The 139902-nt window shown below is 54.5% G+C and overlaps 8 protein-coding genes across 24 annotated transcripts in view; 3 read left to right on the top strand and 5 right to left on the bottom strand.

Annotated features, from left to right (window-relative positions):
• The window catches only part of LOC144952479 (TNF receptor-associated factor 2-like), a 20609-nt gene extending 8663 nt beyond the window's left edge, over nt 1-11946 (bottom strand). Inside the window, exons 1-8 of one of the 3 annotated variants that reach the window (XM_078882919.1) lie at nt 11855-11927; nt 11730-11818; nt 6774-7035; nt 5971-6049; nt 3400-3498; nt 2942-3013; nt 1992-2570; nt 1631-1808 (exon numbers count right to left, since the gene is read on the bottom strand). In XM_078882919.1, coding sequence (XP_078739045.1) covers nt 1631-1808; nt 1992-2570; nt 2942-3013; nt 3400-3498; nt 5971-6049; nt 6774-7035; nt 11730-11772 — 1312 coding nt within the window. In that variant the 5' untranslated portion in view covers nt 11773-11818; nt 11855-11927. Of the gene's footprint in view, nt 1-1630; nt 1809-1991; nt 2571-2941; nt 3014-3399; nt 3499-5970; nt 6050-6773; nt 7036-8638; nt 8743-11729 lie in introns of those variants that run through there. The other 2 variants (XM_078882916.1, XM_078882917.1) reach the window with 2 other exon arrangements.
• Nucleotides 11947-20510: 8564 nt separating this feature from the next.
• On the bottom strand, nt 20511-36262 carry WDR5 (WD repeat domain 5). 2 transcript variants are annotated; one of them, XM_078883043.1, is made up of 14 exons: nt 36070-36262; nt 34456-34632; nt 33832-33940; nt 31111-31184; nt 30191-30280; nt 28926-29015; nt 27287-27370; nt 27080-27135; nt 25067-25113; nt 24291-24366; nt 23417-23450; nt 22075-22149; nt 21330-21417; nt 20511-20623 (listed from the first exon to the last, which is right to left on the bottom strand). In XM_078883043.1, exons 2-14 carry the CDS (start codon nt 34540-34542, stop codon nt 20523-20525), a joined length of 1011 nt encoding a protein of 336 aa, XP_078739169.1. In that variant the 5' UTR covers nt 34543-34632; nt 36070-36262; the 3' UTR covers nt 20511-20522. The 2 variants fall into 2 exon arrangements, with proteins under 2 accessions (XP_078739169.1, XP_078739168.1); XM_078883042.1 differs by having other exon boundaries at nt 28926-29025; nt 30192-30280.
• Nucleotides 36263-36663: 401 nt separating this feature from the next.
• On the top strand, nt 36664-62499 carry LOC144952489 (bromodomain-containing protein 2-like). Its single transcript, XM_078882928.1, has 14 exons — nt 36664-37492; nt 48115-48499; nt 48731-48868; nt 49121-49259; nt 49801-49940; nt 50800-51132; nt 53578-53748; nt 54545-54673; nt 55824-56210; nt 58709-59046; nt 59742-59904; nt 60023-60143; nt 60704-60841; nt 61877-62499. The coding sequence occupies exons 1-14, from the start codon at nt 37428-37430 to the stop codon at nt 62014-62016; spliced, it is 2787 nt and encodes a 928-aa protein (XP_078739054.1). The 5' UTR covers nt 36664-37427; the 3' UTR covers nt 62017-62499.
• Nucleotides 62500-70947: 8448 nt separating this feature from the next.
• On the top strand, nt 70948-92586 carry LOC144952554 (divergent protein kinase domain 1B-like). Of its 2 annotated transcripts, XM_078883009.1 has the most exons (8): nt 70948-71404; nt 72712-72860; nt 73946-74005; nt 74732-74777; nt 86794-86928; nt 87699-87806; nt 88390-88566; nt 89288-92586. In XM_078883009.1, exons 1-8 carry the CDS (start codon nt 71213-71215, stop codon nt 90101-90103), a joined length of 1683 nt encoding a protein of 560 aa, XP_078739135.1. In that variant the 5' UTR covers nt 70948-71212; the 3' UTR covers nt 90104-92586. The 2 variants fall into 2 exon arrangements, with proteins under 2 accessions (XP_078739135.1, XP_078739134.1); XM_078883008.1 differs by lacking the exons at nt 70948-71404; nt 72712-72860; nt 73946-74005; nt 74732-74777 and adding an exon at nt 82665-83054.
• Nucleotides 92587-92688: 102 nt separating this feature from the next.
• Nucleotides 92689-103142, bottom strand: RPL5 (ribosomal protein L5). The gene is made up of 8 exons (XM_078883069.1): nt 102995-103142; nt 101516-101588; nt 100718-100833; nt 99595-99729; nt 97835-98037; nt 95485-95662; nt 94840-94934; nt 92689-92943 (listed from the first exon to the last, which is right to left on the bottom strand). The coding sequence occupies exons 1-8, from the start codon at nt 102995-102997 to the stop codon at nt 92844-92846; spliced, it is 903 nt and encodes a 300-aa protein (XP_078739195.1). The 5' UTR covers nt 102998-103142; the 3' UTR covers nt 92689-92843.
• Nucleotides 103143-105901: 2759 nt separating this feature from the next.
• On the top strand, nt 105902-126737 carry LOC144952558 (uncharacterized). Of its 4 annotated transcripts, none has more exons than XM_078883021.1 (12): nt 105902-106212; nt 109974-110199; nt 111616-112043; nt 112809-113045; nt 113795-113886; nt 114674-114866; nt 116650-117124; nt 120201-121348; nt 122616-123197; nt 124916-125262; nt 125502-125622; nt 125856-126737. In XM_078883021.1, exons 1-12 carry the CDS (start codon nt 105979-105981, stop codon nt 125913-125915), a joined length of 4143 nt encoding a protein of 1380 aa, XP_078739147.1. In that variant the 5' UTR covers nt 105902-105978; the 3' UTR covers nt 125916-126737. The 4 variants fall into 4 exon arrangements, with proteins under 4 accessions (XP_078739147.1, XP_078739146.1, XP_078739148.1 ...); XM_078883020.1 differs by lacking the exon at nt 125856-126737 and having other exon boundaries at nt 122616-123035; nt 123072-123197; nt 125502-125826; XM_078883022.1 differs by lacking the exon at nt 125856-126737 and having other exon boundaries at nt 125036-125262; nt 125502-125826.
• A 1394-nt stretch (nt 126738-128131) lies between these two features.
• On the bottom strand, nt 128132-132398 carry MRPS2 (mitochondrial ribosomal protein S2). Its single transcript, XM_078883023.1, has 5 exons — nt 132291-132398; nt 130941-131078; nt 130102-130243; nt 129258-129508; nt 128132-129088 (listed from the first exon to the last, which is right to left on the bottom strand). The coding sequence occupies exons 1-5, from the start codon at nt 132328-132330 to the stop codon at nt 128778-128780; spliced, it is 882 nt and encodes a 293-aa protein (XP_078739149.1). The 5' UTR covers nt 132331-132398; the 3' UTR covers nt 128132-128777.
• Nucleotides 132399-134555: 2157 nt separating this feature from the next.
• Nucleotides 134556-138795, bottom strand: LOC144952478 (FK506-binding protein-like). 10 transcript variants are annotated; one of them, XM_078882912.1, is made up of 4 exons: nt 138589-138734; nt 138142-138176; nt 136331-136567; nt 134556-136107 (listed from the first exon to the last, which is right to left on the bottom strand). In XM_078882912.1, exons 3-4 carry the CDS (start codon nt 136335-136337, stop codon nt 134987-134989), a joined length of 1128 nt encoding a protein of 375 aa, XP_078739038.1. In that variant the 5' UTR covers nt 136338-136567; nt 138142-138176; nt 138589-138734; the 3' UTR covers nt 134556-134986. The 10 variants fall into 10 exon arrangements, with proteins under 10 accessions (XP_078739038.1, XP_078739031.1, XP_078739030.1 ...); XM_078882905.1 differs by lacking the exon at nt 138142-138176 and having other exon boundaries at nt 138554-138734; XM_078882904.1 differs by lacking the exon at nt 138142-138176.
• Between the last annotated feature and the right edge of the window lie 1107 nt (nt 138796-139902).

Below are 139902 nucleotides of genomic sequence, written 5' to 3'. Positions count from 1 at the left end.
CAGCAGCGGCAGCAGCAGCAGCGGCAATGACCACGTCCCCACTGGCAGCAGCAGCAGCGGCAATGACCACGTCCCCACTGGCAGCAGCAGCAGCAGCGGCAATGACCACGTCCCCACTGGCAGCAGCAGCAGCGGCAATGACCACGTCCCCACTGGCAGCAGCAGCAGCGGCAATGACCACGTCCCCACTGGCAGCAGCAGCAGCGGCAATGACCACGTCCCCACTGGCAGCAGCAGCAGCGGCAATGACCACGTCCCCACTGGCAGCAGCAGCAGCGGCAGCAGCAGCAGCAGCAGCGGCAATGACCACGTCCCCACTGGCAGCAGCAGCAGCGGCAGCAGCAGCAGCAGCAGCAGCGGCAATGACCACGTCCCCACTGGCAGCAGACCGATGCCCCAACGTCGCTCGTGAAGAGCTCTCACCTGAGTTTTGGCCTGGGTGGTGCTGGTGGTGGAGGGGGGGGGGGCTCAGGGTTCCAATTAAAATTAGTTCCGAACATCAAAGACAAAGATGCCCCCGTGGAGCCTCGACGGAACTTGTTGGGCGAGTGCCGACAGCGAGTAGCAGCGCCTATGAAGGCCGGAACGGCACGCGAAGGGGCAGGTCGGTGGCCGGCACCATGCCGGCTGCATTTGTCTCCCTAGCGGCGATCTTTATATTCAGGTTCTCGTTTGAGGCCGATTCGAGCTTTGGGAGGGCTCAGGACCGATTCAGATAATCATCACCGATGTTGGTGGCTGTGAGTGGAAATGGAACTCGGTTTGTAGCCGGGCTCATAGAGCAGCGCGCTAACCACTACACCACCGCTCCCAACATCCCAACATCACCACCACCTTCACTAGTGCCCTCGCCATCATCACGATCGGTAATATCCTCACCACCACCACCAGTAATGTCTATCATCAACTTCATCACCATCAGCTAATGCCACTCATCATCATTATCACCATCATCACCATCACGGACATCCCAAACAATGACAACGATTTCCCGTGTAGTCTGTAACAGACTGTTGGGGCGAGTAGCAGCACCTATGAAGGCCGGCACGGCACACGGTGGGTGGCCAACACGATTGTGCCTGGCCCACCTTTGTCTCCCCAGTGTTCATTTCCACACACCGCACCAGGTCTTCTCATTTGAGGCCTGGGGAGAGGCCCAGAACCGCTTCAGATAACGACCACTCCCCACAACTTCAACGCCACCACTACCAGCACCATCAGGCAGCCAACATCCATCATCATCATCATGGACACCATCATACAATGTCTATCCAGCAGCCAGTGCCTGCCGTCATCATCATCAATATCCTAACCACCAAAACCACCACATCCAACATCATCACCATCACTAAACATCCTCACCACCGCGCCTCCATCATCGTCACCATCGCGACGGCAAGACGTTAACTACCTCGCTTGGTCAAGATCGAACCCACGGCCTCCTGGATACCGGACAAGGTAGTTACCATCTCATAGCCACCGTGCTGCTGCTGCTGCCATCGTAGCGGTGACAGAGCACAGAAGAAGTCTGTGCAGCCCGTGGCTGGCGCCGGGGTGGACGGGGCGGAGGAGGAGGAGGGGACGACGGTGGCGGCGGTGGGGGTGGGTGGGTGGGGGGGTGGTGGGCAACCTGGCGAGTAGAAGGCAAGGTTGCGCCCTTCGCTGGCGTCGCGACTGCGCTGGCGGAAGCTGGAGATCTTCCACAGGAAGACTCCGTCGAAGGTGGCCGCCTCGAGCGAGAGCAGGCGGCCCCGCAGCTCGGCCAGCGCCGCCTCCTTCGCCGCCAGCTGGCGCTCCACCTCCCGCATCTGAGCACGGGGGGAGCAAGCAGGGAGAAGAACTGCGGTGACGGTGGTGGTGACGATTGCGGTGCTGACGGAGATGATGCTGATGGTACTGATGGAGATGGTGCTGATGGTGCTGATGGAGATGGTGGAGATGGTGGTGATAATGGAGATGGTGGTGGCGACGATCACCGCCACCGCCGCTACCTTGGCCTGCGCCGCGTGCAGCTGCTGCTGCTCCTCCCGCCGCTGGCGCTCCGTCTCGCGCTGCGCCACCGCCACCCTCTCCGTCTCGCGGTCCAGCACCTTGACGATGTTCTCGAACGCGGTGAGCATGCGCTCCACGCGCGCCAGCCGCCCCAGCACCACCGCCGCACCACCCTCCTCCTCCGCCCCTCCCTCGGCCACCGGCGCCGCCGCCGCCGCTCCCTTCTTGCGACCGCCCTTCGCGGCGCCGGCTTGCCCCCGTCGTGGCGATACTGACGTCAAGCTGGCGCTGTTTATCCCGGAGTCCACCTTGTTCCAGCTGCCGCCGCCTCCGCCGCCGCCGCCGTCGCCGCCGTTGACGTCGAGCCGTTCCAGGAGCTCCTCCAGCTTGCGCACGCGCGACTCGACGGCGCCGACTCGCCGGGGGACGGCGCCGGCGACCCCGTTCTCGAGGGCGGAGCGCTCCGGCGCGGGGGGGACGAGGAGCGCCGAGCGCAGGGACGCGAGCGGCGCCAGCAGCAGCCGCAGGTGAAGCGGCACCGCCGCCTCCTCGTGCCGGGAGAGCTCGCCACGCGAGACCTGGTGCCATAGGGGGGGGGGGGGAGACGTGGGGGGGGCGTGTGGGGGGGGGAGTGCGGACGGGATCGTTGCCATGGCGACGGAGCGAGAGAGCGCAGTCGTCGCGTCGGCGGCGATCGTTGCCGTGGTGACGACGATGTGAGGCTCATGGCGGTGATGAGAGCAGCGATGATGACGATGATGGTAATGGTCAAGCTGATGAGCATAACGCTACTGCTCCGACCGATGCCAATCACGACGACGATGTTGGTGATGGCACCCAAGCAATTGCTCGGCAGAAATCGCTCATCGGTAACCGACGCGCGACAGGTGTGACGTGACCACCACCGCCGCCACAAATTCGTGCTGGAATCCATCCGTGCGGCGCTCACCTTGACCGTGCAGCCGACGTCCTGGAAGGGGCAGGGCAGGGTGGAGAACTCGCAGTGCTCCTCGTGCGCTGACTGAGACGCACACACAGGGGAGAGAGTCAGGGGAGAGAAAGCCGAGATGGGAGGGGAGAGAGGGCAGCGATGGGAGAAAGGAGGGAGGGTGGAGAGGGGATGTGAGGGGGAAGAGAGGGAAGTGAGGAGAAGAGAGGAGAGATTAGAGGGGAGAAAGAAGAGAGAGACAGAGAGGGAGGGAGTGCAGAGGGAGGGGAGAGGGTGTTCGTTGCGTGGCGCGCTAACGACTGCACCACCGCTCCCCCCTATCTATAATGCTACACCCCCCACCACCACCACCACATGCATAGCAGCCCTGGGACCCTATCCCCCCCACCCCCCCTATGCCAATCCCTGAACGAGGTCCCAGGCGTGGCGCCCGCCCCTCCCTCCGCCCCCCCCCTCACCCAGTACTCCTTGACGGTTCCGGTCCAGGGGCAGCCTTCGTTAACGCAGCGAGCGGAGAGGCAGTCGATCTCCCGTTGAGCCGCCCTGTCGTGAAAGGCCTGCCAAAGCATCACCATCATCATCGTCGTCGTCGTTGTCAGCAAAATCATCATCCGCAGCAGAATTACCATCATCCGCATGAGCAGCAGTGGCATCATCATCAGCAATATCATCATCAGCAGCATTAACATCACCATCGGCTTAAAGCTTTCACGACTGCAGGGATTCATCTTCTTGGTTCTTTCGTGACTTTACCGAAAGAACCAAGAAGATCACCATCGGCGTCATCGTGATCAGCATCCAAAGCATTATGTACCCGTAGCATTATGTATGTTGAACTTTTTTCGCACCGTACGTAGTCAACCGTGCTAATTGGATGTGCGGGGGGGGGACAACAAACTAAACCCAAGGCAGTTCTCACGAAATTAGTTCGTCAATCTACATCATTTAAAAGTGCACAGCTCCAGTAGCTTCCTAATATTTGGAAGGAAACAGCGTTCCAGACGGCCGCCGAAGGGCATCTGAAAGTGCGCGCGACACGGTGGACCGTGTTTGTTCGATGGCGAGCGAGCAGCAGCGGCGTCAATACTTGAACGGCGCCAACCGGAATCATCAGCTGGCACCGCTCAGAGCCTGGCTTCCAACTCGAGTTTAGCCGCTGCCTGTGGTCAAACAGTGTCACCCTCAAGTGGTCTCAGGCCCCATCACCGGCGACTCGCAGAATGTTAAGAGCTACACGGATATCTACGCAGACTTGCCTAGAGACTCACCGGCTTACACGCCGATGCACAAGACTCTCAAACGAGAGACACACGGACTCGCACAGAGACACGCAGTCTCGCAGAGGGAACCACAAACTCGAATAGACTGAGTTGCGATTAAACTGGGTTCTCAAGCGCCGAGGGTTGGTGGCTTCAGCCCGGTATCCGACGACTCGCGTAGAGACCCACAGACTTACGTGGAGGCTAATAGTATCACAGACTCATAGACTCGCACGGGGACGCACAGACCAACACAGAGATCCAAAGACTCACAGAAAGACTAGACCCACAGACTCAGTGGATGGTCTCAGCCCGGCCACCTAAGACTGCACAGACAAAAACACAAACCGTCACAGGTGTGCTCCTCATGCGGATAAAGGTAAAAAAAATATGTCTATTCTTCTTGGACACAAGGTGCTGCAATGCTCGCTGCAGAGATTACAATGGAACATCTCACATTGCTGCCTTGCGTTGAACCGATGGTTCAAGGCAATCCTGACCCTGCTGATGAGGACCCTGAATGTCGAAACCGGTCCAGAGTTTTGCTTGTGTGAGACACGGGCTGTGTGTGTGAGACACGGGCTGTGTGAGACACGGGCTGTGTGTGTGTGACATGGGCTGTGAGACACGGTCTGTGTGTGTGAGACACGGGCTGTGTGTGTGAGACACGGGCTGTGTGTGTGAGACACGGGCTGTGTGAGACACGGGCTGTGTGAGACACGGGCTGTGTGTGTGTGACACGGGCTGTGAGACACGGGCTGTGTGTGTGAGACACGGGCTGTGTGTGTGAGACACGGGCTGTGTGTGTGAGACACGGGCTGTGTGTGTGAGACACGGGCTGTGTGTGTGAGACACGGGCTGTGTGTGTGAGACACGGGCTGTGTGTGTGAGACACGGGCTGTGAGACACGGGCTGTGTGTGTGAGACACGGGCTGTGTGTGTGAGACACGGGCTGTGTGTGTGTGACATGGGCTGTGAGACACGGGCTGTGTGTGTGAGACACAGGCTGTGTGTGTGAGACACGGGCTGTGTGTGTGAGACACGGGCTGTGTGTGTGAGACACGGGCTGTGTGTGCGAGACACGGGCTGTGTGAGACACAGGCTGTGTGTGCGAGACACGGCTGTGTGTGTGAGACACGGGCTGTGTGTGTGAGACACGGCTGTGTGGGTGAGACACGGGCTGTGTGTGCGAGACACGGGCTGTGTGTGCGAGACACGGGCTGTGTGTGTGAGACACGGGCTGTGTGTGTGAATCACGGGCTGTGTGTGCGAGACACGGGCTGTGTGAGACACGGGCTGTGTGTGTGAGACACGGGCTGTGTGAGACACAGGCTGTGCGAGACACGGGCTGTGTGAGACACAGGCTGTGTGTGTGAGACACGGGCTGTGTGTGTGAGACACGGGCTGTGTGGGCGAGACACGGGCTGTGTGTGCGAGACACGGGCTGTGTGTGCGAGACACGGGCTGTGTGGGTGAGACACGGGCTGTGTGTGCGAGACACGGGCTGTGTGTGCGAGACACGGGCTGTGTGTGTGAGACACGGGCTGTGTGTGTGAGAAACGGGCTGTGTGTGTGAGACACGGGCTGTGTGTGCGAGACACGGGCTGTGTGAGACACGGGCTGTGTGTGAGACACGGGCTGTGTGAGACACAGGCTGTGTGTGAGACACGGGCTGTGTGAGACACAGGCTGTGTGAGACACAGGCTGTGTGAGACACAGGCTGTGTGTTTTAGACAGGGGCTGTGTGTGGCTGTCTGTGTCTGGCTGTACCTTCGTGTTGTCGAGAATGGACAGGTGGGGGTCGAACACGTTTTCATCTGTGCATTTGGCGCAGGTCATGTGCCTCTGCCTGCCGAGGAGACACAAAGGGGGGCGCCACGGCAGCGAGATGTTGACTACCTCGCCTGGCACACAGGAGGTCGTGGGTTCCATCCCGACCCTGACGCCTGCTGCTGCTGCTGTGTGTTTGGAGTCTGCGTGTCTCTCTCATCATCATCACGGTGGCTATGAGATGTTGACTACCTCGCCTGGCACACAGGAGGTCGTGGGTTCCATCCCGACCCTGACGCATGCTGCTGCTGCTGTGTATTTGGAGTCTGCGTGTCTCTCTCCCCCTGGTTTTTCTCCGGGTCTCCTGGTTTTCCCCTCAACGTCACGCGCTCACAGTATTTGGCTGCTCTAAATTGCCACGTGATGAGCCACTTCGTTGAATTGTCATCTGTGATAGCCACGTCACTTCTGAAAAAGAGCTAAATACTTTCCTGGGGGCCTTACCTGGTAAAATAATAGACGCTGCCAAGCTTGGTGGTGTTCATTCAGACGCTGTCTTTCCGACAGACCTGTTCTTCACCTGAGGACGGCTGCTTGCGTTGTGGCCGAAACGTCGTGAGAATTGAATTTTATTATGTTTAATTATTATTATTTAATTATCTCCCTTCTACGTGATGACTTTACCGAAAGAACCAAGAAGAGGAAAATAAAAACAGTTTTAGTGATTAGTTTAGTTCAGAGTCACAGGCCTGGCAGCATCGACAACGATTCTCACGGGAGAGTGAGAGCATCTCTTGGCTCACCGGACCAGCTGAGCCAGGCAGGCCTGGCAGTAGCGGTGGCCGCACTGCGTCTGCACCGGCGTGCGCAGCAGCAGGCGGCAGTGGCAGCACAGGTGCTTGGGGTCGGGCGCTGAGGAGCCCAGGATGGCCGGGTTCAATCCAGCCGCAGCCTCCGCCGCCTCGTCCCCCTCGCCGTCCTGGCCGGCGGCGTCCCTCCCGGCGATCGACTCCGGCCCATGTGCGCTCGCTGGCACCGCGTGGGCCATGCACGGCTCAGAGGGGCCTACAGGGAGGGAGGGAGGGGAGGGGAGGGAGGTCAGGCAGGTGCCTTCGCCGCTATGGTGCTGGTAGCGCAGCAGCAGGGGATCTGGTGATGGGTTTTTGAGGGTGATTTGTTTTCATGTTGGTGTCTATGAACACAGTAACACACAATGGGACTAATGTTACACGGGAAACCCGCGTTATAGCCTTGATTAAAAAAGGGAGCACATAAGCAAAAAAAAACTAACAAAAATTATAATAAAAAAAGAAGGGAGGGTAATTGAGCACATGTGGTGTACTGGCCACCCACCCGCACACTAACAGCACTTGCCTCAGCAGCCCATGTGGGATACACAGCGGGGGAGGATCTTTGCCTGTGTCTGTGTGTGCCATTGTTCTTCACAGTCAACCCACTGTGTTAGTCTATGGGTCAGTGTTAGTCTATGGGTCAGTGTTAGTCTATGGGCCAGTGTTAGTCTATGGGTCAGTGTTAGTCTATGAGTCAGTGTTAGTCTATGGGTCAGTGTTAGTCTATGGGCCAGTGTTAGTCTATGGGTCAGTGTTAGTCTATGAGTCAGTGTTAGTCTATGGGTCAGTGTTAGTCTATGGGTCAGTGTTAGTCTATGGGTCAGTGTTAGTCTCTGGGTCAGTGTTAGTCTATGGGTCAGTGTTAGTCTATGAGTCAGTGTTAGTCTATGGGTCAGTGTTAGTCTCTGGGTCAGTGTTAGTCTATGGGTCAGTGTTACTCTATGGGTCAGTGTTAGTCTATGGGTCAGTGTTAGTCTCTGGGTCAGTGTTACTCTATGGGTCAGTGTTAGTTTATGGGTCAGTGTTAGTCTATGGGTCAGTGTTAGTCTCTGGGTCAGTGTTAGTCTATGGGTCAGTGTTAGTCTATGGGTCAGTGTTAGTCTATGGGTCAGTTAGTCTATGGGTCAGTGTTAGTCTCTGGGTCAGTGTTAGTCTCTGGGTCAGTGTTACTCTATGGGTCAGTGTTAGTCTATGGGTCAGTGTTAGTCTATGGGTCAGTGTTAGTCTCTGGGTCAGTGTTAGTCGCTGGGTCAGTGTTAGTCTCTGGGTCAGTGTTAGTCGCTGGGTCAGTGTTAGTCTCTGGGTCAGTGTCTACAGTAAACCCACTCAATGGAGGAACAGCGACACGACACGGACTCTCTGCTGAAGCCCTCTTGTCGTGGGGAGCAGCAGCAGCAGCAGCGAGACCTCCACTTTCGCTTCTCGTTCCTGAACCGTATTGTTGCTGCTATAAATAAAATATTATTTATTTATTATTATTCAGGTGGAGCACACAGACTTTTCTGTGAATTTTTATTATTCTTTAAATTCCCCTGCCCGCCCCCATATCCGTGGGATTCGTCCGCCCATATCAGATGATAGTGAAGGCGGTGGCGGCGGCAGCAACTACGCAGTGAGGAGCCGTCGCTACCAACAATTGCCTGAGCTTTGCGGTCCTCTTAACGTCAAGGTGTTCTCGGCACCGATCAACGACAAGTGTTCGCAGTGCGGGAGGAAACCGGAGCACCCAGAGAAAACCCACGCGTGTGTGCAAGGGGGAAACACTCGATCCTGTACAGACGGAACAGGTAAGAGAGAGTCCACGGGTTTGCTCTTACCGCCTTCTCCTGGCAGAACCAGTGTTCAATGCCCACGGCAAGGGAGTTCCACGACCGTGTGTGATCCACCAACCGTCGCAGGCTGCACAGTGTTGCATTACAAGCCAGGTGGCACCACCACCACCCAGCTAAAATAAATAATGTATTTTTTCACGAACATTTTTCTAAATATCACTATTACGCTCATTTTCCCAGCGTCTTGGCGAGTCGCGCTTCAAAAAAGGGATGCTGCTTAGCTCAATGGGCTTTTCTTGGGAAATAAACTTCTGATTCAAATGTTTTTTTCAGAGGTGGGGGTTGGGACTTTTTTGGTAATGTATGATCTCAACGGAGTGATTTGCATGGTAATTGTTCAGCCTTGGGGATGTTTTGGCCTATACTGGGTTACACTGTCAGTGGTTACTCTTTAGCACCCATGCAGAACTACCATAAAGTGGCGGTGACGTGACCACAGCACTTGTGCCAGGTTCGATGCACTTTAAGTGCACACTTTGAGGCCACGTGAAGTATCGAAGGCTCTCTGCTAGCCGGTCACGGGACAGACTGACCGAGATAACTGGCTGTTGCACCACCACCTGTGCTCCCCATTGTGCCAACTCGCTGTATTTTATCCGCCCAGTGCAACGCTCGTTGTTGTGAGCGTCGCTTCTCCAACCACTGCTGTTGTTGGGAGGGCGACTGCCTCTACTGCCCAGTAGCGTTTTACAGAGACCTCCTCCACAGAGGCCAATCTTGACACCGCTGGTCGGCAAGTCCACTCAGCTCCACATACTCCTGTACCGCATCAGTCCATCTCTTCTCTAGCTTATGCTGCGCCCGTTTAGCCTCCTGTATCCGTTCAAAAGGAAGCTGCTTGGGTATGTGGTGGCTGGGCATGCATGCGACATGACCCAGTCAACGCAGCCTTGCCTGCTGGAAGAGCTCACTGATGGGAATGTGTCCAGACCTTTCAAGGATTGTGAGATCCTCACACTATCCAGCCTGGTGGAACAAACCCAGGATGGATCGCAGGCAGGCCTAAAAGTTTTAAACTGACATAGATATTCCATGAGAAGATATAAACTACCCGCCTGGTACACAGGAGGTCGTGGGTTCGATCCCGACCCCGACACCTGTATATTTGGAGTTTGCGTGTCTCTCTTGCTCTCTCATCACCATCACTGCGGGCAATATACCGTTCCGTGGTAGTCAAGCGGTAGCGGAGGTCTCGGTTTACAGGTTGATCTACATTCCCACCCTCACCTATCGTCATGCGCTTTGAGTAATGACCTAAAGGATGAGATCGCGGGTACAAGGGGCCAAATTGGGGTTTCTCCGTGATCGGGTCAGGAGTTCCGTAATCCGGGAGAGCCTCAGAGTCGAGCCGCTGCTCCTCCGGATCGAGAGGAGCCAGTTGAGGTGGTTCGGGCACCTTGAAAGGATGCCCCCCCCCCCCCCCCCCCGGTAGACTCCACCTGGAGTTCTACCAGGCAGCAGCAGAAGCGTCCCACTGGGCGAAGAATTCGAGACCGGCCCAGGACCACGCTGGCGGTGGGACGGTGTCACTCAGCTGGCCTGGGAACGACTGGGAATTCCTCAGGAAGAGCTACAGTCTTTGTATAGTTTATAGTAGTGTATAGTGTATAGTAGTGTATAGTTTATAGTAGTGTATAGTGTAGTGTATATTAGTGTATAGTTTATAGTAGTGTATAGTGTAGTGTATAGTAGTGTATAGTTTATAGTAGTGTATAGTGTAGTGTATAGTAGTGTATAGTTTATAGTAGTGTATAGTTTATAGTAGTGTATCGTAGTGTAGTGTATAGTAGTGTAATGTATCGTAGTGTAGTTTATAGTAGTGTATAGTAGTGTAGTGTGTAGTAGTGTAGTGTATAGTAGTGTAATGTATCGTAGTGTAGTGTATAGTAGTGTATAGTGTAGTGTATAGTAGTGTATAGTTTATAGTAGTGTAATGTATCGTAGTGTAGTTTATAGTAGTGTATAGTAGTGTAATGTATCGTAGTGTAGTGTATAGTAGTGTATAGTGTAGTGTATAGTAGTGTATAGTGTAGTTTATAGTAGTGTATAGTGTAGTGTAATGTCGTGCTGGAGTCTGTCCCCAGCAAGAGAGAGGTGTGGACCGCCCGACTCACCACGCTGCCCTCACCGGGACAGGCGGACTGACTGAGAGTCGAACGAGAAGCGACTTCGTTACCATTTCTGAGAGCAGCCAGATCGCTTTCGAACACGAGCTACATCGCTTGGCGATGGGCCTCAGCAAGTCAAATAAAAGTGTCAGCGTTGTATAATTCCAGGGCTCCACGTTTGTCAAGCGCAGAGAGACCATCACCACATCACTCTCTCTCACGAACTCAGCCTCATTAAAGTTTGTTCTTGGGTGAGATCGCGTTGATAGAAATGTGCCACCCTGGCCTCTCCCGAGTTCTTAGCTAAATCAACTAAACCAACTTGAGCTCACGTCTTGCTGATGCTGGACCGTCTTCAACAATTGACAAAGCAGCAGACAAACCTCCATCAGTCTTATTATTTATATATATACCGTATATCACACTCGTCCTGGCACATATTTTTAATTTATATTGTCTTATTTACGCCTCGATATATGTATAATTGTGTTAAAATGTATTTTCTACGTAAGCCCGAGGAGGCATTTTCCTAAATCTCCTACCGCGATGCAGGCACCTTATGTGGACTGCGTGTCCAGGCAAGACTGGAGGAAGGGACCAGGCCTCAGGCCTTCTCGCAGGGTTTAAACTTATTGTTTAACTATTTAGACGTTGTCTAAACAGTACAATACTTTACTGCTTTGAAATTCACCAGCCATTTACCTCAAGGGAACTTCCTTCTCTAAGCTTAAGTTAGTAATATAATTATATTACTATTACTGCACTGTACGCCGTTGAAAGCGTTCATTTCCATCAATACTTCACCACCCCGGTCCATTAAACTGGTTGGTGAAAAGTAATTAAACTTGATTCGAGTCGCCACTGATGAAAGCCGCGGGGAGAATACGAGGTGAGTGTGTTTCTCTCTCCCTATACAGTAATTAAAATATTAATATACTATAGCAGTGAAATAACCATAGTGTACTCACCCGAAGATGAGGGTGTAAGTAAAAGCGTTTTACTCATCAACATGTCCTCCCCTACATTGGGAAAGTACTGTAAAGTACACAAGCTCTGCACAGTACACAAGCTCTGCACAGTACACAAGCTCTGCTCAGTTCCGATAATTGCCCGTGGGACGACACGAAGTCTTCCCGATGTCGGGAAATCCCCGCCCACTGCTACAACGACGCGAGGTGCTGAAAGGGGAATCCCCTTCAACGCCCACCCACCCACCCACCATAGCCCCCGCCCACCCACCCACCCACCATAGCCCCCGCCCACCCACCCACCCACCATAGGCCCCGCCCACCCACCCACCATAGCCCCCGCCCACCATAGCCCCCACCCACCACACACCCCACACCCCCAAACCACCCCCCCACAACCCCCCCCACAACCCCCCAACAACCCCCCCCATCACCCCCCCACAACCCCCCCCCACCACACCCCCCCCCACAACCCCCGCCCACCCCACACCCCCCACCACACCCCTCCCACGCACACCCCACCCCCACACACCCCCCACCACACCCCCCCCCAACCCCCGCCAACCCCACACCCCCCACCACACCCCCCCAACCACACACCCCACACCCCCCAACCACCCCACCCTACCCCACCCCACCCCCCCATACCACCCCCCCCCCACAACCCCCCCACACCATCCCCCCCAACCCCCCCTCACCACAACAACCGCCATTCGCCACTAAGTGGCGGTGACGTCACCACGACGCTTGTGCAAGGCCAAGTGCACCTTGAGGCCGCGTGAAGTGTCGAACGCCCGTTGGCAGGAGGTCATGGGGCAGACCCAGTTGCTACGGGTCGACTGACCGAGATGACCGAGATGACTGGCTGATGCACCACCTGTACCCCCTACTGTACCAACTTGCTGTGCTTTAGCCACCCGGCGCTCCGCTCGTTGTTGTGAGCGTCGCTTCTCCGCCCTCCGTTGTTGTTGGAGGGCGACTGCCTCCAACTGCCCAGTAGCGTCCTTCACGAGCCTCCTCCACAGAGGCCGATCTTGACACCGCTGGTACCAGTCATCGGCAAGTCCACTCAGCTCCACGTCCTCCTGTACCACATCACTCCATCTCTTCTCTAGCCCGTGCCGCGCCCGTTTAGCCCCCTCGATCCGGCCGAACAAAAGCTGTTTAGGCATGCGGTGGCTGGGCATGCGGGCTACATGACCCAGCCAACGCAGCCTTGCCTGCCGGAGGAGCTCACCGATGGGAGTTTGCCCAGATCTTTCCAGGATTTGTGAGCTCCTCACACAATCCAGCCTGGTTAAACCCAGGGTGGATCGTAGGCAGGCCAGCCTAAATGTTTCCAACCGGCGAAGATGCTCCATTAGGGGGGTCCACGTTTCGCAAGCGTGGGGAAGGGAGGGAATGACCATGGCCGAGAAGACCTGAAGCTTCGTGCGGAGCGACAGACCAGGTAGCTTTCACACAGCGTTACGCAATCGATGAAAAGATATTGCCGCTCGACTGATTCGGAGTGAGACCTCTGTTGTTAAAACGGAGCCAGTCATGAGCACACTGCCCAGGTATGGGAAACTCTCCACTCTCCACTACTGCCCCATCACCGATTAGGAGTTGTGGGGGTGGAGTGTCCGATAGTACAAAATACCCAGGCAGGTGCTTCGTTTTGGTGGGGCTGATGGTAAGGCCCCACCTCTTAGTGGCACGCTCCAGTCTCAGCAGCAGCGTCTCCAACTCCTCCTCTGAATGAGCAGCAATTACCAAATCATCGGCATACATAACGTGGTTGACCAATAGGCCCAGGGGGGTTCGTCAGCAAATAAACACACGTCTGAGGCCACCACCATCACCATCACCACCACCATCTGAGGACACCACCATCATCACCACCACCACCACCATCATCACCACCACCATCACCACCACCATCTGAGGACACCACCATCATCACCACCACCACCACCATCACCACCACCACCATCACCAGCACCATCTGAGGACACCATCACCACCACCATCACCACCACCGTGATCATCTGAGGATACCACCACCATCACCACCATCACCACCACCATCACCACCACCATCACCACCACCACTATCACCATCTGAGGATACCACCACCATCACCACCACCATCTGAGGCCACCACCATCACCACCACCATCACCACCACCATCACCACCACCACCATGACCATCTGAGTACACCACCATCACCACCACCATCTGATGATTCCATCACCATCACCATGATCATCTGAAGACACCACCACCATCACCGTGATCATCTGAGGACACCACCACCATCACCACCACCATCACCGCCACCATCTGAGGATTCCATCACCCTGATCATCTGAAGACACCACCACCATCACCACCACCATCACCACCACCATCACCGCCACCATCACCATGATCATCTGAGAACACCACCACCACCACTTTCACCGTGACCATCTGAGGACACCACCACCATCACCACCATCACCACCACCATCACCACCGCCTCACGAAGGAAACGCGACCATACCTGGTGTTGGAGAAGGGCGAGACGTCCATACAATCCGAGGCACAGCAGCCCCAAGGATGCTGATCGGTGAAACTGTGTTCCGGTTTCAGGATGTGAATGCTCAAGCCACAGCACACGGGCTTAAATAAATAAATAAATTTTCCCTCGGTAACCCCCCACACACGTAGCCGTGGGGGACGGGGAGCTGTAAATCCCCAAATACACAGCAGCAGCAGAAGGCATCGTCAGGGTCGGTACCGAACCCACGGCCTCCTGTACACCAGGCGAGGTAGTCAACATCTCATAGCCACCGTGATGATGATGACAGAGAGACGCAAACTCCAATATACAGCAGGAGCAGCAGCAGGCGTCAGGGTCGGGATCGAACCCACGGCCTCCTGTGTACCAGGCGAGGTAGTCAACATCTCATAGCCACCGTGATGATGATGAGTGACAGAGACGCAAACTCCAAATACACAACAGCAGGCGTCAGGGTCTGTACCGAACCCACGGCCTCCTGTACACCAGGCGAGGTAGTCAACATCTCATAGCCACCGTGATGATGATGAGAGAGACGCAGCAGCAGCAGGCATCGTCAGGGTCTGTACCGAGCCCACGGCCTCCTGTACACCAGGCGAGGTAGTCAACATCTCATAGCCACCGTGGTGATGATGAGAGAGAGAGACGCAGCAGCAACAGGCATCGTCAGGGTCTGTACCGAGCCCACGGCCTCCTGTGTACCAGGCGAGGTAGTCAACATCTCATAGCCACCGTGATGATGATGAGAGAGACGCAGCAGCAGCAGGCATCGTCAGGGTCTGTACCGAACCCACGGCCTCCTGTGTACCAGGCGAGGTAGTCAACATCTGAGTACCGAGCCCACGGCCTCCTGTACACGAGGCGAGGTAGTCAACATCTCAGTACCGAGCCCACGGCCTCCTGTACACGAGGCGAGGTAGTCAACATCTGAGTACCGAGCCCACGGCCTCCTGTGTACCAGGCTAGGTAGTCAACATCTCAGTACCGAGCCCACGGCCTCCTGTACACCAGGCGAGGTAGTCAACATCTGAGTACCGAGCCCACGGCCTCCTGTACACCAGGCGAGGTAGTCAGCATCTCCTGGCCACCGTGGGTCTCATGACTGGGCCGCACTGGCGATCAGGGCGGTGTTTGTGCGTGAACACCGGTGACCATTATTACAACCGGTGTTTGGCCTCCCCTAAGTCGACTCAGCCTTAAATACGTACCTGGGACGATGTGGAAAGGGGCCGTCCATAAATGACGTCACGCACCCAGTGGGGGGGGGGGGGGTCAGACACTTGTGACGACGGAAGGGGGGTTGAGAAATGTGACGTCACATCAAAATGCGCAACTTTAATAAATAAATAAAGACAACACGTTCTACTTAATTAATTAGACTTTTTTAAACATGTTTTCTCCTACAACATCAGAGTGTAGCGCCACATTAAATACGTACTACAATGACAATAGTTTAAAGCGATTTGAAGCGTGTTTTATTTTTTGGGGGGGGGGGGGAGGGGGCAGAGCTTTGTGACGTCATATTTGAGGGGGGGTCTGACTTTTTGTGACGCCGTGTGACGAGGGGGGGGTAAGAAATCGTCCAAAATCGCGTGACGTCATTTATGGACGGCCCCTAAGTCGACTCAGCCTTAAATAAGTACCAGGTACGATGTGTAAACAACGCCTTTTAATAGGACGTTGAGGCTTTGCGAACAATCTTTGCGTGTGATTGTATGTGCCTGTGTGTGAAAGTGCACCTAGCCTGGCACAATCGCCGCCACCGCCACTGGCTGTGTGAATGGAGGTGTCGTGTCCACGTGTGACTGTGATGCTGTGTGCGCATCGTTGTGATGCAGCAGCAGCAGCATCGCCGTCATCATCGTCAGACACCATCCATCGATGTGATAACTTTCATTTCAAAGATTTTAAAAACGCCGCCCACGGAGTAGATACTGAATCATTATGACGCGCGTGACTGAAATAGCGGCGTTAATAAAGGCGACGTGGAAAACGGCCTCGTGGTAAGACGATATAATTCTGTTTTCGCGAATGTTTTACTGGTAGGAACCTCCTGGTTACACCAGCCCACAGGGGATTATTGTGTCCGTGGTGCAGGGAGGGGCTGGGTGGGGAGAGGCTGGGTGGGGAGGGTGGGGCTGGGTGGGGAGGGGAGGGTGGGGAGGGGCTGGGTGGGGAGGGGCTGGGTGGGGAGGGGCTGGTTGGGGAGGGGCTGGCTGGGGAGGGGCTGGGTGGGGAGGGGCTGGGTGGGGAGGGGCTGGCTGGGGAGGGGCTGGGTGGGGAGGGGCTGGGTGGGGAGGGTGGGGCTGGGTGGGCTGGGAGGGGTGGGGCTGTATAGGGAGGGGCTGGTCACCCCGTGGTGCCCTTATAAAACTCAACGTTTCACCTACTCACGCCGGCTTGTGCCCGCCCTCACAGTCGGGCATATTTGCGGAATACACCACGCCCTGGCCGTTGACCCTGCAGGCCATTGACCGAGCAACCCACCAACGTTCCTACCAGCAGCTCCCACCGCAGCAGGAGGAGGAATGTGTTCACCGTCACGGGTTGAACTCGGAAGATATTTGCAGTTTCCAGCCGCGGATTGTGTCGACCTCGGGGGGAGGCCCAGCGGGGAGGGGCGGCCAACAGTGGCGGCTCCGCGTTCCGCTCAAGTTGTCGGTGACGTCCAGGGCATGGCTCGTCGTTTCTGTGCCGGTGTCGGGGTTTGTGATTCGCCATCAGCCACGGTCTACCCACAGCTGGACGATGGCCTCCCCTCCTCGTCATTCTCGCGATAATTGCACGGCCGGAGAGTTGTTGGGTGTCTCGGTCGACGCCGGTGGTGAGGTCCGTCTGGGCTGGGAGGTCCGTCTGGGCTGGGAGGGTCGTCTGGGCAGGGAGGTCCGTCTGGGCTGGGAGGTTCGTCTGGGCTGGGAGCCCCGCGGTGGGGGTTGTGTCGTCACGTGGTGTCTGGCGACGTCCCCATTGTTCAGCACGAAGGCCGCGTTTAAACTCAGAGTCGGCCTGTGGCCACATCTGGGACACTGAAGCTTACTGCTGCCCGGTCCGATTCTGTTCTTTAATTACTCTAACGCAACAGGTAAGTTGCAACCTGTGTCGAACCCAGCCATTCCTGTGCCCCCACAATCTTCCTGATGGCGCCTCTCCTTTTAGGCCCCGCCCACAAATGGCGTGGCCCCACCCCTTGCTATGCTTTGTGTTGTGTACATTATTGATTTTCCACAATGTGATCAACTTACTTAGCACATCCTCAATTATCGGCAAGTATTTAATATTGCCGATAGGCTAAGTAAAATATTGTAGAAAAATCAAACATTTGTAATCGCACATCAACAAATATCTCACGTCCTAAATGATACACAAGTCCAGTAAAGATCCCAAACTATCCCTCAATATCAGATTTCTTCCAAGAATCCAAAACTCGCCCCCAAATGTGGCTTCTCACCGAATCCGGCTTCAAGACGATTCAGACCACACCCTTCATCAGCAGAGCCACTCCGACCGGGGGAAGGGCCGCCGTAGTGCAAGGAAAATTCACCACCCGAGGCGCACTCGTGGTTCGGGTTATCACTCCATTTTACTTCAAAACAAACTGATGACAATTTAAAAAAATGAACACCGGCCGAAATGTCTCGACGCGCGCGACCCCCAGTCCCCCCCCCAGATCCTCAACGCCAGGGGCTCAATGTCTCCATCGGATCTTCGTCCGGGATGCCGATTTAAAAAATAAAAATAGACGATAATCACTGGCGCCCGACTCGTGAAGAGCCACGGTCATCATAGCGACAGGAATACTGGATGTGGTGTGCCGAAATAGTGCCGCTGGTAGACTGTAGGAGCATGCGGGACTTGACGCGGAGAAGCCACGGCCACAGGCGGCGAGAGGCATTCTTAGATGCGTTGTGGCCGATCGCTGGTCGACTGAAATCGGTGGCGGGCACCTCGCAGTGACAGAAGTACAATGGGCGTGCCGGGTGCCACCCGGAGATAGGCGATGGCGCCGCTGTAACATCGCTCGTGGCATCAGACCGTGCCCGTTATCCCCCCCCACCACCCTCGCAGTCTCCGGGACGGTCCGGTTTTGCAGCGAGGAAAATGAAAACAAATCGGTAAAGAGGCTGAAGTTCGTTTGGTCCCGCGTTGACGCCAAGGCCAAGATGACCCGCACACAACACAAACCCCTCTAACATAAATCCCCATTCAGCCTTTCTATCTCGAAGTTTCCAGTTTCCCGACACCGAGGGGCCAGGAAACGAATAACAAAATGTGCAGCGGACACCTACGGGGCGGTCTGCCCGTGAATCGTGACGAGGGTCGGGCTTCTACCGGGTCCACCTTGTCTGCGTTCCAACTCGGAGGCCAGCAGCCGCACCTGGCGATTGGTGGCAGCGGTGCTGGTGATGCTGTTGTTGTGGCCGAGCCGGTTCACAGAGGTTTTAAGTTCTTGGGCCACCCCCGGTTTAGCCTCGAGACGACAGAGGCCCAGCCTTGTTGGCACAGGAAGGGTTGCCGGGGAAACTTCCCCCACCAACTAACCGAGGTTCCCAAACAGATCAAATCACTTCTCTGGCGACGGGCAATCGCACCCGCCCCGCCGTCTGCACGCACCCTGGCGTTCGCGTCACGAAGGTGAAGATGCTTGTGCGCCCGTTGGCCAGGTTAACGGGGTGGGGGGAGGGAGGGCCCTTCGTGGCTGACAGAAGTGACCGTGTGGCGCTTAACCTGTTGCTGTGGGCCGTGTGTGCGTGAAATCCAAACCTGCTGGCCAATAAAACAAAATGAATGGGAAGTTTAAAATATAAATAAGAGCTAAGAGCGGGCCGTATGAAATTAAGTATCTGGGGGGGGGGGGGGGGTCAAGTTTAGATCCCGTGGGACCGAATGTTGCCCATCTCCTGCTCTGGGAGGGAAGGAGAGGGGGCAGACTGAAGAGAAACCTCGCAATCCGTGACCGCAACCCGAGTCGATCAGTCGGATCTTTCTCGCAACCAGGCGACGCTCGGAGCAACGGGGCGACACACACCAGGGCCACCTCACCCTCTTCCCCTCTCTCGTCACAACCTCCCGCCCCCACCGCCACTTCTGTCCACCCCCGTCCAAGCGTGTCTAAGGTCATGACTCAGTGGGGAGATTGTAGGGCGACTGTCAGCAGGGATAGTTGCCGCTGCGTTTCCCGCCGTCAAGGTCACGAGTCGCCCCAAAATCTGCAGACATCCGATCGCGGCTCCCCCTGGTGGGCGACTGGGACGGCAATGAACAAACGGATGGCAGAGGTCATGCGCGTCACACTTGTCAAACCCTGAAAAATGTATGGCGGCTTCCAAGCCGGTGCATGCGTGGGATGCTTTAAAATGAAACGTATTTAATGAGCAATTGACTCGTGACTTAGTGACAGCGATTGGTTCGAACGATAACTAAGTGACTGCTTGAATGAATGACCTAGTGACCAAGTGATGGGCTGATTGTGTAACTGAGCGAGTGACTGAGTGACCTGATTGAAATACTGGACTGACACATTTATTGAATGACCCAAGTGACTATGATTAACTGAATGCCTGACTGGCTGACCGATTAGACCCAGTGATTATTAGAAGCTCAGAGTTCAAATTCTCCTCCTGTTTCACACGCTGCCTTCAGCGACGCAGAGGTCACGAGGGGGGGGCCTGGAGTCTCCCATCTTCACGTTTAAACCTCCGCTCCCGGCCACGATGTATGTACAGTAAACTTTGTACGTATGGAACTTCTTTTGCACCGTACGTAGCCAACCGTGCTAATCGGAGTTGCGGGGGGGGGGGGACAAGCTGGGATGTCTCCATTTGACTCGGGGCGTCACGAGAGATGGACAAATTCGCCTTCCCCCAAGGAGATTTCACCTTCCTCCTCTCTCCTCCTGGTGCAGTTCGTCCCGTGGCCGTACATCGCGACCTCTCCCGACGCCTTCCTCCTCACGCATGGCACGCGCGCCCCCCCCCCCCCGCCGTCTCGGAGAGGAAGCGCCTCCCGCAACAACGCCACCCCCTACCGCCCCCCACCGCCCCCCGGCTTGCCCTTACGCGGTTTCACGCGCCCGCGGCATTTGTTTCCGCTGGCCCGGCCATCGCCATAAAAATTCCGCTTGCGGACCGTGACCCTTTTAAGCCTCCCGACAAACGCACAGGATTGTGGGTACGACTGTGAAGCGGCCGCCCCGCCCCCCACCCCTCCCTCCCACCCCCCCAACCCAACCCAACCCCCGCCCGCCCCTAACAGTCGCTCTTCCACAGCTTGATGGTTTTGTCGTTTTCAAGCGCGGCCGACGCGATGATATTCTCTGTGGGGTGGCACGCAGTACACAGCACCACGTCTGTACGGGGGGTCGGGAGGGGAGAAAAAGGCAGAAGGGAGAGTGGCGATGAGTACGGGCGGCAGGGTGGTGGTGGTGGCGACACTCGCGCCTCTCTGCCGAGGCCCTCCTGGCGTGGCCGACAGCAGCGGCAGCAGCAGCAGCAGCAACAGCAGCAGCAGCAACAGCAGCAGCAGGACCTCCACATTGGGCAGAATCAGAATGAGAATATTGATTTGCGCTGGAGGAATCCGATGAGCTATAAACCTCCTTTGTCCACAGCTGTCCAGTCGGGGCAGGTCAGAATATTACAACAAAAAATAATACAGAAACACGACAGGAGTGAAACTTATAGGCCAGGTAAACAAATCACTTTAAACATTATACACAAATAAAACTAGACTCTTATTTATCTTACTAGGTAAGGCAAGGTCAGGACCGTCCATAGGGGGCGGTGCGGGGTCCGGGGCAAGTCACACTGCGTGGGCCTCTCCACGCTTTCTAACTGAACCGCAAGTAAATACGTCCAACGCCGTGACGTCGGAGCGCGGAGGCCAAATCCCCCAAAGCGCGGGGCCCGGGGAGGTCGCCTCGATTCTCCGCACACTCGGGACGGCTCCGGGCAACGTCAGAGGTCAGGGGGGGTGGGGATAGGATTGCGAGTCGGAGGGGCGAGGAGTGTGGGGGGTGTGGGGGGTGTCGGGGATGTGGGGGGTGGTGCATGCACCCGTGTGTCCCTGCAGTTTCTGCACAATCTCCTTGGTCTGCAGGTTCCAGATGTAGACCAGGTTGTCCTCGGAGCCGGACACGATCCACTGCGGGCCAGCGGCGAGTCCCCACGCACACACACACACAGACACAGACAGACACGCACACAGACACACGCACACAGACACACACGCACACAGACACACACACGCACAGACACACACACATACAGACACACACACACAGACAGACGCACAACGCACGGCGGTCAACAGCAGCCATGGTTAATTCACTGCTGGATGAAGGACTCCCTTCACGCCCCCCTCCCCGATAATAAAGACACCACCACACACAACAACCTGATGCATAACAACGGTTCTTTTTGCGTTAGATTGCATAAATGTGTCGTTAAACCCCACCACAGCCAATTAGTAAGGTTTTTTCACGTAAACAAAATGTCAATTAGTTACTAGTTCAGCACGCCGCTTGTGTGTTGGAAGAGTGAACCCACAACATTTACAATGCGAGTACTGTGACGTTTAGCTGGTCATTACAACCAGCTCCATCAAGCGATTTAGCAGAATTGTGAAGAAGTCTTCCTGCTTGGTCTTAAAAAGAGTAAAGGTGATGTCATCAATGTGAACTTATGAGGTGCGAGACCAGACAGGGGGGTTAATGTCAACATGAGCCGACGTGACAACAACCCGACACCACAAACACCACCACACCACGATGATAGCAGCAGCAGCAGCAAGGGCTCGCACCTTCCCTCCCGTGACGGAGAAGTTGGCGAAGATGCAGTACTTCTCATTCTTGTGTCCCGTGTACCTTTTCAGGCACTGCACGGGGGCAAAGACAAAGATCACCCGCAGGGCCTTCAAAGACGGGTTGGGGCAAGTGCAGTTAGCGAGCACCTATTAAGGCCGGCACAGCACACATTAGTGGGGCGAGTAGCCAGCACAATGCCCGACCGTGTTTGTCTACCCAGTGGCGATGTTGAGTCGACCTAGGGGAGGCCCAGAACCAGTTCAGATAATTATCACTCGTGTTGGCCGCAGAGGTTGCAACCGGGTACCCGATACCCGTACCCTACCCAATACCTGTACCCTACCCGATACCCGGCTACCCGTACCCGGCCGGGTACGGGTAGCCGTCTACGACCCTGGTGCGGCCGGGTACGGGTAAGGAATCAAAACCCGTTTGCGACCTCTGGTTGGCCGTGAGCGCGAATTGAATTCGGGCCGCTGGGTTTGTAGCGCAGCACGCTAACTGCTACACTGTCACTCGCCACACATGTAAAGACCCGTGTCGCCTTCACGAGCCTGTCACGGGGCAAGTGGAGTTAGAGTGGCAGCGCCTGTGAAAACTAAACTCAAAAACGATGACATTCTTTACCAGATAAGGCCCACTGAGCTGTGTAGCTCTTTCTCAGACGAGAATTTCTGCAGCCAGAAATCCACGTGGCCATGGGGAGAGAGAGTCAACTCCAAATATATAGCGGGCGTCGTCGAGCTCGGGATGAAACCCACAGTTTGCTGCATGACAGGCGAGGTGGCTAACATCTCGCCACGTGGCGGCCCGTGAAGGAGGCCAGCACTGCTGACGAGGAGGAGGTGAGTGGCCAGCACCAACGCGCCCGCCCGGCCGCCCGAGTCGATTCTTCGTGTTCCCTCGTTTGTTTAGGCATTGCGACAAGTCACCTGATGTCGTCCGTGTAATGTTTCTGTAACTCAAGTGTGGTAATAATAGTGCTGCGATTGGTCCGATAACATGCTGCCCAAGGCCAACTCGCGCGACAGGAGGAATCGAATTTTTAACAGCGATTCACGCCGCGTGCAACGCATTCGTTATGTCGCTTGACGCGGTTGCTTTTGCCCCGATTTCTATTCATTTCATTGCGGTCTGTTATTTTTAATTTGCTTTAGCGTTCGTCACTTCCGTGACCCCCAGGTGACACACGCTGTTGCAAAATGAGGACTCTCTCTCTATCCCGGTCTCCCCCTCTCTCTCTCGAGTTCTCACCTTCGCCGTACAGAACTGGAGTTGCGCATTGTGTAGCGAGGTGTTGGCTGTGTGGGTGGACTGGGGTCAGTGAGGGCATCTCACCTTTCCCTTGCTGTAGTCCCACAACTTCAAGGTACTGGGGTGGGGTAGGGGTACAGCTGTGTTACACAAAGACAAAGGTCACCCGTAGAGCTTGTACAGACTCTTGGGGCAAGTGCTGTTTGCGAGCAGCACCTACGCAGGCCGCCTCCGTCTCTCCAGTGCCGATGTTTACACACCGCACCACCTACTCATTTGTTTAAAGCCGGGTCAGAATCAGATTATTGATTTATTTATACCGGAGGAACCCGATGAGCGATAAAGCCCCTTTTTCACAGATGTCCAGTCGGGGTGGGTTAGAACGTTACAGCAACAATACAAACACACAATCGGAGTGCAAATTATAGAAAATGTAAGCAAATAAAAATAACGAAATGTAAATAAAACTAATCTCTTTTTATTTTACCAGGTAAAGTCCACCCAAGGGAAGGCGCTTGCTTCAGATGATCACCTCTGATGTCTTGGCAGTGGTCGGGAATCGAATTCGTTCATAGCGCAGTGTGTTAATCACTGCACCACTGCTACACAACGCATACCCCCCCCAACATATACGAACGAGAATGTACAAAGATCCCCTGCATAGCCTTAACAGACTGTAGGGGCAAGTGCTGTTAGCGAGCACCTATGAAGGATGTTTACACACCACACCAGGTACTCATTTGAGGCCGAGTCGACCTAGGGGAGGCCCAAGACCGGTTCAGATAATCGTCACTGGTGTTGGTCGTGAGCGGGAATTGAACTCAGGTCGCCAGGTTCGTAGTGTAGCGTGCAAACCACTGCACGACCGCCCCCCACACACGATGTACACTCGCACATCCAACATTGTGACCGTGTGAGTGTTCATGTAAGGCGCTGGAGGTGCGTGCGAGTGCCCCACCTGTCCAGCGTGGCGGCAAGGATATACTTCCCGTTGGGAGAGAACTTGACAAATGACACAGGGGGGTTGTCGTCGTCTGCAGGAAGAGGGGGGTGAGGGGGGAGACAAAGAGAGTGAGGGGGGTGTGGGCCAGGCTAACCCGGGGCAGCTCACACAGGGACAGCCTGCACAGAGGTAGCCACGCACAAGGGAAAATCATTTATAGATTTGAAGCTTTCGTGACTGCAAGGATTCATATTCTTAGGTTTTTCGGTAAAGTCACGTAGGTAAAAATTTTTAATTAATAAAAGTAAAATAAAAATCACGACGTTTCGGAGGCAACACAAGCTTCCGTCTTCAGGTGGAACCGTCACAGCACGATAGCTATCACTTGATACAGCAATCGTGCTGTGACGGTTCCACCTGAAGACGGAAGCTTGTGTTGCCTCCGAAACGTCGTGATTTTTATTTTATTTTTATTAATTTTAATTTTTTACCTACATGGTGACTTTACCGAAAAAACCTAAGAATAGGGAAAATCATGCCGTGCAATGATTACGCATCGATCCATCTCTCTGAGGATGCATTCGTGCGGTCGCGAAGCAAGCGCCAGAGTGCGTGGACGACTGCCGGCCTGGGAGAGGGATTGCGAGGCCGCACGAGGCCCTGCTTGACCCCAGCTTGACCCGACCCCCTCGTAAAACACCTGATCACTCTGTCCGAGTCCACACGGACTCCACTGCTTGGTGAGATAGTGAGTAGTTGGGGGGGGGGGGGGGCTGGAGGTGGGGACCCACCTATGAGTGTCTTGAGACACTGTCCTGATGCTGTATCCCAGATCCGGCTGTGCGGCACGCGGGGAGGGAGGGGGGGGAATGGGAGACAATGACGAGACGGTGAGATTCACAGACGTGTGGGACAAGCGGGTAGAGAGCGAAGAGAAAGGGGAGGGCAAAGTTGGCAATGAACGGGGAAAAAAACAAGTGCGGCAGTCACAGTGCACGAGTGGAAAATTAAAAACTCTCCAATAGTGTGCCATGACTGTGGTCATCCAGAACAGACCGCACAACGCGTAGCGACGCAATGCCTGATCCACGAATATGAAGGAGATATCACGGCAATAAACCCCACTACTGGCGGCTTGACCACCTGGATGTGAAATTGGAGTTGATGCTCTGCATCAACATCAGCTATTCGAAAGAACAATAAGTGATGACGTAGATGCTGCGTTAAGGCAGCGAGTACCGGCCGATTCATCATCAACATCAACATCATCAACTAATCCCATATCTGCATTTCCCATAAATATGCTAAATTCCTCTTGATATGCAAATTATGTTGTCAAGGCGCTCTTCCCCCTCCAACCCAGCTTAAATATACGCTCCAAGCCTGGGGTGTTTCATTCAGACGCTGTCTTCCCGACAGACCTGTTCTTCACCTGAGGACGGCTGCTTGCGTTGTGGCCGAAACGTCGTGAGAATTATTTTATGTTTTATTTTTATTATTTTATTATTTCCCTTCTACGTGACTTTACCGAAAGAACCAAGAAGAACATCAACAACATCAGCAACATCATCATCAACATCAGCAACATCATCATCAACATCATCAACATCATCAACATCATCAACACCAACAACATCAACAACATCATCAACATCATCAACATCAGCAACATCATCAACATCATCAACATCATCAACACCAACAACATCAACAACACCAGCAGTGCCCTGGCCACTGCTGCAGTGAGAGCCTGGTCAAGCAGCCGTCGTCACCTGCGTAGACCCCTCCAATGCCACCGACGCACCCGGCTCCTGCCGCACCACAACGTGGCGATGTCATCGCCGCTCCCGATCTGCGCCGCACGCGTTTGGACTCTAACTAAATTTCCGAATCTGTTTGGCTGCTCTCAATGTCCACGTGATAAGCCACTTCATTGAGCTGTCATTTGTGAAAAAGAAGCTAAAAACTCAGTGTGCTTTACCTGTTAAAACAAAAAGTGTTTAATTTCGATGTAAAGCTTTCGTGACTGCAGGGATTCATATTCTTGGTTCTTTCGGTAAAGTCGCGTAGAAAGATATTCTTAGGTTTTTTCGGTAATAAAACCTAAGAATATGAATCCTTACAGTCACGAAAGCTTCAAATCTAGAATCACGTAGAAAGAACCAGGAATATAAACAGTGTTTTGTTTTATTTGTATATTTTTGTCAGCGATTTGTTTACCTTTCCTAGACTTTGCACTTCTGTTGTGTTTTTGTATTGTTTGTTGTTGTAACTTTCTGACCCACCCCAACTGGATATCTATGAAAAAGAGCTTCATAGCTCATCTGATTTCTTCAGGATAAATAAATATTCTGATTCCGATTATCTTGGCGTTAAGCGCGCACAAGCGCCCCCTCCCACACTTCGGCCTTCGTTTCCATGTCGATAAGTTGCGTGGGATGTAGTCTAGGTGTAGTGTGTGTGGGTGTTGTGGTGTGTGTGGATAGTGTGGTGTGGGTAGTGTGGTGTGGGTAGTGTGGTGTGGGTAGTGTGTGAGTAGTGTGGTGTGGGTAGTGTGGTGTGGGTAGTGTGGTGTGGGTAGTGTGTGGGTAGTGTGGTGTGGGTAGTGTGTGGGTAGTGTGGTGTGGGTAGTGTGGTGTGGGTAGTGTGGTGTGGGTAGTGTGGTGTGGTGTGGGTAGTGTGGTGTTGGTAGTGTGGTGTGGTGTTGGTAGTGTGGTGTGGGTCGTGAGGTGTGGGTAGTGTGGTGTGGGTAGTGTGTGGGTAGTGTGGTGTGGGTAGTGTGTGGTGTGGGTCGTGTCTCTCACCACAGCCCGTCATAGCTGCTGGACACGATGAGGGAGCCGTCCCGGTTGAAGTGAACCTGACACAAGAGCGACACGGATATCAGCTCACACGGCAGTGGTGCGGCGGTGTGCGGCGGTGTGTTGTGGTTGGGTGTGATGGTGCAGTGCGGTGGGGTGCGATGGTGCGGTTTGAGTGTGCTGGTGTTCCGCAGGTGGGGCGCATCTCACCGCTGACACGGGGTCGGAGTGTGCGGGCAGCGTTTTGAGACATTTCCCCGTCTTCACATCCCAGATGCGCACGCTCTCATCAAACTGGGGTCACAGCGACGACAGGGTCGATTAACGACAGCGACAATTAGCAGGGCGCTGGTGCTGTGGTGAAGGCCGTGCTTCACCACAGCACCAATACCCGCCACTCACCACCAAGCGATGGTGACGTCACCACGGTGCCGGTGCCAGGCTAGGTGTACACTTTGAGGCCACGTCAAGTATCAAAGGCTCACTGACAGGAGGTCACGGGACAGACCCAGGTGCCATGGGTTGACGGACTGAGTAGACTGGTAGATGCACCACTGTGCCCCCTACTGTGCCAACAACGCCATACATCACACCACATCACATCACACCATACTACACGTTACACACGTCTCCTCACACCCAAGACAAAGATCCCCTGCGTAGTCGTTAACAGACTGTTGGGACAAGTGCCGTTTGCGAGCAGCACCGATGAAGGGCGGCACGGCACACGGGTGGGTGGGGAGGGGCCGGCACCACGCCCAGACACCTTTGCCTCCCGAGTGACGATCTTTACATACTCCATCAGGTACTCGTTTTTGGGGCCGAGTCGACCTACGGGAGGCTCATGATCGGTTCAGATAATCGTCGCTGATGTTGGTGACCATGAACGGGAATCGAACTCGGCCTCCCGGGCTCATAGCCACTGCTCCCCCCACACGCTCACGCATAGCCGCTCACGCATAGCCGCTCACGCATAGCCGCTCACGCATAGCCGCTCACGCATAGCCGCTCACGCATAGCCGCTCACGCATAGCCGCTCACGCATAGCCGCTCACGCAGAGACGCTCACGCAGAGACGCTCACGCATAGCCGCTCACGCATAGCCGCTCACGCATAGCCGCTCACGCATAGCCGCTCACGCATAGCCGCTCACGCATAGCCGCTCACGCAGAGACGCTCACGCATAGCCGCTCACGCATAGCCGCTCACGCAGAGACGCTCACGCAGAGACGCTCACGCAGAGACGCTCACGCAGAGACGCTCACGCAGAGACGCTCACGCAGAGACGCTCACGCATAGCCGCTCACGCATAGCCGCTCACGCATAGCCGCTCACGCATAGCCGCTCACGCATAGCCGCTCACGCATAGCCGCTCACGCAGAGACGCTCACGCAGAGACGCTCACGCATAGCCGCTCACGCAGAGACGCTCACGCAGAGACGCTCACGCAGAGACGCTCACGCATAGCCGCTCACGCATAGCCGCTCACGCATAGCCGCTCACGCAGAGACGCTCACGCAGAGACGCTCACGCAGAGACGCTCACGCAGAGACGCTCACGCATAGCCGCTCACGCATAGCCGCTCACGCATAGCCGCTCACGCATAGCCGCTCACGCAGAGACGCTCACGCAGAGACGCTCACGCAGAGACGCTCACGCAGAGACGCTCACGCAGAGACGCTCACGCAGAGACGCTCACGCATAGACGCTCACGCAGAGACGCTCACGCAGAGACGCTCACGCAGAGACGCTCACGCAGAGACGCTCACGCAGAGACGCTCACGCAGAGACGCTCACGCAGAGACGCTCACGCAGAGACGCTCACGCTTCATGTGTGCACGATCCTCACCGAGCCCGAGACGATGAGATTCGACTGGGGATTGAAGTTACAGCAAAACACGTAGTTGCTGTGTCCCTTCAGGGTCTTCAGGCATTTACCCTGCAGGGCCATCAGGGGCAAGGGAGGGCGGAGAAGGCAAGGCACGGTAAAGGCACGGTAAAGGCACGGTAGTGCTGCATGCACCACGAATATTCTGGGCATGTCATCCAATCGATGACTGTCTCCGATTTGTGGCTCCGTCATCCAACCAATAAAATGAGCTCAACTACTAAACTATTTTTTATTTGACCAGGTAAGGCCCAATGAGCTATAATGCTCTTTTTCAGAAACGACCTGGCTAACACAAATAACGCTCAACAAAGTGGCTTAATGTGCACATTTGTAGTGACTTGGAGCGTCACTACCGTGTGGGCCTACACACGCGTGATGCCACTACGCGGGGGAGCGTCACTACTACGGGGGTCCACACACACACACATGACGTCATCACGTCTGGTTGCGGGAATGACGTCACGGCCGCTTCGGGGGGTTTGGAGGCCGTGGGTCAGTACCGCGGGGATTGTGTGAGGCTGTGGCACTCTGGGTGAACCCGGCTGGACACGTGACCGGATCAAGGTGGGGGCCGGGGGCCCCTTGGGGGCCACGTGGACAGAAGAACTTCTTGAGAGTTCTTGAAGGTGGGCGTAGGCCGGGGTGTGGCCCGGACACGCCGAGGCGCATATAAGCGGCCTCCGCAGCGGGTGCGGGGCTGCTCGTGTCCAGGGTGAAGATGCCTCGTGAAGACGCCTCGTGAAGAAGAGTCAAGCCTCAAGTCGTCAGCGTGGCCAACCAGTAGCCCCCTCCTGGCTTGGCCACGCTAGTCGTATCAGAGAGTGTTAGTGAGTGATGGTGTGTGTTGGTGCGTGTTAGCGAGGATAGGTCGGTGGTCACCACTCTATGTTAAGAGTTACCTTTGTGTGGATAATAAATAGCGTTGCCTCCCAAGTTCCAGTGTGCGCCTGAGTGAACCCATTACACATTTATAGCAGCCAAATACTCTATAAACGCATGTTTCTAAATGTGGAGGGAAAACCCAGAGGACCCGGAGAAAATTTTGCATGACCACGGGGAGAAAGACGTGTAACCAAATATACAGCAGGCGTCACGGTCCGGATCGAACCCACGACCTCCTGCATACCAGGCGAGGTAGTTAACATCTCCTAGCCACCATGGTGCGATTGGGCATTTGGGTCACGGGGTCCACGATCAGGGTCAGAGATCGAGTTGATACCTACCGAGTTCATGTCCCAGATCTTCAGGGTTTTGTCATCGGAGGCTGAGACAAGGAGATTCGAATCCGAGGACCATGCCACGTCGGAGATACCCTGTGAAGATCATCAATCATCATCAGCATCATCATCAGTAGCAGCAGCATCCACAGAATCGTCATCAGCATCACCTGCTGTAGCAGCAACATCATGAGTATTAATTGCTAAGAGTAGCAGCACCGTGAGCATCATCATTTCCAGCAAGAACAGCATCAGTAGTATTATAAGCAGCTTTATGAACATCTGCCGCAGCATCATCATCAGCATTATCAATAGCAGCAGCATCAGCATCTTCATCAGCAGCATTACAATTATCAGCAGCATTCACCACCATCATCATCAGGAGCAGCAAATCGTATATCCCACTCAATAGGGACTGAGCTATGAGCAGATATGTGAAAAGGTCAGATATGTGAATGTCTACAGAAAATTAGAGTTGTTATGCCAAGCGCAAATAGTGCACTGGGCCTGAGCAGTAAATTGGTCACGGTGGAAATGTGACTGTCGGATAGATGATGTCCTGTACTATCACAATAGCGTACTCACAGACTGGGGTTTCAAATTGGGAGCGGGAGTGTCACGGTTAGACCTCTGCGCTATAAACCCAAAGACCCGAGTTCGATTCCCGCTCACGACCAACAACAGCGTAGATTATCTGAATCAGTCCTGACCTAGGTCGACTCAACCCCAAAAATGAGTATCTGGTGCAGTGTGTAAACATCGGCAGTAGAGAGACAAGAGTGGCTGGCCAGGCGTGATGGTGGACATCCCCCCCTTCGTGTGCAGTGCCGGCCTTCACAGTTGCTGCTAGCTAACAGCACTTGCTCTCAGAGTATGGCAAGGTTATACGGGGAATCTTTGTCTTTATTTGAGCGGATCCCCCTCACCAGCTTGTGCCCCGAGATGGTCTTCTCAAACTTCCCATCGTATGCACCCCAAATCTTTATTAGCTTGTCAGCGGCTGTGAATGAACAGGCACACATACACACATCACACACACATACCGTACACTATAACATGCAGTACATACTTCTGTTCACTGGATCACGTTATATCCAATTCGCATCCGCGTTATAAAAAATGTGTTCCCCGATACATTCATATGCGTGCGATTTTTGTGTACGTCGCGTGATTTATAATCAACGGTCGTACGGCTGACTCGGCATAGCTTCGCACAAGGCGGGATGCAGTTGAATGATGCTACCCTACACGCGCCTTAGTGTTTGTTCAACCTGTGCACGCATCTCACCTGTTATCCCGGACTGTGCTTTACCCTATATTATTGATTATAGTGCGATTTTTCTACAATGCGTTGTTCTTCAGGAACGCAACAAGCGCGTTATAGGAGAATAGACTGAATTTATATACCCGTTAACAAAACTCAGCACATTGGTCAACAACACTGTGTGGCTTTAAGAGGAACCACTTAAATATGTTTTAAATCGCACCTTTTTACGTGCTATGTAGAAGAGTAATTGCCTGAAACGTCGCCCATTTATATATTTTGAAAAGTGTGCAACAGGACACGCACGTTAGGTGCACACACGGCTCAGAGTGGCGAGTGTTATAGGATATTGTCCACCCAGCCTGACATACGAGCATCTGGTGCGGTGTGTACAGGAACACCCTGCACTTTCGCCTGGTTGCGAACGTCAAAGCAGAGCCTTTATTTAGCCTTGCTCATGAAGTTTGACTATGTCAAGCTTCTCTTGCAAATTGAGAACCTTATGGGTTATTTTAGCTTTACTATCACCACACTTAGGACCCATTATGAATATATTAAAGCACAAAACTAAGTATTTTACAGTAATCACAAAAATAAGCACCGTATGAATACTGTACACGTGTTTAATAATCACGAAAATAACTATGAACACTGTAGTATTATACTGTTATCACAAAAATAACTATGAATTGTTTACAGGAAAATCACAGAAATAAGTACAGTACATTGTGTGTTGACCGACTCTCTGTGTTGCATTACATCACATTTCGATATTTTGCGAGGTTATTTAATTTTAGTGTCTTTCTCCTAATTTTCAAGCTTGCGTGCCGTGCCACGTCGTCATCTTACTTGCGCAGCAGCAACACGTTGCCGTCCACTCATTGATATGCTAATTTTCTCTGCCCCCTCCCTCTCTCTGTCCCCGCCCCCCCTCCCTATATTTAAGGGACCGTTTACAGAAACGACCCCTCTCTCTGTGCCGATATGTGTCCTCTCTCTGTGTGTCCTTGTGATGTCTGTCTGCTTGTATGTCTGTCTATAGTTTTCTAGTTAGATTTTTGTTGCCATTTCTCTTACGCCTGATGATGATTGCTTGTGTTGCAATCGAAACGTCGCTATTATTTTAATTTATTATTTTATCTTTAGACGTGACTTAACCGAAATAACCAAATAATAAGTACAGTATTAATAACGTATGAATAAACACAAATATAAGAGATGCTCACTGAACGACTTTTATTCAAAGACTGAACGAAAAAGATGGCGCGTGGCACGAACGCCGTGGAAGGTTTGGGATGACATCGGACGAAAGAGAAAAGCAAGCGGACGGAATTTGAAATGTGGTTACAATTGAAAACGGCCAAAAGAGCGAAGCGACGAAAGTCAAGGTATTGCTGTATGTGGATAGTAGCACCTACTAAATATTATTTCCTTTGAAAGGCCAAGGCAGTCTTATTGACGAGTACTCCAGAATACACACTTAATTCGAGACCCAAACATCGCAAACCTCCTGGCTTGACATTCCTTCCTGAAGACACTGCTATAACTATCAACCGCATCAGAACATCAACATGCTGATGCAGCACCCCATCGCCTTCATGAATGTAAATTTAAGACAGCCACAGCAGTAGTGTGATTGTGGCCACGCAACCCAAACTATGGACCATATAATAAACCCAGTGACACACAGACATAAAGACTCAGAGATAGAGAGACCCACAGAGATACAGTAAAGACAAGACAAAGTTGTGCGAGTTTGACCATCCAACCCACACTATGGACCGCACAGTAAAGCCACCGATGTCTGCGCTCCTTCAACGGAGGAGGAACAGAAACACGACTTGAACGCTCTCTCTGCTGAAGCCATCTCGTCATGGTCAGCAGCAGACCTCCACATTGGTATACAGCTCCTGAACATACGGCCATCGGGCGCAAGAATAGCATTGACTCACGAGTTGAGTTGTTTGTTATCTGTGCTTGGGCGCCACAGTGGCGAGATGTTAACTACCTCGCCTGATATACAGGAGGTCGTGAGTTCGATCCCCGACCCTGACGCCTGCTGTATATTTGGAGTTTGCACGTTCTCCCTGTGGTTGCGTGAATTTTTCTCCGGGTACTCCGGTTTTTCCCTCCACATATAGAATCAATGTGCGTTTAGAGTATTTGGCTGCTATACATTGCCAAGTGATAAGCCACTTAGTTGCGCTATCATTTGTGGCCGGGTCACTTCTGAAAAAGAGCTATTTAGCTCAGTGGGCCTTACCAGGTAAAATTAAAACTAGTTTAGTTAAATAGTTGAGTTTGTGCACCACTGCTGACACAGCAGCGTCACCACATCAGCTGCTTTAACGTCGCCGCTGTCTGGATTATGGAGAGAACTCACAGGAACTGGCGAGCCACTCTCCGTTGGGGCTGAACTTGACGGAGGACACGGCCTTGGTGTGGCCGGCCAGCGTGAACTTGAGCGTGTAGTTGGGCTTCATGGGGGTCGGCTGGGGGCGGAGAGGGGGGTGGGGGAATGGGGGGACAGACGGGGGAAGAGACAAAATCATCATCGTCGTCATTATCTACATCAATTGGCAACTGCATCATCACTATCATCATTGCCATCATCATCATTGTTAAATTACTTAAAAACTAAGCATTTTTTTTCATTATGTAAAGCCCACTGCGCTATACAGCTCTTTTTCAGAAGTGACCTGGCCACAAATGATAGCTCAACCAAGTGGTTCATCGTGTGTAAATTTATAGCAGTCCAATACTCTAAACGCGTGACTTTGATGACGTGGAGAAAAATCCAGACAAACATGGGGAGAACATGCAAACTCCAATATACAGCAGGAGTCAGGGTCGGGATCGAACTCGCAACATTCTGTATACCAGGCGAGGTAGTTAACACCTCGCCACCGTGGTGCCCAGAATCACCATCATCACGGTCATCCCAATCGTTTTCTTCAGTATGGGAAGGGAGCAGTCATCCGGAGGGCACCCCCTGCGTGCGCCGCACCTTGCCCTGGCTGTTGGAACTCGCTGGTGGCGCCGTCGCTTGCGACTTCTCTCCGTCCGCCTCTGCCTTCTTCTCCTCCGACGCCATCACGGGATCCGATCCTCACGCAGTTACACTCCTCTCCCCTCCCTCTCCCTGGCCGTGGGAACCCGCGAGCGAACGAGCGCACGCTGACTTCTGCGGACGGGCAACGGGGTGTGACGTAGGCACAATAAGACCGGCACGGATGGTAGCAGCTATACACACATCAAGTCACAGTTAATCAACGTATGGTGGACCTGCAAAGGCACCCAATTAAACAGCGTATTACTTGATAATACGCTTCCAAGCAGCACTAAGCCTGTAGCTCTTTAAGACAGAACTAGGACTTTCTTCACAATTCTGGCTATCGCCTGATGAAGCTCGTTCTAATCACCAGCGAAACGTCGAACTCGAATTACTCTCCAACACACAGCGGTGTGCTGAATTAGTGGCTAATTGGCACGTTTTGTCTACGTGACAAACCTTACGAATTGGCTGTTTCGGGTGGTGGCGGGTGTAGCGACACATTTATATTTACGCGATCTAACCCAAAAATAATAACGCCTTTATTATGGATTTGTACAGAATTTAGACGTAACAGAAAATGGCTTGAGAATATATTTTCCCCTTTATTATGGCAAGAAAACAGGTGTTAAGATGTTAAAACACCAAACTGAAACCTTTTAGCAATCAATTTAAAAGACAATGCAGATATTATCAGAGTACGTATTTTGTTTGCATTCTGACCACAAGTACTGTGGTTAATGCAGACATGATTCCTTGTAAAAGGTTTCACTTTGGCGTTTTAACATCTTAACACAGCTGTTTTGTTGCCAGAAAATAGGGGAAAACCTATTCTCATATTTTGGTACTGGCAAAGGAGGTCCCATGATGTGGCTTAACGATATAAGAGATCGGTGTGATGAAGATGTGGCACTACTGGAGCACATTGGCACAAGGCAGAGAGGAAAGCGGAAATATGACGAATCGTGCAAGACACCTATGGGCCCATCTGCCCATGGATCGTGATGATGACAGCATTTAATCTGCCAGTTGGGAAGACAGTCGATATCAGCCACCCATTAGCGACGTGGCATCAACGACACTAATTAAACTAATGAACACTCACATTAACTATAACATTTATTACGAAACAACAGTATTGTACTGTATCATATTTAGCCAGTCATTTGTTAAAAGTGCAGTCGACAGCAGCCGGTCAAGAGCGAGAGCAGAACCTCATCGACACTAATTAAACAAATGATCACTTTACTTAACAATGATAACATTCATCACTTAGCGTATGAATACTATGACAACATTGCACAAGCATTTTACTGAGTAATGGTCAAGTGCAGAGTCAGCTACAGCAGACACTCACGGCCTAAAACGACACCCGACTAAACCAAATTAAACACTTACAACATTCACAAATACGACATTAATTTCATTAAGGATAATAAAAAAAAACCGAATCATTACGATGATGATGAAATTAACACAAAGACCCACGATTCGCTGCCACACGCCACAAGGCCACGCGTCAAATCTGTTAACACACCAAGCAGAGATTCCGTCAAACCTCAAACTTACCGCGTCGCCTATCGGCTCGCAGACGACAAAAGAAGCGCAACTGTGAGGAAACGACCTCTCAATTGGGGAAGCTTAAACGTTGAAATCGTAATTTATTATTATTACTGTATACAGCTTAGGCCTTCATCTAGTCGAGCTGGGGCAGTGGCGCGCGCATCGCGGGAGGCGGGGCCGTGAGGAGGGGGGTCAGAGGTCACGTGAGGCGAGGGGCGGGTGGTGATATCGTTACAAACACCAACTGCGCATGCGCAGCTACACCCCCCCGCCGCTGAAGTCTCATTTTTTCCCGCGCAATCGAGCCGCGCAGTGCGCATGCGCGCGACGCGGCGAATTACGTGACCAGCGATTGTCCAAGGGCAGTGGGCGAGTGAGGCGGGGAGGGTAGAACGAGGGGGGAGGAGCTGACACCAACTACGCATGCGCGTGCACACAGCCTTTTCATTTCCCGCGCGTTCCACCGCGCAGTGCGCATGCGCGTGAGCCGGTGGTAGTGACGTCGCCTCCGCGTGGACCTCAGGGAAGTGGTTGGGGGGGGGTTTGGCGAGGGGCGGGGTTGGAGGGGGAGGGGCGGGGCTGGAGGGGGAGGGGCGGGGCCGCGCTGGAGGGTCAGCCATCGTTTTATTGCGATCGCAAGGCGAAAACTACGACGGCGCGAGTGCCACGGCTCATCGGGCGCAACGAGCATCGTCCGTTCATGGGTCGCTTCTCGCGGGGGTTTATCCGCCGGGAGGGGCCTGCCTCTCTCCACTCACTCCGTGCGTGCTGGGGGGCGGCAGCGGCGCCTGTTCTGCTTTGAGAAGTCGCTTCGCGTCGTCAGCCATAGCGGTGACGTCATCGCTTCTTCTCGAAGTTTCTGCCACGTGACCCGGCGGGGGCCCCCTCCGGCTGCGCCACGTGACTGCGCGCGACCAATGGGAGGCGAGGACGGGACGGGGGGAGGGGCGAGTGTCACGCCCAGTGGAGGCGGCGGTGAGCGCCGCCATGACCGTCGCGGAGGCTCGGGGACGTTCCGAGCCGAGACTCGGAGGCGAACGCGGGTGGACGGCGGCGGACGCCATCGAGCGAAGAGAAACTGCCAAAGGAATCTATCGCCGAGAGGAAAGCCGGGCAAGGATTTTGGCGCGGCACTGGCACGACGAAGGGCGGGGCCATGAGGACGAGAGGGGGGGCGGGGCCACGTCGACTGGTCGCGGCTTGGGCCCCCCCCCTCCGCTGCACGCCACGTGACCCGGTGCGAGCCAATGGAAGCGCGCCATGACGGGACGACCCCCGTATATAAGCGGCGCTCGCGGGCAGCGCCATTGTAGGGGCGGCCTGGGCTGAGGCAGCGCAGCCCCTCGCGTCATCCAAGTCGTCTCATGAACGTGCACAGCCATCCGGCGCCACGGAGTTGTCCTTCCGCGAGCCGCGGCGGCGACGCACGGTACGCGCGCGGTATTTGTGTGCGCAGAGGCCCCGATTGGGAGTGGCGGGGTCGGGAGACGAGCGTCACCTCCGGGGTGCGAGGACGCCGCTGGAGGCGCCATTTTCTATGTTGTGGTTTTTTTTTAACCCCCCCCACCCGCCTTCTCGCCCCCCCCACCCCAACTTCGTTTACATTATTACACCAACACAAAGCCATAGCCGAATCGAATAGAGGAGGCCGAGTAGCCGTTGCCGTTTGTGGAGCGGCCTCCGAGGTAGGGAGACTGGTTGAACCGAAGCGGCACGAGCCGAGCTCCGACTCGCGCAGCCATGTTGGCTGAGGGGGCGGGTACAGGGGGCGGGGCTCGTGGAGAGGGGGGGTAGCTCTGCGCGTGCGCGAAACCAGCGCGCGTCCTATTGGCCCGGATCTCAGTCACGTGAGCCGCGTCGAGGGGCGGGGTGAGGGTGGCTGAGGGGGGTTGGCGCGCTCTGCCCATCCGAGTTCGATTCCCGCTCCAGACCAGCAGCGATGGTGGTGATGGTGGTGGTGACGATCGTCTGAGCTGGTCGTGGGCTTCCTCCTCCCCGAGGTCGACTCGGTCTCGAAAGTGAATAGCTGGTGCAGTAAACATCGCCACTGGGGAGACAAAGGCGGTCGTGCGTGGTGCTTGCCATCCACCTCATGTGCCCTGCGGTTTTTCATCGACGCTGCCACTCGCAGTATGGTGTTTGTTGTGGCTTTGGGGTCATCAATTGAGATGATTGGTGATGAGAATCAAGAGCCAGCCGAGATTATTGGTGAGTTTTGGGGTTTGTTTATAATGAGTTACGGTTGAAAGCGCCGTGATTATTTGCAAGCGATGTTTACACAACACGGGTGTATCGTGGCAATGTCGTTAGGTGCGATGGCGATGTTTTCCAGAGCTAAATGTCGAGCTTTGCCTCGCCGCGAGGAAGAGGGCATCAGGGTCGATGTATTGTCGTTTTGTTTGTAATCCTCCGCTGAAGCCACAGCGGCGGCGAGATGTTAACTCCCTCGCCCGCGATACGGGAGGTCGTGGCTTCGATCCTGACGCCTGCTGCATGTTTCGCGTTCTCCACGTGGTGGCGTGGATTTTTCTCCGGGTCCTCGGGGTTTTGCCTCAACAATTAGAATCAACATCACGTGTTTAGGGTATTTGGCTACTAATATAAATGGCCACGTGATGGAAATCCACTTCCTTGAGGTCATTTCTGAGGAAGAGCTATATCGCTCAGTGGGCCTTAGCTGGTGAAATAAAAATAGTTTTTATAAGTACATACTACAGTGTGTGTTTCTATACCTTAATGTTTTGTGTTGCATGGCCATACTCGTACTAACTGTGGCTTGGCTTTAATGCCAAGCGTCTTAATCCCTTGTCCCTACCTTAATGGATCTCTACGAGTCTCTGTGTATCTCGATATCGTGTGGCATGATGTTCCAATGTCCACGATGTCTGCTAGAGCATCGGGAGTGAGTTGGTGTAGTTGTGCAATGCAGTGCATCCGTTCAATGGGCGCAGACTACACCGGTTTATTGAGCGGTCCGTCGTACAACACGGTTAATGTACAGTACTCGTATGTAGATATTGAGCTTCTTTCGCGCCGTAGCCAATCTGCGGTACTGTATTTGCATGTTTATACAGTGTCGTTGGGGAGCGGTGGCGCAGCGGTTAGCGGCACTGCGCTACAAAGGCGGTCGCTGTATGCTGAGGGGTAGAAAGGGCTTCGTCTAGACAGAGCTGCGGTGGTTGTGGTGACTATGGTCCATGTTTAATGGGTTTGTTTGTGGAGTCATTTTAATGGTAAAATAATAGTTTGTTCACTTTAGTTACCGAGGAAAAACTGCATCAAGGCAGAATTGTTTTTAAGGAGGGTCTTGCGTTGGATGTTTTAACACCATTGGCATTGTTACCACTGTACGTGAGGAATCCCATGCAGAATGAGGGGGAATATTTGCACAAAGGTGGCCGAACTCAGGGGTTTTCTGTATTCAGGCCACGAGCGTTACCCACTGCAATCGACCATGTACCTCCGTTCTATATACTGTATATACATACGTGTCGTTCTGTATGTGCTGTGAAGTAGGTGTGTGGGCTTTGGTGTGGGTGTAGAGTCGGTGTGGGTTTTGTGGTTGGTATGGGTGTGCTGTAGAGTAGTAGATGTGTGGGTTTTGAGTGGTTGTTGTGGGTGCTGTAGAGTCGTTTTGGGTTTTGTGTGGGTGTAGAGTCAGGGGTGTGGGTTTTGAGTGGTTTGTGTGGGTGCTCCAGAGTCGGTGTGGGAGCTGTGGGGTGGATTTGGCGCGTTACGTTTATTCTTACGTGCATGCATATACATGCCTGTTGTCCCCCCCTCACCTCCGATTAGCATATGCACACATATCTATAGGACCTTTACTGTTCGCCCTTCTCTGGTCTAACACCGTCTATTTGGTGTTTGAACATAGTACACCTGTGTTATTGCCAGAAAGGGTAAAACCTATTCTTATTTTTCATATCCATGCATGTTTAACTTCTTGCTCGCCGTGTGTAGCCACTCCTGACAATCCAAGGTTCGGGGTGGGGGGGTATAACACACAATAGATGCTATCTAGAGTTGCTTAAAAATAAAGCCAAGTTGCTGCGAGTTGTAGTACACAGCCCACCTCGATAAGACTTGCGCTAGGGACTCGCAATAACCCCCACAGGTATCACGTCAACTCAAACAGGACTTGCATTGACCCTATGGAAATCGCAGCACCGATGACTCACATCCTCAACATTATATGGCGGGCAGGTTGGCTCTGGGTGCTGTGGAGTAAGCGTTGGTGCCGTGGAGTAGCTGTGGGTGCCGTGGAGGAGTAGGTGCGAGTTTTGCGTGGTTGTGTGGGAGCTGTGGAGGAGGGGTGAGGTGTGGGTATGTTTGTACTTGGTATTGATCCTATTTGGATGCTTACAGTTCTTTTTGGTTTCACGCGATTTGAAGTTGCCTTTTTCCTTGCCTGTGGAATTGGTGTAGGGGGATTTGGGTGTGGGTGCTGTGAAATGAGTGGTTTATTTTCGTGTCTGTGGGGGTACTTTTAATAATACAAGTGTGTAGTGTATTTGTTTCCATAGGAAAGTCAGACTAAGTCAGAAGACTCTTCCACAAAGTCTTGCATTGGTTGTTTGGCGAACACCAATGGCATTGTAATTGTTTTTACCTCTGGGAGGAATGTAGAAAACCCGGAGGAAACCCACGCAGAAGAGGGAGAGAACATCCACACACTGGTCATCAATCTGACCCAGGCCCATATTGTCGTGTTGTGATTCTTGTGGGTCTAATGTGAGACATCTCGGTGGGGGTTAAATGTGATTGAGTGCTAATGTGGGTTGATGCGAGTCCTGTAGGGGTTGATGTGATTTTTGTAGGGGTTTCGTGTTTTGCTGGGAGCCTGTCATCTTAAATGAAGGGCCTCCCCTAGACACATTGGTACTGTTTCAACACAGCCCCTTCCTCTGCAAGTCCAGACTAATTCCTTGCCCCGTCACCCGCCAATACCCACGGCAGGCTGGCCTTAGAATGGTCCAGTCTCGGTAGCTATTTACCTTCACCCACCCCCCTATATTGTCGTGAGCCACAGCTAATGAGAAAATCATCGCAAATGGTAGTCACGTGATTATTCATTGTTATTTTCACGCATGAAAGAAATTGGAAGTACGGAAGCGGTGCCACCTCCCAGCTATGGGGTACCAGCTATGGGGTTACCAGCAAGTGCAATATCTGGTCTGGGCCCACAGACTGTCATCCTCACAGCAGCGGCTCTTGGCTAACCATCGAACAAAGACCGTCACCGCATCTCGTGGCACTTTCAGATGCGCTTCTGCGGCCATCCGGAGTGCTCTTCCCTTCTATATTAGGAAGCCACTTGGAGCTATGCACTTTTAAATCTCGATTTAAAATAAGTTAAACAGACACAACACTACTATACACTACACCACTACTATACTAAATTTAAAACCTATTTCTTTCAAACTGCTTTGTTTAGTTTTTTGTCCTTCCCCCGCACCTGATTAGCACGGTTTGCTACACACAGTGCAAAGGTATTCCAACATACGCACATGAGCTCTGTGCAGTTGACTCTTCAGTGTCTTTGAGCGAATTGTCCGCATCGTAAATGAATCATGCTTGCGTAAGTCAATAGATTTAACAACACACGAAGGTATGTTAAAATAAGCTTAGAGGCCTTAGAAATTCACTGCTGTATGAAGGTCTACCTTTGAGCCGCCGCCATCTCTCGTCATCTTGCGGCTGCTATCGCAGTAGTTGATTTCAGTGCTCCCATCTCCACGCTGAACCTACCTCCCGGGACCTCCTGTACCTCTGTACTGGAGAGACCACAGCCTTAAACCACGATACTCATTGAAATCAACCGACACTTGCAGCACGCTGGTTAATAAGACCATCCTAACTGGTGAGGATGGACGACGGTCACGTAAAATAAGCGTGGCAACCAAGGAACGGGGACGTGTCTTACTAACCGAGGAGATGGAGCGGATGAGCTCAGCTCGTGTGATGATGCTCATGATGAAAGATGTGTGTGTAAACAAGCAAGAGAAAGCATGACTCATTCCTGCATGCGTGTCATGTGACCACCACCACATTGCATTGCACATTGCTCTCAGCCTTGTGAGCTGCCTCCCTGGGAGACGAGTGTATAGCTGTATTGTTTATGAGGAGGGGTAGTGCAGTGGAGAATCACACTGCTCTACAAAACCGAAAATGGCAGTTACGAATTTCTGAACTTTCCCTGCGTTGACTTGGCCTTAACCAAGTATCTGGTGCGGTGTAATCATGAGCGCTAGAGAGAAAAAGGCGGGCCTGGCGTGGTGCTGGCCACCCACCCCCTCGTGTGTCGTGTCAGCCCTCATAGGTGCGACTCGCTAACGGCAATTGCCCCAACAGTCTTGTCAGGGCTATGAGGGGAGGAGGGGGGGGCTATCTTGGTATTATTGTTGAGGCCACAAGTTCAAAAAGTTGGTAATGTACGCATCCCAAAATGCATGACCTCTGGATTGCTAATCAGTACCATCACTGGCATCCCTTCAATTTTTGCGATTTTAGGTAGATGATCAATTTGCTAAATTTGAAAAATTACATTGCAAATCACCCCACTGAGAAAGCACCTAGAATGCCCCCCCTCCCTTACAGCTGTGAAACTATTATAGCCTTTGTCAAACACCGCTTTTGTGCGATAGCCTTGCGCTTATAAGAACGGCACGAAGCAGAAAATGTACAAAATTACAACTGAGTGATATTCAAAGCGCCGTCGCTCTGCCAAGTATCCTCCGCCATGTCCTGCCCGCCGCTGCCGCTGTCTCCGTGGCCCCGGCTGACGTGTTCGTCTGTTTGGTTTGCGCTCTTGGAGAGGAGGAGGGGGGGGGCTTAGCTGTTTCTGAGACGTGGCGGTGGCACCGCCGCCATGTGTTTGTGGCTGTAGTCTAGGCTACTGGGGCGGGTCGGTGGGGAGTGGTGTGGCATGATGCTGTTTGAGTAGTGTGGGGGGGGGGGCCTTTGCTGCATTTGTTTGAGTCGGTGGGGTGAGGATTTCTATTCTGTTGTGTGGTGGCTGGTGTGTTACGCTAAATGAGCCCTCAAAAGCACCTTTCAGTTTCTCCGAAGTTTCAATTTGTACGGTTTAAAATAATTATTTTTATTTGGTGCCACAGTGGCGAGATGTTTACTACGTTGCCTGAAATGCCAGAGGTCGTGGGTTCGTTCCCGACCCTGAATGCCTGCTATATATTTGGAGTTTGCGTGTCTCCCCGTGGTTGCGTGGATTTTCCCCCGGGCCCTCTAGTTTCTCTTGTTGAGAGAAAAATGAGAGTGCCTGGGGAAACGTTGAGAGTTTGGCTGCTGTCAATTTCCACGTGATCAGCCACTTAATTGGGCTACCATTGGTGGCCAGTTCTCTTCTGAAAAGAGCTATTTAGCTTAGTGGGCCTTACCTTGTAAAATATAAAATAGTTTAAATAAAAATTTCAATTTCCCCCCCCCACCAGCCAATTTGCATTCCAGGATAATTATTTTGTTTAATGTTGATTTATATTTGTGCAATTGCTCAATTTCATTGTTATCTAGGTAACACGGGTCACTCTTGCAAATGCGCTACGTTCCTGGTCTCGTGAGTTCAGATTTTAAAGAGATTTGACCTCGCCTGAGTGAGATTCCCAGCCACGAGAGATGGTGGCAACTTGGAGAGTACTTAATCCAGCAGTGGATCTGTCATAGCTGATTACGTTGTGGTTCACAAGTAGAGATGGCAGCAGACTTGCACATTTGTCCAACTCTGTCTGGAGAAAGGCTATTTATTACCTGGAACGTTACGCTTTTAAGTTATCTTGCAAGATCGTGTAAAGTTGCTTTTTGCGATCTAACTTTGACACAATGTAACAGGTTATTCAAAATAATAAATTGAATAAGAAATGACTGCCCCTTTTGTTAGTCCACTGGATGAAGGCCTCCACACGCTGTGATGGCCATGAGGGTTGTATGACCGTACTTCACGCTGGTTCGGGCAGGCCAAGGATGGATGAGGAGGCGGGACCGGTTCGAATATGAATGACCATCCACTGATGTTAACCATGGCAGGGAATCTAACTCGGGTAGCTGGTTTTATAACAACGGTGCCGCTGCTCCACCCCATTTTTATAAAACAAATTCATAACGGATTTTGTTTACGGTGACTCATTAGGAATAACACCCGTGACACGTAAAGGAATTGACAGAAGATCTGGATATTTTGTCAAACTGACCTTCTTGAGGGGGAAACGTGTGGAGGTTTAAACCGCTCCACACCTGAGCGACCGGTTAATGTTGCGCAACCAAAGTCGGTATCGAAGCCGCACATCTCAATTGTCTCCCACGACTGCGAGTGAAATAGTTGCGCAGCATGGAAATGATATTCCATTCACGTGCATGGTCATGTGTTGGGTACCGAAATGGCAGTGGCGGTCAGCTGGCCACTACGAAAGAACGACTACTGGTTACTCCGTGCCGACCTAATTTAATGGGTGGGGTGCCCTGATCTAATCCGATCTACTCAATAATAACAACAAGTATTTATTTATATCCCAGAGAGCCACGCTGAGTCACGCGACTCTTTTTTCATTGGGTTTTTATTTGAAGATTTTTTGAGCCAATTACCCAGTCTATGTAAGTGGGAGGGGATGCCTGTATGCATGTTGACCTTCTTTCGCACCGTACTTACGTGCATACATACGTTGACCTTTTGTAATGTACGAAGCCAACAGTGCTAATAGGTGCGGGGAAGGACAAACTAAATACATGCATGGCGAAAAATCCCGTTTATGTAAAGACCAAAATCCATCCCATTTTCTGCATGTAATATTGTTTGTATTGCTTTTAATGGGTGCCACGGTGACAAGATGTTAACTAACTTGCCTGGTCTACAAGAGGTCGTGGGTTTGATCCCGACTCTGACGCCTGCTGTATATTTGGAGTTTGCATGTTCTGCCCGTGGTCGTGAATTTTTCTCCGTTTCCTCCGGGTTTTCCCTCCACATTTAGAATCAACATTAATGTGTTTCGAGTACTTTGGTTGCTATAGTTTTCAACACCGTGTGATCAGCCGCTTCGTTGAGCTGTCTCTTGCGGCCAGGTCGCTTCTAAAGAAGAGCTTACACAGCTCGGTGGACCTTTACCTGGTCAAATTAAAATAGTTTTGTTTAAATAATCTACTTGACCAATCCATGTTAAGCATAAACTTAAATTAAACCCCACCGATGTCGCCGAAAAATCACACAAGACATGTCCCGCAACATAAAATCCAGCGCTGCTACTGTAGTTGGAGTCAATCATTTCCTTATAACTGCTTTTTGTGTTTAGTTTGTTATCCTTCCGCCGCACCTCTGATTAGCATGGTTGACCACCTACGGTGTGAAAGTTCAACTTGCATACATGCTCCACTAGACTATACAAAATTAGAAAAATAATTTCTTTAGAACTCAGTTTTGTGTTTAGTTTGTTGACCCCCCCCGCACCTCCAATTAGCACGGTTGGCTACGTGCAGTGTGAAAGAAGTTCAACATACAGCCCGCAACACGCTCGGCACTGCTTCACTTTATTCTGTTAAAGGAGCTATCATTTGTGGTGGCCAGATCACTTGTGGTAAGATAAAAATAGTTGAGTTTTATATACTTTTTACAAGTGATTTGTTTACATTTTTCTATACTTTTCACTCCTATTGTGTGTGTGCATTGTTGACGGTTGTAACGTAATGACCCGCTTCTACTGGACATCTATGAAAAAGAGCGTTATAGCTTAGATCCGATTCCTCCATGAATAAATATTTTGCTTGTGATTCTGAACTGTGCTCATCGGAGGTGCGAAATATATAAAATCAAATTCCCACTTTATTATGCAGGACACGGTTACAGCTGCCCACATTGTTTCAAGGACACTGTCTGCTCACTGCCCCCCCCCCTGCTGCCATCGCCCCCTATGTGCCCTAAGGGCATCGGTGGTGTTTGGTTTCTGTGGAGAGCTGTGCAAGTTCACTGACTCGTGTGCCCTGGGGGCACCTGTGGTGAGCTGGGTGCGTTCACGGACTCGTGTGCCCTGGGGGCACCTGTGGTGTTGGGTTCTTTGGCGATCTGCGGAGGTGAGGTGTGGTGAGCTGCGTTAAGTTCACTTAATCCTTGTGGCCTCTTCGACCACCTGCGGTGTGTGTGCGCGTGACCTCACCGTGGGGAGCGCTAGTGGAGTGGTTAATGCGCTGCACTACAAAACCAGCAACCCGATTTTCGATTCCCGCTCACGGCCAACACAAACGAGAGACAAAGACGGGTCGGGTGTGGTGTTGTCCCCCCACCTTCCCTCGTGTGCCGTGCCGGCCTGCTTGCTAACAGTACTTGCTCCTACAGTGTGCTGCAGGCTATACGGGGTGGGCATCTTTGTCTTTGCTCACTGGGAATGTGTGAGTTCCGTGGCCTGCTTGCCCTGAGGGTAGCTGTTGCTACTGCCTTGTGCAGGCTGTGGGGTTGATCGCTGTGACCTCGGTGCGTAGCGTCTCCAGTTACGTCGGGATGTGTGTGCGTGTGGCCAAGCTGGCGTGACGCGTGCCTCTCCCCCGCTCCTCAACATCCATGTGCTCGTGATTTTGCGGCGGGCGCGGTGACTTGGAAGCTCGGGTGCTGCTCGTTTTGGACGAGGGTTACTTCTGAGCGTTTGCTCATGTGTTTCAATGCGTTTTAGAGTATTTGGCTGCTATACATTTACACGTGATAAGCCACTTCGTTGAGCTATTATTTGTGGCCAGGTCATTTCTGAAAAAGAGCTACATAGCTCAGTGGGCCTTAGCTGGTAAAATAAAAAAAATAGTTTGTAGTTTACATCGGCGGTGGTGGTGGTGAAGATATCAATAATGATGATGAGGACAATAGGGATGATGATGCTAGTACGTGGGCAGCGGTAATTATGCAGTTCGCGCATTGCGCTACCAGTCTGGTAATCTGAGTTTGATTCCCGGTTCGTGGCCAAACATCAGTGACAAATATCTAACCTGGTCCTGGGCCTCCCCTAGTTTGACTCGACCTTAAATGAGTGCCTGCTGTGGGTGTGTTAACATCAGGACTCGGGAGACAGGTGGGATGGAACTTTTATAGCTCATTGGATTCCTCCAGTATAAATAAAGATTGTGAGTAGAGGAGTGCTATGTGCGAAAGCATTTAGTAGTGTGTGTGTGAGAGTGAGCAGTACTTGCTTAGGTTGTGGTGGTGTTATTAGGGTGTCGAATGTGGTATATGAGAGTCTTGCCTGCCATGTGTGAGTGTGGGATGGTGGGCTACTGTAGTGCTCTTGGAGGGTGGGTGCGTTGGAAGTGTGTGGTGTGTTCTAATATGATACAATGGCGCTATGTGCGCTATTACTGTCACTGTGGAGGCAATGGCCACTCGCTTAAAGTAAGGTTTTGTACTTCCTGTAAAAACGAGTTTTTTCTGTTCCACGCCACGGTCCAATGGTCACGAAGTTAATCTTAACAATTGTAAATTCCCTTTTGGGGTCACAAGGTGATGCAGAACATTTTTGGTGCCCACCCCTGCCACCTTCTGCCACCCACTTCCCATAAGCCTCACCGTTTTCTCTGCATCTTGGAGTAGTGAGCTGCGGTATTTACAGCAACCGATCCATCTTGATACACCAACGAGAGTTGCCCGTGATCTTCAGATTGCCTTCAAAGTACTCCAGAGGTCAAGGCTCATTTCTTGGGGTGACGGGGCTTTTCAGAATATTTATTCACACTGGAGGAATCCGATGAGCTATAGAGCTCTTTCACATATGTCCAGAAGGAATGTCTTAGAAAGTTACAACAACACGCAATAAATAAACAAAATACGTTAGGAGGACAAAGTATAGGAAAGATAAACAAATGGCTTGACATAAAAAAAATGGTTGTATATCTTACCAGATAAAGCCCACTGAGCTATTAGCTTCTTTTTCAGAAGCGACCTGGCCACAAATGGCATGCATTGGTGCTGGCCACACAAGCGGGGAAATCCTTTGCGGTAGCCTTTGCTGCGTCCGTCCAGCACCGCCTTCTGCGCTCAATCTCGCCCCCCCCCCCCCTCTCTTGGCCGCCCCGTAGGTCACAGGGCGAGCTTGGCAACGGCATGAACGGGATGGTGATGGGCGACGCACCGAGCGGCGGGGGCAAGCGGATCCGCAAGCCCTCGCTGCTCTACGAGGGCTTCGAGGGAGCGCCGGTGACGGCGGCGCCACGCGGCGCTGCCACGGCGGCGGCCGTCGGCGGCGGCGGTGGTGGCGGCGCCCGAAAGCCACCGGCGGCTGCCTCGCAGGGCGGCGCCGGCGCACCAAGCCCCCAGCAGCCGGAGACGGCGAACCCCAACAAGCCAGGGCGGCTGACGAACCAGCTGCAGTATCTGCAGCGCACGGTCATGAAGGCGCTGTGGAAGCACCAGTTTGCGTGGCCGTTCAACGTGCCTGTCGACGCCAACGCGCTCCACCTGCCGGTCAGAGGCCACCGCGCACGCAGCTTGCACACGCGCACATCCCACGCACGTGCCTCACCCGCTCCCACATCCCATTTACCCCCCACGCACGTCCCCACTCGCCCCACGCACGCACCTCGCCCACCAACTCGCAAGTCTCGCCCGCATGGCTCGCCCGTTCACAGTGGACTGACAAAGAGATGTACATCGTCATTATTACGATTATTTTAAAATTGGAGCGATCTGCCGCAGGACTACCACAAGATAATCAAGCAGCCAATGGACATGGGAACCATCCGCCGGCGCCTGGAGAACAACTACTACTGGAGCGGCGGCGAGTGCATCCAGGACTTCAACACCATGTTCACAAACTGCTACCTGTACAACAAGGTGCGAGCGGCCTGCACACTTTGGGCTGTGATGTTTGGGGCCTCTTTGGTGCCTCGTCATTTGATGATGATCTGTTGTTGATGGAGGAGCGCCAGTTGCTCTGCATAGAGACTGATTGACAGAGCCTCGTAGACTCAAGGCTTATAGACACACATGGATACTCATTGACTCGCATAGAGGCTCATAGACTCGCATAGAAACTCTGTCCCAGCCACTGTTGAAGGTTCAAGTTGATGTTGTCTTTGTTTGCAGCCCACGGACGACATTGTGCTAATGGCACAGACGCTGGAAAGGCTCTTCCTGCAGAAGGTGGCGCTCATGCCACAGGAAGAGGTGGTGCTGGCCTCGCCGGGACCCAAGGCCGTCAAGGGCAAGATCGGACGCAAGCCCGGTGAGACGATGGGCGGCGGTGGTGGTGGTCGCTAGTGCTGTGCGGGAAATCCTGGCCAGCGTTCTTACAATTCTGCTTTTGGTATGCCCAGGAGTCTCAAGACTCTCCTTCCAAAGAGGGTCCTGCCAGGTTTGCTCAGTCACTGGGCAATGTTGCTGCTGCTGCTGCTACTACTGTGTGCTCTTTAACTGCCCCTTTGCGGGCAACCATACGTTTTTTTAAATGTAATTTAATGTAAAAATAATTTATTTAATATGGCAGGGAATGGGTCCCTATGGAATGTCTTGGTGACAACAGTTTACAACAGTCAAACGGTTAAAGAAGAACTAAAGGGGAAAAAAACTAAATAGACAGTTTATTCCATTACCTATTTTGTTTATTTAAGTCAGAATGTGAGTCTGCCGTATACCCGCTGCTGTGTTTGTGTACAAGTATTTCTTTGAAAGGTTGCCGACCCCCGGCTTAAGCGATCGCGAATCAGCGGCAATCGTGCGCTTGTTACCCCCCACGCTCCCCCCCCCCTTCCCCTCGCCCCCCTCAGTCATGGCGCCGGTGATCCCGGCAACGCCGGCGGTGGTGCGAACTCCTCTCCCGCCGCCGCCGCCGCCGCAGCAGCCGCCCCCTCGCGCCACCCCCACCGCAGCGGCCCTTCCCGTGATGCAGCCTCATCCTGTCGGCAAGGTGAGTTGGTGGGCCGGCGGCCGTCTCGCTCATCGTGGCTCACATTCAGAATCTTGATTTGTACTAGGGAAGGAAACCGATGAGCTATAAACCTCTTTTTCGCAGATGTCCAGTTGGGGCCACTGGGTCGGAACTTTACAACAAACAATACAAAAACACGATAGGCGTGCAAAGTATAGGAAAAGTAAACAAATCACTTAAAAAACACTTTTACCAGTTAAGGGCCACTGAGCTATGAGCTTTTTCAGAAGCGACCTGCTCGCAAATGATAGCTCAACAAAGTGGACTGTCATGTGGAGATTTATAGCAACCAAATAACTATAAACACGTGATGTTGATTCAAAATGTGGAGGGAAAAACCGGAGGTCCCGGAGGAAAAAAATCCATGTGGTGGATAAATATATGACCAGCACTGCTCTCCTGATTGTGGGAGCCATCGGATTGTAAATCGGTCGGTGCTTCGGTTGGCCGTTGGAAGCATAGAAGTACGGTACAGCAATGGACTTGGCTGCACTGCTCACTGCTGGAGGTGGGGGGGGTAACGATAGGCACGACGACAGCGACCTGTGTTTGGTGAATGCAGGGTTTTCTCTTCGGAGCACAATGCATGCCTTCAAGCCTGCTTAGCTTAACGAGCTCATTGCGGGCGTCATGCGAATGAGCATTGGTGAATGACTGTGGTTGATCAAAGACTTGAGCGAGCGATTTGATTGGTGCTGGTTGATAAGTACTAGTGGGTCGTTAAATAGTTTGGCGATTTAATTGACTTGGTTTTCTGACCGGTTGCTTAATTAGGTGGCCAACCAATTAGTCTGCCGTCCGATTTTCTTTAATGTACGTTGGCCGTTGACCGTCGCAGACAAAGAAAGGCGTGAAGCGGAAGGCCGACACGACCACGCCGGGCCCGGCAACGCCATCAACCGCACCGCCGCTGCCCCCTCCGTCGCCGTACCTGGCGCCGGTGCCCTCGCTGACCTCCACGCCGATCGCGGTGGCCCCGGCGCTACCGCCCATCACCGCCACCATCATGACCTCGGCCGCCAAGCCCATGGCCGCCGACTCAAAGGCCGCCAAAATCCCGGCACGGCGGGAGAGTGGCAGGCCCATCAAGCCGCCGCGCAAGGACCTGCCGGATTCGCAGCAGCAGCACCAGACCAGCAAGAAGGTGGGGAGAGGGGGGCGACAGTGCCAGGTAAAGCCAGTTAAGTGTCATAGAAAGGCCTCGGATTTATGACCGTTGATTTGATTTTTGCTACGTGGATGATGATGATACTGTTTCCCGCACCTACGAGTTTTATCACGGTTGGCTACGTTACGGTGCGAAACAAGTTGACGTACATTAGGAAATTTGTGCCTGGCTGTTGTGCGAGGGAGACCCGTGGTGTCCGTGAGCGCAGCAGCAGTAGCAACAACAACAAAATGAAGACGTAAGCGTCAACATTGCAGAGGAGGAGTGCCCAACTAGCAAATGAGGTGTTTGTTGTAAACTAAAGATGCAAGGGGTGCCAAAAGAGGTTAGGTACAGGTGCAAAGTGGTGTACACTCTTGTGTGTTCAACAGGGTCGAGTGAAGGGGGGAGGGGTAATGATCGGGTGCTCTGGTTGTAATCTCCGCATGGCTCACAGGGGGCTATACCTCGTAAATGCAACTTGAAGCTTTAGAACGGTGATTAGGATCGTGGAAATGATCCGTAATTTCTCTTTTGAGTTTTATTGTGCGGATATGTCAAGTTGTGATGACTATAACCCTCCACCACCTGAAAGAGCGAATAAAATCGATTTGTGACGTTATGGGCAAATGCGCCAATTGATTTGGTTTATCATCTAAACCAGAAGCAGCGGAGAAGGAACGTTGACAATCCCAAGCTAAGATGTTGCCAACTTTGTGCGCTGACAACCGGCGTCATCCTGTGTTTAAGGAAAGCTCTGCCCCCATCACGTGGGAGAAGGCCCCATAAGTAGGTGCCATGACAGGCACACAACCAAAAGTCGTGGTAATGTTTAAAGTATTGTAGGTGTGGCTTGTGTTTGGTTGTGGTTAAGAGGCGCGGTAATGGTGGCAACAGTCGGGTTTGTTTACTGCTCAAGTAAAATATAGCATTGTTGCCCTGAGTGTATGTGTGGTGAAGCGGTGTGCATTATCTCCTGTCCGATAACCCGTTACGTACACGGTGCCTGACGACCTGCCCCAACCAACGCTCGCTCAGGAATAGGTTTATCTATGAAAAGTGTGGTGGTATACAAAGACAAAGATCCCTCGTATATCCTTAACAGACTAGGGGAAAGTTGCACATGAGGGGGTGGGTGGCCAGCACCACGCCCCTCGTCTCCCTAGTGGCGATGATTACACATCGTACCAGGTACTCATTTGAGGCCGAGTCGACCTAGGGGAAGGCCCAGGTAATCGTCACTGGTCTTTGCCATGAGCGGGACTCGAACTCGGGTCGCCGGGTTCGTTGCGCAGTGCACTAATCGCTACATTCCCGGTATTCACTTCCTCCTTCAAAGACGTTTGGCCAGTGTGGAAGAGTAGGCCAAAGTGTTGCAGGCCCTTCTACCAGCATTGCGGTGAGCAAGATATTCGAGGGCTGCACCTTTACCTTTCACAACAATGATAATAATGAAACTATAAACTTTTATTTCGATTTAAAGCTTTCGTGACTGCAGGGATTCATCTTCTTGGTTCTTTCGGTAAAGTCACGTAGAAGGGAAGTAATAAAATAATAAAAATAAAACATAATAAAATAATTCTCACGACGTTTCGGCCACAATGCAAGCAGCCGTCCTCAGGTGAAGAACAGGTCAGACGCTGTCTTTCCGACAGACGCTGTTCTTCACCTGAGGACGGCTGCTTGTGTTGTGGCCGAAACGTCGTGAGAATTATTTTATTATGTTTTATTTTTATTATTTTATTACTTCCCTTCTACGTGACTTTACCAAAAGAACCAAGAAGATATAAACTTTTATTTTACCAGGTAAGGCCCACTGAGCTATGTACCTCTGTCTCAGAAACGACCTGGCGATCACAAATGATAGCTCAACGAAGTGGCTTGTCATCATCATCGTGCACATTTATAGCAGCCAAATACTCTAAAACGCATGTTGTTTCTAAATGTGGAGATGACAACCAGAGCACCCGGAGAAAAATCCACGCAACCACAGGCGTCAAGGTCGGGAACGAACCCACGACCTCTTGTATACCAAGCGATGTAGTTAAAATCTCGCCGCCTTGGCACCCTGACAACGATAATGATGATGTGACCCTGTAACAATCGCCCAAGCTCCATGGTCCTCTACATATTCAGGTGTTTTCAGCCAATTAATGTTTATACATGTGGGAGGAAACTGGCGTAAAGGGTGCGACTCCTACCTCGACACACGCCCACTGGAAAGGAGTTGAACGGATGGCGATTTGCGGCACGCTTTGTGTGTGCGCGCCGCCTTCTGGCATAGCCGACGTTACGCCTCCTCGTCAGCGCCCATGGATAAGGGAGTTTTGCGGCGATCCATTGACAGACCGTCGCCGCCTCCCAGTTTCTGATTACAGACCGCACGCGTCACCAGCACCGACCCACCCACACAGGCGTCGCGGGCGTCGCAGGCTCTAATGTGAGACCCCGCTTTTGGGCTCGCCTCAGGTGAAGCTGTCGGAGCAACTCAAGCACTGCAATGGCATCCTGAAGGAGCTGTTTGCCAAGAAGCACGCGGCGTACGCGTGGCCCTTCTACAAACCCGTCGACGCTTCCATGCTGGGCCTGCACGACTACCACGACATCATCAAGCACCCCATGGACCTCAGCACCATGAAGGTGAGACTCCGCGCCACTCGCCCGCCCCCCTCGCTCGTTGAGCCCTGCGCCCCCTCGTCCCTCCCTCCCTCCCCTCGTCCCTCCCTCCCCTCGCGATGTACCGCGCACGGTGAGCTTGTCACAAAGGGGGTTGCGTTCGCAGCCCGTCGCGGAGGTTCGAGCTTCGAATCCGGTGGCCGCCCTGGGTAATGCTGCGGGGTCGGCGGTGGTGGTATTAACCACGATCACGCGTGCCGTCATTTGCAAGCGTAGACCTTTGTGTACCGGCGTGAGGGTTCCAAATGAACTAAATTCGAAAATTGCCGGCACGACACTCAATTGGGATAACCCGTGCACACACAGTAACATCACCCCCTACTTCTCTCTGCTATGAATCAGGATTTGACTTCAGTTGTGTGGGTGGATGGATCGATGGATGGGTGGGTGTTTGAATGAGTGGGTGGGTGTGTGAGTATAGGGAGTGGTAGTGTCACGGTTAGCTTACTGCGCTCTGAACCCGACGACCCGAGTTCGATTCCCGCTCGCTTCCAACGCCAGGTGACGATTATCTGAACCTTTTCTGGGCCTCCTCCCCTAAGTTGACTCTGCCTCAAATGAGTACCTGGTGCGATGTGTGAACTTCCCCACTGGGGAGAGAAAGGCGGGCGGGCGTGTGTGGGTGGTGCTGTACCACCCACCCTCTCGTGTGCCGTGCCGGCCTGCATCGGCGCTACTCGCAAACGGGGCACTTACCAACAGTCGTATTAAGGCTCCATGGGGTGGGGGGGATCTTTGTCTTTTGTTGTTGCGCACACAGATTAAGATGGACAACCGGGATTACCGGGATGCGCAGGAGTTTGCTGCGGACGTGCGGGTCATGTTCTCCAACTGCTACAAGTACAACCCGCCGGATCACGACGTCGTCTCGATGGCGCGCAAGCTGCAGGTGAGACCAAACAAAACAGCGTCTTCACGTCTGCTCCCATCTCAATATATCCCACTCGCTGTCAGCGTCGCGAGACTAAGAATCGATTGTATGTATGTTGAATTTGTTTCGCACCGTACGTAGCTGACCGTGGCAAAACACAAAGCAGTTCTAAAGAAATAAGTTTTCAATTTAGACGATTTGAAAGTGCATAGCTCCATCGGCTTATATCAGAAGCAAAGAGCGTTTCCAGACGGCCCCAGGAGTGCATCTGAAATTGCGCGACGCTGTGGCCGTCTTTGTTCGATGGCCGAGCCAAAAGCTGCTGCTGCTGTGAGGATGGTGACCGGAGTTTCCGTGATGAGAACCATTGCAAAGCGACGTCCGCACCGGACGAGGATATCTCAGAGCTCCCTCCCGAGAGATCCGTGCATTTCGATGTCTGTGTTGCTGCTGCCCTCTGTGTTTTGCTGACCTTTGGCAAACGTGGCGGTCCAACCGCCGATGTTTTTTATTAATTTTCTCCAGAGGTGTGGACGTTAGCCAAGTTTAAGTGCAGAAGATAATTTTGTTTGATGGGTGTTGTATTGTGGCAGCCTCTGGGAGACAGTCAACTCGGTACATTTAAAAATCCTATTTCATCACAACTGTGCGAGTGTGTGGGTGTCTCTTTAACTCGCTTAAACTCAAGTCAATATGAGTGTGTGGATCTCTCTGCGAGTCTACGGCTCTCTTGAGACACTGGTGATGCTTGAGATCCTTGTTTAATCGTGAGCAGCTACCTGGATTTGTTTAGTCCAGATTCTCAGCGGTACCTTAATTCACTCATTAATTTGCGTTATGTACGTATCCAGGTGTTAGTTTGTCCCCCCCCCCCCCCCAGCATCTCCGATTAGCACGGTTGGGCTACGCATGGTGCAAATTAATTTCTAAATACTAAACTATACATTCCACTATACACTAAATATTCCACTCTACACCGCGATACTAGATTAAAAACTAATTTGTGTAGAACTGTTCTTTGTATTTAGTTCGTCCTTGCCCCTCGCCTCCTGATTTTAGTACGTTTGGCTACGTACGGTGCGAAAGAAGTCCCAACACACACACACACACGTGCAGTCCATGCAGGTGAGAGTCACTGACCAACTTTCTCTGTCTGGCCCCTGCCCAGGACGTGTTTGAGATGCGCTTCGCCAAAATGCCGGACGAGCCCCCGGAAGCGAATCTCTCACTCACCGTACCCTCGCCACACTCGGGCGGTGGCAGCAGCGGCCGCCGCCACCACCACCACCATCACCACCACCACCAGCAGCAGCAGCTCCAGCTTCAACTGCAGCAGTTCCAGCAGTTGCAGCAGCTGCAACAACTACAGCAGCAGCAGCAATTGCGGCCCGACAACAGCATGGGGGACCACCGGGGCGACGAGGACGACTCGATGTCGTCCTCTTCCTCGTCCTCTTCCTCCTCGTCGTCGAGCAGCGGCAGCGAGAGCTCGGGCAGCGAGAGCTCCGACTCGGAGGAGGAGCGAGCCAACCGATTGGCGGAGCTGCAGGAGCAGGTGGGGGGCCTATAGGCACCGCCGCCGCGTGCCCTATCGCTCATTCACCCACTCTCTTGCCCTATCGCTCATTCACCCACTCTCTTGCCCTATCGCTTATTCATCCACTCTCTTGCCCTATCACTCATTCATCCACTCTCTTGCCCTATCGCTCATTCATCCACTCTCTTGCCCTATCGCTCATTCATCCACTCTCTTGCCCTATCGCTCGCTCGCCCTTTCACTCGCCGCTCACCCTATCAATGGCCATATCACTCCCCATTTCCCTCACCCTATCGCTTACCCATCCCGAGGTTGGGTTCCTCCTCGTGCCTCTGAATCGTCCTGTCTCTCTCTGCGAGAGCAGCAAGCACAAATCCCGTGCGTCGGTAGCGGCGGCGGCACAGGGTTACGAGTGGACGTCATTACTCTTGCGATGGGGATTACGTGTTGGGGTGGGGTGGCAAATCAACTGAAAAAAAAAAACTTTCGATTTTTAAGAATTGAGCCGTTGTCGATGCATACCCAGCCGAGAGTTCCCTCGGCTTGTCGACTCGGAGGTGTTGTTCTGACGCTTCGTTAACTATAAATCAAAATACAAAGACCCTATAAAGTTTTTGGTCAGACATGCGCTTGCCTCGGTGCTTTGCGGAGACATCGATTTAGTGTCTCGGTCAACGCGTTTTTAAATCTCCGGGGGTGCGATGTCCCGGTGACGTTTCCCCCGCTGCCGTGCTCCTAGCGCCGACGCGCGTTGACCCGTAACTTCAAAGTGTTATTTTCTTCCTAGTCGTTACGAAGCTTCAGGCTCATGTGGTGGGGGACAGCCTGGGACACTCGGCCTAGGTACGTACCGATAGACAAGAGATAACAAACGCCTCCGGTCCCATATTTATCTCTCTCCACGTAAAAAAAAAGTTTACCACGCAACTCATCGGCCGCCCATGACCTTCTGGGAAAGCATCTTGGTTCAGCAGAAGCAACATTCTGGACCGGTTCTAACATTCCGTGTCTCGTTAGCAGTCGGGCTTTGGTTGAACCATTGCGGGCGAACTGCCAGATGTGTATAGGCAAGGGCTGGCTTCGACATTCAGTAGCAGTCGGGGATCTGCTTGAAACAATGCTGGTGAACTTTCAGATATTTAGAGGCGAGGACCCATTCTGTAAGATACGCTGCTTATAGGTTGCAATCCCAGAAGGCCTTGCAGCTGTGATGGGTGGTGTAAACAATTCTACTATTTGTGGATTGATAGATGTGGGAGGAAAGCGTTATTTATCCTGTTATTTATTTACTTTTTATCCCCCCAAGGACGCCTAGCGATTACGCAATCGTTACGTCTTGTCTTTGTCAAGACTCTTGTCACGTGATTCTCTTCAGTTGGGCTGGGTCTGAAATGTATGGGTGGGGGGGGGGGCTGTGTGGTGTTCACGCACTCGACCAGGGCGGCCCGCCCGATTCGGCACTTGCCCCGACAGTCTGTTCAGGCTATGCGGGGGGTGTGTGGGTGAGAAGATGTGTAGCTGTAGCCATAGCGGTTACGGTGTGACTTCTACGATCTGAGTTCAGTTCCCACGCATGGCCACCAACACCAGTGACGATTATCTGAACTGGTCCTGGGCCTCACCCGAGGTCAACCCTGCCTCAAATGAGTATCTGGTGCGGTGTGTAAACATCACCACTGGGGAGACAAAGGCGGCCGTGCTTGGTGCTGGCCACCCACCCCCTCGTGCCCCTGTGCCGGCCTTCATAGGTGCTTGCGAACAGCTCTTGCCCCAACAGTCTGTTAAGGCTATCGGGGATCTTTGTCTTAGTGGGGAGTGGTAGTGCAGTGGTTTGCACCTCGCGCTACAAACCTGGCGACCCGCGTTCGATTCCCGCTCGCGCCCAATCGCAGCGACGACTAATATTTGAACCAGTCCAGGGCCCTCCCCTAGGGCGACTCTGCATCACGTGTGTACATTGTGTGGGGTGGGTTTAAAAGATGAGCGCTGGGGAGACGCAGGTGGCCGGGCCGGCGTGGTAGAGTGGTGTTGGCCACCTACCCACTCTCCCACCTCTTAATGCGCCTTGCCGGTTTGCACAGGCGGTGGCGAGATGTTAACTCCCTCGCCTGGTGTGTAGGGAGGTTTTGGGTTCGATCCCGACCCCGACGCCGACTGTGTATAGTTGGAGTTTGCATGTCTCTCTCCCCGTGGTTGCAGGGATTTTTCTCTGGGTCCTCCGGTCTTTCCCTCCACTTTTAGAATCGATGTGGGTTTAGAGAGTTTGGCTGCTATAAATTTAGAGTGTTTGGCTGCTGCTATACATTTAGAGTGTTTGGCTGATAAAAAATTCCTCGTGACAATAAGTCACTTGGTTGAGCTGTCAATTGCGGTGGTCCAGGTCGCTTCTGAAAATGAGCTAAACACTCGGTGAGCCTTGACCTGGTTTAAGAATGTTTTTTTACTGTAACAGCACTTGCCCCAGCAATCTGTTAAAGGCTACCCGGGTAATCTTTGTATTGTTTGCGTCCCTGCAGTTGCGAGCCGTGCACGAGCAGCTGGCGGCGCTGTCGCAGGGCCCCATCTGCAAGCCCAAGAAGAAGGAGCGCAAGGAGAAGCGGCGCAAGAAGGAGAAGATGCGGGAGCGGGAGCGCGAGCGGGCACGCAAGGACGAGGACTTCAGGCCCAACACCGCCAAGGGAGGTATCAAGGGAGGTGGGAGTGGAGGCGGCGGAGGAGGAGGAGGAGGTGGAGGTGGTGGTGGCGGTGGTGGTGGTGGAGGTGGAGGAGGCGGCGGTCAGAAGAAGGGTGGTGGTGGGCGGCGCGGCACCACGGGAGGCGGAAACGGCAAGGTCACCTTCCGACCCTTGGCCAGGTGAGTTTTGCTGCACGTGTGGGGTCCTGCCATAGGAATGTGGAATTGTCACCACCGAGCAAGGGGGTGGAAGCAATTTCCCCACGAGTTTATTTCGTTTAACCTCGGTGAGAACTTGAGAGAGATCCGGTGTAGGGAGTGTAGTTTGCAAGAGTAACTTTGACTGGGGGTCACCAACGCGGCAAAAGTAACAACGCAAATACAAGCGGAGCAACGAAGCGAATTAGGAATCTGAGCGATGGGGACTGTCTCTCTCAAGAGTGAGGGGATGAACGCTGACGCAGTGCCGAGGCCAGGATGGGGAGTGTAGATCGGTTCGCGATTGCACGGGAACCGCAGAGCGGCGAGAGAGGGAGAGAATGTTTGGTATTGGCCGGTATTAATTCACAGCCATCATGCAGCCCTTCGTCAATTCACTGCTGGATGGGAAAAAAAGGCCTCCCAACACGCCGTGTTTGTTCTTGAGGCTTGCTTGGCCATACTGCACACCTGATTGGTGAACTGCTGTGGGGGGGGGTGGTGTACAGGTACCCGTACTGATGTCACCCACCGTTGCCGCTGATGTTAGCCACGCTCGTCGTCGGTCTAGTTGCGCAAGCTGGTCAGGCTCTCCACCCATCACCTCGTCCCTCTCCTTGCTGCTCTATAATTGCCTCATCACCCCTCCCCACATCCCTCTTTGTCTCTCTCGCCAGACCGTCGAAGAAGGCGAAGGCGGCGGCTGCGGTGGTGCCCCCGTTTGACTCTGATGAGGAGGACGAGGCAAAGCCGATGTCATACGATGAGAAGCGGCAGCTGAGCCTTGACATCAACAAGCTGCCCGGGGACAAGCTGGGCCGTGTGGTGCACATCATCCAGGTACTGGACACGTGTGTGCTGTGTGTGAACAAAGAGCTTTACAGCTCATCGGATTCCTCCCGGTCTTGAGGTCAAGGTTGCCTGATTCTGTACACGTGGCGGTTCTCCACGGATGCAGGCACGCGAGCCGTCCCTGCGGAACTCAAATCCCGAGATCGAGATCGACTTTGAGACTCTGAAGCCGTCGACGCTGCGCGAGCTCGAGCGCTACGTCATGTCCTGCCTCCGCAAGAAGCCACGTAAGCCCGGTGGTGAGGGGGGGGGGGGCGCATGCAGGCGCCCGTGTGTGTGGCCCAACGAGCCGTGTGAACGTCGCCACGTGGGAGACCAAGGCGGCCGGGCGTGCATGGTGCTTGCCACCACCCAACCCATCCACAACCCCCCCCCCCCCCTCTTGTGTCGTGTGTATCGGCCATTCGTCGATGCTGGCTCGTGAACAGCTCTTGTACCACGAGTCTGTTCAGGCTATACGGCGGGGGGGGGGGGTGTGTGAGATGTGTCGCGGGTAGCGCTGCTACGAACCCGATTACGACCTAAATTCGATTCCCGCTCGCGGTCACCAACACCGTTGACGATTATCCAAACATTTCCTGGCCCTCCCCTAGGTCGACACGGCCTCAAGTGAGCACCTTGTGCGGTGCGTCGTATACGTCGCAACTCGGAGAGACAAAGGCGGCCGGGCGTGGTGCTGGCCACCCACCCTGGTGCCATGCTTTCCTTTGCAGGCGTCGCTCACTATAACAGCATTTGCCTCGGTCTGTTCAAGGATAAACGAGGGATCTTTGTCTTTGTGCCGCAGCGGTGAAGAAGACCGCCGGCAAGAGCCGGGAGGAGCTGGCGCTGGAGAAGAAGCGGGAGCTGGAGAGGAGGCTGCAGGATGTGAGCGGCCAGCTCAACCCCACCAAGAAGCCGCCCAACAACAACAACAAGAAGAAGGGTGAGGGAGCCCTCACGCACCTCGTCTCTCACCCCTCCACCTCACTCGCTCCTCTCATGCCCACTCCCCTCTCTAGCCCTCGGCTTCTCTCGGCAAGGGGCTGGGGGCATCCTGCATCCCCATCGAGCCCCCCCCTCCACTCGTGGCCTGGTCTAAAGGTGCTCCGCGTGGTTTTCAGGAGGTCGTCGTGGGTTCGATCTCGACCGTGACACCTGCTGGAGTTTGCGTGTCTCCCCGTGGTCGCTTCGATTTTTCTCCGGGTCCTCCAGTTTTTCCCTCCACATTTTGAAAAACATGCGTTTAGAGTATTTTATTGCTATATATTTCCACATGATAAGCCACTTCGTTGGGCTACCATTTGTGGGCAGGTCACTGCTGAACAAGAGCTACATAGCTCGGTGGTCCTGACCTGCTAAAATTAACAGTTTCGTTTTATTTATTTGTATTTTTGTCAGCGATTTGTTTACCTTTCCTATACTTGTGACTTTCTGACCCACCCCTACTGGACATCTGTGAAAAAGAGCATCATAGCTCATCAGATTTCTTCAGGATAAAATAAATATTCCCCGCTCGGGTGATGAGTGCACAACGTCAAGTTGAGGTGCAGGCGCCGCTCATGTGCCCATTACCTCCTCTGGGTTGCCCATCGCTGCCTTCCACAGCCTCACCTACCACCATCACCCACCACCTCACCTCACATCTCCACACTCTCAACTCCAACTTCTCGCCTCAGCCACCTCGCCCCTGTCACCGTCGCCACCCTCTCGTCTCAATCGGTCCTAGGCCTTGGCTTCAAATGGGTACCTGGTGCGGTGCGTTGCAAACATTCGCCACTGGGGAGGACCTCCAGTGGCCTGGCGTGGTGCTGGCCAAATAGCCCCGTGGGTGCTGTGCCTCCCTTATCGGTGCGACTCGCTAACAGCGCTCGGTCCAGCAGTCTTTCATGGGGGTGGGGAGTCTGTGTGTGTGTGTGCCCCGCGCGTGCTCTTGTAACACGCGTGTGCTTGTGGAACACGCGTGTGCGTGTGTGTGCAGCGGACAAGCCGGCGGAAGCGCAGGGCCCCGGGGTGGCGTCGCGTCTCTCCTCCTCGTCGTCCTCCTCCAGTTCGGGCAGCTCCAGCACCTCCAGCGGCTCCAGCACCTCCAGCGACACCAGCGACTCGGACTCCGGCTGACTCCTTCCCCGTGTCCGGGCATCACAAATTCCACCGCCCGCCCCCCAACCCCGTTCTGGTCGTCGGCGGACGACGTCGGCGCCAGCGTCGCCGGTCCTGTCGGCGACGACCAAAGGAGCGCAAGGAGACCGCCGTGCCGAGCCGGCGCCCGTCGGCGGCGGCGGCGGCTTGGGCCGACCGGTGGAGACAGCAGCTCGCCCGTGACCGCCCCGGCTCGATACGGTGGCAGGGAGGGCGCACGTCGGGATTGGGGCCGACCGACGCGCCGGTGCGGAGTGGACGACTGCTCGCTGCCGCCACGCCCATCGGCGGAGGTGTTATTGCCGTCGTCGTCGGAGTTTTATTTAATACTTTATGAAAGAACTGCCATGCGTTTTTGCTGCGATCGACGGGACTGGGAACTCTCTCACGGGTTGTTTGGGGGGTGGGGGTGGGGGGGGTAAAAAAAGAGAAATCTTCGTAATGGCGAGAGGAGGAGGAGGAGAAACGATGAGACTTGTACAACTCTGAGCGAGCGCAGATGGACGACAAACGATGAGCGAAGATTTGAGATCCCTGGCATCTTAAGCCCAGTGTGGGAACCGCGGGGTCACACCCCCTACCCCCCCCCCCTCGTGTTTTTCTCCTCCAACTGCATCCGCCGTCACCGCCGAGCAGGAGACGCACTGGGAAGTGGACCACGTGGCGGCGGCGGTTTAGAAATCGACAGCCCCCCCCCCCCCTCCACGATTTGAGAGAGAGGGCGGATGACGAACCCAGGCCGCTGGGCCATTGAGACAAAATGTGGTCGTGGTGGGAGTTGCTGCGGAGGAGACTCAAGAAGCGGCGGCACTGGGAGAGGAGGAGGACCTTTGGACGCGGATCGGCACACGAGAGACGTCATCCCGGGAGCGTGTCCAGGAGCCGGTGGCGGCAGCTGCTGCTGCTGCGAGGGCTGTGGAAGCGTGCGTTTTAGCTGCGCGAGGAGCCGGTGCCAGCGTCGCTGCTCACCCCCCCCCCACCGCCGTGTACAGACGGTGCTCGCTCGCCCCTCGGACTCTCCACCGGCGCTTAGGGGGAGGGGCTGCACGCCAGCGGAGAGAGCGGCGGGGAGGGACCGGTTGGTCTGATTTCTCTTAACTCGCGTTGACCTTCAGGTGTTTTCCCCGTTGCTGTTGTTGTTGTTGCTGCTCGGAACGTGAACATTTGTCAAATAAAGGCATCGTTAACGGCGGTCGATGCGAGCCGACGAGGTGGCGACCTTCACTGGGGGGGTTGTTCCCGTGACGCCACACCACCTCAGCAGACCACTCCGCCACATTCATGGGGAGGGGGGGCGCAGGGAGTTGTTCCCGCTGGCTGGCTGCGTGTGGGGCGGCTGTTGGGATTCTGCGTGCGGTCATGTGCACGGCGTTGCCTGCGCTTGCTTCCTGTGCCAGCCACTTCGCTTGGATTCGGTTCATGATTCCCCGCTCGGAGGTTCCAAGTTGTGTGGAGGAGCATGACGACCGATGTCTTCGTTGCGTTCTCGGTGCTAAGTGTCAAAACGTCGCCGCGCGGTTGACGTTAAAGTGACCGCGAGAAAGAATCCCCTTGAGAGTTTAGAACGCTTCTATGTAAACGCATAGAATTACTTAACAGTTTACACTTCTGCTTTGTGTTCACCGGAGGGAGATCTTCCCGGGGCCTGTGTTCTTGTCCACTTCCCTGCCACGCCGGCGGCCAGCAAGGCGTAGCGACGCGTGTTTGTGTTGACGTTGCGTTACGGGGGTAAGGGGGAGATGGGATTGTTTGTACATTTGCGACTGGGGGGAGAGGGCGGGAGGGTGGGTGGGTTTGTACATTAGCGGGGTAAGCATATGTGTAGAGTGTGCGTGTAAAGACGTGTCCCAATGCCTGCACCGTGAATGGTGGTGTGCCGTTAACTGTGCCGGCGTTTTTTAAGCTGAGGAAGGGTGACGGAGAGGGGGTGCTGAGAACGAGATGAGAAGGGAGATGAGAGAGAGACTTTGACACAACTTTCCCCGGCACACCGCCTCAAGTTCCCACCTTCCCCCCCCGCTCCCCTCCCTCGCCGGATTGCCGACAGACGCCGCGTTTGCCCGGCTGCGATGCTCGTGTCGATGTGGCGAGCCTGTGTACAGGACGCGTTAGCCGGCCGCGGTGAGGGGTTCGTGTTGAGGGGGGGGGGGGTTGTGTCCACACAACCGCTGCCGCCGCATGTCCCCCCACACCCTTCGTAGGAGCTTCCCCCACCCCCCCCCCCCCTCTTTATTTATTTAATTTCCTCCGAATGCTGGTGGCTGAGTTTTGTTCCTCCGGTTCTTTGTCTGTTGTCGTTTTTTTTATTGACAAATACTCTGGCTTTTATGTTTTAATATAAAAAACAACAACTCAACAAACCACCGTTCCACGGTTGTGGCATTGCGTCTGTGTTGTCCCCTCGGTGTGGTCGTCGCTGCTCGTGCACGGCCGCCTCGGTTGATGGACGGGTCACGCCACGTGGGGGTCTGCCAGTGACCTGGCCAACGGCGTCAACCTCGCACATGTCCTGGGGATGGGCCTCGAGGTGCACCTAGGCTGGCACAAGTGACGTGTCGAACGGCAGTTAACATTGCTGCACGTCTCCACCTGGGGGCTGTGAATGAGCTTCTGCAATGTCGAGGATGCTCTGGGAAGGTGCCCAGCAAAAGGCCTCTGAAACAGCTCGGCAGTTCACCGGCGTCTGAGCAAAGCCCGACTCTCCCGCTGCTGGTGAAAGGCTGAATGTCGACAACCGGTCCCAAGTGCTGCTGACGTAGAACCAATGTTGTTGAAATGATGCACTCCCAGAAGGTCGGCTGGCTGATGGTATGAATCCAAGCACAATGGGAAGGACTGGATGGAGTAGACCTCTTATTTAATGTCACTCAAACTTTGAGGTCAATCTGGAAAAAACTGCTGTGTAGAGAGAATACGGTACTAATGGCGAGATCGTGGACATGTTCCAGAAGCTGCAGGGAGCTGGGGGGCAGTGCAACGCTTGTGCCTCAGCAAAAAGGACCTGGGTTCGATTCCTGATGCTCTTGCGTTTCCGTGTGACGTGTGTCCTCACCCTGGGTTCTGCAATGTGGGTGTGGAGTTTGCATGCTCTTCCCCTGTCCTGCATGGGTTTCCTCCCACAGCTCTACCCACAGACACCTTGAACTCATGTTGGATCAACGTCCCAATGCAGCCAAAGTTACCTGCGAATACATCCATTGGGATCTTGCAACAGGATCATCGGCCCGTGTCTGCAAATTAACAAAAGTAGTTTTACACAACTCATTTCTAGAGGACGCTGTTGCAGAGTTGTGCCCGTGATGACCAGGTGGTTCACGTCTGACCTTGCTGATGAGTCGCTTAAGGGTCAACTCGAGTACCTGACGCGGTGTTTCTACTTGGGCACGGGGTACAGAAAGCTGCCCGCCATTGATCACAACAAGTTTGCTGAGGGACGCTGATGAGCCGCTAAAGGACTGAGATCCCTGCAGAATGGTGCTTGTGTTTGAACCGATGTGGTTCAAGCGAGCTCGACTGCTGATGAGACACTGCATTTCGAAACCATTTGAGAATATTTATCATAAACTTGCACCATTGTTCCAGCTGCTTGCCGCCCCTGTCTACAGTACCTCTACAGTATGTAGACTGCAGGTCCCGTGTGCTCACCCATTGTACCGTGGCATGTGCCTGGGTGGCACTGCTCGGCAGATTTACACAAAACTCTCGCCCTGTGAGCCACGTGGCCGGCTCTCTCCAGGTTGAGTCCCCACCAGCAACGCAACTTTCCACTCAAGTTGCACTCATCAGATCAACTCTACTACGAGAATTGCCCTGACCCCACCCCCCGTTACAAGCAGACGGACAGAACAAATGCACGGTGATGATGCTGCTGGCAGTGGTTCACAAACAACAGCTCTAACACGCCCATTAACAGTGTGGCCGTCAAAGAAACTATAGAACAGGTGACGTTTCGGGCAATGGCCCTTAATCTTGAATGGAGAAATGTGCTAGAAAGAAGAGCCATTGCCTAAAACATTGTAATAAACAAACGTGTTTTACAAGAACAAATGTTAAATAAATACAACTTTAATGTTACATTGTTGAATCCATAACGTTAATGAGCATAAGTGAGATGTAAGTCATAGGTATTCTAATTCTATAAACGATTCCATGTTGAGGTGCATCACGTAGTGGTGTTACATGGCGCAGCCACGTGACAACTGCTTCATGTGACGTAACAACCGTGGAAAGCTGTGACGTCACGGTGACGTCACAGCAGAGTGGAGTCTCCTCTGGTCGAGGCGGCCACCTCGCCCAGCGCTGCTGCTCCACTTCTCGGGCTTCAGAGAACTTCGCCACCATCACCACCAACACCACCACCAACACCACCACTACCACCACCATCACCACCAACACCACCACTACCACCACCACCAACACCACCACTACCACCACCATCACCACCAACACCACCACTACCACCACCAACACCACCACTACCACCACCATCACCACCACTACCATCACCACCAACACCACCACTACCATCACCACCAACACCACCACTACCACCACCATCACCACCAACACCACCACTACCACCATCACCACCAACACCACCACTACCACCACTACCACCACCATCACCACCAACACCACCACTACCACCACCATCACCACCAACACCACCACTACCACCACCACCAACACCACCACTACCACCACCATCACCACCAACACCACCACTACCACCACCAACACCACCACTACCACCACCATCACCACCACTACCATCACCACCAACACCACCACTACCATCACCACCAACACCACCACTACCACCACCATCACCACCAACACCACCACTACCACCATCACCACCAACACCACCACTACCACCACTACCACCACCATCACCACCAACACCACCACTACCACCACCATCACCACCAACACCACCACTACCACCACCATCACCACCAACACTACCACCACCATCACCACCAACACCACCACTACCACCACCATCACCACCAACACCACCACTACCACCACCATCACCACCAACACCACCAACACCACCACCATCACCACCAACACCACCAACACCACCACCACGGCTGTGATCTTCACGGCTGTACAGGTCGCCGTGGTTCTGCTGCTCCCCACCACCACCACGGCGATCTTCACGACTGTGCAGATGGTGGTGGTGATGGTGGTGATGGTGGTGGTGGTTTTGCTGCTCACGCAGCCGATGGTGGAACTCCCCGGAGGATCTCGACGTGGGGGTTCGAACATCGACGGCTCCAAAACCACCACCACCATCACCACCACCATCACCACTACCACCACCACGGTCAACAACAGCGGCCACGCAGATGGACGGGAGAGGGAGAGGGACGGCCCAGCCTGGCACGGGATGTCCTGGCTCACGGACAGCGAGGCGACGACTCTCCTGCTGCTGCTGCACGCTGCGGGTCAGCGGTGCAGCAGCAGCCACAGTGGACCACGTGCTCCCCACACAGCCCCACCCCCCACCCAGCCCCTACCAGCCCCTTCCTGCACGACGGACGGACACAATAATCCCCTGTGGGTTGGTGTAACCAGGGGGTTCCTACCAGTATTATTTGGTTCTTTCGGTAAAGTCACATCGAAAAAAATATAAGTGAATAAAAAATACAAACCACAACGTTTCGATCGCAACACCAGCGGTCGTCATCAGGGTTGGCGTCTCAAGGCAAATTGTTAATGAAGGTTTAACATGGCGTAGCCCAAGTGTCAGCAGCGTGGGCGGGCAGCTGATGTTATTGTCGGTGCTGGGCAACGATGGTGCTGGTGGTGGGCTTCCACCAATGAAAGGGCTGTAATCATTGCACCTCGCTTTACACACTCACCCTGATGACGGTGGAGGTTGCTGTTAGAGGTGATGGTAGTAGTGGGTAATGATGGTACTGGTGGTGGTGATGGTAGTAGTGGGTAATGATGGTACTGCTAGTGGTGATGGTAGTAGTGGGTAATGATGGTACTGCTAGTGGTGATGGTAGTAGTGGGTAATGATGGTACTGGTGGTGGTGATGGTAGTAGTGGGTAATGATGGTACTGCTAGTGGTGATGGTAGTAGTGGGTAATGATGGTACTGCTAGTGGTGATGGTAGTAGTGGGTAATGATGGTACTGCTAGTGGTGATGGTAGTAGTGGGTAATGATGGTACTGCTAGTGGTGATGGTAGTAGTGGGTAATGATGGTACTGGTGGTGGTGATGGTAGTAGTGGGTAATGATGGTACTGGTGGTGGTGATGGTAGTAGTGGGTAATGATGGTACTGCTAGTGGTGATGGTAGTAGTGGGTAATGATGGTACTGGTGGTGGTGATGGTAGTAGTGGGTAATGATGGTACTGCTAGTGGTGATGGTAGTAGTGGGTAATGATGGTACTGCTAGTGGTGATGGTAGTAGTGGGTAATGATGGTACTGCTAGTGGTGATGGTAGTAGTGGGTAATGATGGTACTGCTAGTGGTGATGGTAGTAGTGGGTAATGATGGTACTGCTTGTGGTGATGGTAGTAGTGGGTAATGATGGTACTGCTAGTGGTGATGGTAGTAGTGGGTAATGATGGTACTGGTGGTGGTGATGGTAGTAGTGGGTAATGATGGTACTGCTAGTGGTGATGGTAGTAGTGGGTAATGATGGTACTGCTAGTGGTGATGGTAGTAGTGGGTAATGATGGTACTGCTAGTGGTGATGGTAGTAGTGGGTAATGATGGTACTGCTTGTGGTGATGGTAGTCGTGGGTAATGATGGTACTGCTTGTGGTGATGGTAGTAGTGGGTAATGATGGTACTGGTGGTGGTGATGGTAGTAGTGGGTAATGATGGTACTGCTTGTGGTGATGGTAGTAGTGGGTAATGATGGTACTGCTTGTGGTGATGGTAGTAGTGGGTAATGATGGTACTGCTAGTGGTGATGGTAGTAGTGGGTAATGATGGTACTGCTTGTGGTGATGGTAGTAGTGGGTAATGATGGTACTGCTTGTGGTGATGGTAGTAGTGGGTAATGATGGTACTGGTGGTGGTGATGGTAGTAGTGGGTAATGATGGTACTGCTTGTGGTGATGGTAGTAGTGGGTAATGATGGTACTGGTGGTGGTGATGGTAGTAGTGGGTAATGATGGTACTGCTAGTGGTGATGGTAGTAGTGGGTAATGATGGTACTGGTGGTGGTGATGGTAGTAGTGGGTAATGATGGTACTGCTAGTGGTGATGGTAGTCGTGGGTAATGATGGTACTGCTAGTGGTGATGGTAGTAGTGGGTAATGATGGTACTGCTTGTGGTGATGGTAGTCGTGGGTAATGATGGTACTGCTTGTGGTGATGGTAGTAGTGGGTAATGATGGTACTGGTGGTGGTGATGGTAGTAGTGGGTAATGATGGTACTGGTGGTGGTGATGGTAGTAGTGGGTAATGATGGTACTGCTAGTGGTGATGGTAGTAGTGGGTAATGATGGTACTGCTAGTGGTGATGGTAGTAGTGGGTAATGATGGTACTGCTAGTGGTGATGGTAGTAGTGGGTAATGATGGTACTGCTTGTGGTGATGGTAGTAGTGGGTAATGATGTTGCTGGTGGTGATGGTAGTAGTGGGTAACGATGTTGCTGGTGGTAGGTTTCCACCAATGAAAGGGCTGCCAGGTTTAAAATGGAAACATTACAGCCACTTATCACTTGAACTGGTTGATAACGTCCTTCCAGTAATTGCCGAGTTAGTACCCATCTTCTCGGTTTAAATTGTGTCGATGTCTGTATACATGTGTAGTGTTGTAAAGGACGGACTAATACACTTCTTTATGGCACACACTGTTTATTGTCTTTAACACACAGTCCCTATCACACAGAGGGGTATACGGTCCCCTTACCAGTTACCCTGAGGACCTTGCTGTCTATCTAATCTCCCTGCTAACCTAGCGTCCGCTGGCTGGACCTAGGGGAGGCACACTGACCCATCGCTGGCCCGCCAGGTCCCCGACCTCTGCTCGCTCAGGACCTTTGCCCTCACAAGGTGCGGGAAGGCTGGGAGCCAGGGTCCTCCCTATCCAGGACCTAATCTCCCCCGACCACTGGTGACACTGAGCCCGAGCTGCGGAACACACCACGCCCTGGCCGTTGACCCTGCAGGCCATTGACCGAGCAACCCACCAACGTTCCTACCAGCTCCCTCCGCAGGAGGAGGAATGTGTTATAGCTGCAGCGGTCACACCTGATGACGGATGCTTGTGTTGCTTCCGAAACGTCGCGATGTATTTTCGTTTTATTTTATTTTGTTTTCACCTACGTGACTTTACCGAAAGACCCCAGGAATAATCGCCATTCTCTGCACTTTAGACGCATAAGCAATTGTAAAGTAACACTTGCTACCTCGGAGCTAAACAATGTTGTGAGTGCGATAACACTGGTCAACAAAAAAAAATTCTGGCCCCGACTTTTGCAGCTGTTTTAGACTAATTTCAGGGTGCTGATTCCAAATCTGATCTCAGATTTGCTCTATCACATCTCGTTTTAATGCTATCGGCATACCCCATTTTCATTGTATTTACCCGAAATTAACTCTGTCACTTATGATTGCAAGTTGTTGCGAGTCAGTGACTGCTTTAGTGTTAAAATACGGTGCTGTATTTTTAGGATAGTGTGTTTATAATATCATTTTATGTAGATATCCACGTTCATTTAATATTTTTCTTCTGCAGTTTAATTGAAAATGCAATATTTGATATCTCAAAAACCTGATGTGATAGACAAAAACTGATGCCAGATTTAGAATCAGCACCCCACAATGACCTTAAACCCGTTGGAATACCTTATGCCAGACAAAGTGTGTTGACCAGTGGGATAATTCATGGATTGTAGCCAATGTCGTCACCACGCCGCGAGGTGGCAGCAACGCGCCCCGCTACAACCCCCACAGCGACTCGCCTCTCTCCTCACTGCCGCATGCGGCAACCTGTTCACGATGGTCGCCTTCGCGTGACTCCGTTACAATCGTCGCTGTTAAAGTTGACGCAGGAGAATGGCGAAAGTGCCGTGACTCGGGCTTGTTGTTGTTGTGTTGTTTTGTTTGTTGTTGTTTTGTTGTTGTTGGGCGACTAAGATGGCCGCCTGCTAACGCGGCTGCTGCTGCTGCTGCCTGTGGTGGCGCCTTCGCTGTATGAGGAGACGTGAGGAGAGATCTCCCCTTGGGGCAGACGAGGGGGCAGCAGCAGCAGCAACCACAACAACCACGACGACGAAGACGAAGAGACCGCGACTGTGGATGGCGTCTGCATGCAAGGCGGCCTCCTCCTCCTGCTGCTGCAGCTGCAGCAACAGGAGGAGGGCGGCCCTGGCGGTACTCGTGGCCGTGAGTGGTAGGGGCTGGTGGTGCTGTGGTGGGGGTGGTGTGGTGGTGGTTCTGTGGTGGTGTGGTGGGTGTGGTGGTGTGGTGGTGGTGGGTGTGGTGGTTGTGATGGTTGTGGTGGTGGAGTGGTGGTGTGGTGGTGGAGTGGTGGTGGTTGTGGTGGTGGTGGTGTGGTGGTGGTTGTGTCGTGGTGGTGGAGTGGTGGTGGTGGTGTGGTGGTGTGATGGTGGTGGTAGTGGTGGTGGTTGTGTTTGGGGTGGTTGTGTTGTTTGTGGTGGTAGTTGTGGTTGTCGTGTTTATGGTGGTGGTTGTAGTTGTGGTTGTCGTGTTTATGGTGGTGGTTGTGGTGTTTATGGTTGTGGTTGTAGTGTTTGTGGTGGTGGTAGTTGTAGTTTATGGTGGTGGTGGCTGTAGTGTTTATGGTGGTGGTTGTGGTGTTTATGGTGGTGGTTGTTGTGTTTATGGTGGTGGTTGTGGTGTTTATGGTGGTGGCTGTGGTGTTTATGGTTGTGGTTGTAGTGTTTGTGGTGGTGGTAGTTGTAGTTTATGGTGGTGGTGGCTGTAGTGTTTATGGTGGTGGTTGTGGTGTTTATGGTGGTGGTTGTTGTGTTTATGGTGGTGGTTGTGGTTGTTGTGTTTATGGTGGTGGTTGTGGTTGTTGTGTTTATGGTGGTGGTTGTGGTTGTTGTGTTTATTGTGGTGGTTGTGGTTGTTGTGTTTATGGTGGTGGTTGTGGTGGTTACAGTGTTTGTGGTGGTAGTTATGGTGGGCTTGGTGGTGGTTGTTGCGCTCTGGTTTTGTTGGTATTTTGGTTGTCGACGGACCTGTTGTGGGTTGTGCTTGGTGGTGTAGTCTTGGTTGCTGTTGTGGTGGTTGCTGTTGTGGTGGTTGCTGTTGTGGTGGTTGCTGTTGTGGTGGTTGTTGTGGTGGCTGTTGTTGTGGTGGTTGTTGTGGTGGTTGCTGTTGTGGTTGCTGTTGTCGTCGTGATGGCTGGTCTGCTATTGACGAGGTTGTGTGTGTGGGGGGAGCACACGTGGAGCGGTGGCGCAGTGGTTAGCGCAGTGGCCTCTGTCCACGGCGACCCAAGTTCGATTCCCCCTCACAGCCAACATCGGTGGTGCAGACCGAACCGGCCCTGTACAGCGGTGTACAGTATACACATCGCCACCGGGGAGACAAAGGCGGCCGGGCGTAACCCTGGCAACACACAACCCCCTCGTGTGCCGCGCCGGCCTTCATAGGGGCCGCTGGTCAACAGCACTTGCCCCAACTACCCGTTGAAGCTACACGGGGGACCTTTGTCTTTGCAGCTGCTGGTGGCCAGCCTGGTCCTGCACCCCGTGGCTCGGCGTGGCTCGGCCTGGCTCGTTGCCGCGGCAACGGGGAGGCCGCTGCCGTGGCAACACTCGGTCGTCATGATCACGTGCCCCACGGAGGCCGTGGCGCGTGACATGGCACGGTGAGCTGGCACAGAGACACCCATCATCGACGTACAGAGACACCCACAGACTCACACAGACACCCACGACTCACACAGACTCACACAGACACCCACAGACACCCACAGACTCACACAGACTCGCACAGAGACCCATAGACTCACACAGAGACCCATAGACTCACACAGACACCCATAGACTCACACAGACACCCATAGACTCACACAGACACCCACAGACTCACACAGACACCATAGACTTAGAGACACCCATCATTGACGTACAAAGACACCCATAGACTCACACAGACACCCACAGACTCACACAGACACTCACAGACTCACACAGACACCCATAGACTTACACAGAGATCCATAGATTCACACAGAGACCCATAGACTCACACAGACCCATAGACTCACACAGACACCCATAGACTTACAGAGACACCCACAGACTCACACAGACTCACACAGACTCACACAAAGACCCATAGACTCGCACAGAGACCCATAGACTCACACAGACACCCATAGACTCACACAGACACCCATAGACTCACACAGACACCCATAGACTCACACAGACACCCATAGACTTACAGGGACACCCGTTCGATTCACGCTCACGACCCAAACCAGTGACGATTATCTGCACCGGTTCTGGGTCTCCCCTAGGTTGACTGAGCCTCAAATGAGTACCCGGTGCAGTGTGTGAACATTGCCACCGGGGAGACAAATGCGGCCGGGTGTGGTGCCGGCCACTCATCCCCTCGTGTGCCGTTCTGGCCTTCGTAGGTGCTACTCGCTAACAGCACTTGCCCCAACAGTCTGATAAAGGATACTCGAGGATCTTTGTCTTTTGCACGTGTGTGCGTGTGTGTGTGTGCGTGCGTGTGTGTGTGTGTGCGTGCGTGCGTGCGTGTGTGCGTGTGTGTGCGTGTGTGTGCGTGCGTGTGTGCGTGCGTGTGTGTGTGTTTGTATGTGTTTGTATGTGTGTGTGTGTGCGCGTGTGTGTGTGGGTGTGTGTGCATGTGTGTGCATGTGTGTGCGTGCGTGTGTGTGCGTGCGTGTGTGTGCGTGCGTGTGTGTGTGTGTGCGAGCAGTTCATTGGTGGAGAGGCGCTTGGCTGCTTGTGTCAGCATCATCCCTAAGATCACTTCCTTGTGAGTGTGTGGGGAGTGTTCATCATGCAACACAACCACCACCACCACATACACACATCCACTACACCACACATACACAACCACCACGTACACACAGCCACCACATACACACATCCACTACACCACACATACACAACCACCACGTACACACAGCCACCACATACACACATCCACTACACCACACATACACAACCACCACAACACGTACACACAACCACCACGTACACACAGCCACCACGTACACACAACCACCACACCAAGCACACACAACCACCACACCACGTACACACAACCACCACACCACATACACACATCCACTACACCACACATACACAGCCACCACGTACACACAGCCACCACGTACACACAGTCACCACACCATGTACACACAACCACCACACACACACATACACACAGCCACCACGTACACACAACCACCACGTACACACACAACCACCACACCACGTACACACAACCACCACGCACACACAACCACCACACCACGTACACACAACCACCACACACACACAACCACCACACCACGTACACACAACCACCACGTACACACACAACCACCACACCACGTACACACAACCACCACATCCACACAGTCACCACTTACACACAGCCACCACACCACACACAGCTACCACAGCACATACTGACACACACACGCATGTGTGTGTGCGCGTGTGTGCGTGTAATTGTCCCCATTTGTCGTTACAGCTTCCACTGGGAGGGCCACGTGGAGGAGCAGGGAGAGTTTCTTCTGGTACGGAGGACCGGGGGGCGTGGAGGGCGGGATGGGGCAGGGCAGGGGACCACGATGCGGAGTGGGGGGGGGCACAGGTGGTGGAACAGGAGAGCAGAGGGGGCTTCCTAACATTGGAAGGAAGAGCATTCCAGACGGCCGCAGAAGCGCATCTAAAAGCGCGCGATGCGGTGGCCGCTTTTATTCAATGCCGCTGCTGCGAAGATGACCGGAGTTCAGGCGATGATGGTTTATGCTCCTTCAGCCTCATCCCAATTTCAGCTGAACCGAACTTGGATTCCAGACCGGGAGCCTGAAGGCCAAACTTGGCCTCAACCATTGAGACGGAGGTCAGTGTCCAGGCCGACTGCCTCTAAATCTGGCTCCACATTTGAGCGACCAGTTGTCGTGTAGCCAAAATCGCTCCACTCAAAAACGGCGCAACTCCAGTTTGCTCGCAACTGCTTTGTCCACTTCTGGGGGGAGGAGGAGTTGCACAACAAGAAAGTGTCTGGCTGTGGCTAGAAAGTGCGTCTGGTCACGCCACCCAGAGCAGAGCTCCCCCGCTGGCCTAGTTGGCTTCACTCCCTCCCCACTCGCCCCCCGCGTGCAGATTGTGACGGGCAGTGGTAGTTGTGCGAAATGCCGCCGTGTGCGGACGAAACCGGTCGCTACAAATCGCCGAGCCTATCGACGCTCAGGGGTCGAGTCCGTCTCTCCCGCGAGCAGCAAATGGTTGCGGACAATTCCACGTGTAAGTGGCCTAGTTGTGTGCAACAGGGTTGCGCAACCGAGTTGCAAGTTGCGCAACCGATTGCTGCGGTGTGAACCCGCCAGGCCCACGCCGCCAGGGCCAGAGACGACGATTTGTAGCCGGCCTCAAGGCCACGGACCGATTGGGCTGAGGTCCCACAAGTGAGTGGGAGCATCCTGAGCGGGAGTTGTGAGGCTCAGTGAGGCTCTGCTGGGCGTGTGTCCTCTCTGTGCCGAGCAGGTGGTGAAGACCAGGAGCAGCCTGGTGCCTTCACTTGAAGAGCATGTGCGGTGGGTACAGAGACAACGGTCCCCTGTGCAGCCTTGAACGGACTGTTGGTGCAAGTGCTGTTAGTGAGCAGCGCTTAAGACGGTCGGCACCACCGCGCCCTGTTGAGTCAACCTCGGGACTCGAACTCGTTTTGCCACGTTCCTAGCGGAGTGCGTTAACTGCTACATTACCGTTCCCCACGTACACGGGCACACATTACACACTCGTACATGTGTGTGCGTGTATCCGCAGACATACACAATACACACAGGCACACACGTGTAGTGAGGCACTCGGAGACACTAAGAGTAGGAGGCACTATGTTCTAGCCCTCACAGGTGCAACGAGTAACTCCACTGTGGTCAGGACAGCTCACAGGCTGCGTGAAGACGGTGACGGAGACTCCAGCAGCACCACGGTTCCACTCCAAACAACAGCCCCGAACCCCCGCTCGGGGTCCCCCTTTTATCCGCCCAGCGTGGCCTCGCTCCGCCCCCCTTCTAGAACGTACCAGAAGGTTCCCACGTCCCTTTCTCCGGCTTACCACGTGACCTGCTGGCAGACAGGGCTGCTACAACAGCAGATACCCATCTTTGCCAGCAACCAGCGCTACACGCCATAGTGACCCATTCCATGTGACTACACATGCATATACATCAATGAATGCACGTTTATGTGCATCATACACATCAATGAATGCACGTGCACATGCAAATACACACGGACACACGCGTGCGCATGTTTGTCAGTGTGCATGTGTCGGTCGTCTCATTCAGTCAACCCATAGCACCCGGGTCTGTCCCGTGACCTGCCAACAGAGAGCCTTCGACACTTCACGTGGCCTCCAAGTGCACTTAGCCTGGCACTTGGTGTCGTCTTGACGTCACCTCCACTTAGTTGTGACCGGAGGTCGTTGTTGTTGAGACGGTGCTGGCCACATCGCTCCTGTGAACACCTTGACGGCTTTATAACAGGTGCCAGCGATAACGGCACTTGCCCCGTCAGTCTGCGTTGGTTACACAGGGATCTTTGTTTTTGTCTCTGTGCAGGGCCTCCCACCCATACGAAGTCCCGGAGGTCATAGGTCTCGAGATCGAGCAGGGCAGCGCTGCCTACCTGCAGTGGATTGACCAGAGCCTTGCAGCGCCGTGACCAGGGACGGTCGCTCACTCGCTCGCTCCTTCACTCGCTCGCTCACTCGTTCACCCACTGGCTCGCTCACACATTGAGTCGATCACTCATTTGTTCATTCACTCAATCACTCACTCGCTCGCTCCTTCACTCGCTCGCTCACTCGTTCACCCACTGGCTCACTCACACATTGAGTCGATCACTCATTTGTTCATTCACTCAATCACTCACTCGTTTGGTCCTTCACTCGCTCACTCACTCGTTCACCCACTGGCTCACTCACACATTGAGTCGATCACTCATTTGTTCATTCATTCAATCACTCGTTTGGCCCTTCACTCGCTCGCTCACTCGTTCACCCACTGGCTCACTCACACATTGAGTTGATCACTCGTTCATTCACTCAATCACGTACTCGCTCACTCCTTCACTCACTCACTCGCTCGTTCACCCACTGGCTCACTCACACATTGAGTCGATCACTCATTTGTTCATTCACTCAATCACTCACTCGTTTGGTCCTTCACTCGCTCACTCACTCGTTCACCCACTGGCTCACTCACACATTGAGTCGATCACTCATTTGTTCATTCACTCAATCACTCGTTTGGTCCGTCACTCGTTCACTCGCTCAAGCTCTTAGCCACTCTCACTCGATCGTTCACTCGGGACGCTTGCACGCTCTTTGTGTGCTCACTAACGTTATCAATCGATCGCTCGGCTGCTCACTATCTGTGATGCTGTATGCGGTGTAATGACGGATCGAGTTGCATTTCATTAGATTCCTATGAACACCGCACACATTGAATAGCACGACAATTATTGATTTATGTTTATGACATGCGAATGTTGCGCGCGTTTAACATTATAGGCTAGAGGAGTTAAAAATTATATAAACGAGGTGGAATAAAAACGATCATTTGCAACCGAGGTAGGAAACGTAGATAATTCATTTTATACAAAATATATTCCGGACCTCGAATTGTGACAATCATTGAATGTCCTTGAGAGGGTGAATTCTTACATAAATAGCACCCTCGCTCCCACGCTCGCTCTGTCACACGCTCAGCCACACGCTCGCTCGACCACACGCTCGCTCACTCGCCTGCTCATGGCTCGTGCTCGCCCGCGCACAAGGTCAGCGACTCGCTCACAAACTCACTCGGTTACAAAACCGCTCGGCCTCTAACCCGCACTTTCACTCGATAAACTCGCTCGCCTACAGTCTGACTCGCTCACTCGCATGCTCACTCGTGCACTTGTTCGCCAACTCATAAAGTCACTCGCCTACTCACAATCACGCACTCGCATCGCTCGCCCACACTCAACAATAGCGGCTCTGCCTTCACACAACTCTCAGAGAGAATCACTCGGGTGCCTGGGTGCAGCTGCTCCCACTTGGAGTTTCCGGGATACTGTGACCATGCCGAAGTTGCCTCCATGAACGAGGTGGGGGTGTGGGGGGCGCGTATCCTGTCACCTCATCACCGCTCCAGTTCGGCTGGTCCCCTCTCCTCACTTTGTGCCTCTGCGTTTCGATGCGGTTTATTAACCGGATCTGGACCATGATTCAGTGTTACGGTGCTCTGGTGGCGAGATGTTGACTACCTCGCCGGGTATACAAGTCGGTTCGTTCTTGACCCTGATGCCTGCTGTTTATTTGGAGTTTCGTGTCTCCCTGTGGTTGCGTGGAGTTCTCTCTGGGTCCTCCAGTTTTTCCCTCCACATATAGCAACATTCGATTCGAGTATTTGGCTGCTCGACATTTCCACGTGATGAGCGACTTGATGGAGCTATCATTTGTGATCGCCAGTTCGCTTCTGAAAATGAGCTGCATAGCTCAGTGTGGGGGTCTGACCTGGTCAAATAACAAATAGGATGGTTAGCAGCGAGCTCCTCCTCCGCGTTCCCAGCCCAAGAATTCACTTGCACAACCGCTGCCGTGCGCGCGTTGTCCCACGCTTGGGTCCTGAGCCACGATTGGATAGCCTTGGCACGGCTTGGTAGAATGCCAGTGGGAAACCGTCTGTGCCACGCCGGGCCCGTATTGGCATGGTTCGGATGTGCAAGTGGAAGAGGGGTGGTGTGAGAGTCTTACCAGGCCTGCATTACCATCACCATCGTCAGCCATGGTCTATCTGCAGCTGGAGGAAGGGCTCCCCAATCTGTTGTCCTCTCTAAACCGTTATCCCAGCACCGGAGCTAACCAGGTTAGTCTGGGTCGGCGTACAAGTACATATCCGTGCCCCACACACCACATCCAGTATACATCTCGCGATGGGCTGTTGCCACTCCTCGTGACGTGCCACCTACGACAGTCTCCCAGAGACTCGGAAAATTATTCGGTGAGAAATGAATCCCCAGCGCTGAACTTGTGCCTCTGCACTGCGGGTTCATGACTCGCTGGGCGTCAGAGTGGTTTTACATTTTGATGATGACAAATCCGTGATGCTGTTGTAAATGTTTGGAAATGTAGATATGATGGTACGTGTAAGCCCGTTACCAAATCATCCGGAATGCGCCCGATATCGTATCTGCGTAGCTAAGCAAACTTGAGCCTGGATTGTGCTTGGATGGGCGACCGTCAGGCGTGGCAAGTTGCCATCGGCATTCGTAGCGATAGGCTGCAGAGGGTATTGCAACAATGGCGTCGATTGCTGTACTGCACTTCTATGCTCCCTACGCCTTTGCAAATTCCGCACCGACCAGCGTTGGGATTCCACCTGGTGTCGTCAAAACCGAGGTTTGTAGTTGCAGTTGGGTGGCCCTACACGAGCGGCGTGGTGTGGGCAGGCCATCATCTAGCAGTTACATGGCGCTTGAAATACAAAACCCCGGTGTGGAGTTCTCCGCCAGTCCGATCTGTGACCCGTGGCGTCCCCCTCTGTTCTCCGCATTGGAATGGTGCGTCTCGAGGGATCGACGTGAGTTTGAATGAAGACCGTAAAATAATATTTTTAAAATTTTAACCTCTCGTGTACTTTGTATTTTCTCGCTCATGTTGTCACACTTGTGCTCGCGTCGTCGTGAATCATCAAAGAATCCGGATCACTCGCAGAGCCGAGCAACGCTCCCTGTGTCCGAGAGCGGCCCACTGAAGTAGCCACCACAGAGCTACTACCTCTGCATTGCCGGGACCACGTGACCTCTGGTAGGCGCAGGAGAGAGTAGCGAGTTCTCCAACCCACTCTCCCTCGACGCGAGGAATGCTCGACGCATGGCGGTCGCAACGTTGTTTAATTCTCCGAGCTGGAATATAGACATTCAATTAAATGCACATAACTAATTTAATTCAATGTTTTTTGCATGCGCAATTAGTGGGGAACCTGGCTGAGACCATCAACTGGCTGCGCTTGAGAACACAGACTCGTTGGTTCTTTCGGTAAAGTCACGTCAATAGATTCACTTTCGGTAGATTCACTGTCGGTAGATTCACGTCGGGAGACTGAGAACAGAGTTGAATCCCGTGCAGCTCCCTGGATTCGAACCCAGGGGTTTCGGTTGTCCCGGCTGAGGGCCGTGACCCTTGACCCTCAGGATGACGCTCCGGTCTGGTGGACAAGTTCAAGTTCATTTATTAGGTGTAGCCCTGTGAGCCATTCGGCTCTTGAATCGGGTGCAACCGCAACAAACAAAAAAACAAAAACATGAACAAGAAAACATCTTAAAGTGAATACGTGACTAAGTGCAAACAGAAAATCCAAGAAAAGACAGCAAAATATTGCAGAAAAAACACCGTACACCAACGCTGTGTGCAAAAATCCCAGTGGGATGCAAGTCAAACAACAACAACAGGGGTCCTCATGGCCATCACTCTTTGTATGTCCTCATATGTTGAACTTCCTTCACACCGTACGTAGCCAACCGTGCTAATCGAAGCTGCGGGGGAAGGACAACAAACTAAACACAAAGTAGTTTTGAAGAAATGGGTTTTTAATCTCGAGTGCTTAAAAGTGCGTAGCGCCAGTGGGTTCCTCATATCGGAGGGAAGAGCGTTCCAGACAGCCGCAGAAGCGCATCTGAAAGGACTCCATGCGGTGACCCTCTTTGTTCGACGGTTCGGCAAAAGCCGCTGCTGCGAGGATGACCACCGGAGGTCACGTGACGAGATCAGCGAGGAATTGTGGTTCATGTGTGGCAGGCACTTTGTGTGTTATGAGTGCGTCCTGATACTCGGAATCGCCTTTCACTGATGCACACACATGTACAACACACTTTATTGACGAATACTTCCGTTGCTATTTAACAAAGCTGACACTGGGTGGGTAAAGGGAGTTTTAAGTTGATTTGATTTGTTACAGGGATGATCCCGTAGAGACATTTTCTCGGCTCTTTTTACAAGGACGGAGATCCGTGGAAGGGGGTGGCCATCTGGAGTGGAATAGGAGACGTTTCTGATGAGGTGCAGAGCTTGGTGTGGGAGATGACGAGGTCGAGGGGGTGTGCGATGGGGAGTGGGTGTGAGATGAGATTAAACACTAAACCATTTCTATTTTACTCTGTCGTTCTTTCGGTAAAGTGACGTAGAAAGAAAACAAAATACCTTGACCCCAACCTGACTGAGCTTGACCCCAACCTGCCTGACCTTGACCCCAACCTGCCTGAGCTTGACCCCAACCTGCCTGACCTTGACCCCATCGCCCCCTCCACGCGGCCAAGCCACGAGCCGACGGCGCCCTCTGCCGGCGGCTGCGGCCCCTCCTCGTCCCCCCTCCTCCTCCTCACCCCCTCCTCCTCCCCCCCTCCTCGTCCCCCCCCCACTCGTCCCTCCCACTCCTCGTCCCCCCCCCCTCCCCCCTCTTCATCCCCCCCACTCGTCCCCCCCTCCTCCTACCCCCTCCTCGTCCCCCCCCCCACTCGTGCCCCCCACTCCTCGTCCCCCCCACTCCTCGTCCCCCCCCCTCCTCCTCCCCCCCTCCTCCTCCCCCCCTCCTCGTCCCCCCCCCAGTTCCCCCTCCTCCTCGTCCCCCCCCCACTCGTCCCCCCCCTCCTCCTACCCCCCCACTCGTTCCCCCCCCCCACTCCTCCCTCCCACTCCTCGTCCCCTCCACTCGTCCCCCCCCCCCACTCGTGCCCCCCCCACTCGTCCCCCTCCTCGTCCCCCTCCTCCTTCCCCCCCCACTCGTCCCCCCCCCCTCCTCGTCCCCCCCCTCCTCGTCCCCCCCCCCTCCTCCCCCTCCTCGTCCCCCCACTCCCCCCCTCCTCGTCCCCCCCCCCTCCTCCCCCTCCCACTCCCCCCCCCCACTCCCCCCCCTCCTCGTCACTCCCCCCCCCTCCTCGTCCCCCCCCCCCTCCTCGTCCCCCCCACTCGCCCCCCCTCCTCCTACCCCCTCCTCGTCCCCCCCCCACTCGTGCCCCCCACTCCTCCCCCCCCCCTCCTCCTCCCCCCTCCTCCTCCCCCCCTCCTCGTCCCCCCCCAGTTCCCCCTCCTCCTCGTCCCCCCCCCGACTCGTCCCCCCCCTCCTCCTACCCCCCCACTCGTTCCCCCCCCCCCACTCATCCCTCCCACTCCTCGTCCCCTCCACTCGTCCCCCCCCCCCCACTCGTGCCCCCCCTACTCGTCCCCCCCCCCCCCCACTCGTCCCCCCCCCTCCTCCTTCCCCCCCCACTCGTCCCCCCCCCTCCTCGTCCCCCCCCTCCTCGTCCCCCCCCCACTCCCCCCCCTCCTCGTCCCCCCCCCCTCCTCGTCCCCCCCCACTCCCCCCCTCACTCGTCCCCCCCCCTCCTCCTCCCCCCCACTCGTCCCCCCCCACTCCCCCCTTCCTCGTCCTCGGTGCGCGCCCGCAATGAGCCGCCAGGGTATCCCGCTCCTCCGTCACCCCCCGCCGCGACGTTTCGCATCGTTGCCCTGCTCCGCGAAACGTCGATTTTAAGTCGTCGGTGACATCGGCGCTGCCTGACGGACGACGGCACGAGCCCGGGGGTGGGTGGCGAGACGGGGAGACGGGGAGGCTGGGCGGCTGGGGAGACGGGGAGGCTGGGCTCGCGCGGGCAGAGGCTTCCGCCGGCCGGAAGTCGATCGAGTCCCGCAGCGCGGCTAGGCGAGCCCGAGGCTCGCCGCTCGGTAGTAGGCTGCGATGGCCCGAGGCGCCGTTTCCAGGGCGGCCATTCGCAAGCTTCTGTTCGGCGGCCACTTCGTGCAGGTGAATCACGGGCGCGCTCTTCGTCGTCTTCGTCGTCTCTCCCTTCCCCTGTTGCTTGATCGGCGACCTTTGCGTTTGTCGCTGTGGTTCATCGTACCCAGAGAAAGGAACGGGCTGCGGCTGTGGCGATGTTTGCCGTTGTCATGGAGGTTGCTTTGTGGTGGCACTGTGGTTGAGAAAGCGGAGGTTGCGACGAGGTGGTGGTGGTTGTGGTGGTGGTTGTGGTTGCAACGAGGTGTTGGTGGTGGTGGTGGTTGTGGTGGTGGTGGTTGTTATGGTGGTGTTACAGCACAGAGGTTGTGATTGCGATTGTTGGTGGTTGCGTTGTTGCACCGTGGTGAGGGAGGTGATTGCGTTGCAATGCGGTTTAGAACGGGGAGGTTGTGAGGTGGGGGTGGTTGTGGTGGTGGTGGTTGTTGTTGTGTTCCACGTTGGTTGAGGAGGAGGAGGTGGTTATTGTTGTGGTGAATGTGGTTGCGTTGTTGCACAGGAAAGGTTGCGACCAGGGTGGTTGTGGGTGGTGGTTGTGGGTGGTGGGTGGTGGTGGTGGGTGGTGGTGGTGGGTGGTGGTGGTGGGTGGTGGTTGTGGGTGGTGGTTGTGGGTGGTGGTTGTGGGTGGTGGTGGTTGTGGGTGGTGGTGGTTGTGGGTGGTGGTTGTGGGTGGTGGTTGTGGCTGGTGGTGGTTGTGGGTGGTGGTGGTTGTGGGTGGTGGTGGTTGTGGGTGGTGGTTGTGGGTGGTGGTGGTGGTGGGTGGTGGTTGTGGGTGGTGGTGGTGGGTGGGGGTGGTGGTGGTTGTGGGTGGTGGTTGTGGGTGGTGGTTGTGGGTGGTGGTTGTGGGTGGTGGTGGTTGTGGGTGGTGGTTGTGGGTGGTGGTTGTGGGTGGTGGTGGTGGGTGGTGGTGGTGGGTGGTGGTTGTGGGTGGTGGGTGGTGGTGGTTGTGGGTGGTGGTTGTGGGTGGTGGTTGTGGGTGGTGGTTGTGGGTGGTGGTGGTGGTGGGTGGTGGTGGTGGTGGGTGGTTGTGGGTGGTGGTTGTGGGTGGTGGTTGTGGGTGGTGGTTGTGGGTGGTGGTTGTGGGTGGTGGTTGTGGGTGGTGGTTGTGGGTGGTGGTTGTGGGTGGTGGTGGTGGGTGGTGGTGGTGGGTGGTGGTGGTGGGTGGTGGTTGTGGGTGGTGGTTGTGGGTGGTGGTTGTGGGTGGTTGCGAGGGAGAGGCGCTTGTGGTCGTGATGTTTGTTGCACGGGGATTTACCCCGACGTAATTTGGGTTTAATGTCTAAACAAAGATTTGTACCACTATTTATTTATATATATAGTTATATATTCATATATAGTTATATATTTATATATTTATTGACGGCACGGACTGCAATGATTTACAGCGGTCGACTGCGCAGGCTGGGCCCAGAAAGAGACCGCGGTTACATTTCGATGTAACGCTTCTTTCGTGACTGCAGGGATTCATCTTCTTGGTTCTTTCGGTAAAGTCAACACGTAGAAGGGAAATAATACAATAATAAAAATAAAACATAATAAAATACAATTCTCACGAACAGGTCTGTCGGAAAGACAGTGGCGTAGCCTGGATATTTTGCGCCCGGGGACGAACTATACAATTGGCGCCCCCCCCCCCGTTTAATCACATACCAAAATGTAATTACATGACATGTAGGCCGTGTGTGGCGGGATATATAAACTTTTAGGTTGAGGTGTTGATTTGTGCAGTAGTTTCAGGCTGCCGCGCCCGCCGCAATAAGTTATAATGTGACGTTGTAAGCCTCATTTTGGCGCCCCTTTACCTTGGCGCCCGGGGACATATGTACCCCCCTGCCCCCCCCCCTAGCTACGCCTCTGCGGAAAGACAGCGTCATTCAGACGCTGTCTTTCCGACAGACGCTGTTCTTCACCTGAGGACGGCTGCTTGCGTTGTGGCCGAAACGTCGTGAGAATTGTATTTTATTAGGTTTTATTTTTTTATTTCCCTTCTACGTGACTTTACCGAAAGAACCAAGAAGATGAGAGCACGGTTAGTGGCGCTTCGGTGATTGTTTACATCGTGTGGGAGCTAGAGGGCGAGTGGTGGACCCCACAGGGTGAGTGGTGGACTCAACAGGGTGAGTGGTGGACTCCACAGGGCGAGTGGTGGACTATAGGGGCGAGTGGTGGACTATAGGGGCGAGTGGTGGACTCCACAGGGCGAGTGGTGGACTATAGGGGCGAGTGGTGGACTCAACAGGGTGAGTGGTGGACTCCACAGGGTGAGTGGTGGACTATAGGGTGAGTGGTGGACTCCACAGGGCGAGTGGTGGACTCCACAGGGTGAGTGGTGGACTCCACAGGGTGAGTGGTGGACTCCACAGGGTGAGTGGTGGACTCCACAGGGCGAGTGGTGGACTCCACAGGGTGAGTGGTTGACTATGGGCGAGTGGTTGACTCCACAGGGCGAGTGGTGGACTACACAGGGCGAGTGGTGGACTCCACAGGGTGAGTGGTTGACTATAGGGTGAGTGGTTGACTCCACAGGGCGAGTGGTGGACTACACAGGGCGAGTGGTGGACTCCACAGGGTGAGTGGTTGACTCCACAGGGCGAGTGGTGGACTACAGGGTTGTGGTTATTTTGATGATTGCGGTGGGCTTGGTAATTTTGGTTGTCGTGGTGGTTGTGATTACCTTGTGGGATGTGGTTGTCATGGTGGTTGTGGTTGTCATGGTGGTTGTCATGGTGGTTGTTAATGGTGGTTGTTAATGGTGGTGGTTGTTGTTAATGGTGGTTGTCATGGTGGTTGTCATGGTGGTTGTCATGGTGGTTGTCACGGCGGCTGTCGTCATTATGGTGGCTGGTTGTTGTTGTTGTTGTCGTGATTGTTGTGGGAGTGCTGGTTGTAGCTATCAATGTGTGCTGCATGTTGAACTTCTTTCGCACCGTACGTAGCCAACCGTGCTAATCGGAGGTGTGGGGGAAGGACAACAAACGGAACCTCTGTGTGTGGCTCTGTGTGTGACTCTGTGTGTCTCTGTGTGTGTCTCTGTGTCTCTGTGTGTGACTCTGTGTGTGTCTCTGTGTCTCTGTGTGTGGCTCTGTGTGTGACTCTGTGTGTCTCTGTGTGTGTCTCTGTGTCTCTGTGTGTGACTCTGTGTGTGTCTCTGTGTCTCTGTGTGTGGCTCTGTGTGTGACTCTGTGTGTCTCTGTGTGTGTCTTTGTGGCTCTGTGTGTGATTCTGTGTGTTTCTGTGTGTGTGTCTGTGTATGTGTCTCTGTGACTCTGTGTGTCTCTGTGTGTGTGTCTGTGTATGTGTCTCTGTGACTCTGTGTGTGACTGTGTGTGTGTCTGTGTGAGTGTCTCTGTGTGTGTTTCTCTGTGTGTGTCTCTGTGTGTGTGTGTCTCTGTGTGTGACACTTCATATTCCCTGGGCTCCGAGTGGTTTCGCTGGGCATGCTGCTGATGTCTGCTGTCTCAGTGACTCCGTTGCTCTGTCTGCAATCCCCCGTGTCACCCCGTGTCACCCCGTGTCTCTGTTGACTCCGATTCCCTGGGCCACGAGTGGGTGTCACAGTCACTGTGGCTGCACGTGATGAGCCACTTCCTGGAGCTATAATTTGTAATAGCCAAGTTGCTTCTGAATATAGCTACACAGCTCAGCGGGCCTTAGCGGCTAAAACACAAATATTTTCCAAGTTCCCGTTCGTCGTGCGGCTGGGCGTGGTGGTGTCTCCATGTCCCCTTGTGTGTGCCTGTCTCTGTAGACCCGCTTCCCGGGGCTCCGAGTGAGGCACCTCTTCCTCGTGTGGCTGGGCGTGCTGGTGGGGAGCTGGGTGCTCTACATGCAGTACTCCTCCTACACGGAGTTGTGCCGTGGAGCCGTCTGCAAGATCATGGTGGTGAGACGAGGGGGGTGGAGCAGGGTGGACGAAGGTGGAGCAGGGTGGACGAAGGTGGAGCCGAGTTGAAGCGGGGACACTGTTTTGACGTTACCGCTGATTAGCTCTCCATGCGTATGCATGCTGGATGCAGACATTTTGAAATGTGATTTGTAACTTTGAGCCTGACCTGTGTATCGATAGTTCAATGTTCATGTGCCATTCTATTGAGCGCTACTGCGTGTGCTATCTTGGCGTGGTCTGGGACTGTTTAATTGTTGTTTTTGCTCGGTCGACCAATCCTTCAGCGGGTACCTGGTGCGATGTGTAAACAACAAATGTTGCTGGCCTTGGTTCTGGTCACCTGCTTGGTGTGCCGTGCCAGTCTTCATCGGTTTTCGTGGACACCACTTGCCCCAGCAGTCTGTTCACTGCGACAAGGGGCATCTGTTTGTGTGTGGGCGCGTGGGGAGCGGTCGTTCATCGGTCAGCGCGCTGCGCTACGAACCCGGCGACCCGAGTTCGATTCCAGCTCACGGCCAACACCAGTGACGATTATTTTAATCGGTCCTGGGCCTCCCCTAGGTCGACTCAGCCTCAAATAAGTACCTGGTGCGGCATGTAAAAACATCGCCACTGGGGAGACAAAGGCGGCCGGGCGTGGGGCTGGCCACCCACCCCCGTGTGCGGCACCGGTCTTCACAGGTGCTACTCGCTGACAGCACTTGCCCTTGTGTGTGTGCGCGTGTGTGTGCGCGTGTGTGTGTGTGTGCGTGCGTGTGTGTGTGCAGTGTGATCAGTACAAGAAGGGAATAATAGCCGGATCGGCCTGCAGTGCCCTGTGTGAGGAGAAGACGCTGCAGTTCCAGCGCTGTCTGTCGACTCACCCCACTCGCCAGGTGAGCCACGCTCCCACGTCACCCTCTGGCATCGCTGCTGTACGCGTGTGTGGTACACGTGTGCTGTACGCGTGTGTGGTACACGTGTGGGGTGTGGTTAGCGTGTGTGGTACACGTGTGGGGTGTGGTACGTGTGTGCTGTACGCGTGTGTGGTACACGTGTGTGGTACACGTGTGTGGTACGCGTGTGTGGTACACGTGTGTGGTACGCGTGTGCGGTACACATGTTTGGTGTGGTTAGCGTGTGTGGTACACGTGTGTGGTACGCGTGTGTGGTACATGTGTTTGATGTGGTTAGCGTGTGCGGTACACGTGTGTGGTACGCGTGTGTGGTACACGTGTGTGGTACATGTGTTTGGTGTGGTTAGCGTGTGTGGTACACGTGTGGGGTGTGGTACGTTAGTGCTGTACGCGTGTGCTGTACGCGTGTGCGGTACACGTGTGCGGTACGCGTGTGTGGTACATGTGTTTGGTGTGGTTAGCGTGTGTGGTACACGTGTGGGATGTGGTTCACGTGTGGGGTGTGGTACGCGTGTGCTGTACGCGTGTGCTGTACGCGTGTGCGGTACACGTGTGGTGGCAGGTGTACACGGGCCGCTGGGGCAAGGCGGACGTGGTGATCAAGTGCGGACTGGAGGAGGCGTTCCGCCTGGACCTGGAGCCCGACTCGTCCCCGCGGCGCGAACTCGTCCTCTTCGACAAACCCATCAAAGGCACCTCCATGGACGAGTTCAAGGAGATGCTGCTGCACTTCCTGCAGGTGACCCGTGCCAGGCGCAGTGCCGCAGCCTGTGCCAGCCGCGTTGGGGCATCGCGACTCCCCACCCCCTTCCGCCCCCACGCGACCTGCCCCCGCCACCCACTGGCGAGACGAAGCGTGATTTAGGGCTGCGAGGAACAGGAGCCGAGCTCGTAGCAGCTGCAAGGGGGTCGCGTAAATCTTTCGCGTATGGCAGCGTACCACCGTCCTCCCCACGGTCCTCGCCTCCATCCTCACCACCACCACCATCATCATCACAGCGATCATTGTGTTGAGTATCAATATGATTGTCATAACAGTAATTTTGATCGTCATCATCGTCGGTGTCGCCGTGATCGTCGGCAACGTCGTCGTCATCAGCTCTCACGTCCATTTCCCCTCATCTTCTCCACCCTCTCTCCCATTAAAGACAAAGATCGCGCCGTAACGCCTTCATAGACTCTTTGGACAAGTGCTGAGAGCGTGCAGCACCTATGAAGGCTGGGACAACATACCAGGGGGGGGTATGTGGCCGGCACCACGCACAACCACCTTCATCTCCCCAACGGCGATGTTTACATACCGCACGAGCTGCTCATTTGAGACTGTCGGCTCAGGCAGGCCCAGGACCGCTTCGCGTCACCGTCGCCGGTGTTGGCGGCTCGTGTCGCCGGTTATCGAAGCGCTAACCGCTGCGCCACCGCTCCCCACCGCCTCCTCCTCCTCCTGTTCTTCTGCGCAGACCAAGCTGGGCAAGCAGCCCAGCCTGCCGGAGCTGGTGTCGCACCTCATCGCGCTGGCCGACGTGAACCGCGACGGCAAGGTGTCCCTGGCCGAGGCCAAGTCGGCGTGGGCGCTGCTGCAGCGCAACGACTTCCTGCTCATGGCGGTGCTGCGCGAGCGCGAGCACGCGCCCCGCCTGCTGGGCTTCTGCGGCGACACCTACGTGACGGAGCGCGTCGGCGTCACGCGCCTCTACGGCGTCGCGCCCCCGTGGCCGCTGGCGTCGGTCGTGCCGGCCTGGCTGAGCCGGGCGGCGGAGCGGGCCCTGCTGGCGCCGCCCTGGGCCCTGCGCGCCAAGGTGTCCATCGGCCTGCTCGAGTTCACCGAGGAGGTGTTCCACGGCGCGTACGGCTCGTTCCACGTGTGCGAGGCGGGGCCCGCCGCCTTCGGCCATAACGAGCGGCACGACGCCCGCCTCCTCGACCTCGGCGCCGTCGTGCCCGAGGCGGCGCTGCGCGAGGCGCTGGCGGCGCGCCGCTGCGACTCGGACGGGGACTGCGTCGTGGGCAGCGACTGCCGCGCCGCCTGCGACCGGCTGGCGCGCCGCTGTTCCCCCGACGCCATCCAGCCCAACCTGCCCAAGGTGTGCGCGCTGCTCGCCGAGTACCTGCTGGCGGGCTGCCCCGCCCACGTGGCCGCCGAGCTGCGGCGCCAGCTGGCCGTGTGCACCAGCCTGCGCGGCTCGGCCAACACCATGGAGGTGCACCACTCGCTGGTGCTCAACAACCTCAAGGCGCTGCTCTGGAAGCAGATCTCCAACGCCAAGGAGGCGTGACGGCGACGCCGCCGTCGGCGCGGCGGCGTCGGCGCCGCCGCCGCCCACCGAGCGAGATTCGCAGAAAGCGAGAGTAATGTAAAGGCGGCGAGGAAAGTCAGCGGAGTAACGAGCGAGCCGCAAACACGACGACGGCCACCTCGGGTGAGGGTGGCGCCTGCAGGTGAGGGTGGCGCGCGGGAGACGAGCGGCGGCCATCCGACGGTGAACAAAACATGAAGGAGTCTACAGAAATGTGAAGGTAGAGGGTGTTTCAGGACACAAGGGGAGTCTACGATGGGCTGGTCCCACTGATCGGCTGGTGCCAGTCCTAGCAGCTGACGTCACTTGTCAGCCGGTGCCACTGATCGGCTGGTGCCACATGATCAGCTGGTGCTAGTTCTAGCAGCCGGTGCCACTGATCAGCTGGTGCCAGTCCAAGCAGCCGGTGCCACTGAACAGCTGCCAGTCCGAGCAGTCGGCACCACGTCTGTCAGCTGGTGCACTCGGATTGAGGGGGGTGATCTGACATTTGGGCACCAGCGGGAGGACGTCGATGTGTGAACGCGTCGTTCTTGTTGTTGCTGTTGAGGGTGCGGTGGCAAGTTGAGATATTTAGTTGAACCACTTAGCGATGGATTTGCACTTGAGAAATCAGCTCATCGCCTCCCCCCCCGATGACGATAGGATCCAGCTCCCGAAGACGCGACGGTGGCTCTCAACCCGTGGTGAACTCTCCACGACGGTTTCTGTAAAAGTCGCCGTTCGGAATGAAGCATCAGTGAAGATCACTCCCCTCCTCACCCCATCCCGTAGCGCGGTCCACATCGGATCGGGCTTGCAGCTACTACCTGCAGCAGCAGCAGCAGCAGTACCAACAGCTTTGTAAGCAGCAGCAGCAGCAGCAAGAGCAAATGAACAGAGAAATTGAAAGTACAGCAGCATGCAGTGCAGTCAAGAGCCTCGGGCATTGGCACGAAATTACTGACGGAGCTTCCCCCCCCCCCCGATTGGCTGGTCAAATACTGCAGCAGGGTGGGATGTGACAATAGCCACGGCCTAGAGCGAGGTATACTGGACGTGGTGTGCCGGGCATGTCAATGTTTTCTGGGTCACCTATCCGGCTGAAATGAATACCCTGACAACTCTGCGCTTCTAATTAGTATGTGTGCGCTGTCAGGCTGCGTGGGGAGCCAGAAGTGTAGCGGTTAGCGTGCCGCATTATGAACCCGGCGGCCCAAGTTCAATACCCGCTCATGGCCAACATCAGTGATGATTATCTGGTCTTGGGCTTCCCCTCGGTCGACTCAGCCTCAAATGATTACCTGGTGCGGTGTAAAAATTGCCACCGGGGAGACAAAGGCGGTCGGGCGTGGTGCTGGCCACCCCCTCACCCCTGATGCGGCCTTCACAGGTGCTGCTAGCGAGAAGCACCAACAGCCTGTTGAGGCTGTGTGGGGGGGGGATGTCTCTTTTGGCAAGAGCAGCCCCCCCCCCCAGCCCCTTGCCCTGTACTCTGGCAAGTGTGGCTCACGCCCAATTGGCTGGTGGCAGTTTCGTGGGGGCTGGTTTGCAAAGAACCGGCAGCAGTCTGTCTGTTGAACTTCTTTCACACCGTACATAGCCAACCGGTGTTATTTGGAGGTGCAGCAGGGTGGGAGGTCAAACTCAATTTCAAAGGCAGTTCTACAGAAATGTGGATGTGGAGACTGGAAGGAAATCTCTGCCAAGTGATCAGGAGACTCTACTTTGCAGGGATGGACCCGCGGCCGTACAGGTCAGGACACTTTCTCCTGACCGACGATGCAGCTGCTGCTGCTGCTTGGTCCTCTGCACACCGATGAAGGATGGACTGCAACACTGAGCAGCTGGTGGGCAACGGCTTTGTGATGATCTCGGCTTGCTCCCCACAATCAATCCTCTTGCCACCCCCTCACAGGGTCCCCATTTACAAAGGGTCCCCCATCTCCAATTTTAACTTTGGGGGGGGGGGCTCCATGGATGTGTAAAACAAAAAAAGTGAATAACCACTACAAGGAACCACCACACGGTCCCCACCCATTGAAATTGCGTTAAATTGTGCTCGTTTGAAGCGCTTCAATGCCACTGCAGTCGAGGGGGGCACACGGGCCCCTTGCACACCCCCACCCCCTGGTGGAATGACCACCAGTCACGCGGCATTGGGTAGGAGCAAGGCAGCTCGACCATCGCGACGCGGGTTGTGCGAGGTGCAGTTACAAGCCCTGCTGCATCCCATACTTGATCCTAAATATTTATTTAGCTTTTGTTCAAGCCCTCTACCTCCCACCACCACACTCGCTCTGGGGTCGGCTGGTAAAGCCCCACACTGGGGGGCACCGTCCACCCCCAGGGTAGCCCCTCCCACACAGCTGCAGTTTACACGGCGCCCTTTGCACAATTGTGTCCACGAGCCAAGGGAGGCAGCACTCCCTGACGGACAGTGCAGGGGACGAGGCTGGTTGATGTTGAATTCCTTCACCAGTGGGGTGAGGGTGGGGTGGGCCAGGTGGGGGGAGGGGCAGTTCCATCTCTGTGCAATCGGCATCACAAATAAAAACAAGCCACTCAAAACCCAGCTCAGGCTGTTCCTCGTTTTGTGTCTTTTATTGAAATATCCAAGGTTAGATCATTTACGAATGCTTTCCCAACCAGCACCACAAGCTCCCGCCCTGCAGCACGCGCATGCTGCCCTTGGCCGGCAGCTGTGGCGCTGGCAGCATCACAGCCCCAATAGCGCACGTCACTCCGCCGGCTCGCTGGCCTGCGCCCGCAGGAAGCTCGCCTTCTTCTGAGCAACTCTGTTCTTGCGCTGGGCCAGAGACAACTTGGCACGGTTCCACCTGCGAGGCAAGAGCACACCAACGTTAGCACGAGGCAGTATCAGTGGACAATGACTTTGCCACCCCATTCGTTCCCATAATGCAGCGCTTCTCAATAACGCTTTGGCACCATGGACCACTGACAATGCAAACATTTCCGTGGACCACCCAGCCCCCCCCCATCATCGCTGGTGACAAAACCCATTCACTCATCTCGAATACAAAGTGATGGCTATTACTGGAAAACTTTTTTAATGCAGCTAGGATTAGGGTAGTTTACCTAACTTAATTTTAAGTTAAATATTAATTTACAAAACAGGTATGATAAAGTCATCATTTCCAGATCAACCACTGCCCTCAGAGCTGCTGTGTGCAATCCCCAATCGAGTCATTTGCAGTGTCATGTTCTTTGAGTTTGACATATTTGCTCAACGGCCAACGACTCGTAAATGGGATCGTTAACCACAGTTAAGTAGTATTTATCTGTTAATACACACCAAAGTATTGACCAGGGCAACCCGCCAGATTCGAACCGCAAAGCTCTGCAGAAAGTGTGGTCGGGTGTGACTATCCGCTGTGGTAGTTGTGTATTTTGGGTAGTTGTGTATGTAGCAGAGGTGTGGACTCGAGTCATGTGACTTGGACTCGAGTCAGACTCGAGTCATGAATTTGATGACTTGCGACTCGACTTGGACTTGCATAACAATGACTTTGTCCCACCTCTGGTATGTAGCTGGGCGGTTGCCATTGTATGTAGAACTTTTTGCGCACCCTACGTAGCCAACTATAAAGTGTGGGAACACACGACATGCGTGTCTACCCACCCCGCCCAGAAAGACGGTACCCCCCCCCCCCCCACCAAGGCACTAGCAGCGCCGTGATCAGACCCGTCTTGATGGTTTTGCATCAGCGCATGGGACCAAGGACCAACTTGAGTCTCCTCAGAGCTTGGATGTCATCACCTCACGGCGCCGGCTAGGCTGGGCTTGCAGGAGCAAGCAGGGGAGAGCTGGCAAGCGCCAAGATCCAAGTCCGCCATCATGGTGGGGCTCACCAACTACGCCGCCTACTGCACCAGCCTGCCGCTGGCACGCCGCACAGATTCTCACTATCGCCTGCCTACCCTCTTCACCCTGCCACACTACCCCTTCCTCGCCGCACAGATTCTCACCATCGCCTGCCTACCCTCTCACCCTGCCATCACACTACCCTTTCACGCCGCACCGATTCTCACCATCGCCTGCCTACCCTCTCACCCTGCCATCACACTACCCCTTCCACGCCGCAGATTCTCACCATCGCCTACCTACCCTCTCACCTTGCCATCACACTACCCCTTCCACGCCACACCGATTCTCACCATCACCTACCTACCCTGTCACCCTGCCATCACACTACCCCTTCCACGCCGCAGATTCTCACCATCGCCTACCTACCCTCTCACCCTGCCATCAGACTATCCCTTCCACCACCACGCTACACTCCTCACGTACGACTGTGAAGTTGAGCAGCTGTGTGTGTAGCTGTACCATGGTGTGATTATGATTGTGCAGCCGTGTGGTTGTGAATCCGTGTGCTTGTGTAGTTGTGTGGTGGTGGTGGTGGTTGTGTGGTGGTGGTTGTGAAGTTGTGCTTGTGTAGTGTGGTGGTGGTTGTGTAGTTGTGGTTGTGTGGTGGTGGTTGTGTGGTGGTGGTTGTGTAGTTGTGCTTGTGTAGTTGTGCTTGTGTGGTGGTGGTTGTGTTTGTGTGGTGATGGTTGTGTGGTTGTGTAGTTGTGGTTGTGTGGTGGTGGTTGTGTGGTGGTGGTTGTGTGGTGGTGGTTGTGTGGTGGTGGTTGTGTGGTGGTGGTTGTGTGGTGGTGGTTGTGTGGTGGTGGTTGTGTAGTTGTGGTTGTGTGGTGATGGCGTCCACTCAGACCTCTTGGGCTTCTTCGTCACTTCCTTCTTGGGCTTCTTCTCGTGCACCGGGTTCTCTCGGATCGTCTCGTGAGCCTTCTTGAACAGCCCCTCCACCTACACAGCGGGGTTACAACCTCAACATCACCACCACGAGCCTACACCCAACATTCCATCTACACAGCAGGGTTAACCACCTCGCCACCGCCTCCTCACACTAACCCTCATTACACAGCAGCATTATTTAAAACTAAACTATAAAAAAAATTTATTTTACCAGGTTAGGCCCACTGAGCTATACGGCTCTTTCAGAGACAACCCGGCCACAAATGATCGTTTAATGAAGTGGCTTATCAGATGGAATGTTCTAGCAGCAGTTAATTTATTCTAAACGCTTCTATTCTAAACGTGGAGAACACTGGAAGACCCGGGAAGAAATTGACACCACCACGGGGAGACACACGGAATATAGCCCCCACTACCTCCTGCGTACCAGGCAAGGTAGTTAACATCCTGCCACCACGGCGTCCAACCCCAACCACGGGCGACGCTTCCCGAGTGGACCCACTGCGCTGGCGGTGTACATACACTGAACTTATTTCGCGCCATACGTAGCCAACCGCGATAATCGGATGTGTGGGAGGGGGGGGGTGACCAAGTAGCGCACCATGTCGGGGACGACTCCGCCCTTGATGTAGCGAGAGAACTGCCGCTTGTAGGCGTCCTCGTCGTTCTCCATGAGCGAGCGCATGTAGTCCGCCACGTTCACGCCCAGGATGTGCTTGCGGTGCACGTCCGCGTTGAACTCTTTGCTCTCAGAGTCGTAGCCCGGGAATCGCTTGGTGCTGCACAACAAACACAAACCACCGCCGCCACTTACAGCCTCCACCACAGACTACTGTTGTGTATGTACATTGACTCGTGTTGTACAGCCTTGACCACAGACTGGTGTATGTATGAACATTGACTCGTGTTGTACAGCCTCTACCAGACTGTGGTGTATGTACGTATGAACATTGACTGGTGTTGTACAGCCTCTATCACAGGCTGTTGTGTATGTACGTATGAACATTGACTTATGTTCGTGCAATATTTAAAATGTTTCACGTTGACAGACGTTTTTACTCAGATGTATATTAGCTTCATCCCTGTAACATTTTATTTTTTTCTGATTTTGTCGATTTAGCAACTTGGGTCAATGATGCGAACAAGACTCCTATCCTGGTCTCTTAAAAAAAAGAGTTAACCGACTACAAACTTGAAAGTATGCACCACACACACCCCCACAACACCCACTAAGCCTACGCACCACCCAGCTCAGAAAGGTACCATAATCTCCCTTCCCCCCAGGGCTCTAGCGGCGCCGTGATCAGACCCGTCTTGATGGTTTGGCATCAGCGCATGGGACCAAGGACCAACTTGAGTCTCCTCAGAGTAAGGACGTCATCACCTCGCGGCGCCGGCTAGGCTGGGCTTGCAGGAGGGATCAGGGAAAGAGCTGGATTTGACACAATGGGTGGGCAGTGTTGATGAGGGCAGTGCGCTGATAAAGGGCTGTATAGCTCAGTGGGCCTTATCTGATAAAATATAAATTTATTGAAAAAATGGTTTATCGTTTTTATAGAGGGTAGGCGATGGTGAAGATCGCCATGCGTTGGGATCGCAGGCGCGAAGGAATCGCAATAGAATGACGGTGAGGTCACGTCTGATGGCAAGGTGAGCTGTATAGCTTGTTCCATAAGTGACCTGGTCACAAATGATATCTCAACAAAGCCGCTTGTCATTTAACAGCAGCCAAACACTCTCAATGCATATTGCTAAATGCGGGGGAAAACCCGGAGGACCCAGAGAAAAATCCACTCAACCACGGGGAGAGGGAGAGAAATGCAAACTCTAAATATACAGCAGGCGTCAGGGTTGGGATCCAGTGCACGACCATCTGTATATACCAGGCGTGCTAGTTAACATCTCGCTACCGCCAAAGTACAGTCAAGCGAGCGGCAACCTGCGAAGGCCGCAACCGCGCGGGGTACCACGCGCACATGCCCTGCCAAACTGTGGTGTCCCCCGGTGACGATGTTTACTAAAACGCACGGCTCCCGGGACTCGTTTAAGGCTGAGTCGACCTCGGGGAAGCCCAGGACCGGACAGCTACGCACAAGGTGCGAGATGACATCGCCTTGGCTGGCAAAATTTATCCTCTTTAATTGTCCAATCCTGCGATAAGTTTTTATCAACGTGGGCAGGTTTCCCTCCAGGGTCAAATTCCCAACGGCAACAAAGGCGGTCGCAGCTCAAGCGCAAACCCGTCGCAGCCAACGTCACGCGTTCACAACAGATTCTTGGTGCAGGACACCGAACGATGCGACCAAATAATGTGCGGCGGCGGCGTTGTGAAGAACCCTCCACCAACCGACACGGCTCAACACAAATAGGATGGTCACGTGGGGTACGAGCGTTAGACGCTCACGTGGCACCGGCGAAGGTGGAGCCGATCGATCCTCAAGTGCAACGAGCAGACACAAAGTAAATCCATCTGTTGAGCCGCGTTGCAACTGCAACCTCCCCGTGCACCCGCTCCTTGAATCGCTGGCAGCAGCTGGAGAGTGTGGGGGGAAGAGAGGTATAGAATGTGTGCAGGCTGGGTGTGCAGGCTGGGTGTGCAGGCTGGGTGTGCAGGCTGGGTGTGCAGGCTGGGTGTGCAGGCTGGGTGTGCAGGCTGGGTGTGCAGGCTGGGTGTGCAGGCTGGGTGTGCAGGCTGGGTGTGCAGGCTGGGTGTGCAGGCTGGGTGTGCAGGCTGGGGGTGCAGGCTGGGGGTGCAGGCTGGGGGTGCAGGCTGGGGGTGCAGGCTGGGGGTGCAGGCTGGGGGTGCAGGCTGGGGGTGCAGGCTGGGGGTGCAGGCTGGGGGTGCAGGCTGGGGGTGCAGGCTGGGGGTGCAGGCTGGGTGTGCAGGCTGGGGGTGCAGGCTGGGTGTGCAGACTGGGCGTGCAGGCGTGGAGGTGTGCAGTTGTGCCCACCTGTGTGGGATGGAGAGGCCCCCGTCGACGGCGCCCTTGAGCGCGCCGAACACCTTGTTGCCGGTGGTGGTGCGCGTGAGCCCCGCGTCCAGGTAGCAGGTGAAGGCGCCGGGCTGGCCGTCAACGCTCTCCACGTTGAACTCATCGCCCGTCACGTCGGTCTGCCCCTCGTACACCTTGTCCAGGCCCAGCTTGGCAAGCAGCTGGTGGACGGGCGACGGAGCGGTGGCCGGATTAGACGGACACACGTGTGCGGACAGACGCGAATCGAATGGATAGGACAGACGCATAGATGCGCGAGCTCACATGGCAGACACGCATTAAACACAGCCATAACACAGACGGCGTGGACAGAGAACACGAGACAGCAGACACGCATTGTATGTATGTTGAACGTCTTTTGCACCGTACGCAGCCAACCGGGCTAATCGGAGGTGCGAATAGACAGACATGAAACTGAACACAGGCAGACACACACAGCAGACACACCGATTGGACACAACAGACATATATAGTGCAAGTACAGAGCGCACACACACTACAGGTACACGTGCACTGAATACACAAAACAGACTCGTGTATATAACACAGGTACACGTGCACACGCACACAGGTAGTAGACCCACACACAACCCCGCACCTACGATTAGCGCGGTCGGCTACGTACCGTGCAAAAGAAATTAATCAAACGAACACATGCACTCAAGAGACAGACCAGACGTGCATTGAACATAGCAGATACACAGCAGTATGCATGTTTGTTGAACTTCTTTCACACCGTACGTAGCCAACCGTGCTGATCGGAGGTGAGGGAGCATGCAAGACTACACAACGGAGCATGGAACAGAGGAACCACGCACGTGCTCAACGCACGCAGCAGACGCACGAACGCTGGGGACCGTAGCCCTCAAACTCGAGCCTCCCCACACACACAGCTACGGTACAATCTGCGCAAATAAAAATTGCTCTCCAGGGAAGTTATAATTCAACATTGACTTACGTTCGTGCAATATTTAAAATGTTTCACGCTGACAGATGTTTTTACTCAGATGTGTATTAGCTTCATCCCTGTAACATTTAATTTTTTTCTGATTTTGTCGATTTAACAAATTGGGTTAATGGTGCGAACAAGACTCCTATCCTGGTCTCTTAAAAAAAAGTTTGACTACACAAATTTGAAAGCATGCACCACACACACCCCCACAACACCCACTAAGCCTACGCACCCACCACCCCGCTCAGAAAGGTACCATAATCTTCCTTCCCCCCAGGGCACTAGCGGCGCCGTGATCAGACCCGTCTTGATGGTTTGGCATCAGCGCATGGGACCAAGGACCAACTTGAGTCTCCTCAGATTTAGGACGTCATCACCTCGCGGCGCCGGCTAGGCTGGGCTTGCAGGAGGTATCGGGGAAAGAGCTGGATTTGACACAATGGGTGGGCAGTGTTGATGAGGGCAGTGCGCTGAAAAAGGGCTGTATAGCTCAGTGGGCCTTATCTGATAAAATATAAATTTATTGAAAAAATGGTTTATCGTTTTTATAGAGGGTAGGCGATGGTGAAGATCGCCATGCGTTGGGATCGCAGACGCGAAGAATGACGGTGAGGTCACGTCTGATGGCAAGGCGAGAGGACAGGCGATGGGGAGGTCATGGTGGTGGTGAGGGTAGTCTGGTGGTACGGAAAGAGGGGGGAGGCGACGGTGCTGATCGGCGCTATGGCGGCGAGGATGGCGCTGCACGGTGGGGTGCGGCTCTCACGCGGCGCGCCAGCAGCAGGCCGGTGCAGTAGGCGGCGGCGTAGTTGGTGAGTCCCACGGTGATGCCGTACTTGGAGAGCTCGTGCGAGTAGGCGGCACACACCATCACGTCGCCCTCGATCTTAGCGTATGCCACCTGCAACGCACCATGTACACAATGCCATGATGGGTACGACGCAAAAACACAGCTTACGAGGTACACTGTACAAAAACGAAGCGATGAATGATACGAAATAAAGTGTAACTATGGTTGATAATTAGCGTATTTTGGGTTGCATCGTGTCGGCATGTACTTTTTAATACCACTTCACCCGACAGAGCCAATTAAATCGAGGTGTCACGTCAAGGGAACATTTCGCAATCGAGTGGGTTTATCAGCCAAATTAAGAGGAATGTTTCAAACTCCAAGCAAAAGGTTGAAAACGTTGTACGACGTTTCGCTGGGAAACAACCAGCGTCATCAAGTGTTTCAAAGCAGCTCTCATGCGAGAGCAGAGCGTTGCTAACACGCAACGACGCCACACAGCCACTTGATTACACAGCCCAAGCACACCACCATACCGAGGTCCCACTCAAACGCCGCCACCGTATCAAACGTGAGGCAGTCGAGGCGAGCTCCGCCTTGCGTACCCCGACTGGAGTTGCTGACCCAGCTGCCCACTAGGGGGAGCTTCCATCAGATTTTGGGCAACGAGATTTTTCTAGAAATGGGGAATGCCACCAATGACGATTTCTCTAACGCTGTCCCAGAGGACCCATTGTCTTATTAAGTCTCTGCCACCCCATTCTATTTAACCAGGTAAGGCGCACCGAGCTAAATAGCTATTTTCAGAAGCGACCTGGCCACAAATGATAGAAGTGGCTTATAACGTGGAAATTTATCGCAGCCAAATGCTCTAAACGCGCGTTTATATAAACGTGGAGAGAAAACCCGGAGGAACCGGAGAAAAATCCACCCGACCACGGGGAGAACACACAAACTCCATGTATAGAGTAGGCGTAAGGGTCGGAACCCACGATCTCCTGTATACCAGGTGAGGTAGTTAACATCTCCGCAGTACCCGACTTTGCCCCCCCCCGCCACCACCCCAGTAAGGGCAGCCACAGGCGGCCGTCCCTCCTACCTGGCAGATGACATCACGGTTGGTGAGGCGCACAATCAGCCGGTACTTGGGCGTGTTGTACTTGTTCTTGTCCTGAACGATCAGGCGCTTGCGTGCAAAGTAGTCGGTCTTTCCCTCTGTTTCAGAGAGGGAACAAGGGACACGGGGGAACAGATGAAGCGAGAGGAGGCAGCAGTGAGTGGAGGTCGGGAGTGGAGGAGGGGTGAGGGCGAGGGGTGAGGGGAGCGAGGGAGGTAGGGGGCAGGGCAAGGAGGGGGTGGAAGCCGTAGAGTGCATGTCGGCGTCACTTGTGGGTGAGAGGTGGCGAGCGAGTGAGACACCGCTATTTATGCATTTCAAAGTTGATCGACTCTGCTCTGACGGAGCTGAGTGGACACCGCTGAGATCCTGGGTTCGAATCTGGGTTTTAGCCAGACGTGGTTGCGACTAAATCAGGTTAAGTGTAGCAAGTTGATGGGTTGGTGGCCAGGAATGACTGTACAAAACCCCATATTAAATCTAGAGTATGAACCCCATATTAAAGTTGGTTCTGCACTTTGTGTTTAAATTCCAGCTTGACCGTCATGCGACGAACAGCATTACCCCTTGTACAGCAGCGTGGGTGGGAAAATGATGACCTCTAAGGTGTGGACCAGAGATCACTCGAAGATTCCAAAGTAACTGTGTGATAGATTGAAGCCTCCACACGGAGGATCGCATTGGTGTGTGACAGCTCCGAAGGGATAGTTGTCTCAGCGCAAATGGATATGAAATCGTGGTAAGTGTATTTAAGTGATGCGAGTACGAAGGGGAACTCACCACGACGCCTCTTGAACTTGACCTGGTAGCGCTTAAAGTACGCCTTGCTCTTCACTGTCTTTATGAACCCCTTCTGCATAGTGGACAAGTGCACACAGAAACAACCGTCATCACTGCATCCTCACACGGATAACCTGCACCGGTGCAGTGGAATTAACAAACCCGTGGAAAACCGTGCTTGTAAAAGTGAATTGCGATTCATGTGAATTATATAATGCGTAATTTGGAGAAAAAACTGGGTAAGACACTAGCCACTCATCTCCCACAACTATCACCACCACAAGCACCATCACACTTCAGCACGCAACACCTCGACCAACTCTCTCCATCGTCACAACTACCATGATTTTCTAAGCGACGAGGCCTTCCTGATCCGCTACTGCATGAAGGGCTCGCCCAAAACCGTTTCAATCTCTCACGACCCTGCACGGTAATAATGCGCCGTAGCACGTGTACACTCGACTCGCTCGAGGATTTAATCGTCGCTGTTAAGTGGACGCCCTCACGGACGCGTCCCATCGCTTCGCTGCCATTATGAAGACGGCGATTAAACATACTTCGTTTCAAACTGGATTCGAAGCTTTCGTGACTGCAGGAATTATTTGGTTATTTCCGTAAAGTCACGTAATTATTTATTTTCTTTCTACATACTTTATTTGTAAAGTAGCATCAGGTTCAACCCGATGTTTTACACGTGCAACTTGTTGGCAAACCCACAACCGCGCTCGAGACCCCCCCTCCCCCACGTGCTGAAAATGGTGGATGCGCTGCGCGACCAAACTTGACCACGTGGGTTCGTGTCGGTAAAGGCGTGGGGAGCATAGTAGTGGAGTACAATAGATGTGGTCAGTACCCCTAACGTTGCCCGCGAGGTATCAGCTGCCGATTTAATGAGGTCTCCAATTCAAGCGTCGTTATAACCAGGCTCGGCACCCGCTTGGCTTGCGAGCTCTGACCCCTTAGCAATGCTCACCGACAAATTCATCCGTTCCAAGTCTCGCAAGCCGACCCTCGGGGGAGCTGTGGATAATGGAGCCTCAGAAGCCCATTTAATAAGCCAACACGGCCCAGTCCGAGAGCCATGTGTTCGCAGTAGGCCTCACACCCCGTCGAGGACGGATATTTTCTCACGGCCCCGGGGCTCAAACCCACGTAAACTCGAATCAAGGCCTGTGATGTTCGCAGAAAAATACATAAACTTTACGCTACGTGCGTATAAGCCACTGCGCCCAACCACCCCCGGAGGCTGCAGCCCGAGTTGCCCAACGACCACCAGGCGGCCTCTTGCCTCGGGAGGCGCGGCTAGGCGAGGAGCGGGGAGCCGGCGTAGGGCCTAGGGCGATCCGTCACCATCCGTCGCCATCCACCGCGCGGGAGTCGGTGGATTGCGGCGACGTGACGCGGGGAGGCACGGGCGGTGCGGGGAAACTGCCATTTGCACGATATGGGAGCCGCAAGGAGCCGCGGGGAGCCACTTACCATGGTTGCCGAGGACTCGGCTTCCCCGCGATGGCGCCGCTTCGGCCCGGATCCCAAAGGGAAAGGAAGGGCGTTGGGCGCATGCGCGGACTTGAGCCCGCCCACTTCCGAGAGCGCCGATGAGTCGCGTTCGCTGATTGGTTAGAGATCAGTGGGCGGAAACGCTTGCTGACCAATGGGCAGCGGCGACACAAATAGGTCCTGCAAGAGTCGTATCGATTCAGTTCCATGGATCGATTGCAATCGACTCCGTCGTCGTCATCAGCCATGATCTTGCCACTGCTGGATTAAGGCCTCCACCACACAAGAGCTGATTTCACCGTTCCGTCTCCGTGGTGGACGTGCTCTTACGCACGTTCTCTCCACTGGCTGCCATCCATTCGTTCGCGTCTTGCCACTGTAGGTCAACCTCGCTCCTCCTGCTCATACTTCGCACTGTTCTTCCATTGGAGTTCCCTCTTTACATCATCATCGTTGTTGCTTTCCCAGCCCCCAGCCATCAAAACATAACCTTGCTCAATTCAATTTACGACGTTACACTCATGTGTAACTTCACCTCCGATTAACACGTTTGGCTACGTACGGTGCGAAATAAGTTAAACATACGTGTACGCACTTCCATAACGGTGCTGTTTGTTGCTGACCGCTTGGCGATTTGGGCTTTTGTTCAGCAACTGTTTGAAATTAAAACACCTCGTTAAGTTCGACCATTGGCGGCTTTAAATTTCCACATGATGAGCCACTTCGTTGAATTATCATTTGTGGCCAGGCAGCTTCTGAAAAGGGCTTTACCTAGTTAAATACAAGTGTTTATTATTTTAGTGATGTGTTTGCCTTACAATTACTTTGCACTCCGATCGTTTTTTTGAATATTTGTTGCAACTTTCTGATCCCGTGCACCTACTGGAGACATACTATGAAAAATAACTTCACGGCTCATCGGATTCCTCCAGGATAAATAAGGATTATAATATCGCTTTCGAACTGATACCGCCGGCCAAAGCTGGCTTGAGAAATCTCAACACGTGTGATAGGGGTTTCAAAGAGCTCACAAACACCACGTTGTGAAAGACCCAACGCAGGAGATCCCAGGTTTTGACCTTCCACGAAGCTCATGGTCCACTCTAAACCGTGTCCTACAAACCATGTCAGATGCAGATACCTGATGCACAAATGGAAAATGTAAAACTCTCCAATGTGCGATTGTGGTCTTCCACAACAGACCATAACAACATGTAATTATTGCAATGCCCGATCCACAACTATGAAGGAGACATCACAGTGATACATTCCGCTTCTCCTGACGCGGTTACCTGGCTTGACCGCCTTGAATGTGACATTGTAGATGCCATACGAAAGACGAATCCACTTTTAGAATTTTTATTTTACCAGGTAAGGCCCACTGAGTTACTGTCGCTCTTTTTCAGAAGCGCCCTCACTATCACAAATGACAGCTCAACGAAGTGGCTTATCGTGTGGAAATGTAGAGCAGTCGAATACTCTCAACGCGTAATTCTGGAAGACGATTGCCTCGCGAAGTTCACTCGCAGCGTGCCGTCCATCATTTGTCATCGCTCGGGGCAGATCAATGAACCGCGTCCCTCCCGCCTGCGGATGCCTCCGATTGGCTACGTACGGTGCGAAAGAAGTTCAACACAGTACCAATACCAATACTAAGTGAGGGCGACGTCACCTGTGGCAGGTCAGATGCACTTTGATGCCATATGAAGTGTCGAAGGCTCGCTGACAGGAGGGCACGGGACAGACCTGGGTGCAATGAGTCGGCTGACTGAGATGACCGGCAGATGCACACCACCTGTGCCCCCTACTGTGCCAAATCGCTGTATTTTACCCGCCCGGCGCTCCGCTCATTGTTGTGAGCGTCGCTGCTCCGCCCTTCGTTGTTTTTGGAGGGCGACTGACCAGTAGCATCGTGGACCCTCCCGTGATTCGCAGCAAGCCATGCACTGGTGGGCCCAGTTGATGCTGTACACAAAGTTATTGCCACACAGGAACCACAACACCTCGCTGATCTCGTCAAGGAGTATAAACCACCACCATCACGTGAACTCCGGCGGTGGTCATCCTCGCAGCGGCGGCTTTTGGATGCCCATCGGACAAAGACGGTCACCGCATCGCCCGCTTTCAGATGCGCTTCTGTGGACGTCTGGAATGCTCTTCCTCTCGATATTAGGAAACCACTGGAGCTATGCACGTGTACATCATCCAGATTGAAAATTCATTTCTTTAGAACTTCATTTGTTTGTTGTCCTTCCCCACACCTCCGATTCGCGCGGTTGGCTACGTACGGTGCGAAAGAAGTTCAACATCCACACATGAATGGTGCCAGTGCTCCTTCCCTTGCAGGACCATATTTGCCCTCCTGGATTGGCTTCCGATGTTCCGGCAGTTCACCCAAAATGGTTCAAGCAAAACTTTACTGCTGATGAGAGACACTGAATGTGAAACCGACCCAGAGGTTGTTTTTGTACCGAACCAATCAATGCTACGTGACTTTACCGAAATAACCAAGAATATGAACCAATGCTGCTGAAATTAACTCCCCAGAAAGCCATGTGGCTGATGAGATGTGTCAAATTGGACTTTTTTATGCGGACAGATATTGTAAGGAGATAATTGTCTGATAATAAATGTAATAAATAAAAAAAATAACAGCTTGCGTTGTCAAACAAGCGTGCCAATAATGAGCGTCACCACACATTTACACCTCCCACTTCTCACAGACCTCCCTCCCTCCCCCTCAGCATGACGCGCAGTTGGTTTGACCCACTCCGCGAGCCACCGGCGGCGACCGCCAATCGCCTCGTTACGCAATGAGAAGGGGGGCGGGGCGAGCGCCTCAGCGGACGAATCCATCTCGCGCTCAAGCGAGGGGGGGGGCGGCGCGAACCAATCGAGGTCGAGGCGGCCCAGTCAGCTCGGAGGGCCTGAAGCGGGAACTCCGGAGCCGCGCAGTGGCAGCAATGGCCGCCAGCGCGAGGAGCAACAATGGCAGTCGAGGAGCGGGCTGCTCGCGCGTGATCGTCATCGACATATCCTCTGACGAAGAGCCTCCCGTGGCTAAGAAGGCAGCGGCTGTGGTTACAACAACAGCAGCAGCGGCGGTAACGACGGCGGTGGCGGCCGTGGTGGATTCAACAGCGGTGGCCGTGAAAGAAGAAATGAAGACGACCGCTGGTCAGAGACTATTCGCTGAGGTGAGGATGGATGGTGGAGGCGACTTGGTGAAGGTTTCCACCTCACGGGGTTCTCCTGGGAATCTCCTCAGCCTCCCCCTCGTCTTGCTGGGGGAGGGGGGGGTCTCGGTAGGTCGGACACCGCCGCTGTGGCTGAGGGCCGGTGGAGGCAGATCCCACGAGAAGGTTCTAATCATGATGATTTTGGCCATCATCTTCATGATCTTGGTCGTTATCATTACAGAGGTGGTGGTGGTGGCGATCAGCGAGGATTTTGACACTTTCTTGGACTTGTTTTGCACTTGTGACGATGACGGTCGTGAGGGCTTTGACTGCTTGGCACTTGTCTGACATGACGATGCATCTGCTGCTGAATGTCGAACTTCTTTTACACCGTACGTAGCCAACCGCGACGAGCCCAGAGTAATCGGCTTCTGAAGACTCTGATGGTGGTGGTGATGTGGGGAGGGGAGTCGAGCGGTGAGCTCCGAGGTCGTTTCCCGCTCACGGCCAACACCGCCAGTGACGATTATCTCAACCGGTCCTGGGCCTCCCCTAGGTCGACTCAGCCTTTAATGAGTACCTGATGCGGTGTGTAAAAGAATCGTCACTGGGGAGACAAAGGCGGCCGGGCGTGGTGCTTGCCCCCCTCATCTTCTGGTGTACCGTTTCAGCCTTCAAAGGTGTTGCCCCAACATGCTGCTAAGACTACGGCGGATCTTTGTCTTTGATGGTGACATGATGGCATTGACTGATGGTTGGTGGTGGTGATGATGATGAGGTGGAACCACAAAGGCCTCTAGCTCGGTCGTTCTTCACTGGCGGCCCCTACGTGCGGGCCCCGACAATACACCCCATCATCATCATCATCTTCCTGCTGTCAAATCCAATAGTTTTAAATGGTGTGCCCCCCCCCCCCCCCCGGCAATTAGTGAAGAGCTCTGCTCTAGAGATATCGGACCACCTCCTGAACTTGGCCGCATTGTCAACGTCAACAGCCTTGACGTGACTCCCACTGCTAGTGGTAAGAGGGCCTCCTCCTCCACTCGAGGGATCTCCAAGGGAGCCCCTTTCGGAGGGGTTATTTGGCTACTCCAAGTTGGCCAGGCGTCTTGGGATCGCTAGGCTTTAACCACACTCTACCCCATCACACGAGACCTTCTGATAATCGTCGCTATTATTCTCCAAGAGTTCTTACTAGTGTAGTGCCATAGGAGGGGAGGGGCTGCTGGGGGGGGTCCACACTACTGTAGTGTCAACTCGTCTCACGTTATCGCCTTTTTGTATTCGTTGCCATTTATTTTTTTATTTAGCGAATGCTATTTCACGCCACTTCCCACAGTCAAAACATCGTCGCCATGATCACTGCTAGTTAAGTCATCGGTTTCTGAAGTTTCATTCTCTTTAATTTACTCTCCAGCAACTCTGAATTGTCCTTGGTAAGTTAAATTGGTGCACGTTACAAATGTAGTACGGTAATGAGTGAATAGGAATGGATTCCCAGGACTGACAGGGGCTTGTTAAGAGGAGGGTGTTGGTGCCAACCACACGCTCGTATGAGCCTGAGAGAAAGACAACTCGATGACTAACTTTTTATTTTACCATGTAAGGCCCAATGAGCTATTGGCTCTGGCTATTACAAATTATATCTCAATGAAGTGGCATATCCCTACCTTGAAATTTATAGCAGCCAAATACTGTAAACGCATGATTCTAAATGTGGAGGGAAAAATCTGAGGACCTGGAGACAAATCTACGAACAATGGCGAACACGGTGGAACAAGCGGACGTCCAGGATAAAAACGCCTCGTTCGAGACCCAAACATCGCACTCCCTGGCTCTTTGACATTTCCCTTAAGGTCCACCTCGGTGGGAACATCATCTGCATCAAAACATTAACAGGCCGATACATACATCTCCTTAATAAATGTAACATTAGATAAGCAGCCATAGCAATGCGACCAGCCATACAACCCAAACTATGTACCAAATAGAAAAACGATATGAACTCTCTCTCCTTACGCCTTCTTGCGTGGCTTGCAGCCCTCGACGATTGCATTCAACCTCTTGAACATTTTGCCATTTGCAAGAACAGAATACAGGCGGACTCCGGTTTAAGACGATCCACATTGATGACACGTATTTATATAACTAGCCTTTTGCCCGTCCAAGGACGGGTGTATTACAATACATCTGAAACTTGCAAGTGAAAAGCAGACCGCGACGTGATATTCATTGCATCCAATCGTGTGCAATTTTAAACGCCGCGGTGACACAGACCTATTTCATTTAAAGGTTATAATCCCTCGTTCATCATGACGTCCTTTTTACTTCTATGTCTCAACAGCGCTACGGAGATCGCGTGACGTGAGGGTTCTGCCTTTGTAGTGAGGCTTGTAAGTTGACGCTGAGGAGGGGGGAGGAGGCGCCTCGCCCCCCCATGTGGAGTGACGTCACCCGCAAATTGTTATTAATGGTGGGGGGTGTCCATTTGGAGGACGTCACCTGCTCAATTATTTATGAGGGGGGTTCTCCATGCGAACGGACGTCACCCGCTTATGATTATTAATTAGGGGCGGGTCCATGTGGAGGACATAACCTGTTCATGACTATTAATGAGGGGGGCTGGTCGACATGGAGTGACGTAGTTCAGCAAGACTAAATCCGTAATTGTATCTTGACATTTTGATGAATGGTAATGGTCATTGTCTATTTCGAGGCCTTAAAATCAGAGCCTGGAGTGGTGTGTAGTAAACATCAGAACTGGGGAGACAAAATCATAATCGGAATATTTGTTTATTCGAGAGGAATCCGACGGGCTATAAAGCTCTTTTTCACAGATGCCCAGTAGGGGGCGGGTCAAAAAGCTCCAGCAACAAACAATACAAAAACACAAGAGGAGTGCAAAGTATAGGAAAGGTAAGCAAATCAATTAAAACATTAACTCTTTATCAGGTAAAGCCCACTGAGCTATTAGCTTCATTTTCAGAAGTGACCTGGCCACAAAATGATAGCTCAACGAAGTGGCTTATCACGTGGAAATTTATAGCAGCCAAATAATCTATGTAATATAAACACCGGGAGCTGTGCCGGCGTGGTGCTGGCCACCCACCTACCCCGTTGTTTGCCGTGCCAGCCTTCATAGGTGCTCGCTAACAGTGCTTGCACACACAGTCTGTGAAGTCTGTCACTTGCTGACCCGGCCCTACTGGACATCTGTGAAAAAATTGCCTCATAGCTCATTGGATTCCTCGAGGATAAATACAGATTCTCAATATGAATTCTACACATATGTATTTATTTATGTTGAACTTCTTTCGCACCGTACGTAGTCAACCATGCTAATCGGAGGTGCGGGGGAAGGATAACAAATTAAAAAGCATTTCTAAAGAAATTAGTTCGTCAATCTATATGATTTAAAAGTGCACAGCTCCAATGGCTTCCTAATATCGGAAGGAAGAGCGTTAGAAGCATCCGCGGAAGTGCATCTGAACGCGTGCGATGTGGTGACTGTCTTTGTTCGATGGCTAGCCATAAGCCGCTGCTGCTGCGAGGAGTTTGCGTCATGGTTTACGCTGCTTGACGAGATTGGCAAGGTGTTGTGGTTAATTTGTGGAAAGTCCTCTGTGCAATGAGTGCGACCTTCCAACGCATTCGTTCGGCAACCGGAAGGCAAGGCAGCTCGGCGAGCACCGGACAGACGTGGTCGGACCCTGCAGTACCCGTAACGACACGCACACGGTGGGTGAATCTCCATCTTTGTTTCTTGTTCGTGGGCACAGTTCCTGGAGGTGTGCGCACGCGTCGCCCACAAGCACCCCGAGGTGCTGAGCTTCCTCAGGGCGAAGTACGCCAACACCACTGCCGCATTCAAGGAGTCGGCGGAGTTGCGTGCCGTGCTGCGCCGCTACGTGCGCAAGATCTCGGAGAAGCCGTCGCGCACGTACGTTTACATCAACGAGGTGGTGGCGGTGCTCAAGGCCAACGCTCAGCGCAAGCGTCCTCGCGGTGAGTGGCGGGCAGGCGAGGGGCGGGCGGGAGCTGCGGCTTCTTCTCCTTCTTCATTCGTGTGACTAATGTAACTTTAAAGCTAAACTATTTATTTTAGCTGCTAAGGCCCACTGAGCCATATAGCTGTTTTAAAAAGCAACCTGGCTATCACAAATAATAGCTCAACGAAGTGGCTTATCATAATGTGAAAATGTATGGCAGCCAAATACTTTTAAACATGCAAATTCTAAATATACAGGCGTCAGGAGGGGGATTGAACCCACGACCCCCAATATACCAGGAGAGGGAGTTAACATCTAGCCACCGCAGATGCACGGCAACAACTACAATTTCACATTCAGGTGGTCAAGCCAGATAACCGCGTCAGGAGAAGCGGAATGTATCGCTGTGGTGTCTCCTTCGTATTTGTGGATTGGGCATTGCATCGTTACATGTTGTACGTTTTGTTCGAGATGACTACAGGTATCCGCATCTGCCATGGTTTGTGCAGTGGATGCGATTTAGGGTGCTCCATGAGCAATCGTGGAAGATCAAACCCAGGAATCTGCTTTTGGTCTTTCACAGGTTGCTTGCGAGTTGTTTTGAACTCTATTTGTTCGGCTCTTCAGGCTCCATCGAGGTTGAATTTGCATTGTTCAAGGTTAAGCGCACGGGTCGAAAAGGCTCACGTGACTGTAAGCGATGACGAGGGACGTGATTGAGGTTACTGATGAATGGGAAGGCGACCATTTTCCTCGATTCACAGGATTTCCGGGAGGGTTACAGCGTTCCGGTGGATGGGTGGGGGAGAGATGTGTAATAGCAGCTTGAACCCCCCCCCAACCCCCCCGATGAGATGTACGGAGTGTCTCAATGTTGAGCTTGAACCAGCACCGCTGACAATCCTGGGTTGGAATCTGGGTGCCGACCGCCTGTGATTTAAACCGGGCTCTCGTCAAGCGTAGAGAGTCCCTATTCGCAACCCGGTCGCCAATGACTGCATGATTACATCCATCAAATTACATTTTGTACTGCAACTATTATTGTTGTTGTTGGTTTTGCCAGCCAGCGTGAGAATCTGCGGTTGTGCCTTCTGTGTTTTCTGGTTGTACTGCCACGACGTGTTGTTCGGCACGTCCGACATTTCGCTCCACCTGCTGGGAGCTTGTCCAGGAACTGAACTAAGCAGTTCTCCCCGGTAATATTACTCAACTGCCGTCGAACACAAGTTTTTTAGTTCTGTTCCTGAATAAGCAAGTGGAGCGAAACGTTGGTCGTCATTCCAAACAACACGCAGCGCTACCGGGAAATACACATCGGGGCAGCTGCAAATGTCGCTTGCCCTTAGACGAATTGTCGCGAACAAACGGACCCTGAGCCCTCGCCAACCCGAGCCCTCGTTCCACCTCCCCTCCCTCCACCGTCTTGGCACAGAGGATGCGTCGTCGGCAAGTGGCGGCGAGGCGCCGGCGCAGAGCGGAGGTGGCGGTGAGGCGCCGGCGCAGAGTGGCGGTGGCGGTGAGGCGCCGGCGCAGAGCGGCGGTGGCGGCGAGGCGCCGGCGCAGAGCGGCGGTGGCGGCGAGGCGCTGGCGCGGAGCGGCGGTGGTGGCGGGGTCGACTCGTCCGAACCGGCGGTGAAGAGGCCCCGGGTGAACGACGCGGCGCACAGCAACGGTGGCAGCGGCGGCGGTGGTGATGATGGCGGCGGCGGTGCCGGTGCCAGCGGTGGTGGTGGTGGCGGTGGTAAAGATGATGCCAAGGCTGGCACGGCGGATGGGGCTAAACCGCGTGCTTCTCGGCGTCAGATTGAGAGGCTGGAGGACCTGCTGCGTCTCTACAACCGCGAGATTCAGCGACTCCAGGTGCGGTTCACCACAGGGTTGGGGAGGGGGGGTAGGTGGCTCGGCAGGTTATCTTTGGCAGTACAGATGGCAATCCCTCGAGTGAATGGGTGGGGAGAGGAGATGGCACAGCTATCCCTCGATTTACGAAAAAAAAACGCACTTAAAACGAAACGTTCTAAATCGGGACCAATTTTCCATTAATTAAATACAAAAATATAAGGAATCCATTTCAGACAGTCATTCCAACTGTACTCCTAACCTAAAAATACAATATACCTCCATAATTTTTCACAATACAATAATAAGAAAGAACATGAATATTAAAACGATTGGTTAATAATTAATTAATTTAAACACTTTTCGGGAAACTCTCCAAAGGATCTGCTGCATGTTGGAATCCCTGGCAAGGTGGCGGCGTTATTGCTGTCGCTGCCGGGACACCGTAACGCTGTCGCGGATGGATGATGCAGCCTCCTGGGTGGCTTCTTGTTTGATAATCTTGTGGCGCGTGCCGTAGAGAAATTTCGTTCGCGCGGAAATTCGATTTCGTTAATCGAAAATTGTCCATAATTTGTCAGTTGTGTTCACGCGAATTCGTAAACCAAGAGTCTGTTAAGGCTACCCAGGGGATCTGTGTGTATGTGCTAACAGTGGTGGCTCCAACAGTCTGTGAGAGGCGACAAAGGGGAGATGAGTGTTTGTGTGTGCTGAAAGCACTTGCCTCAACAGTCTGTTAGAGGCTACACGGGGGGCCTTTGTCTTTGCGCGTGTGTGTGCGTGCAGGAGCGAGAGCTGGATCTGGACGAGCTGGGCCGCGATGACTCGTCCTACGTGCAGGAGCACCAGCTGAAGCGCAAGATCATGAGCATCTTTTCGCGGCTGTGCGAGCTTAAGGGCTGCACCAACATGACGGGGCGGGTCATCGAGCAGAGGCTCTTCATCAAGTGCACGCGCCACCCTGAGGTCAACCGCCACGTGGAGCGGCTCATCAACAAGCCGGGCTTCTTCCCCGACCTGCAGGTGCCGTTGCCCGCGCTCGCGCGTTCACGTTCACACACCGCAACGACAAACGACAACGTCAACAGCCGCGGTGGCGAGATGTTATCTCCCCCGTCTGGTGTGCGGGAGATCGTGGGTTTGATCCGAACCCTGACGCCTGCTGTATATTGCTATGGGGTACGTACATATATATTAGAGTTTGCGTGTCTCTCTCCCCGTGGTCGTGTAGATTTTTCTCCGTTTCCCCTGTATTTTACTTCCACATTTAGAATGAACAAGCATTTAGATTATTTGGCTGCTATACATTTCCACGTGATAAGCCGCTTCATTGAGCTTTCATTTGTGGTCAGGTCGCAACTGATAAAATAACTAATAGCTGAGTGGGCTTTACCTTGTAAAATTAAAATAGTTTAGTTCATAATTTATCTGCCTTTCGCCACTAAGTGGTGGTGATGTCACCATGGTACTTGTGTTAGGCCTTCTCACTTTGAGACTCGCTGCTGCTGGCAGGTCACGGGACACTCAGGTGGTGGCATGGGTTAACGAACTGAGATCACCAGCAGAGGCACTGTGCCCGATACTTTGCCAGCTTGCTGCATTTTATCCGCCCGGCGCTCTGCCTCCTCCAATCATCGGTGCTTGCTAACGGCACTTTCCCCGACGGTCTGTTAAAGGCTACACGGGGGATTGATTAGCGTGGTTGGCCACGTACCGTGCGAAAGAAGTTCAATCTACATACGGTACATCTTGATCTTTTTGGTGGCCTGCAGGACGTGAAGGGAGTGGTGCGTGCAACCAACCAGCGCTACAACCTCGGCCTGTCTCCCCGCGAGGTCCACAACGTCTCCCTTGACGCCTTCCGGTGAGAATCCCCCGCCCCCCCCCCCCACCACAATTCGCTGCTCCACGACAATTAACGATGCTAATGAACACCCCCGGTGTTCGCGCCACCCTTGGGGTGTGCGGCTATCGCGAAGGCCGCTATGTTATAAGAAAGAGTGAATTCAGGGGGGAGCGACGATTGCTCTTTGTGTAATCCCCATTGCGTAATGAATTTGCGGTGCGACTTTGGCAATATGTGGACCGCGACGTTGGCTCACCCGTTTCTAATGACGACCAGAGGGTTCTTTAGCGTCCACGATGAAGCAGACGGCGTGTGCGTGCGTATTTCATGGTTGACGCGCAACGCAGTATTAACCAGGGCGGATTGCCAGATTCTACTCGCAAGCCTCTGCAGCGACCGCGCGACTGCCGGAGCCATTCGTTCACCCGAGCCATCAACTTCCCGTCCCCTTGTTGTTAAGTTCTCTCACGGCACTTGCTCCGACACTCTGGTAAAGACGATAGGGCGTCTTTGTGTTTATATGGGCGTCTTTGTGTTTATATGGGTGTCTGGGAGCAGTCTGCATGTATGCTGTAGCGGGGTACAGCAGGTTCGTGCACTGCACCATAAATCCGGCTCATAGCCACCACCAGTGACAATTTTCTGACAAGGTCCTGGGGCCTCCTCCCCGAGGGAGGCATTGTGTTGGCGACCCCACCTTATCGTGACCCGTGTGCCGGCCATGATAGGTTGCTGCTCGCTAACAGCGCTTGCCTATTGAAGGCCACACGGGGGATTTCTTTCTTTGCCTTGACCGCATACGCAGCGAGGCATGCACCAAGCTGCAGGAGCGACGGCACCTGGATCTGGTGTACAACTTCGGCTGCCACCTAACGGAGGACTTCAAACCCTCGTGCGACCCGGCCCGCTACGACGGCGAGCTGGAGGCCAAGCTGCGGCGCAACCGCGTCGTGGCCCTGCAGCACCTCGAGGACGTGGTGAACAAGTACGCAGAGCTGGTGAGCTCCCCCCCCCACACACACCCCCACCCCCACACCACGTGTAGTGTGAACACGCGTTAAACGGGGGGATTTGTGTGTATGCAAGTATGTTGAACTTATTTCGCACCGTACGTAGCCAACTGCTAAGTGGAAGTGCAGTGGAAAGGACAACAAACTAAACACAAAAAGCAGTTCTCAATAAGTGAGGTTGTCAAGCTAGATGATGACGACTTAAAAGTGCATAGCTGCCGGTTGCTTCCTCATATTGGAAGGAAGAGTGGTCCAGACGGCCGCAGAAGCGCACCTGAAAGCACGTGATGCTGTGACCGTCTTTGTTCGATGGCTAGCCAGCAGCCGCTGCGAATGTGTGTGGTGGTGGTGGTGCCGGGTCTTGTGGTAAGATTTACTCAACTAGCCGTTCCTGCCGATTGAATCGGTAAACTACCGATTTTGAAATCCTTTTCTAGCCATACCGTGCTGCTCCGTAGACAATTCATGAATTATTTTCTTTGATCGCTGTGGCCAAATTGCATTCTTTCTGATATATAAAATGTTAATGTATATTTTTTAATAGAGTGATTATCTTACATTTCCTGTACTTTGTACTCGTATTTTAAAAAAAATATATTTTTTCTTTTTCTAACTTTCTCACCCGCCCCGACTGAGCATCGGTGAAAAAGAGCTTCATAGCTCATTGTATTTCTCCAGGATAAAAGAATTATTCGGATTCTGATGAACCGAATTTGCCAAACGTGTGCGCATGGCGTTCTGCCGGCCATGTGAACCACTCGTTGCGGGGACGGTCCGTTACGACATCCGTTGTGAGTTCTGGGATTAGTCTCCCCAGCCTTCTTGCGGGATTGGTGCCATCTGCTGTGCTCGTTGGCGGCGGTCGCTCCACCTCCCGTCGCCGGTGTGCGCCCGTGCCGCCTAGTGGCCTTGCCGCGGGCGCTCAGAACCCGCTCGCCTCGCCGAGACGTCGGCTCCGTCTCTTGCTCTCGCCGCTACGTCTGCCCACGAGTACCGTCGGAACATTTCGGCTATTTGGTCGGCGACCTTGCAGTGGCTTGCCGTGTGACGACGCGGTAAACGTTGTCGTCATGTATGTTGAACTTCTTTCGCACCGTACGTAGCCAACTGTGCTGTTATTATTAATAATGACAATGGAGGTTCCGCGGTTGCGAGATTTTCACCACTACGCCTGCTATACAGGAGTTTGTGGGTTCGATCTTGACCCTGATGCCTGCTGCATATTTGGAGTTTGCATGTTCTCCCCGTGGTCGCGTGGATTGTTCTCCGGATTCTCTAGTTTTTCCCTCCAGATTTTGAATCGCCATGCGGTTAGATTATTTGGCTGCTATACATTGCAACGTGATAAGACACTTCGTTGAGCTGTCATTTTGTGGCCAGGTCACTTCTGAAAAAGAAGCTAATAGCTCAGTGGGCTTCACCTGATAAAATAACGAGTTTATTTTTAAAAGTAATTGCTTATCTTTCCTATACTTTGCACTCCTATTGTGTTTTTGTTTTGTTTGTTGTTGTAGCTTTCTGACCCGCCCCCTACTGGGCATCGGAATCCTCGAGTATAAATGAATATTCCGATGATGATTCTGTCTCCCCAGTGCTGATGTTTACTACACACCGCTATCATTTGTGGTCAGGTCACTTCTGAAAAGAAGCTACATAGCTCGGTGGGCCTTACCTTTAAAATACAAATAGTTGATCGTGAGTAACAATAAAAATAATCGTGATTGTTATTTCCCGATCCGTTCTCCGTGTCTGTCGGTGTCCCGGTCCGCAGGAGATTCCAACTAGCGAGCCGGACAAGCAGGAGCCGGACAGGCGAGACGGCCGGGATAGTCGGGGCAGCAAGGACAAACAGCCTCGCCGCTTGAAGTTGCTTCCGTCCACCTCGGCGGCGTCCACCTCGGCGTCCACCTCGGCGTTCACCTTGGCGTCGGCGCTCACGAGCGACGGCCACCTCAACCCGGATCCGGACGAGGAGACGGTGACCGTCGCGCCGCTGTCCTCTCGCCCACGCGAGCTCAAGGGGCAGGAGGAGCAGCAGCAGCAGCGGCAGGAGGAGGGGAAGCAGTGCGATGAGGCGGATGACCATGACGATGACGAAGAGGATGAGGACGAGGAAGATGAGGACGATGAGGACGACGAGGACGACGACGATGACGACGATGAGGAGGAGGACGAGGAGGACGAGGAGGACGAGAGCTCCGAGCCAGATGTGGACATGGAGCTGGAGGGGATGGAAATGAACGGAGGTGAGGGCGCATTGCCCCAACACAGAGTTGCTTTCCTGTTCAAGTGAGCGTTGAGACATCGGTGTGCATCTCCCGCTTTACAGTGCCGAGCCAGCGGTGTCAATGCCACGCTCGTATGGCAGAGATGAGGCAATCCGTAGGACAAGCGTTTTTGACTTTCCCACAAACTTGTGCCCTTTTCTTTGACTCCTGCCGAGATGGCGAATCACCCCCCCCCCCTCCACCACCGAATCAGGATTTGAACTCTCAACCTTTCAATTGCGTGCCGCTCTCTCTGCCGCTGAGTCGCCTCGACGCTCATTGAGAATGCATTGTTCGCAATTCATACACGTGCAGCAAAGTCCCCCCCCCCCACCTTGAAACTCGTGGAGTCTGAGTCTGTGAAACACAGCAGAGCCTTTCTTTGTGATTACAATAATAACCTTTATTTTATAAAGCGCCTTTCATGTTGAAATATCTCCAAAGCGCTGTACGTAAAAATAAAACTCCAATCACTGTCCCTGCACTTATTAGATTTGAGTGATTACCATGTGTACTAAATTATTGTTTTTAGTGAAATGTGTGATGATGCACCGTTTAATCCAGGGATGATGTTTGACTGGTAGCTGTCCTGCCACATCTCGCGTGTGTGGGCTCTTGGGGGCTTGTGTTCTTATTTGCAGCTTGGTTTATTTATTCATAATACTTAACAAATCACTTACCCAGTAGAGCCACACTCAGTCGTAGGACTCTTTTTCAGGATGGTCCTGCTTTGGGTTTTTATTTCAAGATGTTTTGAGCCAATTACTGAGTGCCCATTGTACAAGTGGGAAGGGGGGAGGAAAGCGGAGCTCCCGGAGAAAACCCCCCGACGCCTTGTGCGAGGGGGCAATGCTTTATCCTCCATACAGATGGAAAGGGATGGCTATTAGTCCACTTGCTGTACCGCCCTCTCCTGGCGACCCAGGGATGTGGAAACTCGATACTTCCCATGGGAAGGGAGTTCAGCAAGATTTGTGCGGTGATCCCCCAACCCTTGCCGATGCCTCCACGGCGCTGGGTTACAGGCAGCCGCGTGCGGCGGCGTAGCCCCTATCACCGCCCAGCTTCTGGCCTATGACGCGGCTCAGGTCAGGCGTGAGCCGCTCAGTTACTCCAATTAAACGTTAACCATTAATGTTATGCATTATATAGTTTTGCATCAAACTGGGACCCATATCTTCATACATGAAGAAGGGTCTTTGCCAATAAACATCTGGCAGTTCACCGGTATTGGTTCAAGCAAGCCGAACTGCTGACGAGACACTTAATGTCGAAACCAATCCAGCACTCCCAGAAGCCCATGTGGCTGATGGGATGTGTAATTATATATGTTATTTTCCTGGAGGAATCGTTACATGGAGTGGCCTAACCGATAAGCAAAGTGTTAGTTTGTTTCTCAGTCCATTTGTCCAGGTGAGGGTCGCGGTGGCAGCACGTTGAGTCGGGCGGTTCAGACCTCCCTGGCGACAGATTCCAGCTCTTCCTGGGGAATCCCCGGGCCTTCCCACCCCAGCTGAGCGACATAGTCCCGCCAGCATTTTCTGGGCCGGCCCCGGGGTCATTTTGTTGAATTTTGCGTGCGGATGATTGTTTCATCCGTCGTGTTGCTTACGTTTGGTATCTGGCGTGACGCTCTTGGTATTTGGATGTATTATGGATGGATGCCCCAAGTGGCGCGTGGTGCATTCCCCACACCAGGTGAGTATATTCATCAACTCGCACTGACCGGCCTGGCAAAGTATGCTCACGTAGCTTTAACGCAGCTTCAAAGCACTGTCCTCGGTCACCTGCCGCCCTGAATTCACCAAATACGATGCCAGCGGGGGGTAGGCGTAAGGGACCGTCAAGCCTGATGGCACGTCCACCGAGGAAATGCAGCGATGAAATCGGCCGTATGTGCAGGTGCGAGAGGTGGATTAATCACAGATTTGTGAGGGATGGTTATTATAGCCACTGTAGATGTGGCTTGTAGAGGCTTTCATCCAGCAGTAGATTGATGATGAATGGATGCAAGTCATGTATTAGTTGTTGCTTGGATGTGGTTCTTTTGAATGATCTGGTTGGATTAATTCAGTTGCTTGTGTGTGTGCTTGACATCTCTAATCCAGTTCCATCTGATTATATTTATGTAGAATCCTCTTGTGTCTGTTTGCATCCACCCTGTTTCTTGTATTAGGCAAATGTATATCCATACATGAATAGTTGGTTGCAACCTGTTGGTTGCTTTATCTGGTTGACTTGTCACACCTAGATCCATTCATCTGCCTGCTTGAACCCAGTTTTTAATCTGAATTTTAGTAAAATCTGGATATTTGTTTCTGGTTAATCTGATTTCGTGTATCTGGTAAAAATCTGACTTGGAGTAGATTGAGTCTGGTTGCTTACATTTATGTTTAATTGAAACTAGTTGCTTGTACCTGGTCCAATCTGGTTGCTCAGATATTCTAATGAATTCTGATTATGCTCGGACACCCAGTAAATGTATTTATGTTAATGCTTTCACACCGCACGTAGCCAACCGTGCTAATCGGAGTTGCAGGGGAAGGACAACCGAAAGAACCAAAGAGTAAAGAGAGTAAACTAACCATAAAAACAAGGAGTTCTAAATAACTTAGTTTTCGATCTAGATGATGATTTAAAAGTGCATAGCTCCCAGTGTCTTCCTAATATCGGAAGGAGGGCCTTGAACAAGTTTTTTAGCAGTAGGGGGGCGATGTCGCTACTGTGTTTGTGTGTGTGTGTGTATGATCCCGATTGAGTAATTTGCAGTGTAGTTTTTCAGCATTGATATTATTTTGGCCAATACGCTATGGGAGTAGGAAACGCGGAGGAAGCCCATGCAGGACAGGGGGAGAATATTCAGCCACCATACAGAAAAGCGCCCGAGCCTGGAGTAGAACCCATCCCCTTCTTGCCCGGAGACACGAGCACAAGCAGCGTGACCACCACCCTGCCGCCTATGAATGTGCTTTAGTTGTTCTGGTTGGTGTGCAGCCGATTGAGTCCGGTTTGTATTCACTTTTTTTTCAATCTTGTTGCTTGCACTTGGTTGCAGGCAAAAACTACGATGAGGAGAAGGAGGGAGAGGATGGAGAAGAAGAGGGGGAACTGAAGCCATCCGAGAGCGAGGAACCCACCTCGCCCCACGACTCCGTCTCCAGCAAGGAGGCCACCTCGCGGAGGCACCGAGATGGCTCCGCCAGGATCAACGGAGGCTCCGCGGCAGAGGAGGCGGTGCCGCTGAGCCCCGCAGCGGAGGAGGTGGGGCCACAAAATTCCACGGGGGTGGCGGCGGTGGTGGTGTTGACGCGGGTCTCCACGGAGGAGGTGGCGGTGCTCCTGAACCCCACGGTGGAGGTGTTTGCACGGACGGATGGCACGGAGGTCACGAGCACCGCTCCCAGGGTTGTCTCTTCGGGGGAAGTGAAAGACTGCATCTCTGTGATGGAGGTCAAAGACTGTGTCTCCAGAGCAGAGGTGAGACACTCTGACCCCAGCACGGAGGTCCCAGATACTGTCTCTACAGCGGAGGTGAAAGAGGCCATCTCCACGGTGGAGATAACAGACGACACGGACTCCTCGGTAGAGTTTATGGACATTGATTCTGTGACAGATGTCACAGATGATGTTCCTATGGCAGAGGTCACAGATATTGACTCGACGGCGGAGCTCCTGCAGAGCGAGACTCGTGAGGTGGAGGAGTTGAAGGAACTGAACAGCCAGCCCCCAGCGGAGTTTGAGGAACCCACTGCAGAGCTGGGGCTGGCCGTGGAGCGGCAGGAGAATGTGGCTCCGGAGTTGGGCTGTGGCAATGGAGGCCCCAATGTGGAGCTGGTTGAAGGCCCCAAGGTGGAGATGGCTGAAGGCCCCAAGGTGGAGCTGACTGGAGGCCCCATTGTGGAGCTGGTTGAAGGCCCCAAGGTGGAGATGGCTGACAGCCCCAAGGTGGAGCTGGCTGGAGGCCCCAAGGTGGAGTTGGCTGAAGGCCTCATGGTGGAGCTGGCTGAAGGCTTCATGGTGGAGCTGGCTCACAGCCCCAAGGTGGAGCTGGCTGGAGGCCCCAAGGTGGAATTGGCTGAAGGCCTCATGGTGGAGCTGGCTGGAGGCCCCATGGTGGAGCTGGCTGGAGGCCCCATGGTGGAGCTGGCTGGAGACCCAAAAGCGGACGAATCTTCTTGTTCAGCAGAGAGGCTCTTATCCACGGTGTGAGGCGCATGCACCTGCCACGTGGACGTCACGTGAACAACACGTGCACACGTGTCACGCACATAACACGTACACATTGACACGTACACATTAACACATAACACGTACACATTCACACGTACACATTCACACGTACACACGTTCACACGTACACATTCACACGTACACACGTACACATTCACACATAACACGTACACATTCACACGTAACACGTACACACGTACACATTCACACGTACACACGTACACATTCACACATAACACGTACACATTCACACGTACACACGTACACATTCACACCTAACACGTACACATATACAAAAAAACAAAGATCCCCGTGTAGCCGTGAACAGTTTTTAGGGGCAAGTGCTGTTCGCGAGCACCTATGGCGATCGGCATGGCATTTCATTGGGGTGGGGTGGCCACCACCATGTTCAGCCTTCTTTGTCTCACGAGTGCTGTTGTTTACACACTGCACCATGTGCTCATTTAAGGCCGAGTCAACTTAGAAGAGGCTTAGGACCGGTTAAAATATTCGCCAGGGCTATTATTTGTGAGCGGAAATCAAACTGGAGTCACCGGATTAATAGCAAAGTGCACTACCGCTGCCCACCATTCGCCACTAAGCGGTGGTGACATCACCGCAGCGGTCGTGCCGAGCTCGATGCACTTTGGGACCATGTGAGGCGTGGAAGGCTCTCAGCTAGCAGGTGGTCACGGGACAGACCCAGGTGCTCTGGGTTGACGGACTGAGATTGCTGGCAGATGCAGCAGCAGTGCCCCCCCCCCCCCACTGTGCCAACATTTCGTGTGATCCTCCCTGGCACTTCCCTCGTTGTGAGCGTCGCTCCTCGGCTCTCCGTTGTTGTTGGAGGGCGACGTCCTCCGACTGCCCAGTCGCACATCCTTTATGAGCCTCCTCCACACAAGGGGGACATGCAAACAAACACACGCCCATCCACACACAAGCACTCAGACATACACACGCGCAGACAAACACTCGCTCGCACTCTCTCTCTCACACTTTTCACCGCCCAAGGATCCGCTGGACGCTATTTGATTGGTCTTTTGGTGTGATGACGTCACTGCCCCAGTCCCTGGCCGTGCTTGGCCCCCAAGCCGTAATTCAATGTCTTACGAAGCCAGCTCGGCATGGCTCGGTGTCGGCTCGGCTCGGCAAATAGCCGGTGGAAGAGTACCGGCATCGTGGTAAAGATGTTCCAGTATAAAAAGGTGATTAGTGAGGCTTTCTTGGTGTCTTGTAGGCGTCCAAGTCAGGACTGGCAGCTGAGAATGACGTCGCTGCCACGCCGAGTGGCAGTGAAGTGCTGGAGGAGGTCTTCGGGACAGAGATCCCCACCGTGGAGAGGGTTCCCAGCATGCAGGAACTCTCCAATTCAGAGGTCCCCAGAGCGGAGGAGTTCCCCAGCACAATGGAGGTCCCCGACACGACGGAGGTCCCCGGCACGACAGAGGTCCCAGACGCGGAGGAGGTCCCCAGCGCGGAGGAGGTCCCCAGCGCGAAGGAGGTCCCCAGCGCGGAGGAGGTCCCCAGCGCGGAGGAGGTCCCCAGCATGGAGGAGGTCCCCAGCGTGGAGGAGGTCCCCAGTGCGGAGGTCTCCAGCACGGAGGTCCCCAGCGCGGAGGAGGTCCCCAGCGCGGAGGAGGTCCCCAGCGCGGAGGAGGTCCCCAGCGCGGAGGAGGTCCCCAGCGCGGAGGAGGTCCCCAGCGTGGAGGAGGTCCCCTTATCTAAGGCGGTCCCCCTCATGGAAGAGGTCACCAGCACAGAGGAAGTCTCCGTCGTGGAGATCTCCAGCGAGGATGGCATTCCAGACAAATGTTTGACGGTGAGCCGATGGTGAAGGCTTGGCGGGTAACGGACGCGCCTGTTGGCCCATTTAAAATCAGTTCTTGCGCTCATGGCGCACACGCTACATCGCGCTCCTACGAATTGTACGGCCGTGTTCTGAATATTTTTTCGATTTAAAGCTTTCGTGACTGCAGGGATTGATCTTCTTGGTTCTTTCGGTAAAGTCACGTAGAAGGGAAATTACATTTTTTTTTTTAATGTTTTTAGAAAGTTATTTTTATTTCCCTTCTACGTGACTTTACCGAAAGAACCAAGAAGGTGTTCTACGTATTATAACATGCTCCGGAAAGTGATTGAGGTGCAGCCCCAATTTTTGCCTTTAAAATACAGGAGGGAAATGTATTTAATAATCCAGAGAATACATGATTACACGCACGCATGTGGGCGCTTGTGTGTGGCTGTGTGTGGCGTAGCGGGTAGCGCTCCGCGCTACGAATCCGGCGACCCGCGGTCGATTCTCACTCGCGACCAACACCAGTGACGTTAATCTGAACCAGTTCTGGGCCTCCCCTAGGTCGACACTGCCTCAAATGAGTACCCGGTGCGGTGTGTAAACATCGCCACTCGGGAGAGAAAAGGCCGCCGGGTGTGGTGCTGTATTACTTTAGGATAAATACATGTACATTTTTATTCATATGTTGTTTTTTTCTGACTTTATGTGAACGAAAAGACACAAATTTGCCCATTTTCTCATTGAAAATGGATACATTTCAAAATATCACTGTCCTGGTCACAAAAGCAAAGTTTGTGGGGAATAACAATCGCCATTTTCTGTAGTTTTGAGGCGTAAGCAATTAGGAGATAACACTTCCTACCTAGGAACAAAACAAAATTTTTGTTACACAGTGTAATCCAATACCGTGGAAGCGAGGGTTGTGGATCACACAATTGTTGTCAAACTGCCTTCCCCGTGAGCGTCGAGGTGCCGTACCCAGCAGCAATGTGAACCAATCTTACTTCACCTGTACAGGGACAGAGTGTTGCCCACTCGAAAGCGTGCAATTTCTCCGGTCGCCGTTCCTTGCTTGAACACATCTTAACGTACCGTGTGTGGCTCCTTCTTGAGGCGATCTTCGAGGGTGGCGATCAAACGCCGGCGCTGCCACCGACAAGTGCCCAATTTGAATCTTTCTTTAAACTGGAGGAATCCGACATTTGGCCATCTCGGCAAACTAAAGTAAACTAATTTTATTTTAAATCTTGACCTAAAGCTTTCGTGACTGCTGGAATTCATATTCTTTGGGTCTTTCGGTAAAGCCACGGAGATAGAAAAATGTTGTTATTTTTTCTATCTCCGTGGCTTAACTGATATGTTATTTGACCAGGGAAGGCCCACAGAGCTACGTAGCTCTTTTTCTAGAAGTGACCTGGCTACCACAATTGATAGCGCAACGAGAAGTGGCTTATCATCATCATCATCATGTGGATCTTTATAGCAGCCAAATACTCTAAACGCGTGATGTCGATTCTAAATGTGGAGGGAATACCCGAAGGACCCAGAGAAAAATTCACACAACCACGGGGAGAGAGAGAGACACGCAAAATCCAAATATATAGCAGGCGTCAGGGTCGGGATCGAACCCACATCCTCCTATAGACCCGGCGAGGGAGTTAATATCTTGCCACTGTGGCACCCGCTCTGTGTCCTCCCCTCCTCTCCTCCTCCGCCGCCGCCGCCGCCCTCTTCCCTCGCAGCACCGGCTGGTGCCACTGCGCCCGTCGCTGCACGAGCACTCGTACAGCTCCTCGCAGACGGTGTCAGGGGGCCGGTCGGCCCACGCCGCAACGGCGCCACTCTGCTCCTCTCCCATCCAGTTGCAGCGTTCCGGCACCCGCAACTGGCAGATGGCGCTGGCGTTGTCGCCCATGAAGCCGGCGGGCGCGGTAACCGCCAAGGCGGTGCAGGTGGCGCCCATCCGGGTGCTGCCCGGCCCGCAGAGGCCCAAGCCGGTGCCCACACAGTCGGAGAGCGCGCCGTCGCTCCTGCAGGCCGGGGTGGTGCGGTGTGCGCACGTGGCGGTGGAGCGGGCGGCTGCCAACAGGTGTCTAACTCATTCCCTACCCACCACAGTGTCATTTGTGTTACACAGCGTCCCGCGTGTTACACAGCGTCCCGCGTGTTGCGTAGCTTTCGACGCGTTACACGGCTCAGCGAGCCTTGCTAGGTAAAATAAAATTAATAGTAGTAGGCCTACTCCATCTCCCGCGTTTAACTTCCCCCCCACCTCCCTTTCCGCCCCTGCCGGGCTCCCCCCACCTCCCCCCCCCCTTCCCTGGCCAGCCACCAACAGCGGCTCAGCAACCCAATTCTTCTGGATCTCAGGGAGCTCCCTGGCCGCCCCCCGCTATCGGGGTCCGCATCGCCATCCAGGCTTTTGTCTGCCGCCGGCAAACCGTACAAGGTAAGGGCGCCGGTTGGCTGCCTCTCTCTCCTCCGTCATCTCACGGTTGGCTACGTACGCTGCGATAGAAGTTCAACATGCAGATCTGACCTGCGTCGCGCGCACGGTCGGCCACACCGCCACCTAATGCGCCGTATCGCCTATCGTAGGCCTCGCTGATGACACTTGCCCCAACGCTGTAAGGCCGCACGGGGGATCTTTGACTCGTGTGCACCTGTGCGTGTCATGCGAAGGTGAGCGTGTCAACGCAGTGCGTTCCTCAAGACATCATCGTACTCTCGGACTCGGACTGACCGTTGGAGACGTGCACAGTGATGGGAGGGTGAGAGTCCGTGAAATGGCCGAGCGAGTGCGGCGAGACTCGTCGGCAACGGCAACCTGGAGCCGTCGAGCATCTCGGCATGTCAACCACACGCACGCCGCACGCGCACAAAGATCTGTACAGCCTTCGGCAGACTTGGACCGAGTGCTGTTAGCGAGCGGCACCTGTGACGGCCAGCACGGCACAGCGCGCGGTGTGTTGGGTGGCCCACGCCGTGCCCGGCACCGTTGTCGGTCGGGAGCAGGAATCGAACTCTGGTTGCTGGATTTATGGCGCAAAGCGCCAACCACTCTGCCCACGCTTCCCATAGACACGGATAAACACACAGAGACAGGCAGACAGAACAAACACAGACACACACACAGACACACATTCACAGACACACTCACACAGACACACTCACACAGACACACTCACAGACACACTCACACAGAGACACACACAAACACACACACACAGAGAGAGACACAGACACACTCACAGACACACAGACACATACAGACACACACACACATAGACACACACACAGACACACACACACAGACACATGCAGACAGAACAAACACACACACATGCAGACAGAACAAACAGACACACACAGACAGACACACACACGCAGACAGAACAAACAGACACAGGCAGACAGAACAAGCACAGACACAGGAATGCACACATGGACAAAGTACACCACATAACAGTCGGCACACCGATATACACGGACACAGGCATACACACACACAGCACACAAGAGACACGTGATTTTTTTATAGTTAAAATAAATTCTATTTTGAAATGTGTGTGTTAGTGTGTGTGTTAGTGCGTGTGGGTGTGTTAGTGGGTGTGTGTTAGTGCATGTGGGCGTGTGTGTTAGTGCGTGCGGGCGTGTGATAGTGCGTGTGGGCGTGTGTTAGTGCGTGTGGGTGTGTGTGTTAGTGCGTGTGGGCGTGTGTGTTAGTGCGTGCGGGCGTGTGTGGGCGTGCGTGCGGGCGTGTGTTAGTGCGTGTGGGCGTGTGTGTTGGTGCTTGTGGGCGTGTTAGTGCGTGTGGGCGTGTTAGTGGGTGTGTTAGTGCGTGTGGGCGTGTGTGTTAGTGCGTGTGTTAGTGCGTGTGGGCGTGTGTTCTGACTCGCACCAATGTGTCTTTGACCGCTATTTATTTGTGTTTAAGTACAGGAAAGGGGAGGGGGAGCCGCATAGTTGTGATTGGCTGAGATGGGGTAGTCGTCGTCGCTGATTAGCCAATCATAGTGCTCGGACACACGTGTAGGTGACACGCTATTAAATGTAGGCCAATAGGGTGCAAAACAAATTGGACAAAGATACCAGAAACAATACAAACGAGACGGTAAAAACGAGAGAGAATCGATTGTTGAATCAAATCCTGGAAAGTCATGGAATCGTTAGCGGGAAGTTTGTGAGGAGCTGAATTGTTATAATATTTTTGTATGGCGTCATTCATGTAAATCGCATTTCGGATTGCTGTAGAATTTGCTTCGCCGCGCGTGTAAAACCGCAGACGAGGGGGGGGGGGCGGCCACAGAACCAACCACTGCTGCCTGTTTAAAGTTCCCAAGAGCTGCGGTCCTGCGTCGGGATGTTTGACCACCTCCACTCGTGAGCGCGGCGACACGTGGGAGGAAAGCCGATTGCACGGAGGAGACTCGCGCACGCTCGAGGAGGCCCGGGGATGCGGCACCGCTAACTTCTTCCTCGCGCGTGCGATGCGTGGATGGGAGCGGTGTAATTGACTGTATATGTACACGGTGCACATGGGCGTCTCCACTGTGTATATTCTGTACATAGCCCGTCTGTTTGAGTAGCGAGAAATAAATGAGCGTGGTTCCACGTTGCGCTGCGCTGCACTGTCGGTGGGAGAAACTGTTGAGAGTGAAGTGGTCCTGACCCTCGCGTTCAAGCCGTCTTCTCCTCCGCTGCTACACAGCGCCCGCTTGTCCCAGCCTGATTCTGGGGACACGCTCGGGGCGTACCAAGCTCGGGGCGTACCACGCTCAGGTACCACGCTCGGGGCGTACCACGCTCGTGTACCACACTTGTGTACCACGCTCGTGGCGTACCACGCTCGGCGTACCACGCTCGTGTACCACACTCGGGGATAACCTCGCGACGGCCGAGTCCATGCGTCTGCGTGGTTTCCCCAACCCCCCCCCCCCTACCATGTGTATGCGGTGCCACCCCGGGTTGCGTGACCAACACTGATGAAGCGCGTGGGGCGACGGACGTTGGTGGCGTCCAGTTTCCTTTATTCAAATAATTTTGAGGAAAGTAGAAAAACTAAATGCGAAACGATGGACAAACGGGAGTTTGGGGCTACTCTGGAACGCCCGCATGGCTGCGCAAACGACCCCCCCACCGCCACGCTGTGGCTCACGGGGGTGGTGGTGCTACAACGACAACATGAAGCTGCAACATTGCGAGCGCAGGCTCGACCCTTCATTAGCTGGTTCTGGTGGCGGCGCTTGTGCACAGGCCCTGGTGGCGGTGATAGTGGTGGCGGTGATAGTAGTGGTGGCGGTGATAGTGGTGGTGGCGGTGATAGTGGTGGTGGCGGTGATAGTGGTCGTGGCGGTGATAGTGGTCGTGGCGGTGATAGTGGCGGTGGTGGCAGTGATAGTGGTGGTGGCGGTGATGCGGAGATCCAAATTTGCCGGAAAGAGCTGTCTACGCCTCGCTGGTGCAGCCACAGCCATTAACTTCCAGTGGCGGTGGTGGCGCCGGTGTTGCCACCAGCGCTGGCGGCGGTCGGCGGCGATTAATGAACGAGAGTTCCATTTCACCAAGAGCAGCGCCTGCTTTTGCCGGTGGCCGACTCGACCATTAACTCCCGGCGGCGGTGCTGGCGGCGGTGGCGGCGCTGGCGGCCTGGTGCAGCGTCTCGAGGTGGCGCCGGCGCTCCTTGGCGCGCGTGACGGTGGCGCGGAAGAGGCCGCAGTAGAGGCGCACGGCGCTGGGCGAGTCGTCGTTGCCCGGCACGGGGAAGGTGACGATGCTCGGGTCGCAGTTGGAGTCGACGATGCCCACGGTCGGCACGCTGAGCTTGGCGGCGTCGCGCACGGCCACGTGCTGCTCAAACGCGTTGTTCTGCGTGCCCAGGAACACCAGCAGGTCCGGCAGACGCACGCCCACGCCTGCGTGGGGGAGAGGAGGGGGGAGATGCGGGGGGAGGGACAACAGGTCGAAGTGACGTGAGCTCGTGGGCCGTGCCCATCCCATGGCCGCAAGTTCCCCATCCCCGGCACTCGGGCAGCGTTCGCTCGGAGCGTGGTGGGGGAGGGGCAGGGAGGAGGGCTGGCTCACCGTACTGCACCGGCGCGTTGGTGAGCAAGCCCCCCTGCCAGTAGCGCGCGTGGGCGAACTCGCCGCACGCGCGCGCCGTCTCCTCCACGAGGTGCGCGTGCTGGCGCGCTCTCGTCACGAACAGCACGGCGCCGCCACGGTACGCCACGTGCGCCGTGAAGTTCAGCGCCGACACCAGGTGCTCCAGCGTCTGATCCAGGTCGATGATGTCTTGACCCAGCCGGCAGCCGTAGATGTACGGGGTCATGTACCTGTTGGAGGTGGAGTGGGGGGGTCAGAGGTCAGATCGATTCGGGTCAAGTTGCATCCGTCGCTAAGCCACCCATGATGAGGAGCAGCTGGGGCTCCAACCGAGCCGCAGACGTTGCTCCTTCTAGAGGCAACACTTTCGTTTGTAACACAAAGGGGTGACTGCCCCTTCCCCAGATACAGCCTCAGGTGGTGACCACCCAGCTAACTATACAGAGGAGTTACTGCTACGAAGGGTCGGGCCCTCACTCGGGTCCGCAACCACGTACAATTGTGGCCAGGTAACCCAACCTATGGCCCATACAGTAAACCCATAGAAACAGATATCTGTAAACATCTATCGAGATACATTAAAGACAGCCACATTGTTACGATTGGACCGCAAAGTAAACTGCTGTGTGGCGAGCAGCAGCAACAGAACCTCACCATTGGCATTGAGTTCACGGACGCAGGGCCATCATAGCGAGAAGACTATCATCTGTGTGTGAACGTGACAATCTCATCCGAGTGGTGGTGCAGGGTGGCATAAAACCACCACCACGTTGACTTAACCCTAACGAGAGACACGTGGGTGGCATGAGGAGGAGGAGGCTACCTGTTGCGGCAGCCGCGTTTGTGGCCCAGGTGGACGCGTGCCGTGAAGAGGTCGCGCAGGGACACGAGCTCGGACACGCGGAAGAAGTCCGGGTGCTTGAGCGGCTCCTCCAGCACGCGGCGCTGCCACTCGGCCTCCCGCTCTGCCACGCAGACACCACATGCGTACAGACACCACATGCGTACAGACACCACATGCGTACAGACACCACATGCGTACAGACACCACATGCGTACAGACACCACATGCGTACAGACACCACATGCGTACAGACACCACATGCGTACAGACACCACATGCGTACAGACACCACATGCGTACACCGCATGCGTACAGATGAAGATCCCCCGTGTAGCCTTAACAGACTGTTGGAGCAAGTGCTGTTAGCGAGCAGCACATGTGAAGGCCGGCACTGTGGCACAAGAGGGCTTGGTGAACACCACGCTCGGCCGCCTTTGTCTCCCCAGTGGCGATGTTTACACACCACACCGGGTACAGACACACACACATGTAGACACACCGCACCAGGTACACACACACACACGTGTAGACACACCGCACCAGGTACACACACACACATGTAGCAACACCGCACTGGGTACAGACACACACAATGTAGACACACACACACATGTGTAGACACACACACACACAATGTAGACACACCGTACCACACTGAGCCACACTCTCCTGGAGCCTCCGTCCCCTCGTTCTCGCTCCCCACCCCACACCCCCCACACCCCTCACCCCCCCCACACCCCCACACACACACACCCCCCACACCCCCCACACACACCCCCCACACCCCCACACACACACAGCCCCCCCACCCCCCACACCTGCCGGCGTGCCGCCCCCACGAGCCGTCTCGAGGCCTCGCTGAGCCGGGACGGCGGCGAATGCGGCCGCGCCGCTCCTCCTGCTCCCCCCCGCCGCTCCGGACGCGCCAGGGAGCCGGCCGGCCAGCCCTGCCAGCCCTGCCCGCGCGCGGGAGATAGAAACAAACCGAAGCGACTTAGTCATCACAAACGATAGCTCCACGAAGCGGCTTATCGCGTGTGAATGTACAGCAGCAGCAGACACATTCTCTATGCGCGTGACGTTTAGAAACGTGGAGTGAAAAAAAACCGGAAGACCCGGAGAAAAATCCACGCGACCACGGGGAGAGAGACGCAAACTCCAAATATACAGCAGCAGCAGCAGGGGTCAGGGTCGCGATCGAACCCACGACCTCCTGCACAGCAGGCGAGGTAGTTAACGTCTCACCACCACGGCGAGGACACACGAAGCCATGAACCACAAGACATCAATGATGTCGTCAAGGAGCTGAAATCATCACGTGAGCTGCGTCATCCTCGCAGCAGCTTCTGGCTGCTGCCGTTGAACAATGACGGTCACCACATCGCGCACTTCCAGATGCTCTTCTGTGGCCGTCTGGAACGCTCTTCCGTCCGATATTAAGAAACCACTGGAGCTGTGCACTTTTAAATACTGCAGAATGTAAACTCACTTCTTCCTCACTTGTTTAGTTGGTTGTCCTATCCCCCGCACCTCCGATTAGCGCGGCTGGCTACCACCACCACGACCGGTACAGAAGACGTGCACTGGCTTGCTCTGATGGCCGCTGTATAATTGGAGTTTGCCTCTCACTCTCTCTCCCCGTTGTCGCGCGGATTTAGCATCTCCATTTAAAATCAACGTGTTGAGTATTCGGCGGCTAAAGATGTCCACATGACAGGCCACGGCGCTGAGCTGTCATTTGTGGGCAGGTCAATTCTGAAAAGGATCTACATAGTTCAGTGGGCCTCACCTGGTAAAATAAAGACATCGTTTAGTTTATATTTGTAGATACAAGGCGCAGGTTCGTGGGAGGGGACCCGGCAAAGGGGTCACAGGGAGAGGGGTCACAGGGAGAGGGGTCACAGGGGCAGGCGGTATCCAGGGGAGGGGAGCCAGGGGAGGGGACACTAGAAAGGGGACCCAGGGGTGAGGGGACCCTGGGACAGGGGGCTCAGGACTCAGGGTGAGGGGACCCGGGGAAGGGACCCCCAGGGCTCAGGGACCCCAGGCCCCAGTGGGAGGGGACCCGGGGAAGGGGGCTCAGGGACCCCAGGGTGAGGGGACCCCTGTGGAGGGGCCCCTGTGGGAGGGGGCCCGGGAAGGGGTCCCCGGGACTCGGGGTCTCTCACCACGCAGCGACCTCCACGCCGACATGACGGGGGCGGCCATTGCTCCGACGTCACTCTCCCACACGTGACCGCGCGGCAAGCGATGCCAGAATCTGGAGGGAAAAACCCTCCGCAATGAACCAGCACCATCGGCATTGCTCTTTCCACTGCTAGATTAGCCCCCCCCCCCCCACGGAGGTCATGGGGTCACTAGACCATACTTCACCACGCTGGTCTGTGCGGGCTCTTTGACGGCTTACGCCGACCTGCCAACTCACCCCGTGCTCACACTCACCCCCGTGCTCACACTCACACCGACCTGCCAACTCACCCCGTGCTCACACTCACCCCGTGCTCACACTCACACCGACCTGCCAACTCACCCCGTGCTCACACTCACACCGACCTGCCAACTCACCCCGTGCTCACACTCACACCGACCTGCCAACTCACCCCGTGCTCACATTCACACCGACCTGCCAACTCACCCCGTGCTCACACTCACACCGACCTGCCAACTCACCCCCGTGCTCACACTCACACCGACCTGCCAACTCACCCCGTGCTCACACTCACACCGACCTGCCAACTCACCCCGTGCTCACACTCACACCGACCTGCCAACTCACCCCCGTGTTCACACTCACACCGACCTGCCAACTCACCCCGTGCTCACACTCACACCGACCTGCCAACTCTCCCCCGTGCTCACACTCACACCGACCTGCCAACTCACCCCGTGCTCACACTCACACCGACCTGCCAACTCACCCCGTGCTCACACTCACACCGACCTGCCAACTCACCCCGAGCTCACACTCACACCGACCTGCCAACTCTCCCCGTGCTCACACTCACACCGACCTGCCAACTCACCCCGTGCTCACACTCACACCGACCTGCCAACTCACCCCGAGCTCACACTCACACCGACCTGCCAACTCACCCCGTGCTCACACTCACACCGACCTGCCAACTCACCCCGAGCTCACACTCACACCGACCTGCCAACTCTCCCCGTGCTCACACTCACCGACCTGCCAACTCACCCCGTGCTCACACTCACACCGACGTGTGCTGTCTGTCCACCAGTTGCCACTGCTGTGCACCAGCCGGCGCTATTACACTACATGGTGGGGAGCCATGGCACAGCGGAAAGCGCACCTCACTAGACGCACCCAGCAACCCGAGTTGGATTTCTGCTCAATAACAGTAGCGAATATCTGAACCGGTCGTGGTCTTCCCCTAGGTCGACTCAGCCTTAAACGAATACCTGGTGTGGTGTATAAAAAGGGAGACAAATGCAGCCACCCACCCCTCGTATACCGTGCTGGTCTTCAAAGGTGCTTGCAAACAGCACTTGCCCCGACAGTTTGCTTAGGCTACACAGGAGATCTTCGCCTTTTTATGTTAAAGGTGCGTGGCGCAAGAAATTGCAGGGCTGCACCTGTAGCTTGTTCGGTATCAGACACAGATGTGTCACCACGGTGGTGAATGTGAACCGTCTCGCCTGGTCCACAGGTCGTGGGGTCGAACCCGACCCTGACACCTGCTGTAGATTTGGAGTTTACAAAGTCTCTCTCCTGATGGGAGCATTGATATTTCTCCGGGTCCTCTGGTTTTTCCCTCCACATTCAGAATTGACGTGCGTTTGGAGTATTTTGCTGCAATCAATTTCCACGTGATCAGCCACTTCGTTGAGCTGTCATTTGATATCCAAGTCACTTCTGAGAAACAGCTATAGGCTCAGTGGGCCTTACCCGGTAAAATAGAAAATAATAATACAAAATCCAGTAATTTTGACTGTTCAGAAACATCGGCCAGAGTTGGGCACGTCGCTGGGATTAGGGACAATGGTTGGCGGTGAGAAAAACAACTTGAGCGGCATCCAAAAGGAAGGATTGTGCCTTAGAGGACATCCACGGTGAAGATAGAGCGATGAGATCAGCTCGGTGGGCGCTGGTTAGATCGTTACATCGCGCAGCTCCATCCTATTCCCCGCTCGCATCTTCATTTGATCTTTGTGATCCCGGTCTGCCTTCAATAATTGCTATCAGTGCACAGGCCCTGCTTGTGTATGTTGCATTTATTTTGCACCGTACACAGCCAAGCATGCTAATCATTTTTTTATGTATCGATGTAGGTTTCACAGCTTGATTTATTCGAGAAGCTCTGAAAAACTGCTCTTTGGGGATAGCCATGGGGGGCGCTGCTTCTGTGAGCGCTGTGAAGGAGATGGGAGCAGCGCTCGGCACGGATGTCCAGAAAGGGCAGCTTTCAAGTAAGAGCATTTCTCAATCGATTCCTTTATTTCAGCGAAGCCCGCTGTACGCTGACAGACACAGGACCCGGGCAAAAAAACTGTTGGTCTTTGTTCATTTACAGAGATTTGTAAACTCAATCACACGCCCTCCTGGCGAGTCCCAAGGACTGCAAACCCCCACACTGTCCCTGGGTATAACCCTTGGTTCATGATTTTGGTATATTCGCCACCACCCCGACAAGAACCCATTCCACCCAACATGTCATTCCTCGCCTGTTTAACCTCACACAGTTGATGGATCCCATCAACCTCCGTTAACCGCACAGTTGCCTCCCTCCTGCTAACTTCCTTTAACCTCCCACAACCAAGTTTGTACGTGTGTTGAATTTATTTCGCACCGCACGTAGCCAACCGTGCTAATCGAAGGTGCGGCTAACGCACGGTCGGTCAACCTTCACACAAACATCTTGCTGAGGGCGCGGCCCAGCCTGGCCGCCTCCTCCCTCTCGCGCGCGCGCACCCCCTGCATGGCGGCGAGCACCGCCGCGTTCCTCGGCTCCGCGCTCAGCGCCAGCTCCAGGTCGGACCTCGCCGCCTCCAGCTCCCCGAGCTGCGCCAGCGCCGTCGCCCGCCGGTGAAGCCACTTGGCCGAGCCCGGCACGAGCTCCAGGGCCCGGCCGCAGCTCTCCACGGCGTTGCGCGGCTGCCCCAGCCGCAGCTGGCACGCGGCGGCGTTGGCGTAGAGGGCGGCCGCCAGCGGCCGGAAGCGGTCGGCGGGCAGGCGCGGGGGCCGCAGCGGGAGGAGAAGGCGCAGCGCCTTGGCGTATCGCCACGCGGCGGCGCGCGTCGAGCCCTCCGAGAAGCGGGCGGCGCCGCGCTCCTTGTGGTGGAGCGCGCGGGCCCAGCGCGCCTCCGCGTCCATCTCCCACCACTCGGGCTCGCGCGTGAATCCGCGCAGCTCCACCCGGAGCGGCGGCGGCCGCGGCGGCGCAAGGCGGAGCCGGAGCTCGCAGACTTCGCCGCGCCGCATCGTCTCCAGGCACCGGTCGACCGCGTCGACCGCGTCCGTGTCGCCCTCGCCCACGGTCACCTGGAGCCACACGTCCAGCACGAACGGGAACGACGGGCACGGGCTCCCGGGGCCGGGGGCCGTGGAGTCGAGACCGGAGCTCGGGTCGGCGTCGGAGGCGCTGGGTTGAGGGTTGGGCTTGATGGAGACGGAACCGGTCACTTTATCGGTCGAGCCAGGGTTGAGGCTGCAGCTGGCGGAGCCGGGACTGGAGCTCGGCTCGGGGTCTGTGGAGCTGCTCCCGAGATCGGCGAGGTCTGCGACGCTCGGGTTGGTATCAGAGTATGTGGAACCGGGATTAGGGCAGGTGGAGGCGGACCGGGAGCCTCGATCGTTGGGGTTGACGGAGCCCGCGGCCGCCCCCGGCGCGAGGCTAAATCTGACGAGGCAGCGCGCGCCGTCGCGCGGCCTCCGGAGCCCGTGCCCCGGCGTGATCTCGCGCTTCGTGAACACGCCTCCCGGGCACCGCCACTCGCCTGGTGCCGACTGCTCCTCCATGAAAACCTCTGGGGGGAGACACAGAAACATTGGGGGGGTGTGAGAGACGGGAGATAGAGGGGTCTTCATTTCTTGTATGACTGATGTAGATGCAGAGCCACTGCAATTTCATTCAGGTGGTCAAGCCAAATAACCGTGTCGTGAGCAGCCGAGTGGATCGCTGTTGTGATGTCGCCTTCGTATGTGTGGGTCGGGCATCGCGTCATTATACGTCGCATCAGGTATCCGTACCTGCCATGGGTCATGCAGCGGATGCGATTTAGGATGGAGCATGAGCTTCGTGGAAGGTCAAAGCCAGGGGTATCTTGTGTTGGGTCTTTCACAAGGCGGTGTTTGTGTGCAAGTTCCTTTGAACTCCATTCAGGTCTCCAAGCTTCATCGGGGTTCAATTTGTATTACTTAAGGTGAAGCGCACGGGTCCAAAAGGGCTCACGTATCTTCAAGCGATGCCGAGGGACGTTGAAGTTCCTGATGGATGGGAATGGATGGGGAGAGAGGGGAGATCACACAAAGCAAATGGGGACCCCGACCAAGCGGGGGGGGGAGGGAGACGCCCCCCTTTGTGGGGGGAGAGAACCCCGAGAGGCGAGCGGGGAGTCTTCGGGGCGAGGGGGGGACCCCACGAATATGTGATTCGAGCCTAGGGCGACACCAGATAAAGGGGCGCCCTGATTAGGGGACCCTGTGGTGAGGGGACTGTCGAGAAAGAGACTTTGGGGAAAGGGAGCACGGGGAGGGTAGGGGGACCCCTAGAGAGGGGGGAAAGGGGGTCTCGGACCCCGTTGAATGGGTTCGGTAGGATTCTTAGGGTTCTACGCACCGTGGTGGGATGTGCAGCCGCTTCCTGCGCGCCGCAGTCACGGGGGGGGGGGGGGGTAGTTTCACCCGTCGCGTTTGAGTCGCCAGTCCGCAGCTCTCAGCTCGCAACTCCCACGCGGAGCCGGCGAGACGCCGCGTCCCCCCCCCCCCAGAGCTCACCTGGCGAGACGCCGCGTCCCCCCCCCCCAGAGCTCACCTACGAGACGCCGCGCCCCCCCCCCCCCAGAGCTCACCTAAGAGACGCCGCGTCCCCCCCCCCCGAGCTCACCTACGAGACGCCGCGTCCCCCCCCCCCAGAGCTCACCTACGAGACGCCGCGCCCCCCCCCCCCAGAGCTCACCTGGCGAGACGCCGCGTCCCCCCCCCCCAGAGCTCACCTCGCGAGACGCCGCGTCCACCCCCCCAGAGCTCATCTACGAGACGCCGCGTCCCCCCCCCCAGAGCTCACCTACGAGACGCCGCGCCCCCCCCCCACCCCAGAGCTCACCTGGCGAGACGCCGCGTCCCCCCCCCCCAGAGCTCACCTACGAGACGCCGCGCCCCCCCCCCCCAGAGCTCACCTGGCGAGACGCCGCGTCCCCCCCCCCCAGAGCTCACCTCGCGAGACGCCGCGTCCACCCCCCCAGAGCTCACCTACGAGACGCCGCGTCCCCCCCCCCCAGAGCTCACCTACGAGACGCCGCGCCCCCCCCCCCCCAGAGCTCACCTGGCGAGACGCCGCGTCCCCCCCCCCCAGAGCTCACCTACGAGACGCCGCGCCCCCCCCCCAGAGCTCACCTGGCGAGACGCCGCGTCCCCCCCCCCAGAGCTCACCTCGCGAGACGCCGCGTCCCCCCCCCCAGAGCTCACCTACGAGACGCCGCGTCCCCCCCCCCAGAGCTCACCTGGCGAGACGCCGCGTCCCCCCCCCCCAGAGCTCACCTGGCGAGACGCCGCGTCCCCCCCCCCCAGAGCTCACCTACGAGACGCCGCGTCCCCCCCCCCCCAGAGCTCACCTGGCGAGACGCCGCGTCCCCCCCCCCCCAGAGCTCACCTGGCGAGACGCCGCGTCCCCCCCCCCTCAGAGCTCACCTGGCGAGACGCCGCGTCCCCCCCCCCCCAGAGCTCACCTACGAGACGCCGCGTCCCCCCCCCCCAGAGCTCACCTGGCGAGACGCCGCGTCCCCCCCCCCCAGAGCTCACCTACGAGACGCCGCGTCCCCCCCCCCCCCCCCAGAGCTCACCTGGCGAGACGCCGCGTCCCCCCCCCAGAGCTCACCTACGAGACGCCGCGTCCCCCCCCCCCCCAGAGCTCACCTGGCGAGACGCCGCGTCAACCCCCCCCCCCCCCCCAGAGCTCACCTACGAGACGCCGCGTCCCCCCCCCCCCCCAGAGCTCACCTACGAGACGCCGCGCCCCCCCCCCCCCAGAGCTCACCTGGCGAGACGCCGCGTCCCCCCCCCCCCAGAGCTCACCTACGAGACGCCGCGCCCCCCCCCAGAGCTCACCTGGCGAGACGCCGCGTCCCCCCCCCCCCAGAGCTCACCTCGCGAGACGCCGCGTCCCCCCCCCCAGAGCTCACCTCGCGAGACGCCGCGTCCCCCCCCCCCCAGAGCTCACCTCGCGAGACGCCGCGTCCCCCCCCCAGAGCTCACCTACGAGACGCCGCGTCCACCCCCCCAGAGCTCACCTGGCGAGAGCCTCTCGGGGCCAGGCCGCGCTCCACAATCCCCAGCGCGGATAGGCGCGGGCGCGTGACGAGTCGAAGGCCGCGGGTCACGTGATAGGCCGCAGCGGACCAATGGGAGCGCGGATGCTGTCCCGAGTGCGCTCCTACGCGAGAACCAATCGGGGGTCGCGTTGCTGGATGCAATTGGCCAATGGGAGCGCGCGAGAGTGGCGGAGACGGCCACATCGGCATGAGGGGCCTGGTCGCTGTTGCCATGGGGACGCCGCCTGCTCCTCGCCCGCGCTAATTGCCGCCTCGTCAAGGAGTTCGGCCTCCTCGTTACCTCCTCGTTACCGCTTCGTTACCTCCTCGTTATCGCCTCGTTACCTCGTGACCGCCTCGTTACCTCCTCGTGACCGCCACTGGAGTCTCGCCAGAGTGGAAAACATTCCCAGGTTCACGGCGCGTGGGGGACGGCGGCGAGAGAGGAGCGGAGTTTTTGAGAACGTCGAGAGTGACGTTTGTCTTGTTGAAGGTAATAACTTGACGAGGCTTAATTAGCGCTCATTAACGCCACTTAAGGCGGCCACACTTGGCGGCGGCGTCGTCGTCTTGAGACTGTGGACGTCGGGCGGGATGGTGGTTGTGTGTGAGGGAGGGTGGTTGTGTGTGAGGGAGGGTGGTTGTGTGTGAGGGAGGGTGGTTGTGTGTGAGGGAGGGTGGTTGTGTGTGAGGGAGGGTGGTTGTGTGTGAGGGAGGGTGGTTGTGTGTGAGGGAGGGTGGTTGTGTGTGAGGGAGGGTGGTTGTGTGTGAGGGAGGGTGGTTGTGTGTGAGGGAGGGTGGTTGTGTGTGAGGGAGGATGGTTGTGTGTGAGGGAGGGAGGGTGGTTGTGTGTGAGGGAGGGTGGTTGTGTGTGAGGGAGGGTGGTTGTGTGTGAGGGAGGGTGGTTGTGTGTGAGGGAGGGTGGTTGTGTGTGAGGGAGGGTGGTTGTGTGTGAGGGAGGGAGGGTGGTTGTGTGTGAGGGAGGGTGGTTGTGTGTGAGGGAGGGTGGTTGTGTGTGAGGGAGGGTGGTTGTGTGTGAGGGAGGATGGTTGTGTGTGAGGGAGGGAGGGTGGTTGTGTGTGAGGGAGGGTGGTTGTGTGTGAGGGAGGGTGGTTGTGTGTGAGGGAGGGTGGTTGTGTGTGAGGGAGGGTGGTTGTGTGTGAGGGAGGGTGGTTGTGTGTGAGGGGGGGTGGTTGTGTGTGAGGGAGGGTGGTTGTGTGTGAGGGAGGGTGGTTGTGTGTGAGGGGGGGTGGTTGTGTGTGAGGGAGGGTGGTTGTGTGTGAGGGAGGGTGG

Source organism: Lampetra fluviatilis, chromosome 68 (genome assembly GCF_964198595.1).
Source record: "Lampetra fluviatilis chromosome 68, kcLamFluv1.1, whole genome shotgun sequence".
Classification (NCBI taxonomy): domain Eukaryota; kingdom Metazoa; phylum Chordata; class Hyperoartia; order Petromyzontiformes; family Petromyzontidae; genus Lampetra; species Lampetra fluviatilis.
Note: the sequence above shows the minus strand (reverse complement) of the source record. Positions and strands in the feature narration are given on the sequence as shown.

Coding starts and splice junctions, on each gene's coding strand:
- WDR5 (XM_078883042.1), bottom strand. CDS start 34,542: ATGGCGTCGGAGGAGAAGAAGGCAGAGGCGGACGGAGAGAAGTCGCAA. Junction 27,371..28,925: donor ATCTCATCGTCTCGGGCTCG/GTGAGGATCGTG, acceptor CTGTGACCCCAG/TTTGATGAGAGCGTGCGCAT. Junction 20,624..21,329: donor GAAACTGCAGGGACACACGG/GTGCATGCACCA, acceptor CCCCCCGTACAG/ACGTGGTGCTGTGTACTGCG.
- LOC144952489 (XM_078882928.1), top strand. CDS start 37,428: ATGAACGTGCACAGCCATCCGGCGCCACGGAGTTGTCCTTCCGCGAGC. Junction 54,674..55,823: donor CGATGGCGCGCAAGCTGCAG/GTGAGACCAAAC, acceptor GCCCCTGCCCAG/GACGTGTTTGAGATGCGCTT. Junction 56,211..58,708: donor TGGCGGAGCTGCAGGAGCAG/GTGGGGGGCCTA, acceptor GCGTCCCTGCAG/TTGCGAGCCGTGCACGAGCA.
- LOC144952554 (XM_078883009.1), top strand. CDS start 71,213: ATGAGGAGACGTGAGGAGAGATCTCCCCTTGGGGCAGACGAGGGGGCA. Junction 87,807..88,389: donor CGACTCACCCCACTCGCCAG/GTGAGCCACGCT, acceptor GTGTGGTGGCAG/GTGTACACGGGCCGCTGGGG. Junction 88,567..89,287: donor TGCTGCTGCACTTCCTGCAG/GTGACCCGTGCC, acceptor TCTTCTGCGCAG/ACCAAGCTGGGCAAGCAGCC.
- RPL5 (XM_078883069.1), bottom strand. Junction 99,730..100,717: donor ACCGTGATGTCATCTGCCAG/GTAGGAGGGACG, acceptor GGTGCGTTGCAG/GTGGCATACGCTAAGATCGA. Junction 95,663..97,834: donor GGCCTCTCCATCCCACACAG/GTGGGCACAACT, acceptor TTTGTTGTGCAG/CACCAAGCGATTCCCGGGCT.
- LOC144952558 (XM_078883019.1), top strand. CDS start 105,979: ATGGCCGCCAGCGCGAGGAGCAACAATGGCAGTCGAGGAGCGGGCTGC. Junction 113,887..114,673: donor GTCTCCCTTGACGCCTTCCG/GTGAGAATCCCC, acceptor CCGCATACGCAG/CGAGGCATGCACCAAGCTGC. Junction 114,867..116,649: donor TGAACAAGTACGCAGAGCTG/GTGAGCTCCCCC, acceptor CCCGGTCCGCAG/GAGATTCCAACTAGCGAGCC.
- MRPS2 (XM_078883023.1), bottom strand. CDS start 132,330: ATGGCCGCCCCCGTCATGTCGGCGTGGAGGTCGCTGCGTG. Junction 131,079..132,290: donor GGCGTGGAGGTCGCTGCGTG/GTGAGAGACCCC, acceptor GCGCGCGGGCAG/GGCTGGCAGGGCTGGCCGGC. Junction 129,509..130,101: donor AAACGCGGCTGCCGCAACAG/GTAGCCTCCTCC, acceptor CACCTCCAACAG/GTACATGACCCCGTACATCT.